Source organism: Ammospiza caudacuta, chromosome 24, assembly GCF_027887145.1.
Source record: "Ammospiza caudacuta isolate bAmmCau1 chromosome 24, bAmmCau1.pri, whole genome shotgun sequence".
NCBI lineage: Eukaryota > Metazoa > Chordata > Aves > Passeriformes > Passerellidae > Ammospiza > Ammospiza caudacuta.
This window is the reverse complement of record NC_080616.1, coordinates 8,434,607-8,563,893: the sequence shown is the minus strand read 5'-3', so window position 1 is coordinate 8,563,893 and position 129,287 is coordinate 8,434,607. Positions and strand designations below refer to the sequence as shown.

Below are 129,287 nucleotides of genomic sequence, written 5' to 3'. Positions count from 1 at the left end.
CTGTGAGAGGTTTTCTTATGATGGAATTTCTTAGGGATTTTCTGCTGGGCTGACCCAGGTGCTCTGCCTTGCTAACTGGCTGGAGGCTGAGGTGAGTGGCAGAGTGGCTGGCACTCGCAGGGATGTGAGCATTGATCCCGCTCTGTGGGGCTGGCAGGGACGGGAGCACCCTCATCCCCTTCCAGGGGGTGTCCATGACTGCACTGGTTTCTCCTAAGACATTCATGCCATTTCTTGGCTTGACTGTGCCCCTTCACTCCCCTTAACCTCCCCTACACCTTCCTCCTTCTTTGACTCTCCAGTATTAAACACTAGTTTCCTGTTTATTCTCAAGAAAAAACATTCTTTAACTCCTAATCGCTTTCCTAAAGCCATAACCTGCCTTGTCTGCTGTTTAATAGGGAATCAATATTGTTGTAATACAATGAAATTTACATTGATTTGTCTCATTTTAACTGGCAGCTAAACCAATAAGTTATTAGTCCATGTGCTCCCGCCAGGAGGCCCAGTTGGCTTCTTCAAGCCCAACGTCTTTGCTAATAATTAATTACAAAAATCTGGCATAAGGTTTGCAAAGCCGGTTAGGCACAATTACTACTTGCAGCACTTTTTAAAATTAATGCAAGAGTGGAACCTGTCAGATTGAGATGTCTTTTAAATGTGCTCACGCTGGCAGGTGCAGGCTGGACAAAGACACCCACCTTGCCAAATCATCATAGAATCCCGAATAGTTTGGGTTGGAAACAACCTTAAGGCTCATCTCCTTCCAGTTCCCCTATTACGGGCAGGGACACCTTCCACTATCCCAGCTTGCTCCAAGCCCTGTCCTCCAACCTGGCCTTGGAAACTTCTGGGGATCCAGGGGCAGCTACAGCTGCTCTGGGCACCCTGGGCCAGGGCTCACACTCAGAGCTGTGTGGAGCCATCAGTGAGTGCCCAGCATCCTGATGATCTTACACTTATGCTGACTTTCACTGCAACCGTCTAATTGCCTAATTTCAGCTCCCTGGTGCACACCCTGTTCTTCCACTAAAAACGTGGTTTTAGGATGAACTGCCTGCTCTGGGCACGGGGAGGGTGTGTGAGCAGTGGCGCTCCTCTGCCAGCCTCAGCCCCGCTCTGTCCCTGCCGCAGCACAGGCAGCAAAGTGTGGGCTGGAGATCCGAGCCTGAGGTGTCCGTGCCATGCTCTGAATGCCTAATTAGCCAAACAGCTTCTGTAATTACAGCAGCACAGCCTGCTGCAGGAGCATTCCCTAACTGGCAGCTTCGGGGAGCCCAGTGCGCATCCCTGGCGCAGGAGGGACCTGAGATCAGCCCTGCAGTGACACAGGCAGGGGAAAGGGCAGGGCTCCTGCTGCTTTTGTCTCAAGAGCCAGTGTGGATCAGCCAACAAGAAATCAGAAGGTAAAATGGATTTCAGGCCAAGGGAAAAGGATGTTTGTCTCTGACTCAGGGGACTGGGAGAGCCATTTCTCATTCTAGCAAAACAGTGATTAACTCAGAGACAGGGGGGACTACTCCTCTGAGGCAGGACTGCTCCCAGCTGCAGTTTACATGGGATCTACGGTAATTCTGTTGTATTAATATAATTACCAGACAATCCATTTCAATAACATAATCACAACCCATATTTCATTCCTCAATTAGAATTCTGATGAGAACAATTTCCAAGCCATAACCTCCTCACAAACCCACCACTAAAAAGAGAACAATCCAATAATTTGTCTCTGTGTTAAGCCAATTAGTCAGTGGCTACAGAGCAGAAGGGGTTTTTCTTACTGGGTACTCATCAGCAGTGAAAGAGAAGTTTCAGGGGAAGAACATCTGTCTCTTCAGAGGCCTATTTTTAAGACTGAGCCATTTCTGCGGTCTCTCAGTTCCGTCTTGGCTATCCTTTTCAATTTAGCTGTGAGGTTTTCCACTGTTTTTCCTGCTTCAGCTTCCTGCCCTTCAGCAATGTTTTCATGCTGATGATGACACCAGGCTTGGCCAGCTCCTGCTTCTGCACCCAGTGGAGGGAAGGGTAAGGGTGAGAGACAGCTGAGCTCAGAGAGGACTGAGACACCTGAACTCAAAATGTTTGGACTCTCCCTGTCTCAGAGCTTGATCTGTTCCCAGCTATAATGCAACAGCCTCCAGAGCCTGCTCTACCTCCTGCTCCAGAGCTGCTTCAGACACCAGCTCTCTATGTCCTAAATTTAAACAAATTACATTTCCACCTGTCCAGGAGATCACAACAACATGCATGGGATGAATCCTGCTTACCTCAGCACTGGAATTAAGGAGCAGAAATGTGATTGTTTGCCACAGGAAAGCAGTTCAGAAAGCTGCATATTACACATTGTCGTGTTATACATGATGGCTTTGCATTGCAAGTCCTTGGAGATTGTAATGAATAAAATCTTGACAACATTTTCTCCTGCATTAATCATTTTAAGCTGATCCTACAGGATACAAGGGCAAATTAAATTCTATTTGCAATTTCATGCATGATGCCCGGCACGGCCGGTGCCTGAGCCAGCAGTTTTTCAGTAAGACAAGCGTGTAAGCTGCAATTATGCAGTTACTTTCTCCCATGTGCCAACTCTCTTATTACTGACAAATTTATAAATGAAAATGTGTGAATGGTATTAAACTCACCTTCAAGGAAGGAGCAAATAAAAATGAATGGTTTATAAGACTATATTTGAAGAAAAACACTACTTTTAATGGTTAAAATGATAAATGGAACATGTGTGCATTCACAGACTGCAGGGACCAGGAGGTTCTGATTCCCACCTGCTGGCACCAGCAGCCAGTCTCACACCTGGGAGTAAGCAGAGGCACAGCTGCCTCCATGGGGTGGTTCTACCCTGCCCTGAGGTGCTCCCACCAGAAGTGCAGGGTGAGACACCCTGTTCCCAAGCAGGGCTGCACAGGCAGCTCTGAGGCAGCACAGGGATGGCTCTTCAGCCAGGTGGGATTTTCCAGACAATTCTGGCCCCTTGTAGTGATTCCAGCATGCTTCCTTCTTCCTTTTTAAACTTCCTTTTGGTCCCTTCCCCAAAGGACTGATCCTGTACCGTGAGCCTATGGCTGCTTCCAAAATAAGAATGCCCTGTTCCAGGGAGAAAGGCCCCAGGGGTGCAGGAGGCTCACGAGGGCTGGGATCATCCCTCAGCATCCAAGAACCAGGGCTCATGCTTACCGTAGCAATGGGTGAACCTTCCCAACACACAGAACCTGCTGGGGCCTCAAAATGAACCAAATGATTACTGAGAAAAAGCTCTTGCTCATCCCCTTCTTGTTTTGGTAGCATTATGAGGCAGAGATGAGACAGCCCAAACAGTTTCCTTTTAATTCCAATAGCTGCATTCTCCTCTGGTCTCGTGGGGCAGTCACACATCCACCAGAACCAGGGGTAGAGGTGTGACTCCATTTGGAGGCATTTAGGATATTTTTTCTGATTTTTGGATATTCTTCCTGTCAAGAAAGCTGCAGCAGTAAGCCCAGAGCTGCTGTTGAGCAGAGGAGGAAGGTCTTTCGTCTAAACAGAAAATAAGCAGGGAAAGAGCTTGGCTTAAAAACTCTGACCAAACTGCAAATTATTCTGTTTAAAATAAATGAGTCTGTTGGAAATTTCCAATTGGACAGTTTGGTTTTGAGCGTTGGTGGATCAAAAGCTGCTTGTCCTTGGTGGCTGGAGGCAGTGGAGTGTCAGAAGCAATTCCCAGGCTCTGTGGGGTCCCTGGGCTGGGCTGGTTATTTGCCTGGTGGCTTTAACAAGAGCTCACTCAGGCTTATCTGTGATTATTGGGTCTTTAGGCTAGTCATGGTGAAAATGAAATAACAGCACAGCAGAGGCAGACGGAGCTCCCTTTGCTCAGCAGACCCAGAGCCCCCTCCCTGCTGGGCCACCAGGGCGCTGAACGCTCCATTTAACACTGGAACCGAAGCCAAACAGGAAGAAATTTATTCATGGCATTTTTGCAGCTTTTGTTCGGGATCTGCAGGGGGGCGTTCAGTGTAAATGTGCCTGGCTAGGCTTTTGCTAACCCTTGGTTTTCCTTGAGTGAGGGAAAAGGAAAAACAGCTGCAGACAGACTGTGTGGCTTCTGGCGTCCTGTAAAAACCAGGAGTAAATTCCTGGAAAAAATTTCCCTTGAAATGTGACACAAGAGCAGACAGTGGAACAAACATTCTCCTCCTTGGCTCATGGGCTGTAGCTCAGCACTATTAGTGGCACAGGGCTCACACCTCCCCTGACCTGGCAGGGCTTTGGGACCTGATCCCGCAGGTTAGTGTGTGCTCCATTCAGAGAGAGTTCCCTTAGAGTCTCCTGCCCTACCAGCTCTTGTTCTCACTACACCACTGAGGATTATTTTCCTGATTTTTCCCCCTTTTTGTTAATTTTCTCCTGAATTCTCCAATGTGTTTAGAGCACAATTGCATTTGCAGCATTTATGCCCCATCCCTGGAAGTGTTCAAGGCCAGGCTGGATGGAGTTTGGGGCAACCTGGTCTAGTGGGAGGTGTCCCTGCCCATGGCAGGGATGGGACAAGATGAGCTTTAAGGTCCCTTCCAACCCAATCCACTTTGTGATTCTGTGACTGCTCTTCCCTTGCTGTTCCACGTCTGACCAGGCTGCCGAGGCTTGCCTGGAGGCTCTTCAGAAAATCCCAGGAAAGGGCTTTTGTACCAATTTATTTCACTGCTGATTTAGGCTTAGGAACGTGTCTTGTCACCTCGGTTGTTACACATCCTTTATGGCTTGGCAATGCAGCTGCCTCCCCTGGCAACACAGAACAGCAAAGGTGAAGAGCCTGGGAGGGTGAGGCAGCTAAAGACTTAGAAAGTGATATTCTTCAGAAGAGGTCTAGAATTAGCATTTTCTCCAGGGAAAGGGGCAGCGTCCCTGCTCCAACCAGCACAGCAGGGAAATAGGAATGGTCATAATGCGCTGGTGGTTGAAAGTATCCTGATGGACCAAATTTTTGCTCTTATGTAAACATGTCACTTTCAGAACAAGGTTAGGGTGTTCAGCCCTGTGGAATGGCAGCCAGCTGGTGTTTGAAGCTCTGTACATTTGCATTATAAAGGATCAGATTCAGATGCAAATTATATACCTTGTTTCAACAGAAGTTTTAAGCAGTGAAAATTTTCCTTTGAAGAGCTGATTCCTGTGATAACAGACCTGTACCACCCTTGTGAGGGGCTCACTCCCTTGGCAGAGCAGGGGCGGCAGAGCTGGTGGGGTGCGAACAAAACCAAAATCTCTTGCCAAGAGCCACAGCAAGGTAGGAACTGGCACTTTGCTGCATGGAGTTCACCTGGCACTGCTGGGCGCAGACTGTGTGAAAGCCTCCAGTTTTTGACAGCCTTTTTGAAAACCTGTAAAAGTCCAGTGCTGCCCTCATCTGCTTGAGGGACAGAGAAAACTCACTGTCATCATCCCAGGACTTGCACGGTGATTTCCCAGCTCCATAATTTTACTGGGCCTGTCCATGCCCATCACCTGTTGGGGTGGCTCACAGGTGTGCTCAGGAGGAGGCTGAGGGCAGGGGGACCCCAGCTCTGCAGTCACCCCTCATCCCTTCCCCTGGGCAGCGTGCAATGGAGCAGACTCTCCCCAGGTGGAAGAGAGGGAAAAAATGAATGTGCATGCTGTGGAGCTGGGAATAAATGCCTTTGCTGTCAAGCAGTTCTCTGGGTCTGGGGGCGCACAGGGCTGTAACCCCGGCTGGGCTCTGCGGCGTGCCCCTGGGCTGCTCCCCTGCCCTGTGCCCTGGCGCTCAGCCCTGCTCTCAGCCCAGAGCCCTGGGCAGCCCTGCCAGCGTGCCCGGGGCAGCTCCTGGCACAGGACAGGTGCGGGCGCTCCCACAGGTGTGCCTGGGTCTGTGGAGGTCCAGAGCTGCTCCCGTACCACAGCTCCTACAAGAGCCTTTTCTGTGTCTACGGGGAGATGAAGAGGTGGTTTCCACCCTGGGAGCCACAATCTGTCATGTTCGTATTTTTGTTGTCTCCTCTGAACATATTTAGAGGATTAGAGAAAACCCACATCATACTAGGGATTTAAAGGTTATTAAGGGAGAAATGCATTTTTCAGCACCTGCTGCCTGAAAAGTGTGCAGCCAAGTGTTTTAAATACCCTAGTGCTATTATTCATAGAAAACACTTTTCTTTCCCCTTTTTTTTTTTTCAGTATAGCTGTAGTCATCACTCAGCCTTATAACTATAATGGATGGTTGCTAGAAGCTTTCCAAACAAGGCAGCACAAGATACAGACAGTTAACCCACATCAATTCTCTAAGGAAATTTCATGTTGGGCCCTTCAATTCGCTCCTTTTGAAATTATTCTGATCAGTCAGTGCATAGGGCACTGCCGTAGGGAAAATATTGAACATGGAACAAAGTGGAATGAGATTTGAAATAATAAAAATAAAGAAAAAGCATAGAGAAGAGATTCAGGTACACTTCCAAAATTCTAATGAACTCATTTGCAGAGCCAAAAATTTCTCCGAGACTCCAGTTGATTCAAAAAGAAATGTACTTAATTTAAAACAACTCACTTCAGGGAGCTCTGTACTGGGATGAAATGTATTAAATAATTGATCAACCAGAGAATAAGAAAGAGGGGGCGGGGAGGGAAAGAAAGAAAAACAAAGGGAAGAAAGGTGCCTGGGTGGTGTGTGACCTGGAAATGAAAGACACCTCTACCTGGGGCGTGGGTGACACACTGAAGGGGTGACAGGGTTCCCAGAGCCACCACACTGTCCCCAAGGCTTGGTGGCACCAGCCAAACCAGGGACACATCCCTGCACCACTCCAGCTCTTCACCTCATCCCAAAACTGGAATAACACAAGTTTTATTACATTTCTTTCCAGTCCCAAAGTCACATAGAGACCCTTCATCCTGTGTGGCCTCTGCTGTGGGATTGGTTTCCTTTCTGCTTCATTGGGTGTTTTACAAAGAGTTCAAAATAAAAAAAATATATTTCATCCTTTCTCCTCAGCAGCTCTAAGGGCAAATTACGATGGAGCTGATATGAAAACACACACATTGATAATTTTTGTGCAGTGGCTTGGATTTGGATGTAAAATGGAAATACACATTTAGTGCTTGGCTGTGGCACTGCTGTGCATGCAAACAGCAATTAAAACCTGCAGCCAAATGCCATAAATCCACCAGTGACAGAATAAATGCTGTTAAAGACGGAAAATGAAAAGGAACTGCAGCTCATTTGCATTTTGTAAGAGTAATTTTGTTCAGGCTACAGTTGTTCTGAATGAAATGTAACTTCCAAGTAAAGTTTCACTGCACTGAGGCCAGTGTGTGAGTGCAAGAGTCTTCAAACACTGATGGGCTGCTCTGGAGACAATTCCCGAAACACCAATTATTTTTTGTCCAACAATATGTGGCATCATTCAACAAGTGAGCTAAACCCTTGGGGTGTAAAGCACACATTAAAGTACAGGACTGAAGTCAAAGTGAGAAATTAAAGGAGATTATTTCAGTAAGTATGAATGTGAATTTTTGGTCCTTTTCCTTTCCTTTGGCTTTTGCACTGTGCTCCCTCCCAGAGACAAAGGCATCCCTTGGAAAAATTACTGATTACATGGAAGTGGATTAACAGGAGGCAGGCAGCACCAATGAAAGCAGTTAACTGCTTATTGCACTTCCCTTTGCCTGGTCCCTGGTGATTTTCTCGCCAATGAATAATTCAACAGCCACTGACACATGAGTAACAGCTCCTGATTTGCATTGAGCATCATTCATTAGGAAGAGGGTGAAAACCTCATCTATCTGCCAGCTAACTCCTCATCCCTGGGAGTGTCCAAGGCCAGGCTGGACAGGGCTTGGAGAAACCTGGGCTGTGGGAAGTGTCTCTGCCTGTGGCAGGGGGGTAGAACTGGGTGAGCCTTACAAGAAAGCCCTTCTATTGCAAGCCAATCCATGATTGGATGATAATGCTGGTTCAGGTTCTTGCCCAGGACCTGGTGGCATAACATGAACTTCAGTGGGCAGGAGGGGAGCACCATGCCCTGATCCCAGGCACTCCCCATCCCATGGAGAGAATTCTGGGACTGTCACCCCGTCCAGTGCTGGCCACATGTGGCCTCCAGCCTCCATCACCATGGCAGGGATGGGAGCCGGCCTCTCCAAATCCCCCTTATTCCCAGCATCAGCCTTTTGGTGTATTAAATCACTGGGTGCTATGCAGAGCTGATAATCAGATTTACTGATGGAGTTTCTCTGTCTCAGAGGCTCAACTAATCCCTTTTAATCCTTTTCTTAAACTCTTTCTTACAAGTGCTTACAACAGACTTTATCTTTCGGCTTTGCATCTAATTTTGGTTTCCAAATGTGTTTTTTTTTCAAGCAAGCATGTATCTCTACTTGTTATTTCTAAATGGCTGAAGTGGAACATATTATACTTGCTCTACAATTATTCCACTGCTCTCCCAGCTCATGAACCATCCTGAAAAATGCATCCAAACATACCAAAGGGGCTCTGAGAGTTGTGGACGTGGAGTCTGGCAGCAGCTTTGCCTTCCTAAAGGGCATGTGCCAGCATCTGCCTAACATGGGGCTGAGGCATGTCCAAGCTCCAGGCTGACAGAAGAGAGGTTTTTAACTCAGGGATCATTTTTTGGAGAGATTGGTGGTTTGTGGTGTGTGATATGCTGTCAGGATTGAAGCTTGGCAATCCTATGGCTTCTTTTGTTCCTTTCCATAGCTGGCAATAATCTCTCAAATGGAAAAAAGTTCCATTTTTAACCTGTGAATATTGGTTCAGCCGAGCAAGGGCAAGGGAAGGAACAGCTGACCTTTATGAGTAAGGTTTAGATTGGCTGTCAGGGAAAATTTCTTTGCTGGAAGGGTGGTCAAGCCTTGGAACAGGCTGACCAGGGGAGTGGTGGAACCACCATTCCTGAAAATGTTCAAAAACCATGTGGATGTGGTGTTGAGGGACATGGTTTAGTGGTGTACCTGGCAGAGCTGGGTTAATGCTGGACTCAATGACTCTAGAGGACTTTTCCAACCTTAATGATTCCATGATTCTAAGTTAAAGGTGATTTGGAAACTAGTGGACAAAAAGAAATCACCCATTTCCTTTTTTTTTCCTTCTTTTTTTGAGTAGGTGCAACAATCATTCCAACAAGCAATGAGATTGTTCTCCTGTGAACACCTCCTCACTGCATTCCAACTCCAGTGCCCAGGCACCTTTTGGGATGCTGCAAATTATATAAAAGCCCAGCCTGAGTCACACCAATTAATCTCTGCATCCGCAGCCCCACTCACTCCTTCTCTTGCCTCTCCTACGTGTGGGCTTCCAACCAACCAGCTCAGCCTGTTCCCATAGCAACTGAGCAGCACATCACCACAGAGTCAGGCTGCTGGGCTTTTCAAGTTCTCATCAGAGCTTTATTCCCCCTCAGAAGGCCAAGCTGTTCACTGTGACCAGGGACAGCCACTCTGCCTCGGCTGCCAGCACAAAATGGGACTCAGCAGCAATGGCCCCATGCCAGCGCCCAGCAAACTCAGGAGCTGAAGTTTGCTGTCAATATTTGCATCACATTAATCAATTCCAGCTGCAGATGAGGCAAGAAAGAGAGGATACAGGAGAGGGATGCTATGCAGATGTCTAGGGATGTCTTTTGTCCTATTGGCACTAATATTGCTTTCTTTACCAGTAGGTTAAAAACTGTTTTAATCATCTGCTATGAAGATCTTTAAGGTCCTTTCCAAGCCAAACCATTCTATGGTTCTAAAACTGGCAAAATTGCACATGCTCTTCCATCTCTGCCTGTTCCATGGCTGTGTCCAATGGCTGTGCAGGCATGGGCTGCATGCCAGCTCCTGGATCAGCAGGAAGATTGGGGCAGTCAAGTCTTTCTGCATCCCACCACTTCCAGAGCATCCCCCAAGGGCTTGAACAGGCTTGGGCAGCAGCAGCAGCAGCAGCTTCCCAGTGTTTCTCAGCTGGGGCTTTGGAAAGGGGAGGCAATGACCACTCACCAAGCCCTTCACACAGGGAAATTGAGTTCAGGCCCGCAGTTAGGGTGACAAGCTCTTGTGGGTCTAAAGGTCTTTGAGAAATGCTTCTGAAAAAGTGCTGTCCCTGGGTTCCAGGGGATCCCTCCACATAAAGCCAGGCAGAGTCACCCAAAAAAATCCCACTCCACTGGGGAGAGAAGCAAGAAACCAGCAAGTCTCAGAGCTGCATCTGATAGGAAACCTTATATCTTCTGCCTGGAGTTTTGGTTTTCTATCTAAAGCTGCTAATATAAATATTTACTGGCAATTTTCCCCATTATATTAGCAGCAGCACTTTGTGCAGGCTGAGTTTCTTAAGGAAATACTTTAAAAATTTACATATTCAAATTATCTCCAATTTTTTTTCCCTCAGGAGTAGAACTCTTGCACATATGGCTTTGCTTATACAACTAGTTTGATTAGATTTTATGTTTCCATCTGTAATTTATGGTAAATTGCCTACAGATTCATTAAAAAAAAACATCCTTTAAATATGTTCTGAATAATCTCTTCCATGTATTTTATATATAGAACAAAAGTGAGGTGATTCTGTATTCTAAAGGGACACCTACTGATAAGAACATGTTACATTTGTAGCAGTTTAAATGCAGGATATAGAAAATGTCTATCTTGTTGGGATTTTAAATCCCCACTAAAATGCATTTCAAGGAATCAATCAGTACTGAGTCACTGTACAAGAATTGCTTTAATAAATCTAGAGGTGTCAGACTCTAAGTGAATTGCACATTAAATAAAATCTGATTCTTCATTGAATGTATTGATTATTATCATTAAGAGCAGATCTGCTACTGTTGGCAAGCAGGAGGCTGACAGGATGACAGCAGCACTGCTGAGCTCCAGAGAAAGGATGTTTTGTGTGCAACCTGGGAAGCATCTCAGAATCTCAGAATAGTTTAGGTTGGAAGGGGCCTGAAAACTCACCTAGTTCCATCCCCTGCTCTGGGCAGCGACACCTTCCACTAGACCAGGTTGCTCCAAGCCCCAGCCAACCTGATCTGATCTGAAGTCAACTCCATGCACATCTTGCCAGCTCAGGGAGAGCCCAGGGGCAGAGCAGGAGCTCACCCTGGGATGGGGACTGTGGGGATAGAGGGGATGGCTCACCCCTGTGCTCCTGACACGGCACCGTGCCCTGCACTGACCCAAACCACTGAGCCATCACTGCGGCAAGTTCTCAGCTCATTGCTTGCACACAGGTAATCATTGTAATATAAAGTGTTCAACCCATTGCCCCTGCATTTTCCATAACTCCTTTAACCAGTTCAGGACCAATATTCCATAAATATATATTCTCCCCAAAAGGCCATTTTCCAAGTATGGGTTTGATGTAAAACGAACTATTACAATATCTGATTTATAAGGCATGTGAAGTTTCTAACTGAAAAAAAGAAGGATGATGTATTTCTCAGGTGTCTTGCTGATTTATTTGCCATGTGGCAATTGATTAGTCATGTCAGCAACTTCATAAGTAACATAATTAATTCTGAAGTTATCCTCAAGTTATCCAAGTCCTGTGTCACTGATGAATGTGTGATGAGTCTGAGTTATAGGTTGCCTCTGAACTTGACTGACTCGAAATAAGTCACCAAGCTGAGTTGTAAATCACAAGAGATGGATCTGAGTACATCGCTGAGTCACAAGCAGGTTTTAGATCACACACATCCCGATTTACGGGCTGGTGAGGTGGCCTCTGCTCTGTCTCATGGTTTGGGAGTAAATGCCACAGTGTAAATCTGGGATGCCAGTATCAAACAGCACCTTCCTTGGGGACACACAAGGTGGAACAGCACCCAGGCAGAGCTGCACTGCTCCTGTCACACCCAGGAGCACTCAGGAATCATCACTGATGCTCCTGTCACACTCTGGAACCAGCACCAATGCTCCTGTCACACCCAGCAGCACTCTGGAATCATCACTGATGCTCCTGTCACACTCTGGAACCAGCACCCTGCTCCTGTCACACCCAGCAGCACTCAGGAATCATCACTGATGCTCCTGTCACACTCTGGAACCAGCACCAATGCTCCTGTCACACCCAGCAGCACTCAGGAATCATCACTGATGCTCCTGTCACACTCTGGAACCAGCACCAATGCTCCTGTCACACCCAGCAGCACTCTGGAATCATCACTGATGCTCCTGTCACACTCTGGAACCAGCACCCTGCTCCTGTCACACCCAGCAGCACTCAGGAATCATCACTGATGCTCCTGTCACACTCTGGAACCAGCACCAATGCTCCTGTCACACCCAGCAGCACTCAGGAATCATCACTGATGCTCCTGTCACACTCTGGAACCAGCACCAATGCTCCTGTCACACCCAGCAGCACTCTGGAATCATCACTGATGCTCCTGTCACACTCTGGAACCAGCACCCTGCTCCTGTCACACCCAGCAGCACTCAGGAATCATCACTGATGCTCCTGTCACACTCTGGAACCAGCACCAATGCTCCTGTCACACCCAGCAGCACTCAGGAATTATCACTGATGCTCCTGTCACACTCTGGAACCAGCACCAATGCTCCTGTCACACCCAGCAGCACTCTGGAACCAGCACGGATGTTCCTGTCACACTCTGGAACCAGCACCAATGCTCCTGTCACACCCAGCAGCACTCTGGAATCATCACTGATGCTCCTGTCACACTCTGGGATCATCACTGATGCTCCTGTCACACCCAGCAGCACTGGGAACCAGCACTGACCTCTTCCTGCAGAGGGAGAGCTCCAGATGTGCCTCATGTTCCCTTTCTTCCTCTCCCCCCGAGGTACCCACAGTAAGCCTGACTGGTGCTGGCAGATATTGCAGGCTATTAATTAAGATGTCATTTACAGGCCCACTGGGTGACCTTAATTAAACTATAAAATGGCAAACACTAATAAGGAAGATCATATTGCTGTGGGGGGTGAATCAAACACATTAACCTCCTGGCGAGGAATTCTTTCTTCATCCGACAGGCATAAGAGACCTCGCAGCTTAATGCAAGGTGTCCTCAGGGTCACTGCTGGGCCGTGCATGGCACAGCTCCTCCTCACAGCTGTGGTTCCTCCTGTGGAGCACAGCTCGGTGCATAACCCCTGCAGACTCCACGCTGGCACAGGGACCTTTCCTCAGAGCATCAGACACTGCTCTCCAGGAGCATCAACATGGGGCTCCTTTCTCCTTGTCCTCTTTTTGGGGCTCTTCTCCCTTTTCTATTTATTACCACAGACTGAGGTGGAGATCACCAGAAACTCTGAGGCTGCACATGAAGCTCTTCTGTTTGTTTTCCTTCCTGTGCATCGCTCCAATGCTGCCACACTAAACACTCATTTCATATTCCCAGGGGGTGAGGGAGATGCCATGAGAGACACATTTACATCTGTAAACTGCAATCAAAGCTAATTAAACCAAACACAAATACTGATTAATAGAAGAGGGAACCTGATGTCAAGTCCCGTGGCTCCATACCAAGTAACAGAGGCTTCTTTTTTAAGACACAGATTTGCTTGTTCCCTTTAATTCCCAACATCTGGTGGCACATCTCCAGCTCCTGGCTCCAAGGCAGCTGTACTGCATTTGGAAGTGATACAGGGAAAAGCATCTGACAGCCAGAGCTCTGCCTGAAATGCAGCTTCCCTTTAAAAACTCACCACTGGGACACTACAATATGACATAAGCTCCATCCTTGTGCTCATTTTGCACCAGGCCACTGGTTTAATTTTATTTCATTAAAGCTGAATTTATTCCAGCAAAGCAGTTAAAATATTAATTAATAGACTTGCTGCATTTAAGAGTCCTGGATTCCTTGCTCCAGGCATCAGCTTTCCAGATGAGGTCTCAGATGGAAGTAGGTGCTAGCAGGAGAGATAAAGGTGCAGAAACAGCTCACACTGGAGTGAGTGGCCACAGCAGTTCCTGCACAGTTTTCACAACTCACAGAGAAAAAAGCCCTTACAGAACTGAGTATCCACAATATTTATTTTGCTGTTAATGAACATGGTCTCAGCCCCTGTAATAATCACAGGATTCCCAGTGTATTTAAGTATTATTGTATTTAAATAATTGATTGACTTAGAGCTCACTAATATGAATACATCCAGGAGTGTTTAATTGGATCATTACTTAATCCTGGCTCCGTGCACTGTATCATGTTACCAATAAATCAATTTTGCTTCTCTCTGCCTGTCAGATCTCACTGCTGATGGCTCAGAGGCCCAGGCTGGGCTGGGAGCACTGCAGAGAAGGTGACACAAGGGAGGTGGCCAGTGCTGCTCCACAGGACTCCAGGGGCAGCTGGCTCCTGGCACACACGGGGAAGCTGAGAGCAGAGAAAAGCACACCATTAGAAGGAAATGGAGCATGTGCTAATTTGTCTGTGTTTTCAGTTAGCACGCATTTATTAGGATGTCTGACTTGCTCATATCCAGGTCAGCCTGGTAATATATTAACCTCTGGTGCCACAGACGTGCACAGGAAAAAATCAAACCACAATTCACAGGGATTTTACACACTGCCCAAGGCACTTCGTGACCATGCCCAGCACTGGCAGCTGGAGGTACTGCTGGTTGCCACCACGGCATCTGTCACCCTGACGAGGAAGGGATGCAGAGGCTCCTGGCGGTGGGGCTCTGGGCCAAACAGCAGAGGATTGGACCCCTGTGGGACTGGGGACAGGGGGCTGAGATGCCCATGAGTCAGAGAAGAGGGGATTGAAACTGTCCTGTCATGGGGATGAAGGGATTGGGACCCCTGTGAGACAGGGACCAGGGCACTGGGAGCGCTGTGAAAGGGGAAGCAAGAGGATCAGGAAGCAGGGGATGCTGAATGGGTCAGGAGAGCCAGTGCTAGATCACAGACCGAATGCTCCTGCAAATGTCAACAAAACCATACACATATTTTCATTTCTACCTATTTGACCTATGAACTAACTGCAAAATTTCTCTCTAATCCCTAGTAGATGAGCATCAGAGCAGACCTAGGGTCCAGGCTAATCCCTTTATTATGAAGCAATGCTATGGAAATCAAATACCAGCAGTAAGTCAGGAGATTAACAAGCTGGGAAATGCACAAATTAAATTGCATCCTCCCTCTCTGCTCTGGCCCAGCCAATGGCTCTTTTTCTGCTGTGGCCACTGCAGCTGCCCCAGCAGGAAAACAAGGCCAGAAATCCCTTGATAAAAATGAGCCTCTATTTAATCCCTGATGCAGGTAGCAAGCAGAGTGTGCCCAGGATGAGCCCCTGTCCGTGCAGCCCCTCATGGTGGGGTTCTAGGGGATGTCCTGTGCAGGTCCAGCAGCTGGACACAATGATCCTTGTGGGTCCCTTCCAGTTCAGGATATTCTGTGATCCCAGGGATCCTCCTGGGGCATGGCAGGAGTCAGGCTGCCAGCTCTGCCCTGACCCAGCAGCATGGAGCATCTGCCTTTATGGCACAGGACCATCTAAATGAATATTTTATTCATTCCCTTAAGAACATCTTCACAAATGCACAGTTGAATAAAACATGAGGATGCATTTTTGGAAGAGCCATCTAATGCTTCCAACAGCCCCATCACAGTGTATTAACCAGAGAAAAGATTGAGCTGTTGTATTTTTATTTTAGTGATTCTGATGGAGTCCCATGGCATGCAAGGCAGTGGGGAAGGTGCCCACGGCCCCATCTCCCTGTGGCCACGTGTCCCCATGTCCTGGTGGTGGGGCTGTGGCTGCTGTTGGCTTCTGTCCTGAGCGTGGGAGGGATGGGGCAGCATGCCTGGGCGCTGAAGCCCCTTGGTTCACATCCCCAAAACAGGGATATATCTACTTGCAAACAAGCCAGACTGGGGAAAAATAAAGCAGTGTTCTTAGTGAAAGGTATTGGCAAAGTAGAAAAAAAACCTGACCCATGTGCTCACATCCAAATACACTCGTGCCAGAACAGCCACAGGCACCTGCCACCTCTGAATCCTGTAAGCTGGATGAGACAGGTTCTGCTTCTCATCTCTGATAAACCAGTTCCAGGTTTCTCCATTCCTGAGCACAGCACGGGAGATGCACAGGGATGTTTTTGCATGGCTGAGGTGATTCTAACAAAAATCTTTCTACTTCTGGAAAAGACAATTCTTTTCTTGTTTGAATTCATTGAAAAGCAGCAATTAAGCCAATGGGCAGAGAGGAGCAAGCAGAGCCACGGCAGGAGAGTGGAGGGGGCAGGGGTTATAGGGAATGGGAACCAATTAAGGCCGAGAGGAGGAAATTTAGCACAGAAACGTTCCTCCAGCCCTAAATTGGACTTGCACTCACCAGTGCAAGGGGCCACTGATGGTAGGTTCCTTGTGGGATGCCATAGGAGCAGCACTTGCAAAAGTCACAAGGGTGGCACTAGTTAGAGCAGCAAAGCATCAGGGAAAGGGAAACAGCTTTTGGGGAAGAGGACAGACCAGGTGTGGCCTGAATGCACCACGGCTGGGTGAAGGAAAGGGCACCAAAGATGTGACCCTTGGAGGCATCCCCTGCTCCCACAGTGACACAGAGTTCACCATCCAGGAGAGCGCAGCAACCCCAATGTGGACAAGGTGAGGTCCATGTGAATGTCCTCCCTTGGAAAGCTCCTCTTCTGGAATAGCTTGGCATCACTGCTGACAGGTAGCACTGATTTATAATGCAGAAATAAATGAGCCTGCTCTGCAATTTCACCTAATTTTGTCTCCCATTTCAATTTGCCATCTTTCAGCATAATGCTGGGTGGTTAATTATGTTTCCATCTTATTTCTTTGATAATACTGCACCTTGTACTGCTCAAAGGGTTTCATTTTACCTTTCATTTCACCTCCTAGCACAGCTCTACATTTAGTCAGCTTGTAATTTGGGGGTATTTTATGCATTATGCTTTTAGTATTTGTAGGTAAAATGGAATCCTTGTCTTTTAATTCACTCTCTAATAATTCTCCACCAAATCTTAATACAAAAGATATTTTTTTCCCCGAAGACTAATTGAATGGGGTGTAATTATAATACCCAGGGAGATGATATTGAAAGTACGTTAACTGTGACAGTTTCCTCTGACTAATCACCCCTTGGGCAACTTCAAATCTTGTCTGTGCAAGCTCCCAGTCAGATACTGCACAGATGTGCCAAGACAGAACTTGGCACAAGACTTTCCCACCAAGATGGGGACTTGGGCAGGGTGGATCTGGGACCCTGGCACGAGAGCTCGGGGTGTCCAAGCTGCTGATGCAGCTGCAGGGGTTGATTTGTGTTGTCATCTTATTGCAGGGGTTCTATAGTGTTGTCTCCTTACCACAAAAGTTTCATACCTTCTTGGTGTTTTCTTGTGGGCGTCTCCTCAGAGCACTGACTCTGTCTCCTTCACAAAGCAGCCAACTGACTCCAGTTCCCTTCTTAACCAGCCACCCACTCTTTTATAGCACTCTTCTTCTCACTGGTTAGAGCTGTGGCCTGTTAAAGTCAGGCCTGTTCCTAATCTTTGATAATGGGCCCAGCTGCAACTCCTTAGGGGTGAGAGTACTTTCTATACTATCTTTATTTTCTTATATTCCATCCCCCTGCAGATTTGTCCTTCAGGGACCAGCAGTGTGGTCACACGGAGAGAGAAGGGATGAGGGTGTCTGCTGGGGACCGTGCCGGTGGCATTGTCCCACTGAGGTGGTGAAGAGACAGGGCACAAAGTCCTTGTCTCAGCCCAGGGATGTTCCCATCACCATCACCCTCCTCCTCGGTTTATTGCTCCTGCTAGGATGTTTGTCTGCTTGGCCAAAGGAAAGCACTGAAAATACAGTGAGTGGAAGAAGGGCAGAGGGCCAGAAGTTGCGGCAGCTGCATCCTTCCCTGGCTGCTCAGGAGTCAGAGGTAACAGCAGCAGTCCTGCAGGCTGCAGTGCTCTCCTTGGAAACACATTTACCTGCCAGGAGAGGAGCAGCAATTTGCAGTATTTGTGTACTCTGATGGTGTGATAGCAGCGAGGTCAGCACTCAGCAGACACCAAGGGGCTATTTCCTCACTAAACTGTGGGCTGCAGTAAGTGAAAAATAAGCTTCAAGGGTGCCTATTATGCAGACAATAAAATGTTTTTATACCAATGTAGGTGTCAAGCTCAACACTTCCGCAGAGTGGATCCTTCACGTTATGAGCCAGCTATGAAAATGCTCAGCCAAGCAGGGAAGTTCCCATCTACAGCCTGGTGTTTCCTGCTGGAAATAACAGATTCTCCCTCTGCATCCGACAGCCTAGGTTCTCAGAGGGCACAGGACTCCAGCAGGGAACCTTTGAAATCCCAGTCTGGCCTTTGGCAGGGGGAGCATCTTCGGGGGCATGGCGCTGCAGCAGTGGGAGCTGTCACACAAAGGGGAAGCAACAGGAAAAGAGGAGCTCTCAGCAAAGCATCCTGTAGAAATTAATGCACTTTTCCTTAGGATCACTATGAGCTACTCAGCCTTTGCTGGCCACAACAGGCTTTCAGCTCTCCTCCGAAGCCATCATTGAAAAAGCTGGTTGGGACTGGAATGGCCGGGGCAGAGTCTCCAGTCCATTCACCTCAGATTCAGCAGCATGAGAAGCACTCCCAGAGACTCCTTTTTGTGATAAGCGAAAAGATCATTTGCAGAGATTAAAATGAATTTATTATTTCACAGTCTGGTATTTACATCACATCTGGAGAGAGTATTACATACCCCATTACAAAAACGTCTCAATAACAAGTCCTGTGGTGGGAGCCAGGGCAGGAGGCAGGTGGCAGCAGAGACAGCAGGGAGCCCCTCACTGCCATGGTCCACACCATCTCCAGCCCCTCCTGCACCAGCACATCCCCTGCAGGGTCCCAGAGCAGGGCTGGGGGTGCTGGTCCCACAGCCCCAGGGTCCCCAGCACCTCTGACACCGGGGGCACAGAGCTCACATTGTGCCCCACCTTGAGTTGCCACACCACAGGCAATGGTGGGTTCTGGAGAAGGTCATGAGCTCAGGGCCAGAAGGTAGTACATTTTTCTTTATTTTGGATTACTACAACAAAATCTAGCTTGGTCAGAGGACCTTTCTGATGCACCAGACACCCCAGAGCTGCAGACAGAGAGGTCACCTCACACAAATCTGAAATTCAATTGCAAACACAAGCAGAAACTCAGTGCCTGGGATTTGCATGGTGGAAAACACTAAATTTGCGACCTGAATAATGCAATTACTGAGGAAGGAGAAACCAGCAGCATGCACCATGGAGACATCTCACGATCCCTGGGAGCCAACAGGGTGTCAGACACCCTCTGACTACGCTGCCACATCTGCTGCCTGTGGTCATGGTGGTGGGGCAGGGAAAGGCCAGGCTCTGAGACCAGAGCAGCCCTCAGTGACCCAGGATCAGGCTGGAGCTCAGCAGCTGCTCCTAGGAACCCCAGGGCTAGGAGCCACGTGGGGAAGGGTTTCACATAACCACTGATTTCCCGATTCCAATGCAACCTGGATTCAGCATCTCGGGGGGGAAAGGCCTCTCACAGCAATGATTTCAGCTATTCAGACTAAAGCCCACTTTGGGGGCCTGCTGCCTGTCTGTCTCTGCATTGTCAACAGCTCTTACATAGTGGGAGTATTTTATTTAGGAGGGTTAGAAAACGAGCCCATTTCTTGGTTGGTGAAGGTGTCCCCAGAAAAGGAGGAAACCGTGGAGTGACGGGATGCTGGCACTGCGCTGGGACCCCTCCTGCAGCCTCCAGGGAAGCTGGGGTGCAGAGGATGCTCTGATCCAGCAGCTGCCACAGTCCTGCTGGCGGGTGCAGCCTGGCAGCCCTGCAGCATCCCCCCTCTGTAGGGCCACATCCTGCTGCCCACGGGAGCACCAGACCCACGGCAAGGCTGCTCAGCCCGTGCCACGCTGCACGGGGGCTATCGAGTGACCTGTGGAGGAGAGCAGAAATCATCCAGTGCATCCAGCTGATTCCCCATCCATGAATTATCAGCAAACAGCCTCAAGAGGTGCAAATAAGATTGGCTCTTTACTTTAATTTAAAGGAGTGGCCATTCCAAATGTCACCTTAAGGATGGTTTGTGATTTTTGTGCTCTGGCTGCAGCTCCCACTGAGGTGTGCCTGCATAGGGGACTGAGATGCAAATCCAGCCCTTTGGCACCATTCCAAAGTCACTAAAGTCATCCAAAGTTACCGGAAGTCCTTTTGAAAACACAGGTCTGTGTTCCCAAACTGCTGCCTCCTAAGGAGGGGCACAGCACCCAAAAGCAGGTTGGCCGTGGAGGGGTCTGCTGGATGAGGCAGGAGAGCAGAAGCTCCCAAGTCCTGCTCCCATTCCAGATGGGAATGGTCCCAGTGAGAATTCAAGACAGCAAAGCCAGAGCAGAGGCTTGGTGCTAAGTCAGTTGCTGGGGGAAACCAACCAAACAACACTGAGAGGGGAAAAAGACAACCAGCTCAATGTAATGCTGTAGGTACTGGTCAGTGATGGATGCTCAGGGCTGGAGGAACCTTTTTGGGTGTCCATAAAAACACTTCAGCATGAAAGTGCTTTCTGTGCACAAAAATAATAGCAGCAATGAAAAAAATCCTGACATTGCTTACTGCGATAATTTTGTGGTGGGGGATGTGGGGTGAGGAAAACGAAAGCATGAGGAATAATTACACTCAACAGTATGAACAATGATTACAAAATTATACAACTGATTAACCATGGCATATATGTAATTACTAATGAGTTTGATAAAATTTTAATTACACCTTGTTCTTTGGGGTATTCAGCAAGCCATGAAAATAATAATCGTGTAGTGCTCTGTCAGAAATGATTGCCTCAGACAGGGAACAGGGACAGGTTCAGGGCTGTGCCACTGGGATGGGAAGGGCAACCCATGGCCCCGGAGCAGTGGGAAGTGCTGGGGAGCAACCTGGACACCCTGGGAGCACTGGGATGTTACACAGACACACCTGGGGTGTCTGCTCAGGGGCTGAGCCATCCAACACCAAGCCTTCCAGCAAGAATGATCAATTGGAAAAGCTCTGTGATGCACGCAGGGTTGTGGCATGCCTGCCAGCCCCTCCAGCACCAGTGACAAGTGCACAGCCCAGACCCTCTGCTCTGCTCCTTATCAGTGTGTGTGCCCTGAAGGAGCTGGAGCTCTCTCCTTCCCCCAGAGCTGTGGGTGCTCTCCTGGGTGTTGCTTGCTTGCCCCAGGCTGGGGAAGGCACACCTGGGTACCCCCCAGCACCTGGCAGGGACGTACCTTGGTCGTCTTCACTTTGTTGCCACTGCTGCAGCTCCATCCCGAGAGGTCAGGCAGCACTTTGCATTCCTCCCCGTGCAGACACGGCTCCATCTGGCACCACCACTTCTGCAGCACGATGGAGGCTGGGGAGAGGAGGGGATCAGCAGCCAGGCTGCAGCACAGGGCATGGAGGACCAGCTCTGCCCACCTTCGGGTGACACCAGCCCCTCTCTCCAGCACAGCTCACATTGAGGAGCCCTGGACCAGGAGCTGCTCCTCACCTGCCTGGCCTCACCTGGCCCAGCTGCTCCACCCACCTCCAGAACACCCTGTGTTCTCTCACTACCCAAGGAAAAAAAAGCCCAGTGTCCTCACTCCCAGGGAGGGCAGTGCTGTTCAAGAACCTGTTTCAAGCTCCACTTAGGGAGCAAAGGGATTGTCTCCTACCACTCTGCTCTACTAGGGTCCTGTGATTCATGGCTCCAGTCTGGGCAACCAGAGTGGGCTCTCTCATATTTGGGAACAATATGACCTGAGCAGCTGGGGACAGCAAGAGCCTTCCCTAACAATTTATTCTGGCATTACTAGGTGTTGCACAGAACTGCAGTCACAGGCCACTGGTTGTCAAGCAAATCAATACCATGCTGGCAGGGGCTAGTGATGGCTCTTTGGTCGTAGCACATAATGGCATTCAATAAAACATACAGGTTGTATGCCTGGTGCTCCTCACAGGCAAAGGTGTTGCATGGCTGGAATCATATCCCTGCTTCCAGCTGTGGCAGCAGGGCGAGGAGACGTGCAGGGATCAGTGCTGCAGACCTGACCCCAGCACAGTGATGCTGGAACCCCCGTAACTCCCCCACAGCACATAGCCCAGGGCTGCACAGAGTGGAGTATCACAGCCACACCAGCTCAGTGAGTGCCCAATGAGAAAGTGCCCCAAAATGTGCCCCCTTCCCCATTGCTCTGCTGCAGGATCCCAGGGCAGGTCTCCTCTGCTAATGCTAGGGACATGGAGACCCCGCACCTGTTTAACCCATGAAGATGAGGTCAGGGATTGAAAAGGAAGGGTTGCACCGTGGGTACTCACCGTCCACGCAGGAGGGAGCTGCCCGTGTTGTCCCTGCCACCTGCCCTGGGAAGCAGGAGCACTTCACCGTCTGGGAGCGCTCCTCGATCTTGTTCTTGTTGCAGCACCGGTGAGCTGCAATCACCTCGCACGTGCCGGGCTCCACATGCACTGCAGGAGAAACAGCCCCATGAGACCAGAGAGCTCAGACCATCCCCTGCCCGCTGCCCTGGGCAGCACTCAGAGAGCTCAGAGAGCTCAGAGAGCTCAGAGAGCTCAGACCATCCCCTGCCTGCTGCCCTGGGCAGCACTCAGAGAGCTCAGAGAGCTCAGGCCATCCCCTGCCCGCTGCCCTGGGCAGCACTGCTGCTGTGAGCTGTGACCAAGGCACAGGAGAGCCTGGTATGTGCAGCGGTGTCCCAGCTCTGGAATCACCTCTGGGGCTGCTGGTGACATACAGCTGGTGTCTGGGCACAGCATCTTCCCAGTCCTTGGGTAAGGAAAAGTGCTGGTACCTGCTCCACACCTCTCATATCTCAGCTCTTGCTCCTAATAGCCCTCACACGCAGGGTACCCTCCAAAATGCATCCCCTTTTGCCACGGCCAAGCCAAGAGCTTTATTGAAACTAACGAGCACATTAGCTAATTGCAGCTGATAATGAGATGCACTTTGCTACAAGAGGGGATGGTGCACTGCGCTGCTTTTGGCTTCAAGCACAGCACCATCCCTTCCGACCACAGCTACAGTCAGTGCCTCCACCTTGCCATCACCCACCCTCTCCCTGGAGGAGGATCGGGTTTCCACCCTGCAGCGGCAGAGAAATGTCATGGTGTTCATCAGCAATTCAAGCTGTGCTGCTCCCCCTCCCAGTGCCATTAAAATATTAAGGAAAATAGAAAACTACCGTGTTGGCTGATCACCTCTGGGATCAGAGTTTAGAGCTGGTCAGCATCTCAAATCAGTGCTCCAGCTGGGTAATGGCCCACACAAGCACAATACAAATCAGCCAAAAAGGGCTGACAGACTTCATTCCCACGACCCCAGAGATGCCTGCAGGTCCTGCTTAATGAGCACTGGGGCAGCAGTGCAGAGCCACACATGGGCACGTCCTGGGTCCTGTGGGTGACTGGGGACACTGGGGTCACTTTTATTCCCTAGCAAACAGGAGCCAGGCTGGGTAGAGGACAGGGAAGCTGCATTCCTGCAGTGTGGCATCCCAAAATGTATGCAGGTAAGCAGGCATCAGGGCATTCCTGGTTGCTCCATGCCCTCGGCTCAGGACACTTCCCACCGCACATGGGCAGGACGGGCTGCACAATCACCATGACACTAATTTACTCCATTTAGTGCTATTTCATGGTCATTTTCTTTTAATGAACCCTTACTTTCATTTCTGTCCATAATAATTGCACCATTATTATATGGAATATTTTGTAATAATATCTCTGGCCACAAATTTTATCTTCTCTTTGAAATGCCATAGTAATTCAGCTTTAATAATAAATTCTATTCTTTTTGCATACAGAAATGATAGACTTCGGTGAAAGTGAAAAGGAAAGCAATTCTTTGCAGAACAAACATGACTGTTTTGCCCTTTCCTTATGGTTCACGAGATTTTTCAAATAATTTGAGGAGGAAGTAGAGATCCTTGGCCTGGGCTGCCTATGAGCCCCCATTCCTCTCACACTGTGGTCCAGGACCACAAGGAATCACTCTTCCACCCCGTCCACCTCACCAGGGAATTTTACACTCTCAAGTCTCAGTGTTCACATGCAGTTACGGTTTTGACTCATTTTCAGAAAAGCTGCATTAGCAGAGCTCCTCCCGGGAGGGCTGCCCAGGCAACCCCTCTGCTCCCTTGCAGTCCTGCTCTTCGGCTGCTCATTTCCAGCTAATTTTAAAAGGTTCAGCCAAGGGAGAGCCAGGCAGCGCTGAGAAATCGGTCATTACAACCATGCAATAGCAGTTTGCTAACGTGTCAAAGCCCTTTTAATTTGCTCGGAAAGGTGCAGCTCAGAGATAAAGAGAAATTTGATTCCCTCTGCCTTATGGCAGCCAGCTGAGTGTGGGGCATTGCAGTGCCCAGAGTCCTTGTCCAGGCAGAGCTGCCTGTGTGGGGCAGGTACCCCATTGCCCTGGCACAGCCCCACAGCCCCCTTGGGGCACACACAGCCCAACAGCCCCTGGCACAGCCCCAGAGCCCTGGCACAGCCCCACAGCCCCCTTGGGGCACACACAGCCCCACAGCCCCTGGCACAGCCCCTGGCACAGCCCCAGAGCCCTGGTACAGCCCCACAGCCCCCTTGGGCACACACAGCCCCACAGCCCCTGGCACAGCCCCTGGCACAGCCCCAGAGCCCTGGTACAGCCCCACAGCCCCCTTGGGGCACACACAGCCCAACAGCCCCTGGCACAGCCCCTGGCACAGCCCCTGGCACAGCCCCAGAGCCCTGGTACAGCCCCACAGCCCCCTTGGGGCACACACAGCCCAACAGCCCCTGGCACAGCCCCTGGCACAGCCCCTGGCACAGCCCCAGAGCCCTGGTACAGCCCCACAGCCCCCTTGGGGCACACACAGCCCCACAGCCCCCTTGGGGCACACACAGCCCCACAGCCCCTGGCACAGCCCCTGGCACAGCCCCACAGCCTCTGGCACAGCCCCACAGCAAGGGCCCTACTGATGGCAGAGCTGAAGAAGCAGCACGCAGCATCAGGACTCATCCCGCTCTCAGGGATTTGCCTGAAGGTCTTAGAACTGTAGAGTCAGAGCCTGGCTAGGGTTGGAAAGGACCTTAACAATCATCTTATTCCATGCCCTGCCATGGCTAGGTTACTGCAAGGCCCATCCAGCCCAGCCTTGAACACTTCCAGGACTGGGTTCGAGGGCAGTCTGAGCCAGGGCCTCACCACCCTCACAGGGAAGAATTTCTTCTGAATGTCTAACCAAAACCTGTCTCCTTCCAATTTAAACCATTCCCCATTGCATTTTCTTCTGACAATCTGGCACCCTGCCCTGCCCTAGGACACGATGCCATTGGAAATTTGCCCCCTCCAGGTGCCAGCCCCCGCCCTGGCAGCAGGACACTGCATCTCCTCCCCAGGCCATGCATTTGAGCCCCTGGGCAGCCAGGTAGGGGCCATCCCAGCTGCCAAAATGCAACCTCAGCTCCTACACACCAGATTCACCTGTTTTCCCAGCCCTGCCACTCGGGGTTTTCATGTCCCACGCCTGGGAAGTGAGAGCAGAGAGGCTGAGCCCATGTGCAGCGTGAGCAGCGGGCCCCAGAGCTCCTGCAGCTGCTTCTCCTTTTGCTGAGCAGCAGGAAACTTGGAACAAAATGCGTATCAGATGGATGGTGTGTTTAACACCGACAGCAGGAAACCTCCCGAGAGCCTGGGATAAGTTCCAGAGCTTCTGGCATGCTTCTCCCTCCCATTTAACTGGCATTTCCCCACTGGAACCCATTTTTAAAAGACACAGGTTATCTCATGGAACCATGAAGAATTGTAAGAGCAAACAGCTTTTGAATCCTGCATGCAAAAATAAAATGACAATGCTGTCCTACTCTGATTGACCTTTAAATGAGCAGCAGAACATGGGGTTTTTATGGCATAACCCGAAATGACACATTTTGAGTATCTCAGGGAGTGTGGGCACAACCCCACATGTTCAGTGTAAAATACTGCTTGCTGGTGGAGAGCTACAAAATGAAGAGAGGTTGGATGCATGTAAGTGTCAGGCAATGCCAAGAGAACCTCATTTCCCAAAAGAAAAAATCCCAGCTGACTTTAATGCTTTTTTCCTTCTGCTTCAGGTTGAGTGATGAGCACAAAGGCAAAGACAGCCCTTTGATTATCAGCTTTAGAAGGTGCTGGGGCCACCTTTGTGGGAGTTGGATCCAGACATTCCAGCCTTGCTCATCATGAAGCCTCACCATGTTACATAGGGGATTAAACTGCTGGTGAATCATTCTTCACCAAGGAGTCTCTTATTCTGTGCCCAAACGACGTGCTTGATTCATGTGGCCCCTTAAATCCAAACACATTCTGCAGGAAGCAGCACTTTGCTTGGACAAAGCAGCATCTCCATGCGCTGGGTGGGCACAAGGGATCTCGGGCACGTGGTATGATTTGTGTGCAGGGCCAGGAGTTGGACTTAACGATCCTTGTGGATCTCTTCCAACTTGAGATATTCTGTAATTCTATTATCAGACCTGGTTGTCACAGTCAGACGTGTCCCTGGGTAGCAAACAAAGGGTTTGCATGTGGACTCTCTCTTCAAGAAATTTTTAAGTTTGAGGTCACAATTCCTCTGCTACTGATAATTTTTGGGTGGTTTTACGTGTGAATAAACACAATTCAAAGAAGCAGCTCCCTACAAAGTAATACCATGGAGGAGCAGGGCTCTCTGGCACTGGGATTGGGCAGGTTGAGTGAGCATTTAAGCTGCCAGCAGTGCCCATATCCCTGGCAGACCTGATTCAGTGCCAAAAAAGTCATCCCAGAAAAAAAGTGAAGAGTTTTCTCCCAGTTAGAATCACAGAATAGTTTAGGTTGGAAAGAAGCATAAAGCTCATCTTGCTCCACTGCCTGCCACTACCAGAGCCACCTTCCACTAGCCCAGACTGCTCAGAGCCCTGTCCAGCCTGACCATGGACACTTCCAAGATGGGGTATCCAGGGTTAGGAGGAGGGAAAGGCAGGTAGCTGCTGCCTGACTGGGTGAGGGAGGCACTCTGGAAGATGTGTTTTGGTTTTAAGCAATGCGGGTGGGGATTACAGGATTAGAACTGCTTTAACTGTCAGGCAAAAATGACAGAAATAGGACAGGGTTAGGTGTGGGGTCAATCAAGAGCGTGAATGGTTTCAAATTAACCCCTAGATGCCCTTTCCAAGCAGAGGCATAGGAAGCAGACAGCAGATGCCCTGGGATCTGAGTGCTTGCCTGTGCTGCCAGGTGCACAGCCCCACCAGTAACACCAGTAACACCAGCATCCACCCCCTCATACGTCCTCCCACTGTGCTCCAAGGAGCCTGTACAGATGTACATATGGATCATTATATGTGTCTCAGATTTTGCTATAGACATGAAGAAATTCCTTCTTTAAATCCTTAGACCATCCCAGCTCACCAAGCCACTGGTTTTAAATGCCCCATCATGAGTATTCACAACTTCTATCTCCAAGCAGCAGCTGCTATGGCTGCATGTTCCCACCCATCTTGAAGGAGCAGTCCCGGCAGTTTCCTGCACATGTGGACACTCCAAACGCCAATCCAGCAGCTGTCACAGTGGCACTGTGTTGTGCCTCTTCGTGTCCGTTTGCTGGATGCTGCCCCACACATTTGGCATGCTCATTCTTGCTGCCCAGACCCCAGGAAAAGGGATGGACTCTGAGCTCCTTGAGGCTGTCAGCATTTGGTCCCCAGGGATGCCCACCTGCTCCAGGTGTGCACCACAGCCTGGAACTCCTCCTCCCCCGCCAAGAAATGTGAGACAGAACTTCACCAAGCAGCTCATCCCCACGTAACCCCCACCTCAGGCATCCCATGAAGACCCCAAGGTACTGCCATTGTCATGGGGACCCAGGTGACTGCACAAGCATGTGACACATGCAGCAAGGGTCTCGCTCCCCTACCTGAATGGCTTCTGTGCTGGTGCGTGGAGGCCAGCGTCAGTCGTCCCCACAGCGTGGTGAGGCAGAGGCTGAGCACGAAAACCCATTTGCTCAGGCTCTGTATATCTCTCTCACTCATTCTACTGGAAACAAGAAGAGATATGTGGAGGAAAAGGGACTGAGGAGGGCTGGGAGGTGCAGATCCACTCACCGGTACAGCTCCTGAACGTTGTGAGCACTGGGGTGTCTGGCTGTGGGGACATGGCCCTGGGGGGTGAAGGGATTCACCCACCACCCTCAGATGACCTCAGACTTCATCAGCAGCATAGGCCATCTCAGCAGGACAGAAAGAGATCCCACCAGCAGTAGTACAGGTGAGTGATGGTTACCTTTTACTGGTGATTCACGGTCACATCTGTGCATCTGCCAACCTCAGGTGGGTCAGGTCTTTGCAAGGAGCAGACATCAGCACATCTGAAAGGAGAAAGAAGGACCTGGGCAGTGATACCTGCCATCAGCATGAGCCACTGTGTCCCTGGGAGTTTCACCTGGGAATTTCACCAGCCCCACTTCAGGACACACACTCTCAGGTGCATGAGCACGTGTCCATCGCACCACTGAAACTCCTCCAGGGGCTCAGCCCATAACCCTGCTCACCCCTTTAAACAGCAGGGCCTGCAGAGCTGCTCCTGATTTTTACTGCTGAGAGCACAAAATCAGGTCCTTTATAGTAGGTCGTTAAAGCAGATGACAAACACTAAATGCACAGGCAGTGTGTGTGGGAAGAGCCAGAGCAGATCAGCAGCAAGTCATTTCAGGTTCTGCCTTGTCTGTGAGTGGGTACGTGCTGTGACTGTCCTTGTGTCGCTGAGGTCCCTTGCAGTGATGCCCAAGGCTTGGCACTTGTAAAGCACTTGCTGACAAACAGGAGGATGGGCTGATCCCGTTGGATGTCCTGGGGCCAGCACCCACAGGAGGCAGGAATTGCAGCAGGAATTGCAGCAGACTGCCAGTGGGATACACAGAGCCCACGGCAGCGCCGGGACCTGCAGTCTGGTCTCCCAGGCATCACCTTCCTCTGGGGCTGCTCCTCCTGCCAGCACAGACACCAAATTCATGCAACCACACACTCAAAACTGCATCAGCTACCCCTGGACACACTGAGAATCTCTCTTGGCACCACACTGGCACCACTCCTACTCCATGCAGCGCATGCTGGGAAGAAGCCAAGTCTTACACCATCTGAAGCCCCTAGAGAAAAATGTAAATCCCAAAGGTTTTGTATTTTACTGCTGGGTTCTTTAAATGTGTTCTCTTCACTATTTACAGCCATTCAGATGGGAACAGCTCTGGCACTCCGCAGGCAGCAGCACCAACAGCCGTGTCACTGCTTGGCAGCTGCCAGGTGGCAGGGTGACCTCCCAGCCTCCATTATCACCTGCTGGGGTCTCACCAGGTCCAGAAAACAACTATGTCCCCCATAAAATATTAGTGCTGGATCATAACTTACTAACAAGACACCACAAAGACAAGTGGCAATGACACTGAGGCTGGGCAGTGCTGCCAGGACCAGCAGCAGGTGCCAGGGGTGCCCCTGCCCTGTGCCAACCTTGCACCCACAGTCCCCTCCATGGGCAGTGCACTGGACAAACCCACACCCCTCAGAGAAGAACTCTTAAATTTTCAACCCTGTTTGAAATTTCTATCTGCTCCAGACCATGAGACAATGAAACCACAGACTCCTCTAATGAAGAGGTGATGCTTCTTCACACACAATATGCTGACATTTTTAATCAAAATGAAGTGATTTGAAGTGGTAAAAAGGACATTTCTTGTTTGGAAGCATTTTAAAATGAATTTTCCTGTTTTAAACTGGCATTTCAAAATGAAAAATGCTTCATTCCGAATTGGTGATTTAAAGTGATATTTTGCACTTTGATTCTCCCATCTGGGAAACAAAAATCAGAAAATGTCATCAAAAGTGTTGACGTTTGCGCAGGAAGAAACCAAAGGTAGATTGACAAAACCACGTATTTTATGCTAAAAAGATAATTTAGAGGTAAGGGAATGCTTATAATTAATGCTGTGGGATGGTCAGCTGGGCCAGGAACAGATTGAAGAATGTCTGGCAGCATCCCACGTGCTGTCCTGACTCCATCCCTGCCCACTGCTCCAGCCCCTCCATTGCCAGGAAGGATCCAGTGTGGCTCAATGTGCAAGAAAACCATTGCTCCTCGAGGTGATGTGGTGGGACTCTAGACTCCTGTAAACCCATATTTAGGTGATCTCTGATGTTCTGGCACAATATGCTCTGCATGAGGCTTCTCAGAAGGGGATCATACAACAGCTGGTGCTGCTGGAGTCCCTTTAGAGACGAGACAGCCCACTGTGTAAATACGGATGTCAGCTCAAAGCATGCACTATTTGCTCAATGACAAAGCAAACAGCTCTCTCAGAGCTGCTCAGTCCTTCACCTGAACCCAGAGGCAGTGAGTGCCACAGCACTGCGCCCAGCAGGGAGTGGGGCACGTGCCCCACACCTGGGGCCACCCTGCCCAGCCACGCTGCACACAGCAGGAGCTGTGTCCCAGCTGTCTTGGCCCATGACGGGGCACAGCTGGCAGCCCAGATGTGAGGACAGCAGACACAATGCTGCTGCAATTTTTGCAACAGCGAGTCCCCAGTGCCAACACACCTCCCATGCACCTTCCAGCAGAGCAGTCAGGTCCCCATCAGGAGACCCTGGTTTCCTGGCTGCTGCTGCTGCAGCTCCTGCTCCATGCAGGGAGCACAGCCCAGTGCCCGGGCACCAGGCCTGAGCCCCACAGCACACACCAGAGTCCTTCTGGGGGAGCCCATCCCCAGCTCATGCCCATGGGACCCTCCAGGCCATGTGAGTTTCCAGGAGACATTCCTAAACCTCTCAGCTGGACCAAAACCCAAGCACTCCACTGGCCACTCCATCCCACAGGGGACAGCAACACGTTCCCAGTGCAAAGTATATTTAGCTCAGAAAGGCTGAGCTGTTTGCTATAGCCAAGGAAGCATAAATAAATTACAGTGTTATTATCAATAATGCAATCCACACTGTCCATGCCACACTCCGAAGGGAAACCACTGAGCTGAGCAGGAGCCACGCTGGGGGCCAGGAGAGCACAAGGGGAGCAGGAGGACATGGTGCATCCCAGTGCTCCATGCCGGCACAGGCACTCAGAGCTCCCACTCATGCCCAAACTCCCATTAGAAAACACAGCTCCGCAGGAATTGCTGTTTTGACAGTTATCAACCTCCAGTGTCGTGAGATTACAACTACAAATGTTTGGTCTGACTTGAGATTTTTCAGCCTGGAATGTCAGCGAAATGAAGAGTGGTGCTCTGGCATGTCAAAACATTTAATTTTGATTGAAGATCTTGGTATTCTCCATTCTGTTATGTGCTGTTTGGAATTTTGTGGATTTTTTCACTAACATTTTTTAGCTGCTTTTGCCTTTCGGGTCTGAGCTGGGACCTGAAAGAACTGTCAAATTCCCCAGTCTCTCGGACTGTCAATCTCAGTTGTAACCAGAGTGTCAGGAGTTGATGGTTCCTCTGTGAGGGCCCACGTCCCTCCCTGTAGGCACATGTGGGCATGGGCCATCATCCACATGGGAGCTTCATCGAGGTTCTCCAGCACAGACACACCACAGGAACAGCTCCCTGCTGCCCTCGCAGACAACAACCACTCTGCCTGTCACAGGAGCTATGGACGTTTTCCTCCTCCTCCGTTAAAGCCCCATGTGGAACTGTGCCCCTCCAGCCAGGGTCCAGTGCCCCACGGTGCTAATGAGGCGAATGAGCAGCCCCCCAAGCCCTCTGCAGCAAAAGGGATGGCTGATGAGCAGGAGGAGGAGATCGCTGCTTCCCTGCCTTGGCACCCACAGCATGGACAAACTCCCGACTCCAGAATGGGACTGGTGCAGCTCATGCTCTCCTGCGAGCCCTTGAGCCTCTGCTCGTGGTGGTGGGGCCATCTGAGCCATCCTGTGCCCCTCGAGGCACCCCACGAGGCAGCTGGCTCTCAGTGCCGCTGCCCTTCCAGAGCAACGGAGCATCCTTGGCCGCAGAATCTGGGATCTCTCCGGCAGCGCTTTGCCTCCCTGAAAGGCGGGTAGCTTCACAGCTCTGGCAAAACAGCCTCCGTGACGAGCCCACTCCCCGAGCTGGGGCCGGACCGGGCCCCGCCGGCTCCGAATCCCCCTCAGCCCGCAGGGACCGCGGCCGCCGCTGCTGTCGGAACCACCGGTAACGGGGCGCAGGGCAGAACCGGCCCCGTTAAACTCACTGCAGGGCCCTCCCGAGCCCCGCTCCGGCCCCGGGGAGCCCCGGCGGGGGACCGGGACACGCGGGGACCGGGCAGCGACGCACGGCGGCCGGGCGGAGCCGCGAGCGCCGGACCCCACGGCGGAGCCCTGGACCGGCATCCCGGTGCCAGCGGCACGCCGATCCCGGCGGCTCCCCGGCCCCGGCGGGACTCAGCGTCCCCTCGGAGCGGCGCTAGGCACCGCGGCGGGAGCGGCCCCGGGGCCGCCGTCTCGTTCCCCCCGCCAAACTTTCCGCACGTACCTGCCGGTGGCCTCGGGGCGGGCGGGGGCCGACGCTGCCCATGGCCGGGGGCCGCTCCGCTCCGCCGGGTCAGCGCCGCCTCCGCGGGCCGCAGCCGCCGGGGGCCGCGGGCATCGCCGGGCGGCGGCGGCGGCGGCGGCGCGGGGCTGGGCGGGGGCGGCGGGCGCGGAGCCGAGCGGAGCCCGGCGGAGCCGGTGCCGGCGGGAAGGGGCGCAGCGCCGCCTGCTGCTGCTGCCGCTGCCCGGGGACCGGCCCGCGATCCCGGGCTGGCACCGGCACCGGCACCGGCACCGGCTGTGCACCGAGCCGCTCGCCGCCGCCCCCGCCCGCCAGGGCGCTGCCCCGCCCCGGTCAGCCCCGGCGCCCGTCAAGGCTGTCAGGGAGGAGGAACAGCAGAGAGAATTAACGGGAAAAATTATTTACACACACAACCCCTTTCCATTCCCCCCAAAAAAACAAAGCGGGGGGTGATGGCCCCCGTGAGTTCCGAGGGATAGGGAACGGTCCAGGGATGGACAGATGGAGAGACAGACAGCCTGATGACTGGCCCTGGCATTCTCCTTCTCAAAAGATGAGCCTGATCAGAGCTAATTTACCCAAAAACTAATTTTCCCTGCCAAAAAAAGGTGTGATGGATCCGCGAGCACAGAGGGGTGCTAGATGGTGTGGGAATAGACAGACAGACAGATGGACTCACTCCTGCAGCCCTCTTCTCCTCAAAATGTGAGCCTGTCTTTGGTGTCAAACCACCAGAACTCAGCTTTCCTGGAACTGAAATAACATCACCAGCCTGGATCGGGCTCTGCAGGAGACTGTCCCTGACACAGGGGATTCCAACACCGGGGACCACAACACCAGCCTGGGCCAGTTCTTTCCCAGGGCAGCTCCACGTTTGTCCAGAAACTCTCTCCTGGTGCCCCCAGGGCACAGCTTGCATGGCTGCTCTCGCAACAGGCGGCAACAGGCTTTAAAGCACCAACAAACAGCAAGGGCAAAGGTTGAATTTTCACAGTTGCTGCCAAGAGTTAGACCTGCAACCTCAGCACAGCTGAGATGAGAGGCTGAAGTTCCAGGCACTCATTTTTGTTGCTTTGCTCAAAGCTATTTGCACATCGATGAAAGCCTTTGGTGTCTGAAGACAGCTCACTGCTTACACCTGGACCTTCCACCCCACACTCAGCTGGAAGCGTGGAGTCATTTCCAAGGCCAAGCTGAGTTAGAGGTGCGCAGCAGCTCTTCAGACAACTCACACGTGGGCAGTTTGCAAATCCCCCAGCCATTTGCCTTCCATGGGATCCCAAAGCCTTTGTGCACGCCCCCTCCCTTGGCCAGAAGCCAGCCTTGGAAAGGGCACTGCGGCGCGTCCCTGCCCAGTGCCCCGTGGGCACCACTGGCAGCTCCTCAGGGCACCAGACAGAGGGCAAGGCAGAGGTCCTGAGGGGACCCACCAGCTCCTGGGGCGCCCACGACCCCCAAAGTGCACACAGGTATCCAGGGGAGAGTACCCCAGCCCCTGACAAGATTAGGTTACTTTGCTATTTTGCCCTAGGAAACTGAGTTCCTTTTCCCCCTTTATAGAGTCAAAATTGCCATATGTTAAATTCCAATTAGTTAGACTTGGTTACTCAAAAGAAAAAGGAAAAGCTCTACAAGATTAACCCGAACCCCAGTAATAAGATATTAAGGAAATACAAGCATCTCATTCTTCAGATCAGAGGGTTTTAATAATAATGACAAAAATCAATATGAAACTAAATTAAATCTGCTGTTTATATTCATCAGGTAATTTGATCGAGAGCCTGCCAATGCAGGTCTCTAGTGCTGCGATAAGTAAATACAAACACACTACTTTCAGATCACAAAGTTTTAGTGGAACAATCAAGAGCAAATTAAATCAGAGCTATTTTCCACACCAGCCAAATTCCAATTAAATTAGGCCAGATTATTTAATAAGGAAGTGTAAAAAACTCTAGCTCTTATTGATGTATGATACAGAAATATAAACTTGTCGCTTTCCAGATCACAGCATTTAAATGCAGTGGAGGAATTAAGACTTCAGTAAAACTGGTTTAATTTAAATTCAGCTGGAAGTGAACATAGAAATTCCTTATCATCATCATCCTGACTTCTTATTGAGTGTCCAGCAGCACTGGATGAGGGCACCCAAGTTTCCAGTATCCATAACAAGCCAAGTTTGGAAAGGAACTGCCCAAGAAAACCCTAGCAACACTTCCTGATGTATCCTTAGTGAAAAATCCTGCTCCCATGTAAGAAATTTGTCCCATGCCTGGAATCCTTCTGTACCTTTCAGGTGAGCAACCAGCATTTTTTCTTTTTCAGGATGAAAACACATGGATTGGGGCTTGGGCTACAAGAAGGGTTAGGGGCAAATGGTCATGCAAAGGCAGATGCACGTGTTAGAAGGCTTCTAATGCTCAGTGCAATCACCTTATCTGCAGTTGATAATAGGCAGAAGGGTAGAAATTATTTTATTAAAGCTGGAAAAAGCAGAACTCCTGACATTTTATTCCTGGGGAAGATTTATCACACCCTGTTTTCAGTGGATCACTGAATTATGATCTTAATTCAGTTTAAGTTTATTTATTTCCTTCATCTGATGAGGCCCCAGTGCCTCCAGGCTGTCTCAGTACCAAGTACCAACATCTGAGGATTTTGTTCCCCTTTTAAAAGGTTTTGCTGACAACAGGGGATTTCAGTGCAGATTCCCAGCCTGCCAAAACAGCAATCCAGGCATAGGATCTCTGGGCACTGCTGCAAAAGCAGGCAGAGGTCCTGCTCCCTGCATCCTCTGGAATGTGGGTCTGAGCATCCAAATTAAAAAGTAAGTTCCCCAAAGGCTCCGTAAATTCCAGTGAGTGTTACTGTAATACATTTATTCTTCGTCTTCTGTATTTCTACTGTCAGGTAATATTAAATGAGACCAGGAGGCTCCTGAAGACTTTGAGAGCAGAATTGTGAATGAAGATCCCTTGAGAGATATGAAAATTGTATGGAAGATTTTGAAGCTGCAGAGGGGGAAAAGCCAAGTGACCCAAGGAGGTTAATGTGCCCCCTTCCCCCCTCCCCTTTGCAGCAGGGAAAGGGTAAAACCCTCTGAGAATCTGCACCAAATCCAGGTCATCTGCTCTGCAAAACAGTGATGTGCTCACCTGCAGAGAGGTCACAGAGATACCCAGAGCAGCAACGCTCCAAAGGCTTCTCTGCACTCCAGCAGAAACAGACAGGGAATAAAGGTGTGTGCTTGCAATCAAATTATCCCTTCAAAGAAATAACAAAAAATGCTGAACTTCCCAATTACAGGGGACATACAAACCTTGGAAACCATTAAGAACCACTTCTTCTGTTGATGAATTATCCAGAGTGCACAGAGCTATTTGCTGAGCTTCACTGTACTATGCTAATTATAAATTAATATATTACTCATTACACAGTAAGGCTCTACAGTCAACTAATGCAGTGCTGCAAAGAACCTGTTTTAAAACATCCTCTGGTACTTTTATGATCTAGATGTTTAATTTACTTCTGTTCTGGCTTAAATGCAACCAACATGTCATTCTTTCACAAAGAAATATCTCTAGCTCCATCCTACCTCCTCTGGGGCTCAGCAGCATAGATGAAAGAGGAAACTTAGAAAGGCTTTTTTGATGCTAAGCAGTTACATGAGAAATTAACTAAAATAGCATAATTTAAGACCAATTCCCGTGTTACTGATTTTTAAATCACTGTTTATCATGGCAGCATGCTGGAGTGCTCCACCTGAAGCTGTGTCCAGGGAAGGCGAGGATCTGACCATGCTCAGGGGTAGCTTTGGGTGAGATGGGGAGACAGGAAAGCATGAACATCCCAGGCAGGACCCCCAGAGGGATGGGGAGAGCGAAGGGCAGAGCTGCTGGCACCTGAAGTGGCTGTTTATTGGCATTAGTCTGACTCAGTCTACAACATCTGCATCCCCAGGCCTTGTGCCAGGCAACCTTGTGAAGAGGAACATCAGCCTGCAGATAAGGAGAAAACTTTACATGGATCTGTCTGGCAGGATGAATAGGGGGAAATGGAGCCCTCTTTCTTGGAAAACAGTCTTTAACATGGCATTGTTTCAGGGAGCATTCCTGCAGAAACGTGTTTATTTGTCAGACCATTCTTTCCATGCTGTGCTCAACATAACGGAAACAACAAATACCGAGCAGGGTCACAGAAGTGAGTCTGGAAACTGCCAATTCATTCTTTCCAAGGAAAGCATCCTGGTGACTCAGCAGTACGGGGCAGATTGGCAGTCCCACAGCGGGGAGACACATTCCCTGGAGAATCCAGTGATTTTCAGCCTTAATAACACGGTGATTTTGCACTCAGAATATCTAAGAGCACCCCACGCATGACCAGCAGCTGGACAGGGATGCTGTGAGGGGAAGGCATCAGGAGCTGAGGAGAGGAGCCATGAATGCTGGAGAGGAGCTAGAGGGGTGTTGGCTTCAGGCTGGAAGGGTTGGTTTGGAAGGGACCGTAAAGATCCAGAAGGGTCCTTAACCCCCCCAGAAGGGACCTTAAAGATAACGTAGTTCCAACCCCCACCGTGGGCAGGGATGCTGCCCACTAAACCAGTACCCACTGAAGGGTACTGAAAGAGCTATAAAGTGTACTGAAGACCTTAAATCTTGGGATTAGAAGGTGGAAATGCAGGTACCACTGAGTCACTTCTGTACGGTGATCCTAATAATCTGGTACAGTTTGAAGATCTCTGGTAGAAGATGACTAAAGCCTGGAGGGCTTCTCAGTGCTGCTTCTGTTTGTAACTTACAATGCAAAAGCCCCGTGCTGACAGGAATCAGTGGTTCCTCTGTGAAACTGAGGCACTGGGGCACACGAATTTTAAGAAACAGCCTCAATTTTCCTTTACAGTAGGCAAGCATTTTTTTTAATCTTTTTTTTTTTTTTTTTTTGCTGTCAGAGGAGGCAGGCAGGTGCTAAGGTCAGGCTGTGCGAGCGATGGTGTTTAAGCTGGCGACTCTTCCCCTCCCAGCCAGGGAGGGTATGTTGTTCTGCATCAGCTAAATCCGCATCCTGCTCACGCTGGAGCGCAGCATCCTGGGTGAAAGGGAGGGAGAGGTTCAGCTCTCAGCGCTCTCACGGCGCGTCCCTGCTGCTCCGTGGGCTGCGGGTTATTAATAGCCCGGGACGGCCGCGCGTGGGCTGAGGAGCCCGACAGGGGGGACAGAGCGCCTGCCGCTGGACGGCAATGTTGTCCCGGAATAGGTGGCTCTGCTGGAATCTCGGGACGATCCAGTTAGGAAACTCACCTGTGGGCAGAGCGCGTGGCCATGGCCAGCCCGTCCCCGCGCAGCCCCACCTCCAGCCGGGAAAAGACTTTCCCAGAGCAGTTCCTGGCCGGGATGGCTCGTGTCCCCGGGGCTCCCGGCTGGGTGCCGGTCCCTCGCCGGGAGAGCTCGACCTCCACCTCCACCTCCACCGGGCTGCGGGATAACGGCGGGGTTCATTACCCGGGAGGGCTCGTTCCCCGCCGGCTGCGGGAGATGCGCGTACCCGCTGCGGCTGAGCTGCCGCGCCTGCTTCCCCCCCCGTGCCGCGGCGGGGGGGAGGCGGGGCGGGGCGGCGGGCTCGGCTCGGCTCGGCTCGGCTCGGCTCCGCTCCGCCCGGCTCGGCTCGGCTCGGCCCGGCCCGGCTCCGCTCGGCTCCGCTCCGCCCGGCTCGGGGCTCGGCTCCGCTCGGCCCGGCGCGGGATGCTGCTGCGGGTGCGCGCTGCCGTGGCGCAGCTGGCGGCGGGGCTGGGCGCGGGGCCGGGCGCGCAGCCCCCCGCAGAAGGCCGGGGCGGCGGGGCCGGGGCCGGGCGCGGATCGCCGCCGCCAGCCGCGTTCTGCCGGCCGGCCTTCCTGCAGCTGACTCCCGAGGAGCTGCGCCGCGCCGACGACCACACGGGGCGGGCGGTGCAGAGCCCCCGCGACGGGCGCCGGCGGCTGCCCTGGAGCACGGGATACGCAGAGTGAGCGGGGCCGGGAGCGGCGTGCGCGGCCCGGGAGGGCGGGAGGGATGGCCCCGCTCGGCACGGAAGCTCGGGCGCGAAAGTGGGTCGCGGCGGGCGGTGAGCTGCGGCTCTCCCTCTTCAGCAGCAGCAGCGGCAGCGGCAGCAGCGAGGAGCGGGCGCTGGGGGTGCCCTGATGGGAGCGCGTCCGCCCGGAGCTGCGCTCTCACCGGTCCCCGAGGGGTTTAGGTTCTTCTGCCCGTTTTGTTTTCTGCTCTTTCTGCACAACACCCGCTGTCACCGACGGGTACTGAGGGCGAGGAAGCTGCGGCGCCTCTGGCAGGACTCGTGGGGAGCAGGGAGCTGGGGATTTCTTGGGAGTGAGACTCCTTGAGACTTCCCCTTCAAGGACCTGACTGTCTTCTTCTTTCACCTGTCTGTCACTTCTTTCACTCACTGAAAACTGCGAGTTTTAGCCCTAACTAAGGGGGAAGGTCAGACTTTGAAGGCTTTTGCTGCTTATTGCTGTCAGCCCACTCCCGCAATTCCATCCTCAAGCTGATCTTCCTGAAATCCTAGAGAGCTTTATGGGATATTGATTTTCCCTTGGAGATAGTGGGGTAGGAGCACCCAGAGTGAAAAAGTCTCTTTTTTGGTGTCCCAAGAGTTCTTTCTGCAAACCACTTGGGAAGTCTCCTGAAGAAAAATCACCCTGCTGTGTTTACATCTTCTTCCTGTGAGCAGGTTCTGCAATCTAGACCTGAAATCTGCTGTGTCAACTCAGGCTGGGAAAAGTCACTGTGAATCTTTTTGCAAAAGTTCTGCTGGTTTCATCACCATCACCTTCTCCCGTCCTTCCCTGAGCCCCCTGCTCCCCCTAAGAGGTGATGGGACATGGGCGAGGCTGTGATTCTCTCTGTGTGTCCCAGGGGTGTATATCTGAGGCTGGTACGGGCTTTGAGGCAGCTATTCTGCCTGGGGCAGTCCAGGGACCTTCAGCAAACCCAGTTTGTTTCTGGTCACCTCCCCTGGTAGGTGTGTGGGCAACTGCTCCCCTCTGGACCCAGCTGTGGGTGGGACTCAGTGCTGCTCCTGGCCCCAGGTCAGCCCACACAACTGGTCTGAGACACCTGGGACAGGACAGGAGCACCTGTGCAGGGCATCCCTGCATCTCTGGGGGCACGGGGACATGAGTGGAGGGTTGGGGGTAAGAGGTGCTGGGGGATGGCATTTGCTGGAGCAGGATGTGAAAGAAAGGGTCTTTACACCTTTTTTCCTCCTGGCAGGGTGATAAACGCAGGGAAGAGCCAGCACAATGAGGACCAGGCCTGCTGTGAGGTGGTGTTTGTGGAGCAGAGGCCCAGGCCGAGGGGCTGCCTGTCGGCCAGGGAAGGCAGCAGGGAGCTGGATGGGGTGAGACCCTGGTGCTTCACAAGCAGGGCCACGACAGGAAAGGTGCCCAGCAGCAGGGCATGAGATGGGGCACGTGGCCATGTGTGCACACTGGGGGTTCCCTTGGTTCGTGGCCCTTCTCCTCCCATGCTCCATCCCCGTGGGGCTTCACCAGGGCTGGCCCAGGCAGAGCCGTGGCCCCCGTGCCCTGGTGGGCTGCAGAGGTGGCTGCTGTGCTGGCACCGTGCTGCCTCCGAGGCACAAGGCATCTGATGCAGGGCTGGGCTCCAGCCAGGGCTCAGCTGTGTCCAGGCGCCCTTGGTCAGCTGCCCACACTGCTCCTGCCTGCCCTGAGACCCGTGAGACTCGTGTCACTGTCCTCAGCTGGTGGCCAGCTGCTCTCAGTTCCCCGTGCCATCTGCTTCCTTGCAGGCTCATTTAGCTTTCCCTCCTCTCCCTGCAGGGCAGGAAAGGTTTTTATTTCCACTACTGGGCATTGTTTGATGGCCATGCAGGCAGCGGTGCTGCTGTCATGGCATCCGAGAGGCTCCACCTGCACATCTGTGAGCAGCTCCGGGAGCTCGTGGAGATCCTGCAGGACCCCTCCCCACCTCCCATCTGCCTCCCACATGACACACAGACTGGTTCTGCAGACCCAAACCAGATGTCCTATGTAGAGGACCGTGGGGAGGTCCCCAACGATGCTGTGCCACGGTTTCACCTGGAGAAAGCAGTGTCCCATGAGAGCCTGGTGATCGGTGCCATTGAGAATGCCTTCAAGCACATGGTGAGGATCCTCTGCCTGTGGGATCATCCAGAGCACCCCCTGAGAGCCCCTCTTTGCTGTCTTGTCTGCATCAGCTTGACCCCACTGGTAAAAGGCAGCTCTGGGGACTGCAGGGAGGGCTCCAAGCATGGTGGTCTCAGAGAGGGCTCTGTGCTGCTCTGCATTTTGAGCTTTCAGAATGCAGAGGCTTTGGGCTCTGTGGTGCAGAAGGCTCCCCTGCACTTTGTCCCAGGAGGCCCAGCTGCTCCCCTCCTGTCTTGCTGTTCCCTGCCCCAGTGAAGCCACATCCCTGGCTGCCCCACAAGCCCCACAAGCCCTGCAGCCACTCCGTGGCACTGTGGCGAAAGGTGCCCTGGCTGGAACTGTGGTATCAGGTGCTCTCTGGGGCTGCCCCTACCCTGTCTGTCTCCCCAGGACGAGCAGATCGAGCGGGAGCGGGCGTCCCAGCACCTGCCTGGGGGCTGCTGTGCCCTGGCTGCCATCTACCTCATGGGCAAGTTCTACGTGGCCAACGCTGGTGACAGCAGGTACAGCCCCGCAGGGCAGCCCCCAGCTCTGCCCAGGAGGGCGGGGTGGTGCCGGAGGGATGCTGGTGAGGAACACCCAGCTCCATCCCTGTCCAGGGGAGGGTGGAGGTGGCACAACTGGGCAGGGTCATCCCCTGCCCGCTCCATGCCCCGGGGACAATGTGCTCTGCTGTGATCTCTGTGCTTGCCAGGTACACAGACAGGGTTGTAGAATTGCCTCCCAAAATCTGGGATGTGCTCCCTTCTTTCCTAACAACATCTTCTCTGCTACCCAGATGGCTCTGGGCACCCTGGCCCCTGCTGCTGGCACTGGCCTGGGCTGCAGCTTGGAGAGTGAAAATTGCACTCAGCAAATCTTTCAAAAATGTGCAAGAAGTCATTTTAGAGTACACTTCATACCAATGACCTATTTCAGGAGCAGGACACAAATCTGTGTGCAGTGGGAGCTTGGAGCCCAAGCACTTTAATTGCTGTGTGTATTTCCAGGGAGGGCTACTCTAACTGCCCCTGAGTGTGCCCACAGCCCCAAGCAATGGCAAAAGGTCCACCTGACACTAAAGGTGACACTGCAGGTGAAACTGGTTTGACCTGTCCTGTATTTATCATTGGATCAGAGAATGGTTTGGGTAGGAAAGGACCTTAAAGCTCATCTTGTTGCATCCGCTGCCATTTCAGACACCTCCCCCTAGAGCAGCTTGTCCCAAGCCCTGTCTGACCTGGCCTTGAACGTTTCCAAGAATGGGGCAGCTACAGTTGCTCTGGGTATTTACTGCAGGTTACCTTGTCCTCAGCAATGCCAGCCCAGCAAATACAGGCTCTGGTCAATTTTCTGAGGCTGGATGTGCTTCCAGCTCTGGGACAGAGGAGGAGGAGAGCCCTCGTTCTGGGTGCAGGTCCCGCTCCGTGGCAGCAGCAGCCAGGCACCAGCCATGCAGGATGTCAGCATGCACAGGGTGCTGAGGCTGTGGCTGTGCCTCTGGGGAACAGCCTGTGCTGCCTTCCCAGGCGTCAGACACGGCCAGAGCTGAGCCCAGCCCGGCCCTGCAGCATTGCAGGAGACTCACAGCCACCAGATCAGTGTTGGGGATCCTTGGGCCTACCATGACATCCAGAAACACCTCATAATCAGACATTTATGTTTTGTTGAGACATCAAGCTGTAAGAGCAGACTCAGCAGCAAGTGGCAGTGCTGGTGTGGGATGGGCACGTGTACCTCTCCTGCTGCAGGCAATTTCTGCCCCTGCTGTGTGCAGCTCCCCTCTGAAGGCAGCCTTCGTGCTGCTCCTTTTCTAACCATATTCTGTCCTTGGATTTGGTCTGCTTCATTCCCCTCTGCCCCATGTTTCTCTCCCATTTCCCCTTCCTCCGTGCACAGGAGGCAGAGATGCCATGCCCTGCCCAGGGACAGCAGTGAACCCAGGAAGCAGCCCCCACCTCAGGCTGGGAAAGGGCGGCAGCAGAGGGGAAGGGGTTGCACCATCCTGGGAATCAGCCCTGGAGAGCCAGGCTCAGCTCCTCAGCCAAGTCTCCTTCTGTCTAATCTCATCCTCCCATGTTTCATTGCAGGGCCATTATCATCCGTAATGGGGAAATCATTCCAATGTCCAGGGAGTTTACTCCAGAGACAGAGAGGCAGAGGCTGCAGTTTTTAGTAAGAAGGACCTTTCTTCTAACCTCATTCCTGCTGAAACACCTCCTGGCCTCTGCGCAGTCCCCTGTGCTGCCTGCTGGACTGCTGCCATGGTGGGGTCTGCACCCGAGGGCAGCCCCATGGCGGGGACCTGCTGCTGGCACTTGTCCATCCCAGGCTGCTTCCTGGGACGGGAAGAGGCCCTGGGATGCAGGGAGCTGGCATGGGGGCATCTTGTGGCTGGCAGAGCCCTGGTTTGCTGTGTCAGAGGAGCTGCAGTGCTCCTGCCCAGTCCTACTTTCTTCCCTGGCTGCTCCCTGGAGAGTCACAGCTGATGTGTGCCAAGGTTTCTGTCCTTGGCCCTGAAAGCTCCCCGTCCCTCTCCTGGATGAACCCCTTGGTGCCACCCAGGGAGACTCTTTAAGGTTATAAAGACCTCTCTGAGGGCAGCACAGGGGAGGAGCAGTTTGTGTTGGAGAAGGTCTTGCTGGATGAAATTTCCTGGCTTGCAATGTACTTGGAAAAACACTGAGGCGTTTTTTCTGGAATCTATTTTTGAATGACCGAGAGGAGGGAACTGCTGTGATCAGAATCCTCCCCAGCTGGCTGGAGGGGCAGGGCACAGCCTGGGGACAGGCACAGGCTGCTCTGCCACGTGATGCTGAGGCTGCAGTCAGGGCTCCCCCAGAGCGGGCTGGGGGTCTCCATGCCTCTGCCCCCACCCCCTGCCATCCCATCTTCCCAAGGGATCTCCTCTTCTCGTCCTGCTTTTCTTTCCCCTTCAGCATTTTCCAGCACTCCCTGCTCCATGAGGGCTTGGGGCTGCCCTGGGCAGGGCTCTGTGCTGCTGCTTGTCCCTTGTCATGGTCACAGCTGGGACTCTGTTTCAGAAAAGACCCATCATTCTTTTCCTGGGGTGAGTGCCATGCCCTGCACTGACCCTGGGATCCTGGGAGCTTTGCAGCTATGACTCCTTCTGGGCAAATTCCAGCTTCTCCTGGAATTTGCTGGGGCTTGATTGTTTGATCCCCTTTGGAGGCCATTCTTTCCCCAAACTCTGTGCAAAAGCTTCACCCTCTTGCTGAGTGCTGGCATGGCTGTCCTCAGCTCCAGTTTCCCCTCTGGCTTAGCACAGGTGGGTGGTTTGAAGCTGCTTTACCAGCACCCATTCAAGTGGCTCCAGAGCAGCTGAGGTTATCCCACCATGGGATGTTGTAGCCAAAGTCCCAGAGGATGGTGGATCCTGCTCTGTGCAGGGCTGGATCCACAGCTCCTGATCTGGGCAGGGCTGGATCCGCAGATCCGCTCTGTGCAGGGCTGGATCCACAGATCTGCTCTGGGCAGGGCTGGATCCACAGCTCCTGATCTGGGCAGGGCTGGATCCACAGATCCTGATCTGGGCAGGGCTGGATCTGCAGATCCTGATCTGGGCAGGGCTGGATCTGCAGATCCGCTCTGTGCAGGGCTGGATCCACAGATCTGCTCTGGGCAGGGCTGGATCCACAGATCTGCTCTGTGCAGGGCTGGATCCACAGATCCTGATCTGGGCAGGGCTGGATCCCCAGATCTGATCTGGGCAGGGCTGGATCCACAGATCTGATCTGAGCAGGGCTGGATCCACAGATCTGCTCTGGGCAGGGCTGGATCCCCAGATCTGATCTGGGCAGGGCTGGATCCACAGATCCTGATCTGGGCAGGGCTGGATCCACAGCTCCTGATCTGGGCAGGGCTGGATCCACAGATCTGATCTGGGCAGGGCTGGATCCACAGATCTGATCTGAGCAGGGCTGGATCCACAGATCCTGATCTGGGCAGGGCTGGATCCACAGATCTGATCTGGGCAGGGCTGGATCCACAGCTCCTGATCTGGGCAGGGCTGGATCCACAGCTCCTGATCTGGGCAGGGCTGGATCCACAGATCTGATCTGGGCAGGGCTGGATCCACAGCTCCTGATCTGGGCAGGGCTGGATCCACAGCTCCTGATCTGGGCAGGGCTGGATCCACAGATCTGATCTGGGCAGGGCTGGATCCACAGCTCCTGATCTGGGCAGGGCTGGATCCACAGATCCGCTCTGGGCAGGGCTGGATCCACAGATCCGCTCTGGGCAGGGCTGGATCCGCAGCTCCTGATCCGCTCTGGGCTGGATCTGCAGCTCCTGCTCTCCCAGCCCTGTGGCTGAGCCAACACTCCTTCCTGCAGGCACTGCTGAGGCCCGAGCTGCTGGGGAAGGAGTTCACCCACCTGGAGTTCCCCCGCAGGATCCAGCCCAAGGAGCTGGGGAAGAAGATGCTCTACAGGGACCAGAACATGAATGGCTGGTAACCCCCAAGTGGCACTGGGGTCCTGCTGTGGTGGCTGCTCATCTCTGGCATCCCATGGGCAGGGGGTTCTGCTACACTGGGCACCCAGGTGCCAGGTGGTCAGAGGAGGTGCTGGAAGCTTCACCTGCTGACACCTCATCTCTGGCTTATTTTAACCAGGGCTTACAAAAAGATAGAAGAGGATGACCTGAAGTTTCCACTTATCTTTGGGGAAGGCAAAAAGGTAAAGTACTGTGGCAGAAGCTTGGCAGGGGTTGTTTGCTGCCTGCTCTCACTGTTTTGGGGGATTTCAGCCCATTTTTGGTAGTGCTGTCATCATCAATTCTCCGCTGGGAATGTAACTGGAAATAAAGCTGCCTAAAGTTCTCTTTTGATTCCACCCTTCTGCAGGCTCGGATGATGGCCACGATTGGGGTCACGAGAGGCCTGGGAGACCACGACCTCAAGGTGTTCAGCTCCAACATCCACATCAAGCCTTTCCTGTCCTGCTTCCCAGAGGTAAGCCTGGCTGTCAGCAGCTTCCCACCCAGGGGCCCCTTCAATGGCCAGAGCCCCGTGGCAGGCCCAGATCCACGAGATCTGGCCCAGGGCAGCAGGAGCCCCCTCTGCCCCTCTGCCTCTCACCCTCGTGCCTTGCCCTGTCCCTGCCAGGTCAGGGTTTATGACCTCACGCAGTACGAGCACTGCCCTGACGATGTCCTGGTGCTGGGCACCGACGGGCTCTGGGATGTCACCAACGACGAGGAGGTGGCTGCTGTGGTGATGGAGGTGCTGACCAGCTATGAGCCCAACGACCCGTGCAGGTGAGCTGCAGGTGGGCAGGGGGCCGGGCACGCCGTGCACTCCACCACCTCCCCTTGGCCTGGCTCCTCGGAGCAGTGCTGCGGCCACGCATCCCTCTGGGCTCCACGGAGTGCATTGCTCCCCTGGATGTGCATATCTGAGCCTGCATCTCTCCATGGCACCCCTTCCTGCAGCTCTGGCTTGTCCCTCCTTGCCAGGATGCTGCGTCAGGGGTCAGTGCTGAGCCGTGCTCTGCTGTGCCTCCAGGTACACCATGGTGGCCCAGGAGCTGGTGGTGCGCTCACGGGGGGTGCTGAAGGAGCGTGGCTGGCGCCTGGCCAATGACAAGCTGGGCTCTGGTGATGACATCTCTGTTTTTGTGATCCCCCTGGGTGGCCCCGGCAACTACACGTGATGCTGAGTGAGCCTGGGGCAGCTCACCTTGCCTGCATGGAGACACGGTGCAGTGGGACACTGAGGCTGCCTCAGGGCCACACCTCCCCTGAGCACTTGTTTTTGAGCCAGCCGCAAGAAGAGCAAGAAACCCGGAGCCTCAGTCTGTGCTCCTGTCCAGAGCATCCCCCTCCATGTGCTTGCATCCCAGTCCCAGGTGGAGAGGCCTTGGATAGAGTGTGAACACTGGGGTTGAGGGGTGTTTTTATGCTGCTACTTTCTCAATGCTGTGAAATGCCTGAAGGCTCCTTGGCTCCTCAGCATGTCCTTTCCCTCTTGCCATGGCTGCGCTGGCTGCAGCCCTGTGTGAGAGCCATGGGCCTGCTGGGGCACTCATACCTGCTGCAGTCACCCCCTGTCTCCTGCCCTGGGATGCTCTGGCCAGTGACACTGAAGCTGCTGCTGCAGGTGGGAGCTGGGGCTCAGGTGGGATGTGACTGGGAGTAAAGGCAGCTGGGCAGTGCTAAGCCTGGCACAAGTCCAGTTGTGGCCCCACAATGGCCATCCCAGCCTTGTATTCCCAATTTTCAGCCCCTCACACCTTCACTCTGTCATGGACTTTGCCTCAGTATCCAGACAGGGAGACTGGAGCAGGGACCAAGCTCTGCTGTGCACTCAGAGCCCTGAGCAGGGATTGCACCAGCACTGGCTGTGCCACAGGTTCTACCCCATCCTCTCTTGGCTTGGGTCACTGCGGTGCTTCTGGAGCCAATTATTTATTACCTGCAGAGCTGAGCTGGAAAATGTCTGAATCCTTTCGTGGTGTGGGGAGCCTATGAATGTATGTGTATATTTTGGAGTGGTTCTGAGTTAGCAGCCTCACACAGAGCAGCCCTATTCAGGTGAGCTTAACAGCTTAACTGCACTGGATCTGCTTAGCCCCGGGCTGGGAACCCACAGTAAAAGCAGCTTGGTGTGACCAGGGCAGGGAAAGACAGCTCCCATGTCTTCCTTAATGGTCTCAGAACTGGTGCAGAGGGGAGCTGAGCAGTTGATGTCTGCACCGGATTTTTGCATCACACACATCTCTAACCTGGAGCATCCATTTCCCAGACCTCTGCAGAGTCCTGAACTGTGAGGGATTGTTCCATCCTGGCCCTGTGGGGATGGGGAGAGCTGGGCCATGGTCCCTTGCTTGGGAAAGGCTCCGTGGCGCCATCCTGTCACTGGGTGCAGCCAGCTCTTGTCAAGTGTCACCTCTAGTGAATGTTGTTTGTGTCCTGTAACCAGCGAGATGTAAATAAACTGGGTGCACACAACGGAAAGTGAAAGTTACACACGAGATATGGGCCTGTTGGCACCCATGCTGCAGGGAGTGGTGCTGGGGCCGGGAGCCTGTCCTTGTGTAGCACTGTGTGTTTAAATAAAGATTTTGCCACTCGCAGTCCTACTTCAAAGTCTTTCTTTGCAGAGCTCCCGCAAAGACGACTTACCGAAAAGCCAATTAGCTCTGATTAATGTATGTAGGCAGGCAAACAGGCAGAGCCATGTGTGCGCTGTCCATCTGCCCCTGGCGCTGCTCAGAGCCCGTGCAGCGTCCATCCAGCGGGCAGCGGGAGGCACTGGTGCTCTGCCAGTGTCAGCGCGGGGCCCAGGGGACCCGGAGCCCTGGGTCTGCTGGGAGGCAGCAGGATGGCCAGTCCTGCGGGAACAGGAGCACCACACGCGGAATGGGAGGGAGAAAAGGCCGATGGCTGTCCTGGCTGCGGGGGAGGCAGTGGGGCAGGCTGAGGAATGTCACTGTCCCTCCCCGGGAGTTCGAGCAGCAGCTGCCTCTGCCCCGAGGGCGGGCTGCCTGCTGGAAACATCCCCACGTCCCTCTGACGGGCACCCCTGATGCTCCTGATGCTCCCTTCACACTGCTTGCCCAGCCCTGCTCCCCCGGCACATTCCTTTGCATGCTGGTGGCTGAGAACTGGCTCTGCTTTTCCAGGTCACTGCCCGGCTGTTGGATAAGACTGGGAGGCAGTGGCTGCTGCATTTAAAGCTTCCTCTGTGGTTCCCTTTTTTACTAAGGAAACATTTCCTTTGGAACCAACTCCTGGCCTGGGGCTTGATAAATAAAGAAAAATAGTCTGCAAGTCCTTAAAATAGCAGCGGTTTATGAGCCTGGGTCCGGGCCAGGCTCCTGGGGCTGCCTTTCCCTGGCGGAGGGACGGGAGCCGTGCCCTGCAGCTGGATGTCGGGGGCAGCAGCCGCCTGGGGTCCCGCGGTGGGCACGGGGAGCCGGGGCACACCGGGGTCACCCTCGTGCGGGCACAGCCGGGCACAGCCCCGCTCTGCCGGTGCCCCGGGAGGGGACCCTGGGCACAAGGCGTGTCCCTCGCCACCTGTGTCTGTCGCGGTGGGCAGCGGGCTCTGCTGCCGGCCTCACCTGGCACGGGGGGTCGAGGGCAGCAGCTCAGCCCCTCCGGCAGCTGGGGCCGCCCCCTCCCCGCTCGGCCTGGGGAACCCGAACCGGTAAAACGCGCTCGGGGCGGGGGGAACACCGGCGGGCTCCGGGTCCCGGAGCCGGGCAGGGGCAGTGCTGGAAAGGGCTCGGCTCGGGTCGGCTCAGCACCGCTCGGCTCGGCACAGCCCATCACGGCACGGCCCATCACGGCACGGCCCCGCTCGGCTCGGCACAGCCCATCACGGCACGGCCCATCGCGGCTCGGCACAGCCCATCAAGGGACGGCACGGCCCCGCTCGGCTCGGCACGGCCCCGCTCCGCCCTCGGCGGGCGGCCCCGGCCGGGGCGGTGCCCGGAGCCGCGCGGGGACGGAGCCGGGGCCGGAGCGGGACGGGGCAGCGGCGGAGAGAGGTGCGGGTCTGGGGGAGCCGAGCGGGGAGGGGGACGCTGGTGCCGTGGGGGTGCCGGTAAGGAGTGGGGCCGGAGCGGGGCTCTGGCGGAACGGAGGTCTGGGTTACCGCTTGTGATGGGGTCTGAGTTACTGGCGGAGTCTGCAGAAACAGGGCTTTGTGCGGACCGGCGGGCTTGGGGGAGCTGGGATCAGGGTGTACTCGTGGGGTTTGGAGGGATTGAGATCTGGGGTTACCGGTGGGATGCGGGGTTACCGATTCTGGTGAGGTGTGGGCTCAGAGGTGGGCCCGGCAGGGCGCTGGCTGGGGTGCGGCGGGACAGGGTGGGGTGGGTGTGCCCAGGGTGGGGCGGGGGTCCCTGGGTGTGGCGAGGGATGGGTCAGCTGTGCCTCAGTCAGGGCGCGTTGTCATTCCTTGAGGGTGGCCTTGGGCTGCGGGTCCCAACTTGCAGCTGTCTCCCAGGCAGTGTCTGACCTGGGGTGAGAGCCTGGGGGCTGCTGCCCCATCCCACATCCGTCCCCACAACCCCACTCCAGCAGTGTCCCCATGTACAGCCTTGCCCATGCAGTGGCCATTCTGTGTTTTCTTCAGAAAGAGGGAAAAAAGTTCCCTTTCCTTACTGCTGAGCTCATTCTTAAACATTTATATTAGGGGGGTTTGTGGGGAGGGGAAATAATTGTGTAATGTCTTAGGAGCAGGGGAGCATTCCAAAAGCATGACTGCGTGGCCTTTTCCAGTGCTAGCAGTCTGGCAGCCAAGCCTCTCAGTGGCCGCCAGCCTCCCTAAACCCAGCCCAGCCTCTCACAGCCCCGGGAGAACAGAACAGGATCCCTGGGCTGCATCTGCATGAGGGGCTGGGACCCAAACCCAGCCCAGGAGAGTGGGAGTGGATCCCTGTGTGATGCCTGGGCTGCATCCTCCTGGGGAAGTGGCAGCAGGGGCCTGGCTGAGCCCCCCAGGCTGACATCCCTGGGAAAGGGCTCCAGGGGAAGCTGGAGACTGGAGCTGGACGATTGCCTGGCTCTGTGTCATGGGGACCAGTTGCATTTTGTCTCTATTTTGCCAAGTGCTTTTGGTGTCCAAACAGTTTCAGTTTATGTCCAGCTCCTGCTCCTCCTCAGCTCAGGTAGAGACTGCATAGGATTTTGTGCATTTTTCCTTGCATCCAGATTCCTGACAGCTACAGCTTCTCTGGGTAAATGTATAAGTGGAAAATAAGCCAAGTCCCTGTCTTCCAACAGGTTCTCAGGAGCGTTTACCCAGGCTCAGCTCCCACCTTGCCGTTTGCACGGGAGAGGTGCGCTGACATGAAAAGAAGGAGTTGTGTTAGCAAATCCTGATCGGCGCTGGGGCAGGCAGGCGTTGCCCAAGCACAGGCATCTGCTGAGATTGTGCCGTGTCATTTGGAGCTTTCAGCAAGACACTCGGCTACCGTGAGGCTGGGAAGGCTGTCACTGCTGCAGGAGGTAAAATAAGAACATGGCATGATGTCCTTTGGAAAAGGAGGTAAGGGCAGGCAGCTTTTTTCTCAGTGTTCAAACACTTGTGGTTTGAACTTTGTTTAGGCTTTCAAATTCTGCTATTCCAAGTTCCTTTCTCTGTTTTGCTTGTGGATGTTTTTTGTGGGATTTAGCAATGAAAGCGAGCCAGCCTGGTCACTCTGCTCCGGGTCTGGGTCTGGGCAGTTGCCCTTTGCCACTGGAGTGTGTGTTAAGCCCAGCCTGCCTGGCTGTGCCCAAAGAATATGTCCAAAAAAACGGGTGAGGTCTAAACTTGAGCGCTGGGCTGAGCTCCTGTTTTGACAATCACTTGTTTGGATATAGCAGGTCTATATCTACAGCAGGTCTATATCCAGTAGCCCACGCTCTGCCCTGCCCATTGCACTTCTCCTTAGCATCTCTGTTTGCTTCCAGCCCCTTTTGGAAATTTTTTCTGCCTTTCAACCTTAATGATTGCATGATTCTGTAGTAAGAGTCCCTCTGGTGCTTGCAGCAGTGGCTGGGACCCTTGTCCTGTACTACCTTGGCCATGGCTTAGGTGTCTCAGCAAATGAAATTCCCCACGGTGGGCATTCCTGTGGGGCTTTAATTGGGAAGTTTACTTGTTTTATCATTGTACCAGTGAGTCCAAGCTGCTAAAAGCATTTCTGCAGTGGAGCTGCCCCGCAGCCCTGGGGGTATCCTGTGGGGTGTCCCTGCCAAGGGGCTGCTCCCAGCACGGCTCTCTCCCCCCAGCCCTGCCCAGAATTCAGAGCTGTGCCTCTGGCCAGGGCTGTGATCCCTGGTGTGACCGGTCTGGCCAGGGCGGGGCCCTCAGCACTGCTTGGCAATTTCTGCTTTAGAACAAAACCCCTCTGTTACCTCTAGGAAGTCGAGTCTGGCCCAGGAGGTTCATTGAAAGATTTCTGTCCCTGGTAGGAGCCCTTCAAAGCATTCACATCTTTCTCTGCTATTCCTGGGTCCCCTTAGCAGACACTTGGTGATGGACACATCCTGCTGCCAGGGGCATCCCCTATATCCTGCTCAGCAGGAACTGCACATTTTGAGGCACAAAGCTGGGAGAGACCAGCAACACAAGGGCTGCCCTGCAGCCTGGCTGATTTTATGGTGATGCCTTTAGAGCAGTGGCTTGGAAAGCAGAGCAGAGCTATCTGGGGTCGTGTTGCAGCTTTTTGGTGAGCTGAAGGAGATGCCTGCTCAGGATTGGGCTGGTGCTGGCAGTGGTGGCACAGATTAAACCCACTGCTGTCCCCGTGGGGGCCCAGCCTGGCTGCGCAGCAGGTGCAGGGATGGGCGCGGGAGCCCTGTGGGCTTGGCAGTGGGAAATGCTGGCACACAGCTGCTGCTCCCTTTTGTTTTCTCCATGGATGAGCAGGAGGCATCTCCAGCGGGGCCCTGCGGGTGCTGCTCACACCCAGGAGCTGCCAGTGTGGGTTGCCAGCGTGGTTGGGCAGTGCTGGCTGTGTTTTGGGGGGCTTGGCTCCCCCCTGCCTTGCTGCCCACGCTGGGGGACCAGCCCTGCACACGGGGGCCTTGCTGCGTCAGGTTGAGCTTCTCATCCACCAGCACTCCCAAGTCCTTCCTCTCAGGGCTGATCCCACTTAATTCTTCTGCATTTGTACTTGGGATTGTCCTGTTTGTCTTCATGAAGTTGTCTTCATGTTTTCCACTCTTTTTATCTGCTCATAATCTGGCAACAGTGCAAACAGAGTCCTCACCCCAGGGTCTAGCCTCATCCTGCTGACCAACAGGAGCATCCCCTGGCAAAGAAGATCATCTCTCCTGGAACAGAGAGCTGCTGGCATCTGGTACTGGTGCTGTGCCAGCTGCTGGCTCCAGGGCAGGACTGGGGCACCCAGCCGACCCCTCAGGCTCACAGCCCTTCAGCCTCCTTGCCCTGCTCGCCTCTGCACATCAGCTCTGCATTAGTAATGGGCTATTTCTGGATGGCTCTCCTGAGTAATGGAATGAATTGTGCTGAGATTTTGGGTGGGGACAGCCTCTGCCCTCTGAGTCACCACTGGGCACCGCGCCGGGTCAGGGCTGGAGCCGTGGGAAGGAGCCCTGGGCGGGGGACAGTGCTCAGCCTGGGGCAGGAGCAGGGCCCCTCTCAGGGCAGCCCTGGGGCAGGAGCAGGGCCCCTCTCAGGGCAGCACGGGGGCAGGAGCAGGGCCCCTCTCAGGGCAGCCCTGGGGCAGGAGCAGGGCCACCCCAGGGCAGCCCTGGGACAGGAGCAGGGCCCCTCTGGCTGGCTTTGGTTCCAGCCCAGTGCCTGCAGACTGGGCACGGACACATCCTGCTGTCCATCTGCCTGTTTGTGTCCTTGGGCATCTCCTGCTCCTCATGCTGCAGATGCTGCCAGCTGCCTGTGCTGTGGGTTAGATACTGGCACGGCCCAAACTGCCTTTCCTCTGGGAGATAGGGAGTCACAAAGCAGTATATCATGTTTTGCTGTGGGCAAAGAAGCTTTGTGTCCAAGTAAACAGGCTTTTTTCTCCCTGAGCTCTCTGTTTTCTGTGCTGTGGACATGCTACTGGAGAGAGGACGAGCCTTTGGTCAGACAAGAAGGATGGTTTGCAACAAGGGTTGGACTTGCACATCTTTGGGCCTTTATGATTCCGTGGGACTGTGGGTTTGCCTGGCCCAGCTGGGCAGGCTGGAGCAGCAGGGCATGAGGAATAGGGACAGGAGCTGTTCCCCCCCTATTCTCAGCACTTGACTCCCTAAAAGTGCCCCTGGTTCCTAAAAGGGACCCTTTGGAGCACCTTTTAATTTTTTTCTCTGACTTCAGTGTTGCACAAATGTGCTCACCTTCCTGTAGACATGCTGCTCCACTGGGATGTGTGCCTGACACCAAAGACCCCAGCTGAGGAATGTCCCATCTCCCAGATGCAGCCCTTGATTCTCACTCTTCTCACCTTACAAGTGCCAGCTTTCTATTTTTATTAGCAGCTCCAGAGCACTCAGCAGCCATGACCCATTCCTGCCTCAGCTTGTGAGCCAAAATGCTTGGAACCTACAAAGATCCATGGCTACAGCAGGGTCTGGTCTGGGATGGGTGAAAACTGTCTCTCTTTTGCCCGAACCATTGGGCAGTGTGAGCTGTGAAACTGGGGTGGTTCCCCGGGTTTGTGTGACAGGGGTGACCTGCCACGCACACGGATGAGACAAGCAGGTCTGCAGCCTGCCTTTGGAATGCCAGGCAGCCCTTCAGGCTCATTTCCTAATCCTTTCCTTGCAGCTAATTGTGATGCAGCTAGAGTCCTGCTTTACCCTTTTCCTCCCTCTTCTGTTGGCACGGGGTGAGGGTGGGGTCCCTGGGCCAGGGACAGATTCCTGGCCTTTGGTAAGGCTCAGTGTGAGAGCCCTGCTTGAAAGCTTGTGATGTTCTGGCCCTCCCAAGGTGATGCTGGCGTGATCCAGCCCGATCCACTCCCAGGGCTTGCAGCTCAATGCCTCAGCATTGCTGTGTGTGTGTCCTTCCCACGGGCTCCCAGCATGAGTGGCTCCTTCCCACCCTGCTGCCTGGGCAGAGGGTTTGGAGAGGGACAGGGCTGAGGGGGAAAGCACGGAACATCCCTGCCTTCAGGAGAGGGTTCTTGGTCACCTGTAATTTCCCCAGGGCAGTGTGAATTTTCAGGGGTTAAACCCTGACATGTCAGCCTGTGTCATTCCCAGGATCTCTGCAGGGACAGGGAGCTGGTGATGTGCTGAAGGCATGTGAGGAGTAGGACAGGCTCTTTGGACTGGGAATCTGGGGATGGAAAAGAGGTTTTGGTCACAAGGTTGGGAGGGGTGTGATCCCACTATGGCTGATTTTCTCATGCCTTGTTCAGATGCTGTGCCAGGCATTTTGTGGCATTGTCCTGGCTGGTTCTCAGGCTCAGCTGTAAACCCCTTTTGAAAGTGAGGGATGCAAAGGCATAGTTTTCCTTGCAGAACTGCATCCTTTTCCCGTGGGGCACAAAGCTGCCTGCTTTGTGTGGGGTTTCAGCTCTGTTTGCTGAGTGGTGACTGGCAGCCTCTCCCCCTGCCAGTGCCAGTTCGGCTCTCTTGGTTCCATGGCAAAAGCTCCTTTTTCAGACAGGCTGGGACAGGGCCAGCCTGTGCTGGGTGCCAGGCACACAGGTCCTGCTTGCCCAGACCTCCAGGAGCTTGGCTTGGTGTGTTCCAGCTGCTGATAAGGTTATTTAGGGTCTGGTGAGCATGCTGGGGTGAAACCCGAAGCACAGTTTCTGCCCTGAAGAATTTATAATTTAAAATAAACCCAGCATGTGCATGGAACTCTGAGATTGTCTAAAACCCTGGTTGCCTGGGTGGTGGCACAGCAAACGCAGGGAGGGTTGGATGTCTGGGGAAGGCAGAGTGGTTCGTCACCTCCCACAAGTCCCTGTGTGCAGCCACCAGCACTGACCACAGCAGGGGTGGCTCTGTCAGCCACAGCAGCAGTGCTGGGTGTGGATGGTTCCACTCAGGCCAGTTCTGGTGGTGCCCATGAGTGGAGTGTGTGGAGCTGGAGGGGTGTCTGGCAGAGCGCTGGGACCCTCTGTCCTGTCAGTCACTGTCACTCACAGTGGGATGTGCCCAGGTGCTTGTGCCTGTATCTCCCAGGCTGTTGTGCACAGGAGTTTGGGGGCCAGGAGCACGAAGTGCCCGTGCTGCTCTGTCCTGCTCACCTGCTCGTGTCCCCACAGCGATGGCAGCCATCAGGAAGAAGCTGGTGATCGTGGGAGATGGTGCCTGCGGGAAGACGTGTCTGCTGATCGTGTTCAGCAAAGACCAGTTCCCCGAGGTCTACGTGCCCACGGTGTTTGAGAACTACATTGCTGACATAGAGGTGGATGGCAAGCAGGTAAGGGCCGTGGCCATTCCTGTCCCCTGGCTCCGTGTACCCTGCTGGCAGTGCCACTGCCCAGTGCTGCTGCTGGGGTTGCTCTGTGTGCTCGGATGCACCTGCAGCGCACAGAGGAGCCCATGGCTCCGGCATTTCTGGGTCGCCCTGAGCCTGGCCCAGCTTGAGGAAGAGCACAGCTCTACCTGAGGAAGATAAATCTGTGACTCGTGACCTGCAGAGCCCCTGAGCCATGTCCTTGTCCCCTGCAGGTTGAGCTGGCCCTGTGGGACACGGCAGGACAGGAGGACTATGACAGGCTGCGGCCCCTCTCGTACCCGGACACAGACGTCATCCTCATGTGCTTCTCCATCGACAGCCCCGATAGCCTCGGTACGGACGGGGGGTCCCACAGGATTTGGTGCTGCTACTGAACCCCCTGGGGCCTGGGAAGCGCCCAAGCTGCCCCTCGAGGATGCCAGAGCCTTCCTTCATCCCCCGGCCTTATGTGCACTGCAGGGAAATGCTGGCAGCCTGCAGACTGGGCAGAGGTGGTGGGAGAGGGGGTTCTGTGGGGCGAGCTCTTCCTTCTCCAATGGGAAAAGCTTGGGGCTGGTTTCTGTCAGGAAGCTGTGGGGCAGCAGCCCCTCCGCTCATAGGATTCCACGTCTGCCTGTTGTAGAGAACATCCCTGAGAAGTGGACGCCGGAGGTGAAGCACTTCTGCCCCAACGTGCCCATCATCCTGGTGGGGAACAAGAAGGACCTGCGCAACGACGAGCACACACGGCGGGAGCTGGCCAAGATGAAGCAGGTGGGGACAGCCCCGGGTCCCCCAGCCAGCAAACCACTTCTGCCCACACCAGATCGTGGCTGGAAGGGCTGCACGCCCCAAGGGCAGTCGCTGTTGTGTTCTGGCAGTGTTTCCAAACCCTGTTCTTACTGCTTCCTAGGAGCCGGTAAAGCCAGAGGAGGGAAGGGACATGGCCAACAGGATCAACGCCTTTGGCTACCTCGAGTGCTCGGCCAAGACAAAGGAGGGGGTGCGGGAGGTGTTTGAGATGGCCACCCGAGCTGGGCTGCAGGTGCGCAAGAACAAGAAGCGCCGAGGCTGCCCGCTGCTGTGAGCAGCCCTGCTGGCAGCAGCACTGCCTGCCCTGCCGGGGCACTGCTGGCACCCAGCCCCAGCCGCACCTCGTGGTGCCACCACCTGCCCCGCACCCTTGGCACCAGAGTGCCACCCACGCTCACAGGGGTCCCTGTGACACTCCGGGGCCACGAGGGGCCAGTGCCTTCAGCACCTGCTGCTCTCCGCGGGCCGGCGCTCGTGTTGCTCCCCGTGTCGCCCTGTTCTGTACTGAGCTCCCTGGTTTTGCCCTTCCCACGGGCATTGCTGGGGTGTTCCCTCTTTCCCCAGCTCTGGCAGGTGCCACAGAAGCAGGAGGTGCCGGTCACAGCTCACGTGTGGGGTGTGCCAGGCCCGTGGTGTGCTGTGCTGCTCTGCTGGGCGTGCAGGCAGCACACAGCCGTGTTAGAGACCTGCCCGGGCAGTTTCAGCCCTGTCTGCGCAGAGCTGGGCCCAGCTGCTGCCAGCAGCTCAGCTCTCCTCCTGGGACTGTGCCCAGCTCTGCCGGCACCGCCGCCTCCGAGTCTGCCTCGGCCGCGGGCTTGGCAGCACTAAACCAACTGCATAATTGGGAGAATAAATGCAAACTGGTATTTTAGTAATTGCAACTTGGCTTGTGTGGCGTTCTTGTGGCTCTCCTTTGTGCCTCTCAGTGCTCCAGGCTCCTGCCCAGGCTCAGGGCCGTGTGCTGCAGGGTGGGGACTTGCCTGGCCCCAGCCCCTGTTGCTTTAACTGCTGGTGGAGGATCAGGGCTCACTGCCCTGTACTTGCAAAAGAGCCAGGAAGCAGTTTACATGGGAAGGGCCAGGCAGGAGCTTCCCAGCTGTACCCAGTCCCTGGGTGATGGGCGCTGCCATCACTGCTGGAGCCATCCTTCCTCTGGAGCAGCTCAGGACAGGGCTGCAGTGAGCCTGATGCTGCTCTGAAGCCCTGTCTGTGTAAGCAAGGCCCACCTAGGACTCAGCAGTACACTGCTTTTCTTTAAACATTTATTCGAGGGAAATAGAGTGTCTGCACGGCCATGCCAGCTCTCAGGCCAGGCAGCTGCCCAGAGGAGAGCTGAGCCAACCCATCCCAGACCAGGTCCCTGCCTTCCCCAGTCACTCATCACAGCAGCAGTGAGCTCCCCTGTGCACCCAGTGATGCTCTTTGGAGGCCAGAGCCTCCAGGCTTAAGCCTTTCACTGAATGGTGAGACCAGTCACAGAGAGTAGTTTTGCCACAGCCATGTAAAAAAATTATTAAAATGGAGAGTTGTCCCAGTCTGGTGCTGGTGTGGGCTTCGTGGCTGGCAGCAAAGGCTGGCAACACCTTCTGGTCCCGTGAGTTCAGCCCCATCTCCACAGGGATGCATGGAGCACTCCGGGACTGGGACAGAAAAAGCAGGAGCTGCTGCAGGCTTGGGACAGGCTGAGGGGGATGCACCTTCATGGGGCTTCTCCTCCCTTCCCAGGCGCATTTCCTGCAGAGAAACCTCATGGCAGAGCTGGCTCCTGACTTTGAGATGGAGACAGGCAAGGCCTAAGCAAAAACTGATTTAAGTCCTGCTGCATTTGGGGCAGGAGAAGCCTCCCAGTGCCCCAGCTGTTACCCTGGCCATGCTGCCAGCTCTGCTCACCTGGGTGCTAAACTCTGAGCTGCAGTGCCTGCAGGTCGTTGGCGAGTCTGTCCTCAGCTGTGCCCTCCTCCTCGAAGGGGTATCCGGTGTAGCCCCCCTGTTCCTTGCAGTACCTGAGGAACCTGCAGGTGCAGAGCGAGTGGAGCATGGGCACGAGGTGGCACCGGCCCTGCTGCTCCGTGGCAGTGGGCATGGCCTGGCACCACGTGCTGGCAGCAGGACAGGGCAGGTGCTGGTGAGCACTGCCAGGGGCCAGGAGCACAGGAGCAGCTCACCTGAGCCAGTGGTGGTCCTTGCTGAGCACAGTAGGATTACCCACCACAATCAACAGAGCCTTGGCCCGGGTGATGGCCACGTTAAGCCTCTGAAGAGGACAAGCAAGAGGGCGTTACCTGCTGCAACACCTCTCATGGCCCTGCAGCCCCAGCGGGTGCAGGCAGCTCTGGTGGCATGAGCAGCCATAGCAGCTCTACCTGCCTGTGAGAACCACAGGGCAGAGGGGATGCCAAGGGAGAGGGGGCTAGGCAGTACCTTGGGGTTCTTGAGGAAGCCCAGCCTGAAGGTCTGGTCGAACTGGAGGTACGTGCTGCAGCTGCGCACCGTGGAGATGAGGATCACCTGCCGCTCCTGGCCCTGGAACTCTTCCACAGAGCCCACCTGGGGCACGGACAACAGGTGAGGGCCGGGAGCACCCCTGGGCTGGGGCTGTCAGGCCTCCTTCCTCCTGTGGCACAGTGTGCTCCTCTCTCCTCCATGCCCAGGACCTACCTTCAGCTGGCTGATGTCCGGCAGCTCCTGCAGATCGGGGTCCAGGCAGGTGATGGCTTTCCGGATCTTCTCTACCTGAGTGGAGGCATGTGGCGAAATCTAGCCTGCACAGGGCCATCCTTGTGCCAGCCCTGTCCCAGCCCATCCATCCCAGTGCTCCCTGTCCCTAGGGAGCTCTCTGCTCTGCCCCTGCCCTGTCTGCAGAGCTGTGTCCCTCACCTGCTTCCTGTAGGGAGAGATGATGCCGATCTCCTTGGGAGACACACTGGGGCAGCTTCCCCTGCCCCGACTCTGCAGCAGCCTCTTGAGGTAGTGGACCAGGACCTCAATTTCAGCCGTGTTGAAGAATGAGGGACTCTTGGCCTCTCTCTGGTCTTCCCCACAAACCCCATGGAAGATGATGGGGAAGCCCTAGGGATGGAGAACATTTGGCTCTGCTCTGCCTGTGCCTTGGGGAACCCCCTGGGTCCGTCCCTCCTGCGCCCCTCACTTTTTTGGGAAGCTCCTCCCAGGTACAAAACAGATTCCGGATGTCAAGCCCATTGCTCCTGCACACCTTCAGCTCGTTGTCATAGAAGAGCTCGTTGGGGATCCTGAGAATGGCCTCGTGGGACCTGGGAGAGACAGGACCATGCCAGGGTGGGTGCCATGGGGGTCCAGAGCCCTCTTGGGCACCGTGCACCCAGGAGAGCAGGTGCCCTCCCATCTCCCACACCAGCTGGGCACTCTGAGGCTCTGGGCGACAGATCCTGGAGCGCCATGCTCACCAATCCCTGCCGGGCTCGACCCCTTCCTGCACTATCCCTGTCCCCACCTGTAGTTCCAGAGCAGCTTGGTGATGAACTGTGGGTTGTATCCTCCACTCGACTTCTGGTACAAGGGGTTGTGCAGCATCAGCCTCTCCAGCAGCGAGGTGCCTGTGCCCAGTGATATCCTGTGGCTCCCCACAAGGCCACTCAGCCCCTGTGGGGTGCCGGCAGCACTCCCACTCCTCTCCCTACTCACCCAGACCATACTGGATTGCCAGTGGTGAGGTCAGGACGGGGCCCAGCTGCTTGGGGTCTCCTGCCAGCACCAGCTGCCCCCCACTGGGGTTGTTCTCCTCATCCATGGGCGCCAGGAGCCCTGGGGACAGGGAGAGCTCAGCGGGGAACGGGAGGACCCCAGGCCATGCAGAGAAGCTGGCCCTTGGGGCAGCAGAGCAGGTGGGCACTGCTCACCCGCGACGGCGACGACGCTCTCCGGCTCTACCGCGTGGCCACACTCGTCGATGAACACGTGCGAGAAAAACCCAGGGGCGAAACCGGCTGACACCAGCCTGGAGGAGAGACGCAATGAGGCTGTTCTCAGCATCCTGCCCCACCTGGCCATCCTTCCCCTCCTACCCTTCACCCTCATCCTCCCACAGAGAAGGGATGTCCCTGCTGCTGCCTGCCCTCCTCCAACCCCTCCCAGCTGAGTCCCAGAGGGTCCGCTTCCACAGCCTGGCTGCAAGGCAGCCCTGGGTCCACCTGCCACGGATGCTGGGGACAATCCCAGCTCCTCTGACCTTCCTGCTGTCACCAGTGTGGTGATGATAATCCGGTAGTGGCTCAGTCTCTCCTTGCTTGGGTACACGTAGCTGCTCTGCTCATCATCCCAGTTGCAGCAGGGCTGGAGCACAGGCATTTGGTGAGGTCCCATTATCCTGGGGGATGCCAGCCCAGATGTGCTGTCAGGATTTCAGGGTGGAGGGGCAGGGACCTACCCTGATATCAGTGGGCACTTCCCTGTAGCTCCTGGAGCTGGCAATGAGCCTGTAGACATTCTGAGGGGCAATGTCCTTGATGATGCACTGGCACAGCAGGTCTGCAGCACTGTTGGAGGGGGCACAGGCCAAGATATGGGCATCCTTGAAGCATGTCCACACCTGGGTGGGAAGAGGAGGTGACAGCATTGAGCCCCATGGATGATAATGGGCAGCAATGCTCAGGGCTGGATTTGGGCACCGGCCACCCACCTGCTTGATGGCCTCCACCACAGTGACCGTCTTGCCAGTGCCAGGGGGGCCAAAGATGAGGTATGGGGCTGGCCGGGACACCCCCGTCACGATGTGGGTCACAGCTTTGCACTGCTCCTCGTTGGTCTCCAGCTTGCGGTTAAACCACCTGTGGGAGCAGAGGCTGCGCTGCCCGAGCCCCATGGCCTCCATCCCCTCGGCCCTCAGAGCCTCCACCCGCAGAACTGGGACTCACCGCGGCTGGAAGGGCCCTGAGAAGAGGGACTTGTGGCAGGAGGCGGAGGGGAACAGGAGGCTGGACAAGCCTGGGCGCACGGCCAGCACTACAGCCCGGTGCTGCACCTGCAGTGGCAGCCGGCTGAAGGTGAAGGTCACATCGAACTTCAGATTCTTCACAAACTTCTTCTGCAGCCTGGGAAGGAATGGTGTGAACAGGACACGGGGCACTCTCCCATGCCCTCCTGGCCCTTTCCAACCCACTCTTGGCCTTTGGCATCTCTGAGAAAGGCTCCTGGGACCACACATCACTCACTTGGAGGAGAAGCCCAGCCTGACCCTGTCCAGCTCCACGCTGTGCACGTAGCCCTTGTAGCGGACGAGTGGGGAGTGGTCCCGCTCGCTGCTCAGGTGGGCAAACAGGTGGTCCCCTCTCAGCAGGGATGGGCGGTTCTCGGCCACGCCAGGCACCTGTGCCAAAGGGCCAGTGTGATGCCAGGCACTCTGGGAGTGCCAGTGTTGTGCCAGCACCCCTCCTGTCTCTCAGCCCCCTACGCACATCGAGAACCAGCAGTGCCCTCTCCTGCACCATGGTCACGTCCTGCATGTCGTAGCGACGGATGTCCACCTCCATCTGAATTTCCTCCAGGTGCAGCAGCAGCTGGAATTTCTGGTAGTAGTTCTCAGCCTGCAGAGGTGCTTCCAGCAGCGAGCTGAGGACAGCAGCAATGTCATTGTGTCCCAGGGACAGCTTGGCACTCAAGGAGCACCTCAGCATTGCTCTCAGCCCTTGGCACTCACCGCATGGCAGCCCAGCTGGAGCTGGCACTGGTGTTGGGTCCGAGCAAGATCGTGTCCTTGAGGCTCTTTGGGTACTGGTAGGTGCCCAGAGGGATTTCCCGCTCCAGTTCGTTTTTCAGGGAGCTGGGTGGAGGGGACAGTAGTGCCTCAGGGACTACGTGGTGTCCCCAGCCCCACTGTCACCAGCCATGGAGCAGGGTTGAAGCACTGTCCTGTGGTGCCAGGCAGTCAAGGAGCTGAACCTTGTCCTGGCTGGAGAACAGGCTGGGCCTCTCTGCTCAGGGTGGCAGCAGGTGAGCTCATCACATACCTGTCAGGGGGGATGCCATCCTCGGTGATGACTGTGACATGGCGCTGGAGGCTGGCCTCGTAGGGCTGGAAAGGTGCTGAGGGCCCCAGGTCCTTGGCCAGCTGGCTCTCAGCAATGGCAGCGACGTAGCGGGAGATGCTGAAGGACACGTCTGGCTCCTTGGTGAACTCGAAGGACACCACAGCACTGAAGTGCCCATTGCAGGTGGTGAGGCACCGCGCCTGGATGGGGTACATCCCACCTGCGGGGTGAAGGGTGAGGCTGGGTCCTGCATCCTGCGTGTGGGGCAGGGCACGGGGCAGGGGACGGGATGGACCCTACCTGGGTGTAGCAGCAGGGACTGGCCCTGCACTGCCCCTTGCTCATCGGTGAAGGAGAGCTCCCGTGCCTGCTGCTGTGCCTGGAACCGCTGCAGTGTCACCACCTCTGTGCCACGGTTCTGCACCAGGACAGCGACTGTCCGCGGCTCGCCCGGCACCACCGGGAAGCGAATATTCCCGTTGCCCTGGTCATAGTCTGAGGTGATCTCCACCCCGTGCTTCCCACGAATGAGCTCAGCCCTGTGGGGAGGGAGGGTCAGGCTTTCGCAGCCGGGCTGGGGGATCCAAGGGATGTGCCAAGGTGGGGTGCTGCTGGTCATACCACTGCTTGGCATAGCGCTGGGGCATTTGTGGAGTGGAGCTGAGCTGCTGTCCTGAGGCAGACGTGGCCACGGATGTCTGTGCATTGCTCCTGGGTCGCCGGTACTGGTCTGCCACCACCACATGTCTCTTCACCTGCAAGGAGCAGCCGGAATCAGCGTGGCCCTGGGACTCTGCAGGGGGCTCCTGAGGGGCCAGTCCTAGTGGGCACTGCCCCAGCACAAACTCACCTTGAATTTCACCAGATCTCCGCGCACCTGAACCTGGTGGGTTGTCCTCAGCGCAAACAACATGCAGGAAAAATTGGGCGTCCTTGCCTCAGTCCTGCGGAGACAAGGGAGAGGGTTTGTGTGGGAGAGTGTGACTCAGCGGCCACGGGCACAGGCAGCTGGGGTGAGGCAAGTGGGAAGATGAAGCAGGACACTGAGGCTGCAGTGAGGGGGCTCTCAGCAGGTGCCCTCTGCTCCAGCAGAGGAAGAAAGGCTTCCCACTGGCCTGTGCAAATCTTACATCCCTGCTGGCTGCTCCAGCTGTGCTATTGCTGTCCCAGCTATGCCACAGCCATTCCAGCTGTCCCACTGCATCACTGCCTGGTCCTGACAGCCACGCAGCCCCTGCCCATGCCAGTGCTGTGGAGCTGAGCTGGCACAGGTGGTGGCTCTGCTAAGGCACAGCCACTGTGCTCCCAGCAGCGATGACTCCCCAGGTACCTCCTCGCAGTCCCACCGGTGCACCGAGCCCTGGCTTTGCCAATGATTAACAGTGGTGACATTGCACAAGGGCCAGTGTGATTGGTGTCAGCAGGGTGAGGTGGGGAGTGTGGTGGGCAGTGGGTGTCCAAGGCCATCCCCAGGCAGCTGCTGGGGGCCCATGGAGCTGGGGATCACCCCAGCAGGGCTTTGGTGAGACAGGTGAGCTTGGGGACCCCAGTGATGCTGCTGGGGACCAGTGACGCCGGCCAGGCACTGGGGATGCTGGCCCGGGGTTTGGGAGATGCTGGCCCGGGTCTGTTCCAGGTGATGTCGCCCGGGTCTGGCCGAGGGCTCTCACCTGCCGCGGAACTCCTGGTTGTAGATGGTCCGCAGCGTTTCCCGCAGGCTCGTCTGCTCCCGGCCCGTGTCCTGCAGGAACTGCACGAATTGACACCCCCAGAGACTGGCCTCCGCCACGCTGAACCGCGGCATGGTCGAGCCGAGCCGAGCCGAGCCGAGCCGAGCCGAGCCGAGCCGGTGCCGCGTCCAGGAGTGCCCGGTTAAGCCGGGCTGGGCTGGGCTGGGCTGGGCTGAGCCAGGGCGGGTCGCGCACGGAGAAACGAAAGCGAAAGAGGCCGTGGGGCCGCGGGCCCGCCCGGCTGGGGCGGATCGGGGCTGGCAGGGGACAGCCCGGGGCAGCAGCCGGGGGGAGAATGGCCCGAGGCAGGCGCGGCACCCGGCAGGCTGCAGGGTGATTAGCGAAAGATTTGGAGAAGGACAGAGAGATAGAAACGCTCCTAAGGCTGGAGCACTGGCGGTGAACTACTCCCAGCGTGCCCAAGGAGCAGGAGCCTAGCCTTGAGGCAGATAAAAGCTGTGTTGTGTGCAGAACCTTATCTTGCGCCCTGCTTCGGCTTCACATTCTTGGAATTGCCGCAGCGATTTCCTGGATGGTCCGGGGCCGCAGCCCACAGCACCTGAGGCCCGCACAACCTGCCATCTCCCCTGGGTGCTGCGCAGGCAGGAGCCGCTTAAACTGCCCGTGAGCAGCTCCTGCAGAGCTGCGCAAACCCTCCGAAAAGCCCAGCTTTTAGGATACAACCAGGATACAAACCGGATGTGTAGGATACAACCAGGAGTGTCTGAAGTAGGCTAAAGTAAGACTCTGAGAGTGAGTGGAATGACCTCCTTGCTGCCTTTTTCCCAGGGTGAGGAGCCGCAATAAAGCTCTGTGATGGTTTCTATTTTAGTTTGGAAGCTCAGCCCTCCAGTTCCCATGTCTGTGTACCAGGGCATTTGGACTGATACCATCCCTGCCTTAGTCATGGAACTGTTAAGATTGGAAAAGACCTTTGAGATCATTAAAGTCCAACCATCAACCCAGCACTACCACTGTGATCACCACTAAAGCAGGTCCTCAAGTACCACATTCACATTTTTGAACACTTTCCGGGATGGTAATGCCATTTCCTAGACTTCAGGAATTAAAAGGAATGAGACCATGAAAGAACAGACACAAATGGCTTTAAACAAAGACTGGTGTATTTGCACTAGACTAGTTGATACAGAGGATGCCTGAGGGATGAATTGTCAGTCTCAGCAGCAAATACAAATATATTTTAATTAGTTAAAACTCACAAAGGATAAGCACTTATTTTGCGGTGTTACTGTGGAAAACCTGAAGCGTAATGCACAGGCAACCCCACCCCTCTCTTCCCAACCCTTTTTCCTTTGTGTATTTAAAAACAAGAAGACATGAGCCAGTTTAAAAACCAGAACCTGCAAGGCGCCCAGTGATAACCAAGTGCAAACAAAGCAAAGGGAGTTCACCAAAGGAGGTTCACTTTGTAGTGAATCTGTGTTCCCAGATCTGAGAAAGGCGTATGTCTATCTCTTCATCCTCCCCTTCAGAGAAACTGTTATGACTGCTAGGTTTGATGTTAGAGGGGGAAAATAATAATGCAGAGCAAGCACGTAGAAGAGATTAATTCCAAAATCCCCTCTAAGCATGACAACAAACTGTCCACAAGTGAGACAAATGGAAAGGATTTTTTCTTTCACTTTGGTGCAAGTTTATTCATTTTGTACACAATCCATCCATACACCTGCAATACAAATCTATGAACCTGCCACAAAGCATTAAAGCACAACATACCTATTATTTTGTAGACATTTGCATTTTTAATCACCATCCAGCCCTTGTGGATCAGCAGTGACTCATCTTGTAGTTCTGTAAAAATGCAGATGTCTGGTAACCGTACGTACACGAGAAAGGGGAGAAGAAAAATGTTCACTTTTAGGGAACATGGCTCAAATCTTCAGATTAAAAAAAAGTTACGTCCCCGGAAGAGCTGGGTCAGTAGGGAATTCTGTAAAGGATCCTGTAAACTCATTTTCTACAGCAAAATCTAAGCCTGCAGGCATCTGCTTTGTGGAGGCTGGGAATAAGGATACACGAGGACTCACTGTCTTGCACTTACTGTGTCTTGCAGCGCCGTGAGCTCTTGGCAGGTTTGACAAACTTACTGGATACCTGGAGTGCTGGATACAGGTGAAGGGAGCGCTCCTTACCCTCTCCTGGGGTAATAATAGGGCTTTTCCAGCTAGGAAGTTTTCCAGCCAGTGACTGAAAACAGCTATACTTCTGAGCCATGAATGGCTGAATTTAAATGACCTATTAAATGCAGCTACAACAGGAAGTTTATGTGGCAGGAAACACAAAACACAAAGACAACTATTTGTTCCACAGTTCCCTCTCAGGCTAGAAAACCTGGTAACTTTGAAAGCCCTAAAAATGCTGCTCTGGTTTAAAAACCATCTACTTGGCATAGGACCGTATTTGTTTTTTTGCACACGACTGTTTCATACACCTCCTTGTTTCTGCATTAAGCATTCTGCATTTCTTTGCCAATCTTGTAGCTGAGGATTTTGTTCCAGTCAATCTTGGTGCGGGTGACGGGCAGCTGCCGGCGTAAGGCTTTGAAAGTGGTGTCTGACATAGTCTGGTAGTTTTCACTGATTGCTGTCTGCAAGGGCAAGCACATTTGGTGAGGGCACACATAAAACACTATGAGAACGCTCAACTTAGTGTTAAAGCCACAAACTCCTTTCTGTAAGGTGTAAGGCCCACTATTAACTAAATTAATAAGGCAGTTATCAGTGTGTGTGCAAGTCAAAGGCTTTTTATTCACCTTCCCTGTAATGTAGCAGCATCTCCTTAGGTCTTTCACTGACTTATCTCTTTCCAGTCTCTTGGCACAGAGGCTGGGACAATGCAAAAGCTGTTGCACAAGTTTCCTCCTTGGAATTTTTAACTGTCACAGAGGAAAATACATTGACTCACCCACTCCTCCCTCCCATGCTTGTTCCAAGAATCATTTGTAACCCTTTAAAAAAACTGTACAGTAAACCTGATACTTAATTACAACACACCTTTGTAACTTTACAGCTTTGTAACTATATTTTTTAAACAAATACTGCTACCCTTTTCTAAGCAATTCTTACAGGCAATACCAGATTCAGCTAGGAACAGAACGAGAGGTCACTTTTCCATGTTTCTATTAACTGCAAATGGAGACTGATATGATTCTGTTTTATGTAACTACCACTGATCTTACCTGGTACTCGTTTTCTGCATTTTCTATGATCTTAATAAATTCCTTAGCAGTTTGGACATCACTCTACAAAGGGAAAAAAAAAATTGCATGTTTAAGAGCAACTTACAAAACTTACATAAGCTACACAATAGATTTATTCTCAAATGATAGGCTGAGTATAGATAAAGTAGGTAACATCATCAGCTTGTGCCTTGTGGTTGTAGCTGGGTTCCTTTCACTTACTACACACTAGGTAGAGCTTGTGCTCCAAACTGGAACAGAGCTGCACCCTAGTGAGCAAAAAGGAAGTGGACCTTCATAGTAAAATGAGTCACTTTGCAGCTGTTGCTCCCTCTACCAAACTAGAGGAATTCTTAATTTCCCTTAGCATATGTCTCTTACTGTTTCTTTCCCTTGGACAGAGATAGAAAAGCATATTCTGTCCTTTTTAACCCTAACTACTAAGAGAAGCTTTCCAATAGAGACTTTCTAATAAGACTGAATTTTAAGCAGTTGGGAATCTGGGATTCCTACCTGACTGTAAACACCACAGTGACTGTTCACTCAAAAATTACTTTAAAGTCAAGAGAATGCAGTCATAGCAGCATGCTTCGTGAGCTGTTAAAGGAGTGAAAACAGTTGCTTATCATAAAGATCTTTTAGCATACTTACTGACACCTGTACAGAGTCCTGAATGTCTTTGTGACTAACCAACTGGACATTGCCATCTTCATAGTAATGGACCTGGACAAAAAGACACAATGCAGGTTTTATTATGACCACTCCCTCCAGAATTCCTGAGTCCCCCAAATGCTACTAAAATGGCACAACAGAGCATTGTGTCAGTCTTCTCTGCTTACATGTGGACTAAAAGCAGGATGGATTTTCTAAAAGGTTTCATTCTTTGTCAAGACTGTTCAAGATTATGTTAATCAGTAAATGCCTAGAGCTAAGAGCAATTATAAAAGACTCAAGGTAGAGATTTTAGCCCTGTAAAGTGAAGCAAAGTAGAGGTCTATAGGGTAATGCCACATAATAAACCACAGACCAGATCTGAAACTAGTACTAGAATACTAGATTTAAGAATTACTTTCTTGAATTGTTTATTTAATAACATCCTGACTTGAGAAGGACATCTCTGCTGCATTTCAGCACCTCACTCTGGGACAAATGCATTTGTGTAAGACAAGCACAATGCACCTCCTCCTGTTACTGCTAGGAAAAATAACTCACCTGGATTTTGAGCACTGCAGCCACTTGAGCTGTTGGTGGTGTGATGGTAAACTTCCATTCTGATCTCCAACGCCCATTCCTAGAAGCAATCAAAGCATGAAAAAACTATTTCCAAGAAGCTCTAACAGCAAAAAGAATGAAATTAATGACCAAGTTGTTTCTGATCTTGTCTTATCACCAATACCACATGGGATTTAGTGCTTTAGATGGCATGGAGTTAAATTTCTGCAGCCCAGCTGAATACAATGCAGCTTCAGTACAAAGAAGAGATTGTACATCCAGAGATGTAAAGGAGTATCTATCCAGCTCTGATAATGCCTTTTCCTCTGGAGAGGTCACAGGAAGAGTTTTGCTAAGTGCCAAGGGGGCTGCAAGGAAAACACACTATAGAAGGAAAAGAACTTCTTGGGAAGTCCAAAACTCCCTGTCCTTCAGACTGTGTCAGAGCTAGAGGATGGGTTGGTTTGAGGAACCAGGCAAAGGAAGAAAACACACTATGTTGAAATAGTCTTACCAGAAGTTTTTGGGCTGAAACTGGTGGCTCTCAATACAGGCAATAATTGTCTGCTGTCCATCTATAGATTTACCATAAACCTGTATTTAGAAAAAGAGTTAAAAAGGCCCAAGAGCTAAGGAAAGCCATTTTTAGTCTCTGTTCTTGGCAGCAGGGTGCAGGCTGCTGTGGCAGTACCTCACTGGGAACATGCACCACGAGTTACATTGTCCAACACCTCCCCTGGCAGGTATCTTATTATGGGTAGGTGTGAAGGTGCTTGGCAGTCATGCCTATGAAAAAGGTCTAATTCACCTTTACCTCTGTGTGCATGCCAAGATAGCTGCACCCTCTTTGGAAATGTCATTCCAAAGTTAGCCAAAATGCTAGTGAGGATGGAGAATTCCAACAGCTCTGCCCAGCACAGTCTGCTCTGGGACTGAGTGACTCAGAGCAATACACTTTCAGGGAAACAAGATGGATACTCAACAGTGCAGAAGCCATTGGGGTAATGATCTTTGACGTAGGCTCTCAATGCACTGTCACAGGCATCTCTCCATTGTTTTAAAGCCGATTCTGTGTCCTCGGGCTGGGGATCACTTGCTTCTTTCCTTAAGTGGTCAAACTTAAAAGAAAGCTTGTTTCTTGGGTCTAAAAATCTGCCATTGCCCAGATCACCATGTTCTGTGATTAAGACCTGGAACAGAAGTTGAAATGATGATACATTTAGGCTGATATAGATGTATTATTTTGCATTTTTCCCTACTTGCGTATTAGTGTTACATTAGGTACTTTCATTGAGCTATAAGGTCACACAGGAAAATCAAGATTTTATGATATTAATAATTTAAATTAGTAGTTGTTGTGAGCCTAAAGGTAACTCTGCTCTCCACAGTAATACTGCACTTAGATTTCTGTCCCAGAAAAGACTGAACTACAATAACGTATATATTCGGCTTAAAATTGGGTATCCTTACAATAGAAGCAGGTTGCTTTGCCTTTAAAGTTATTTTAGCTGTATTCCTTCTTCGTTTCTAAAGGAAACAGAGACTTTTACTCTGAAATCTACCATTTATTGCCATGCTCCATGCTTTGCAATAGCTCTACTTCTAGGCAAGAAGGGTACATAGATGTGACTACTTCTAAAATATACCAACTAAAGCAGACCACAAAGCAGCCTTGCACATTCTCTTCTTTTTTCTTTTTCACCTTAATTCTCTGGTTTCCCAGATATTGATTTTATTGGGGTGGGTTTTTGTTTTTTTTTTTTTTTTTAGTTTTTTGCAAGTTGTACTGTAACTTTCTCATCAAAGCTATTTCAATGAACAGTCCCCTTAATATATGCCTCCCATACTCCCATAAACATATCTAGGACACTAGAAAAGCTGGGTCAGAGCTTGACTCAGAGAACAGAGCAGATGGTCAGGCAGCTTTCTGGCTTCTCTACGACTTGCTGTTTGTTCTAAAAAAAAAGAATTAAAAAAACCCTGAAATAACTTGTTTTGCTGGCATAGACTGGATAGTATTAGGTATAATCACTATACCAAATCAATGATTTGGTATAAATAAAGATAAGTTTGTTTTTTAGGGTAGCTGGGAATGGATTAAGATTGCAGAAAATAAATCAAACAAACTATTAAGAATCTATTATCAATTGTCAGTAGGAACTGCAAGCAAGTAGCAACATAAGGATTTTTAAGTGAGCTTTAAATAGACAGTAATCTTTAATCACTCATACTCTTAAGTAAAATTCCAGTGACTTCAGCGTGGAGCTTTAAGGAACAAAGAATTGGATTTGCTAAGTAGTACAACACAGAACTTAAAGAGAATATTTGGTTATGCTTTGTTCTTATCAAAGTAAGTTTGTCATATTGATATGTGGGGGAAGGAGGAGGAGTGGTACCTTGTGAGCAGAACGAGTGAGTCAGCTGATGGTGATGTTGGCTTGTGAGCCAACATCCTAATGAAACAACATTTTTATTGCTTTTTCAGAGTGCAGAAATACAACCTGGAGTGTACAAAGTTTCCTCTTACCTGATCCTCGTACCCTTCTATCTTCACTGGGGTGAACTGATCCATGTTGTACTGTGCAAATGCACTGTGGAACACCAAAGGAACATGAACTTTAGCTGCACGTGCACATTTATTCTGACTCAAGGATTATATTGCAGCAAACATCAACTTAATTGGGCAAACAATACACACAAGCACTGTTAAAGGATTTTCCAATACCTTTCACTGTAGATAGCTATAAACCCCAGGTCTAAAAGCATGTTTGTCTAGGGATGGCCAGGAAAATACAGAGTTCAAAAGTAGAACAGGAGATAGCCTGCGGAAATGTGAGCAAGCCAAGGCAAAACAGGAACACCCCAGCTACAATTTAGACAGCAGCAAGGTAAATAAATGAGTAGACGAATATTTACAACAATTTTCTTATGCAAAGACTTGCTGACTGACATGTCACCTAGCTTGAAATATATCTTAGCATCAAAAAGCCTGTATGTGTAATCTTTAAGCACCTTCTGATGAAGCTGTGGAAGTAAACAACAAATTTTTATTGAGGGCAGTTCCTTTTCTAAACTTAGGCTATGGATTAATCAGTATTTCAGGCTTCACTAACTTTATAAATCAGATGATTCAACATGATCAGACATTGCTGCTGCTGCAGAGTTAAACTTTCTGGCAGCATGCCTTCCTGTCAGTTTTATAAGCACAAATTCCCATCTAGGGCTTTTAAAAAGAATCATCCACACCTTTCATTATGTATTTTGTTAGGTGGGCTAAGGAATTACATAAGATTGCTCTGAATGCAGCAAATGGTTTTCTTTGTCACAGAATGATGGGTATAAGAAAACAGAAGGATCTCTGATGGTAATTTGACTTGTGTCTGGAATCTCAGTACTTACTGTGCTGCTCCTTCCCTGAGAAGATTGTCATTGTTAAGCAATAACCGGACATCTGGAGAAGAAAGGGTCCAGGTGTGTTATTGGATTTTTTATCAAATGCTTCTCTTTACGCACTTTATTTTCAACTGTACACGTGCAAACATTAAAAGATGAAATAATTTCATTAGGCAGAAATAGTCCAGAAGAACTGCATGCTTTCCCAGGCCACTTAACCTTAAAAGCAGTATGGTGTGACACAGCCTTAGATTCTTATAATAGATAAAACATGAAGAAAACACCACAGATCATTTTTTCCTTAATTGCTTACCATTGAATACTTCATTGAACTCTCCAGGGGGAGCATGAGTGATGAATTTTGCAGCTATACGCACCTACAATGAAGTAGAAAAGTAATTAAATACAAAAGATAACTTACTGAGTTCACACATATTGAAGCAATTCACCAACAAAACCACCTCTGAAGGGACAGAAGGTGGCAGATTTAGGGAGAAATCTAGGCATGCATTGTCAAGGTAGAAATAGTCTTGTAAGACTGATTAAAGCAAGGCTGGACAGGGCTTGGAGCAACCTGGTCTAGTGGAAAGTGGGCAAGGGGTGGAACTGGATGATCTTCAAGGTCCCTTTCATTCAACCCAAACCATTCTGGGTTTCTATGGAGGCACGTGATGATGAAGGAAGGCATTAATAACTGAGAAAGCCAAATTTCAATGTCCAGAAACTCCGAATCTGGAAGAGAAAAACCCTGTCTCTTCTAAAAGTGTAATAAAACTGCAATGTGTTCCGAAATCCAATATACATGTCTTGCACAGTTAGAATTTAGGTGGTCCAAGTATTGGTTCTGTTGGAATTGGTAAGAGTTTATGGTTTTCATTATAAAACCTTTTATAGCTTTTGCAGGACCAAAGGGAATAGAAAGATCTTGGAAGAAATGAAAAAGGAAATGCCACAAAATTAAACCTCTCCCTTAGAGTAATAAAAACGTCCCATTTCCTCTGACAGCTAACATTTCCAGCTAACAAAGCTGACCAATGAGCCTCTCTGGTCTAACAAGACATTTACTGAAAGTGACTAAAGAATTGTTCATTAGAACTCTATTTTCTACTTTTCATTCTGAGCAGCAAAACAAAGAATTGTGTTTATATATGTAACTGCTTCACCTGAGTTATCACCAGAGCTGGAAATAACTCACTTCTCTCAACAGTCTTCTCTGTTTTAATTAGAAATTGTTTGTATTGTTTGTCACATAATTATTTTAAGCAAGCCACGAAAAGAAATAAATACCTTTCCAAACAAAAGCTAATTGCCTTATTCCAACAGGATCAAGTAACAACTCTGCCTTAACTGGACTGAGCTTCAGATAAAAATAGACTGTCTTCCAAATTAGCAATGATTTTGAAAAACAGATATATATTATTTGTGCCTGAAGAAATTACACAATACAAAGAAAACATTAAAAAGACAGTATCTTGTGTAGTTGATCAATAAAATAGAAAACACTTCGGTCAAACTATTGAAATCAGGAGTGCAGGAAACAGGGTGGGGAGAGATTAATTTGAAATGTCAAGCACTTGAACGGTTGTTGGTTTTCGGAGCGGGTTGATTGGAGGGCGGTGTCAGGATGCTCCTCTGCAGAAACACCAAAATAGGACTTTCTGCAATCTGCCCCATTTCCTGGCCCCCGGGGCCATTTCAGGTGTCATTTCAGCTCTGCAGCATCAACTTCCTGCTTCTAAAATGGGGAAAGTGTCTGAGGGGAAGGGAAGCTGCTCAGCCGTTAGTTTAAACTGGCAAAACAGCAGCAGAATGAGCTTGAGCAAAACGGGAGATTTCAGAGGAACTTACAAGAAAATCACGGAATCACAGACTGGTTGGGTTGGAAGGGACCTTAAAGCTCCTCCAGTGTCCCCCCTGCCATGGCTGGGACACCTCCCACTGTCCCTGGTGCTCCCAGCCCTGTCCAGCCTGGCCCTGGGCACTGCCAGGGATCCAGGGCCTGCCCACCCTGCCAGGGAACAATTCCTAATTCCCCATCTCCCACCCATCCCTGCCCTCTGGCAGTGGGAGCCATTCCCTGTGTCCTGTCCCCCCTGTCACTCCAGGCCTTGTCCCCAGTCCCTCCCCAGCTCTCTTGGAGCCCCTTTAAGTGCTGGAAGGGGATCTAAAATCTCCCTGGAGTGTTCTCTTCTCCAGACTGGACACTCCCAGCTTTCCCAGCCTGTCTGAGAAATTAATCTCTTACCTAAAATATGCCCAAAGAGAATAAAGGAGTAAAGCTTGGAGGATGGAAGGAATTAATTTTGTTGCTCAACTGACGTTTTTGGGTTTTTCCTTTACTTTAAAGTACCGGTAAACTCAAACTTAAAAAATTAACATATATAAAGTTCTCGTCTCATCTGAATAGTCACATGCTACAGAAAATCCTTGCTGCATGTTTCTCTTTCAGATCCTCCCTTGAGGTTATCCTTCTCTGCCTGTGTGAGGCATAGAGTTAGTTGAAATTGAATGTTCTAAAGGCCTATATCAATTCTGCTCTGGAATACTTATTTCAAACAACATCACCTAAAATACTAACAGATGAACTGCACCTCTAAAGCCCTGCTTGTTTCACAGATGATGTCACTGAAATGAAGCTGAAATTACAGTTTAAAGGAAAAATGAAAGCAACAGCCGGACTTGTAGGACCCTTGAAGATCCATGAGCCTGAACAACTCCTCCAGAATGTTAAGAAATGAAGCAAGTAATAAGTGTAACACTTCTATGATGTAAGGAAGAGTAACAGTGCATTTTTAGACTACTGTGTGCAGACAACAGTGTATTACCAAGCGGAGAACTTGCAGTATGTAACTTTCTCCACATTCGTACACAAGAAGAAGAAACTGCTCATTTCCCCCTTTCCTAAAATAATTATGGCTCTATTTACTCTGACTGAGGCCTTTTCATCCAGCTTAATTCTCAGGATCTACATTGCAGTTCTGGGCTGAGCAAAAAATGCAACAGCACACTCAGAGGTTGTTTAGGAAGTGAAGAGATTGCAAAGCACCTTACAGACACGCTGGTTACTTTGCTGATTTGGGAAAACCAGCATAGAAAACACATTTTCACAAAATTATTTTGGTTGGGAAAAACCTTCAAGATCACCAAGCGATCCAGCTGTGACTGTCTCCCACGCTGTCAACAAGATCAGAGCACTGGGTGCCACGTCCAGTCCTTCCTTGATTAGGGATAGGGACTCCACCACCTCCCTGGGCAACCCCTTCCAATGTCTAATTGCCCTTTCTGTTAAGAAGCTCCGCCTGATGTCCAACCTACACCTCCCCTGGTTTAGGTTGAGACTATATCCATTTTCATGCAAAACGACTGGCCGAGACCCATCAGCTGCACCGAGGCAATAAGGAACTCGAAAGGCAATGAGGAAATGGGAAGGCAATGAGGAATTCGGAAGGCAAAGTACTGGTAAGGAACAGCCGGTGCTTCAGCCGGGCGGCGGCGGCCCGGTGGTCTCGGGAGCCCGCCCACCCCGAAGCACTCGCAGGCCGGCACACCGGCACCAGGCGAGCTCGCCCGCCGCTCCCCAGCCAGTGCCCTCCCGGGGGCAGCGGCACAGACCCACGGCGGAGAGAGGGCCACCCCCTCCCTTTACCTTCTCCTCATCCGACACCCGCTCCTCCAGGTCCGCCATCTTGGCAGCTGTGTGCCCGGCCCCGTACAGTGCATGCCGGGAGCGCTGGGCGGCGGACCGAACGCGCTGGCCGCGCCATCTTAACTGCGGGCAGACGCCGCGTGGCGGCCATCGTAGAAGAGGGTGGGTTCTCCCGGTACCGGATGACAGAACCGCCGCCTCCCGGAGCCCTTGGGGGTCCCGGTCATCGTGTGGGATATGCTCGGGAGAAGAAGCGGTGATGGACTGGACAAACAGGCTGCCCACGCGAGCCCCGCCCTGGTCGTCCCGGCGTGCCCCATGGGCTGAGACGGCCGGGAGCCGTAGACCGGAAGCGCGGCCGCCGCCATATTAGCCGCGGGCAGACGCCGTGCTGGCACCATCGCAGGAACGGGCACGTTTCTCGCTACCGGGAGCACGGCGGCGGTGGATTTGCCGCGCCCTGGAGCCTCCGGGCATCCCAGCTGGGGTGTGGGGGATGAACAGTCCGCGTTTCGCCCTGGAGTAGCAGCGACGGGGTCGGTGAGCGGGCTCCCCACGCTGGCGGAGCCCCGCCCCGGTGCTGTCCCGCCCCTGTCCCGGCGTGCCCCGCCGGCGGTGATGGCGGAGGGCAGCGGCAGCGGCGGCGGCGCGAGCGGCCGGGGGCCGCCGTGCCCCGGGGCGGCCTCGGCGTTCCGACGCTGGGAGCAGCTGCGGCGGCGGGCTGCGACACCCTGGGCCCGCGGGCTTCTGGCCGCGGCCGCTGGGCTCGGGCTCCTGTACGCGGTGCTGCGGGTGCCGGTGCGGCTCCGGGACGGCCTGGCGGCCGGTGAGGGCGTCAGGGGGGAACGGCGCGCCGGGGGGAGGCGGACCCTGCCCGTGGAGTCCCCAGCTGTGTCCGGGCTGTGTCGGCGGTCCAGCGGCACCGGGCAGGGACTGTCCCGCTGTGCCGCGCTCCGGCGGGCGGCTCCGCACCTGCCGTGCGCGCGTCTGGGACCCGCTCGGGAGGAACGTTGGGGGGCTGGAGTCTGTCCAGAGAAGGAAACGGGTCTGGAGCCTCAGGAGCGGCTGAGGGAGCTCGGCCTGGAGAAAAGGAGGCTCGGGGCCTTGTGGCTCTGCACAGCTCCTGACAGGAGGAGACAGCCCCAGGTCGGGCTGTGCTCCAGGGAGCAGGACAGGACCGCCAGCTGTGCCAGGGGAAGTTCAGGTTGGACATCTGGGGGAATTTCTTCGTGACAAGATTGGTCAGGCTTTGGAACTGGCTGCCCAGGGAGATGATGGAGTCCCCACCCATCGTGGTACCCAGGGAAGAACAGGACCTGGCACTCAGTGGTCTGGTCTTGTTGGCAAGGTGGAAATTGGTCACAGGTTGGACTCGATAAAGTCGTTTCCAAATTGATATTCTGGTTCTGTGAGTGTGTCCCAGCCGTGCCTGCAGGCAGGTCGTGCATCCCACCTTTGCTCAGTGGCACACTGAGCTTGTCCCCAAGCCTGGGTTAGAGACACGGCCGAGGACTGGGCAGTCCTGGGGCAGCTGAAGCCAGCCAAGGCCCTGCGCCGGTGCTGCTGCGTGCTCCCCCCTGGGGCTCTGTCAGGCTGGAGCCCTGCCCTGTCCCTGTCCAGCCTGCGCTGGTGGCAGGTGACAAGGCTGATGTGTAGTTTGAGTCCAAACCATGGCCAGAGCACCTCTGGATAACTGCATTCTCTGCATTGTGCTCTTGATAGCAGGAGGGAGAATGTTTGTTAGCACTGTATATAAACCTGTATTAGAGCAGAATGATTTTGTCTTGAAATGAAATAATGTATTAAATTGGCTTCTTGTGGGTCACCAGCTACTGTATGGGTGAAACTGTAAGATGCTCTGTCTATAAATGTACAGTGATTTTTTTTTGTTGGGGTATAAAAATTGGCTGTCACAGGTAGATACAAACAAAATAATACATGGTGAGGGTTCCCCTAAAAGTGCAGTATTATAAAGCTGCTAAGGCTGTAGTGTGCTATGTATTTGCATGATATTTGGCATTCTTTAATAGACAAGCTATTTATCTTTTTCAATTCTATTTATTAAGTCTTTGGTTTTGTTTCTCTTAACAGTGACCATGTTCTTAAGCACTTTGACTCCAAAATTCTACTTTGCCCTGACAGTAACTTCATCTTTTATATCTGGACTGATATTTGTAAGTAGCCACTTCTTTTCTTTTAAACAACTTTAGCGCCTCTCAGATGACTTTATGAGGGGAGTGAATATCAGGGAGTGAATATCAGACTCTAGAGGGTGCCTTTGTGCTGGGAAGGAACTTCTCTGATGTATTGTTGCAGCGCTTTTGCTGTGTTGTGTGTTGGGGCTGTATGAGTCTGAGAAGATAACTTGTGTGGAATACTGGAATGATTTACCTGCCCTGCACAGCTCCAGCTGCTCCCTGGGGCCTGTCACTGCTCACCAGAGAGAGCAGACAGGCTCAGGATCCACGCCGGTCCAGGGCTGACAGTTTGCTGTAGTCCTTGAGGGCTTGTGATACATAGGTATTTTAATAGCCTCAAAAAGAGATGGTAATATTTTTGGCCCAGAATTTCTGCTAAGTGACTGTCATTGCTGTTAACTTAGCCTTGTCCCTTTGTTAGACTCGCTCTGGTTAGCAGAACATCTCAGTTTAATGGGCCATTTTATCCTTTATTCTTTTAGATTATTTTTGTGAAATGAAAAAAATACCCCTGTGCTGAATATTACAAATTTGGTACTGCAGGTAGGGCTGCAGCTTGAAATATCCTCACCAGAAAAGAGGATATAATGTTTTTTTGCCTATGTTCACAGTTTCCCTATACAGGTACTTGTGGAAGGGTTTTGGAGTTACCCTAATGACTTTGGGAGGGAGGAGCATAACATTTGACTAAAATATTGCTGTTTTTTTCCAATCTCTTTCATGCTCATGTGAGTGATCCAAACTAGATCATTGGTGTTACTCTGTGTGCAGATAAGTTCCACCCCTGATCATTGGCAGGGAGATGGACTCGCTGTGAATGCTCTTTGTCCCTCCTGTTTGCTGGGAAGGTGTCACTTAAGAAGCTTTCTGGTGCCTTTTTCTCCTGTGACAGGTGTTTGAGTGGTGGCACTTCCGAAAGTATGGCACATCTTTCATCGAGCAGGTTTCTGTGAGCCACCTGAGGCCCCTCATCGGGGGTGCAGAGAGCAGCCCCCCAGCCCCAGCAGCCTTCTCGGCCGGGGAGAACGAGAGCAGCAGGCAGAACATGCCAGGTGATTCCTCATGTGTGCCAGGAGCTTTCCCTAAGCTTTGAGGGGGCTTTTAATAGCTTTAAAGTGCTTGTACTTAGCCTTTCACAAAGTCTACATATTACAAAGCATTTTGTTAGTAGTGATAAAAATAAACTAAATAATAATGGCTTTTCACTCTAAGCCGTTCATTGTTAAAGATATGATTTAGAAAATGTTATACATTTAGCTAAAACTGTTTCAGTAGTTATTTACTGTTCTAAAGATAAATATTGCATGAGTGTGCATGAATTGCCTAATCTTCTTGCTCTGTGCTTTTGTACCCCAGCAATGTTGGGGAGCAAAAATATTTATGGAATAGCAGAAGTTTATGAAGATGATGATTGCATAATAATAAAATTAAAGCAGGTTTTGAAAACAACTGATTTGCTTTCCTGCATTTTAATGTCAAGGTAGTATTTCCTGTGCTTTTAATTTAAAAAATACTTTTATTTTGTTATTCCTCAGAGTGCAAAGTGTGGCGAAATCCTCTCAATCTTTTCAGAGGGGCAGAGTATAGCAGGTATTAATTTTCTTGCTTTCCACTGCATATTTTTAAATTTAATCAGGGGCATGCACATGACTTCTTCACAGAGCTTGCACTGGTAATGTCAGGAGACAGCTGGAGACCTGCAAGATTATAGGGGTGATTGATACCAATCCTGTGTTTTAAAGGCACCAAGCCAAGCTTTGGCAGTTTCAATGTTAAGAACAAAAATATTACTGTAACATCAGGGCTTTTTGAGAGTAAAGTTGGAAAAAAAAGCTTTATTCAGATGTTGACACGGTGATTATCAATCTAAATTCTCTTTTATTAAACTATATTGTAAGTCTCCTAGTGTTACTTCATGGGAGAAGCTGCTTTCTAGGAAGCCAGTTCCCAAGTTGTTTAGAACTTTACAGGTTATTGAACAGTAGTACTTGAAACTTTGTGTTAGAAGCTTTAGTCTTTTATTACAGATTTTCTGCACTAGGCACATCAGATATCACCTTGATATCAGCATTGCTAATTGCTATGAATGCCTCTTACTGAAATGTGTTCTTTTAGGTACATGTGGGTGACTGGGAAGGAGCCTCTTACTTACTATGACATGAATTTGTCTGCTCAAGATCATCAGACCTTTTTCACATGTGACACAGATGCCCTTCGGCCTTCAGACACAGGTACTGATGTGTGTGTAAGGTGTGGAAGTCTTGGACGGGGCCAAGGGTGTGTTTTCAGTGAACTTGAAAATAATGCAAGTTTTTGTCACATATTTCATGAAACTACAGCCTTTCTCAACTACCAAAGAGGTTTAATAGATGTAGGGGATCATAGAGTGGTTTGGGTTGGGAGGCGTCTTAAGGCCCATCCAGTTCCACCCCCTGTCATGGGCAAGGACATCTTCCACTAGACCAGGCTGCTCCAAGCCCCTTGAAATTTAGTCTTTAGTGAAATTTAGTGGAAAGATGTTGTTTTACATTGTGCATTCTCTACAACTTTAGTGCTGTCACGGTCCTGATATTTTTTAAGATCTCACACATTTCAAATAATTAACACGGTATTGCAAACCTCAACAGCTGAAATGTGGTCTCATTTAAACCTTAGTAATGAATAGTGCAGTCTCCAGATTTTTTTCCTTGTGTTCCACATGTTCAGTGCAGAAAATGTTCTTTACCTGGTTATTGTCAGAGTGGGTGTGAATTATTGTCAATTTGTCACATTCCAGAGGTGTTCCTTGTCAGCTGGCTGTGACATGTTTGATATGAAAGATGTGTTTTTATTTCACAAAAGGGAGTGAATTGTCTCGCTTGCTGAGCCAAGACTAATATTTTGTTTCCGAAAGAAAACTCAAATATTTTTCCACGTTATTCTTGCTGGACAGCAGGAGGTTTTGTTCCAAAAGAAACATGTATAGATTCTTCAGTTTTCTTATCGTCCTTGAGATAGGCCAGATATAGAACTCCATGAATATAAGGTTTTGGAGTTCTTTCAGGACTGGTTTTTAGTGTGAAAGTTAATAATCCTGCATAGAAAATGGTAGCTCTGAATGTGTTGTTTTCCTTGAAGCTGGTTTTCAGTTTGTGTTTTCCAGTTTTACCGAATGGAAGCATGGTAGGAGGGGTTTAGAGTCATTGCACTGAAATAATTTTGAATTCAAGTTGTAGTTCAAAGGACACTTCTGAATAGATTTCACCCTTTTTACTTGTTCCCAAACCAAATAAGCTGATAAATTATATCTTGAATTGGCTTCACCTTGTGATGCCACTCAAGTGTGCTTTGTAAATTTAAAAATAAATTGTTAACCCTTCATGATCTGACAGTTGTCGAAAAATAATCATGGAACAGAATCCCAGAATATTTTGGGCTGGAAGGGACCTTAAAGCTCATCCAACTCCACCCCCTGCCTTGGCAGGGACACCTTCCACTATCCCAGGTGCTCCAAGCCCCATTGTCCAGTCTGGCCTTGGACACTTCCAGGGATCCAGGGGCAGCCACAGCTGCTTAATATTTTAGTATAAAACTCTACCTGTGCAAGACACCACTTACTCCATCACTGTTTCCTTTGAAGTTCTGTTTGAAAGCTTAAATTAAAGTTCCTTGCAGGTCTATGCAAGAACCTGTGTTTAACAATTGCTTCTGCCAAGCTTTCAACAAGTCTTGGGAAACATTTCCAAAAATCTGTAGCAATTTAGAAATTGTACATCTGCCTGGTTATGTAAGCTGTGTCTGTGCTCCGTGTAGGAGTTCTGAAATGGTCAGCGAGGAATCTTCCTGGTGGTGTTGCTTTCTTAAACTAAATTTGGGCTGTAATGAGCTGTTGCAAGAATTTGGTGCTTATGGTAGGAACAGGCTGAAATTCAAACACATGTTTGTTCTTCCTTATAACAATCATTCAGCAAACAGGAATTTTCAGACTGGAAGGGAATGTTAATTAGGGCTGGCTCCATGCAGCCAGTGTTGCCTGTGCTGGCTCCCAGGTCTTTCACAGGTGTCCATGTCCCTCACAGCCTTTCTGTGTGTTTTCCACAGTTATGCAGAAAGCGTGGAGAGAGAGGAACCCGCAGGCCCGCATTAAAGCAGCGTATCAAGCTCTGGAGTTGAACAATGAGTAAGTTTGTACATTCAGTTGCTGTATTTCTGGTGTGAAGGATTAAGTGGAAGGATACTGAGCACACTATCAGTTTCTTTATCTAATAATTCACTTACAGCAAAGTTCTGAATGCTTAAGGGGAACTCTTAAGACTGGGACTTGCACATGGGGCTGTAAATTGCCCTGGAATATTGAACTCTTCTACTAAAAACATCTTTTGTGCAGCTTTTTTTCTTAAATTGCTGTGTTAGTGGCAATAACAAATGAGAGATCATATTCAGCTATGGAGCAGTCCTAATTGGATATAAGATCATGTATTTCAGGGATGGTATCATGGTACAACTGTACTTGGAATTCACAGATGCCACTCCTGTAAAGGAATTAAAAATACTCTGTAGCATAAACCAAAGAATTTCACCCTTAACTGTGATACACTTTGCTATGTTGTCTTGTTATTTCAGTTGTGCTACTGCATATGTCCTCTTGGCTGAGGAAGAAGCAACAACTATTGTGGACGCTGAGAAATATTTCAAGCAGGCTCTGAAAGCAGGAGAAATGATTTACAAAAAATCTCAGAACTGCCATTCCCAGAGCCCCCAGCACGAAGCACAGCTGAGTAAGGACTTTGAATCACATGAACTCCTGGGTTTGTGTGAGCAGAAATGTAAAGAAATAAAGTTATAATTAGGAGAGGTAAAGATTGAAACTGATAGACTAATTCTTTTTGTCTTTGTAATCAGGAAGAGATACCAATGTATTGGTGTATGTGAAAAGGAGACTAGCTATGTGTGCCAGGAAACTTGGCAGAATACGAGAAGCAGTAAAAATGATGAGAGATGTAAGTAAAAGTAAAAAAAACTAACTGAGTTAACAATTGTTTTCAATCCCATTGTTCTAATTGATGAGTTTAAGTTCATTTCTAGGCATCATAATTAATCTCACTGAATTATTTTCCCATGGGTTCACAGATGATTGAATGGGGCATTCTGTAACCTGGTCTTGTAGGAGATGTCCCTGTCCTTCTGCTGTGGCAGGGGGCTGGAATGAGATGAGCTTTGATTGCTTCCGACCCAAACCATTCTGTGATTTTATGAAATGACGCAATTCTTTTCACACTACTTCTGTGCCAGTCTCTAACACTCTGAGACAGAAGGACATTAAAAAGCCCTAGATTATTGTACTGATTTCTCTTAAGTATTTCAATTATTCAACTGCAATTCTACATGTAATTTTTTTCTCTTTACTGATTTGCAGTTGATGAAAGAGTTTCCACTTCTCAGTATGCTGAATATCCATGAAAACCTCCTAGAGGCCCTTCTGGAGTTACAGGCTTATGCAGATGTCCAGGCAGTTTTAGCCAAGTATGATGGTAAGTGATGCCTGTTGGAAAATGTGGGTGTTTTTGAATAAGAGAATAAGTGAGATGGGCAGGGGATGTCTGTCCACAGGCAGGAGTGACCATGACCTCAGCAAGGTGAGCAGACTCCCTGCAGTAACAAATAGGTGCTTGTGGAGTGCAGGTCAAGTTCTCCTTTTGACTGCTGAGGTCAAATCTAGGCAAACTAAATTGCATAGGAATTACTTTCTGTGTTTTTAAGTTACTGCTAATCTGTAAAGAAATCCTTGCTTCAAATCAAGGATTATTTTAATTAATCTCTTCTACATCCCTGGATATGCCTAAATTCATCAGCCTTTTTCAGCCAGCACATAGCCCTGTAAGTAATTGATGTAAATAAGCTGGAAAAGGTAATTTTCCTTTTTGTCATCTTCCAGGCTTGGCCTTGTGCTTCTGTAATATTGAGGCTGTTTGTCAGAGATTAGCAGTGTGCAAACATGCTGCTGCTGGAGATTAGTGGTGTGCATCAAATGGTGTTGCTTGCTTTCACTTTCTGTCTTGATTAGTAGGTTTCGGATATTGTGCAAGTCTAAATAGAGGTTAATAAAGTATATACTTATTTTTTATTGCCCTCAATTTTGCCACCTGGATAGTGCTCACTTCATGAGTGTACAAAAGGCTGCTGTCAAAGCAGGGCCTTAAATCACCTTTGGAATGGAGGGGACATAGTATTTTATGACAGTTATTGTCAGAAGTTGTTGAGTTCTCTCTTATGTCAATTCTTTATCACCTCAGGGAATCAAAAGTATGATATTTTTGCCCAAATCCTGTGCCACTTGTACATGGCCAGCCTAGCACCCTGCTCCCATTCCTTGATCCTCTTCTGGGTTGATTCTTTTTCGTTTATGAAAACCATTTGCACTTTGCCCAGTGCTTCTTTCTGTTAACACCAGGAATTGTGACACTTTCTTAAGAAAGCAGCATTGCTGATTTTTTTCTGAGCATCTGGAAAAATGAGTACAAGCTTCAAACTCCCTGCAGCACCCCTGTGTTTGGCTTGACACAACAGCCAGGCTTGTAGTAAGTGATGGACAGGCCCAGGATGGGATTTACAGAAAAAGCAAGAACCATCTGACTATACACAACATGGTACTTGGGAATTAGACCCCAGACTTTGTCTGCTTTTAAAGTAAACTTGCACTGTGGAGTGCTAACCTTCTAATCTGTAATTGTCAGCTCAGACTTGGCTTCAGATATGCTACAAAGCTACAAGTAACAGAATTTTTCCCCATGGAACTGCAGGAGAACGGAAATCGCGTTTTTGTTAAAATTCATCTACCTGTCTGTAATGTAATTTTTTGCAGTCAGCTTCTGGTCAGTCTCTCAGTATTGTACAAAACTGTGTTAATGTACAGTTGCAAAATTAAGTAAAGATCAGAAGCTTACTTTAGATCTTTGTGGGTTAATGCAGGAAGTACATTCTGTTCTTGAGTGTATTTATATGCACATTTCTCCTTGGATTCTGTTTCAGTGTGTCGGTACATTTAGAAACAAAAGGTGACTCTCACCTAAATACAACTTTGAGTTTTCAATCTGAGATTGACTGGTGACTGTCAGGAAAAAGAAATTCAAAGTTTCTAATCACAGCTGAAATGTTCCACATGTCAAATTCATTGTCTCCCATACCCAAGGGAAAAATCTTTAACTCAAGGGATGTGGGTTTAAAATGTTTGTATTGCCTTAGAATCTTACAGCTTAATTATTTTATTTTATCACAGATATCAGTCTTCCCAAATCAGCAGCAATATGTTACACAGCAGCTCTGCTAAAAGCCAGAGCTGTTTCAGAAAGGTAAGCAAGGACATGAGTGAAAACAATGGTTTGTTCCTGTATCTTGGGTTTGATGTAAAATATGAAGGAAAACGGTCTAAATCCTTAATGTTTTAAAATTACTTCTAATCTGTAAAGAAATCTTTGCTTTGATTATTTAAATTATTTTGTCTTTAGGATTACTTAAATTTTTTAGTCTTTTTTACATCCCTGATTATGCCTAAAACTACTTTTAAACATCCATGAAGTTAGTACAGGGAAGGATGTTTTTCACAAGCCCGTGTATTGGCCAAGTGCTTTTGTGTAAATTCTGTTTTGAATGTTTTGCTTGGGATTTGTGTTTTGGATATTTGTGGTAGCTGATGCTGGCGTTTCACCGTGGTCTGATCCCAGCCCCACCTCCCAGCAGGTGATGCTGGAACAGGGAGCTGAAAGTCAGGATCAACATGGATTTTGATGTGTCATATGTCATGGGTAGCAGTCAAGATACCTGACTTAACATGAACATTTTTCTCCTAGAGGGGTTTGCTTATCTTTCTTGATAAATCAACCAATTTTTAATGAACTCTTAACCTTGCAGTGCAAATAAACACCTGGTTAGCATTTATTATTTATTACTTTTGTTCAAGGTGGGTTTTTCCCTTCAGGTTCTCCCCAGAAACTGCCTCCAGGAGAGGACTTAGTACAGCAGAAATTAATGCTGTGGAAGCAATTCACAGAGCTGTGGAATTTAACCCTCATGTTCCAAAGGTAAGAGTATTTTATTTCCTGCTGGACCACTTGTAATGTATTCTGAAAAGTACTGTATTATAATGTAATTTTGTTATTGGAGCCTTTCTAGCCCCATATTTTCTTGAATTCGGTTATAACTCCCGCTATGGAGTTGTTAAAAACTTTAGTATTTATATAATAAATATTTTGTGGCCAGATTTTTTTTTAAATAATAGTTCAAACAGGTTTTTTTTGCACAAAAATTTAAACTTCAAATTTCCTAACTCATTGGAAATTCCAATAATGTATTACTGAAGGCCCTTTACTCTCAATAAGGGTGGACATTAATAAATATAAATGTAGATATTTAAAGTCATAAAATAATCACAGAATGGTTTGTGTTGGAAGGGACCTTAAAGATATCTCATTCCAGGACCCTGCTTCCAAGTCCCTAAAGCCAAATTAAGTTCTCCAAACAATAATCACTCTAGTATTCCAAACCCCTTTATTCTGCTGGGCTTCCAACCATGGCTCCATGGTTATTGAGAGATCTGCAGACACTTATTTTCTTCATCCACGTGTAAACAAGATTAGGAGTCTGTATCACCACAGGCTGTAATTTAATGTCTGGGATCAAAACACATATTGCAAGAACATTGGGTGAAAATAAAGTCTTGCATTGCTTTTGACTGTACTAGGGATGCTTGCAGTATGAACCTTGAAGCAGGAGGCTGGCTCAGTGCAGGGTCTAATCCTCTGCAAATGATGATGGAGCCCCGGTGGCTGCTGCTGGGGAGGCTGGAATGATCCGGCCGCTCCGTTCTGTCTGCCTGTCCAATCCAATAGAATGTGCACTGAGGAAGCTAATTGCTGGGAGAAATTGCTGCTTCTTTGCATGACTGATCAAGAGCGTAGCAAGTTCATTTCAGACAGTCTCAGACAGATTTTTCTTTAGCCTCTGCCTTTAGGGGCAGAAGATTATAATGCATTATCATTATCTAAAAGTTCTTTTGTTTTGGGTATCTTCCAGTTACTTCTGGAGCCTCATATACCTTTTTAAAGAAGTCAGAGATCGTTTCAAACAGGCTGTTGTTAAAATATGGTCTGTAATTCTGCAGACACATGCAGAAACTGATTCCAGGTTTCAGTAACTTGATTTTCTCTTCTAATTGTACATCTATCCATTCTTCATGGGTTTTTTATTACAACGTTGCCTTGAGGCACCAATTGGTTAGATGACAGAGCAGAATTTTACTGGTGCAGGCTGTTTAGAACTCTGAAATGTTTATGGTCAGAGCAAACAAGTGAATAAGGGCAGAGAAGTGAAGCAGCTTGCCTAGTGGATCACAGAGGGAGAAGAAAATGTGATCTTTGAATTTCTACTCTGTTCTATCCCACAGACTAAAAAGGAGTGTGTAAAGCAGGAAATCCCTCTGTTCGCACATTGGATGGAAAAGATTGTCTTTGTTCAGAACATTTTGCATGAGGAAAATAAATTGTTTCTCTTTGTCCTGCTTTCACAACATTGGGGCTTGTTTGGAAAGTTAGAACCAACTAGAAAAGTGGTCCTCTTAAGCCATTTCAAATTAGAAATCTGTAACTGCATTGTGGTACTTTATGAAACAGTCTTTTGCAGTCATCTTCTGAATATCTTAGAGATTTTTATTGTGTATAAAGACTTCAAAACTTTCAGTTCAGTACTGAGACACCTTCAGTACTGACACCTTCCCTGATTTATGCATAAACATGGATGTGAAAACCTGCCAGACTGGAATTTTTCTGTTTATGTGGTAACATGGGCTCAGGGAGAGCCAAAGCCTGGAGTTGAGCATTGGTGTGTTGTGGCAATACTTTCAGTGGAGCTTCACCACCACTGCTGGGTTTATATTCCCAGTTAGCATAATGGAAAAGTGGGCACTGTGGAGAGCATGAGGATTGGGTCAGGGGTCAGATATTTGAGACCATTTTCCCACAGCAGTGCTGTGTGAGTGATCCTTTACTGTGTTAAAAAAAAAAAATGAAGAGGATTAGAGAGGATTAGCAAGAATATTACCCTCTGGAGTGCAGGCCCAAGGCACCGAGAGAAGAACCTAGCCAGGCAGCAAATGTGCTTTATTTGGCTGGGGCACAACCTCTGCTACATTCCTTGAAGAGTCTGAATGGGAAAAGTTAAGTCCTCAAACTGGATTAGTAAATAATCTCATAGTTTGTGGCATCTGCTGAAATAAATCGGTGAGTTAGCTGCATTCTTACACTTTGGGGGACACTCCAAGGAATTGCCAGCTATGTTGATCAAAGATGTGGATTAACTTTGGCTGTTATTGAATGAGACACTATATGGTAGGAGAGGACAGCTCACAGGTAAATACTAGAGCTGAAACTGTCATTTCATTCTTGTAAAAAGTAGTCATCTGTTTTTAAAAGCTAAGTTCAAATGAATACCTGACTTTTTTAGTGTAACATGAGAAAACGTGATACATTAAAAAGTTGCATGTTCTGTGTTGCAAAGAAATAGGAAATGATTAATCTTTTTCTTCTTTGACCCCTCTGAGCATCCTATTTTCTGCTGATGGAGGAAGAGGGCTGAAATTGAAAAAATCTGAAATCAAAGATACTTTGTGGTAGCCCAGTAAGGCCACATGAAAGATTTTCCTGGGTTTGGTTTATTATTCTTCTTTTGGTTAGCATGCTGACACTTTCATGTTTGCTGTTCATACTTCAGAGCTAACAAGTCCTCAACCACCTACATTGAAACTTTCAGTGATGAAGTAATGAGCAAAAATACTGCTGGTTTGGGGTTTTTTATCAGCCTAAATTTGTCCCTCATTGGTGTTGCACCTGCAGCATTATACTTAATGTCTGTTCCACAAGAATGTATTTTTGTCTTACTGAAGGTGTATGTTTTTTCTTGATTTTTTTTTTTTTTGGTGTGTGTGAAAGCCTGATTTAAGAGTCATATACACAGGGAGAGTGTTTTGCTGCTTTTCATTCCTCACTTAGTGCAGCCTGGCTGCTGTGTGACAGAAGCTGGCCCTGGCCCCTTGTGCGCTCAGTTACGCCTAAAATGATCAATTATGTCTCACAATCAAAGGTTTTGGACCATTCCATGTAACCAGGTGTACTGTCTGTTTTTCCTTTCAGTATTTACTAGAAATGAAGAGCCTAGTGCTGCCTCCAGAGCACATTCTGAAGCGAGGGGACAGTGAGGCAGTAGCATATGCTTTTTTTCACCTCCAGCACTGGAAGAGGATAGAAGGGGCTCTCAATCTGCTGCACTGCACATGGGAAGGCAGTAAGTATCTCCTGTTATTCTTTTCTGTGCAGTAGACTAGTCTCTCTGCCTTTACCCCCCTCAGACATGATTGGTTCTCTTTGTGAGAAGCTGGTTGCCTGATTAGATTCAGATCTAATATCACTCACCCTTTTTGCAGCATTTAGGATGATCCCATACCCATTAGAGAAAGGACATCTTTTCTATCCCTACCCGAGCTGCACAGAAACAGCAGACAGAGAACTGTTGCCAAGTAAGTGGTTTCTAAGCAGTAATGATAATAAAACACAGGCTAAGGACATGTTCAGTTTGTGGTATTTTGTATTTACCTTACTGTGATTTTTTTAGTTTGAGCTTCCTGTGAAGGGGATTCAGCTATTTGTTGATGTCCCTCCCAGCAGATCCTGAAGCACTTGACTTGTGTGTGTGGTAAATGTCAGCTAGATGCAGTAATAACCTAAGTCCTTCAGAGATTAAATGTGTGTGTGGTACATTCAGACTGAGTCCAGCCAACCTTGAGAATAACAAAGTTGACCATTTGTTAAAAATTGCTTTTAAAAGAATTCATGGATTTGATTGTAGCAAGGAGTCAATCCATGGTTCCAGTCCTGTATTGGGTATCCAGTAAAACCTGTCTGTGATCTTAGAGAGAATCTTTGGGTAACCTGTAGCTTCATAGAAGATACATTGCTTTCTGTCATTAATTCAGTGGTCTGTATTGATCTGCTGGCTGCCTCTTGGAACTTTTTCTACATGTATTTCTATGGATTTATCCTAACATTTGATACTGAAAAGTCTTTTCTAGCTGCTCTTTGCTTCAATGTTACTTTATGCAGTGATGGGCCTACATATTTTTTTTCTACAAATAGACTATATCATTACTGGCTGTGCTCATGATATTTAGGAAAATAGCATTAATTTAGATTAGAATTGAGCTGTTAATTATACATCTTAATTGAATTCCTTTGGGTTGAACTTCTATATCTTGAAGAAACACAATTCCCCTGGGACTGGAAAGGGCTACTGCAAAAGCACCAGCAGCCCTTCAGAGACCACAGCTGTGGAAAGGAAAACTGCACAGACGTGTTTCTATTTAAAAGCCTGAAGTTATATTTAAAATGTGTAATTTAAATTTGCCCCCAGACTGCTTTAAATTACTCATTTCTCACTTATGCAGGATATTGCACAAGGAATTCCTTGGTTAGCAACTAACCCTAAATTGTAGACTTCCCAGCATAATTAAACACCAACACATGCAGATATTTCAACAGGATCACTCACGCATTCCTGTTTTGTTTTAAATATAGAGCTACCTATAAATAAAATCATCTTAACACTTTTATTGCAGTACTTCTTCAAGAAATCTTGACACTTAATTTTAAAAAAAATTATCTATTTAAAATAATGTTGACCAAACCATTGATTCAAAAAACCTGGTTTGGTCTGATGAGTAACGCTTCTCAAATGTCTGTGGACGAATAGAATTAGCTTTAATTGTCTTTACCTATCTTGAATTTGATTTTAATTTCCCAATGTAGGAAAAGCTACTGCAAAAAGAATTAATTGCTACTTTTTAAGCATTTACTAAATTTTATTGCTCCATGTTTTAGAAATGAGGTGAGTTTCTATATAATATAAATCTCTGGGTACCATTAACATCTCTGATGGATGTTAGACATGGATCTCCAAATAGTCTATGTAATTGTGCCCCAAAATCATACGATTAAAACCAAAACAAACCCTGAGCACTTTGCCATTAATGAATTGCAAGAGCACAAGACACTTTTGCTGGGTTTACTCTTCTAATGGTGCTTTAATGTGTTAGTATTCAGAAGCAGTAAGTGAGAAGGTAAAGTGTCTTTTTCCTCCACAGACTTCAGTTTAAGGAAGAATACAATTGTATTTTCTCATTTTACAAAAAAAGACTCATTTATAATTTGAGGTTTGTGTTAGATTTTAAAAACAGCTTGTCAAGGAGGGCAGTCCTTTTATGATTACTTATGTCTATAGAAACTATTTTTTCTTCATTTAAAAATTTTCTGAAATCATTAGATAGCAATCAGAGCTGGAGGTATCCAGAGCCAGTAATTGCAAATTCAGCCAGCAGGTCCTCGGCGAGTGACCAGTAGTAGTGTTGTGAGTGCTGAAAGCTCCACATGCCACCCTTAGCCTGGCTAATCACCTGCTTTGGATTCTGTTACCAGAAATTGGAAATTGCAAGGAGCTGCTATGTACATAATTTATAACCCCGTCCTGGCACTGTTTTCTTTGAGGTCTGCTCTGTCAGCTGCTCTGAACAGATTTACTGTAGTCCACAACCAGAAGTCTTCAGAAGTACTAGGAAATAAATGTGTATGCATCATGCTGGTTGTTTTGTACTTGCTCAGCTTCTTATAGGGTGTGGAGATGTGTTGTTCTTTCCAGGTAACAGGATTAGAGCTCTAGAGAGTTGAAAACACCTGAACTGTTTAGTTGGTTCAGGTAATTTTGACAACTTGTGAACTTTACTGGTGTTTCCTCTGTCCTGTTAGAAAAGTAGGTACTAAAAACTGAGCCTGATTAAATACTTCAAAAATAAAGCCCATGCAAGTGAAAAAGAAGCCTGGGAAGAGAATATTAATAATGAGAACAAATATGTGAAGACTCTTCATAATGAAAACAAGCATGTCATGTAGGGGAAAAATTTTTAAGAAGTTAAGTGCTGGAACCTAAGATGTGCAGCAGGAGTCTTTCCTTCTGAAAGTTCAGAAATGAGTTACAAGGCCATAAATAATTCAGAAAGCAGTTCTTGATTATCAAATGTCAACATTCTTCATTTCTTCCTTTCAGCATTTCACGAAGTCTCCGTCTATCCCCAGAAGGAACTTCCCTTTTTCATCCATTTCACAGCAGGCCTGTGTTCCTTTTCAGCCATGCTGGCCCTCCTTACCCACCAGTTCCCTGAGCTGATGGTCATTTTTGCAAAAGCTGTAAGTACTGTGTATCACGGGGCTTGCTAAGGTATCTTGTGGGTTTTTGGGAATTTTGAAGTCCAGGGCAAAGTAGCCTCTAGTCCATCTCATGCTTGTGGAGGATAAATTATTTTATCTGTTTTTATAAGAATCTTGGTAGTGACAAACACATGTTGAAATTTGGACAAAATGTCTACTTTGACAAGAGATTAACTATTACTGTTACATACCATGGCTTTGATTTGCTCTGTCATGGTTAGAGAGCAGCATTTCAGCACCAGAGAAATTTTTCCACAGAGCACTGTGGTGAGTATGGATTTTATCCTTGTGGAAGTGCACAACTGCAGTGGGAGAGCCTCAAAAATTAATTTGTTGAGTGGAGATTATGAGCAGAATGAGTAAGAGACTCAGCTGCAGGAAACAGGTCTCTGTGAGCATTGAAAAGCCACAGCATGATGTAAATGGAATGGATGAGAACAGGTAAAGTAACTGGTGACTTCAAACCAGATTCAGAACTGAGTTTAGCTGTCACTTAACCTTTCAGGAGCTCAGCCAGTGGTTGTACATCTATTTTTAGGGTTTCTTTCCCTTACTTATTTGTTGGCGTTTTCTGTCTGTAACCTCGTCATCTTTCCCTGGATTCTGGAAGCTGAGGAGCAAAGTGCATAGGCAGCTTCCAGTTCCAACTTCTCAAACTTCTCCAAGCAGTAAGTTTGGCCTTTACTGAGCTGTGGATCTCGTGCAGTAGAGCAGAGTAGCAAATAAAGAGCTCTGAACTCTTAAGGGAATCATTTATTCTGGCTTTGCTAGTCAAAATAGAGGGTAAAAGACATTTGCATCCTGGCTGGTTTAATGCAACAGGTAATGGAGACCCAGGAGGAAAGCCTTTGTTTTTTGAGAATACTTTGTTCCTGGGAGTGTTGGCTTTACTGGCAAGCCCAGTCTAGTGTCCAAGTCATGCAGGTCGGAGAGTGGAGCCTCATTTCCACACAGTGGTGTTGATCTTTATGCTGGAAAACGTAGTTGGACATGCCAGTGACAAATTTCAGTGCTGCTCATAATTGGCTGGGTTCATAGTAACTAGGGGCTAACTATTTGTTTGATTAATTCTGTAAGGGCTGCATTAGCAAAGTTGTATGATTTCCAAAGAGATACAAGGTCAAATGTTATGGTAACAAAGAATTGCTTGGTGAAGTTCTCTCTGCTGGGTTTCTTGAACTTGTAAGAAACAATGATACTCAACATCAAAGTAACATTTCTGTTTTTATTGCTCACAAACAGGGGTCCTACAACTAGATGACTTTAAAGGTCCCTTCCAACCCAAACCATTCTGTGATTCTATTTCCGTTAGTAGATATCTTCAATAGTTTTACTACAGATAATGCTTTGATGGCTGCTAACACTCTATACATACTCTCTTGTCTTCTGGAGGTCTGTAGCAGTAGCATCTACTTGCATTTTCATACCAAAAATGGAAGATTATCTTCTATTTAATGATACCAGCCTTTCCACTTAAGCGTACTCTAATAAAGCAATTATTATTTGTTATATTGAGCATTTTATCTTCAAGTAATTCTAGTGCTTCAGGCTTTTAAAATTATTTTTCCTATGTATTTCATTACTTCAAGTATTTTTAATCTTACTGTTCTTTAACTTACTAAATATAATAATTTGAGATAATAAAGTTCTAGCTGGTGTTTCTGGAGTGCTTTGGCTGTAGATAAAAGCAATGCAAAATGTATTTCCAACTCTTGAATTTCCAAGAAACCTAGAACACAGTTTTAGGAATGGCAGTTGGAAAGTATTGTGTATATGGAATTTTTCACTGTAAATTTCCAAGTAGTGACTCCTTAGATTACATTTCAGTTACTTCTTAATCAAACTCTTTTTCCAGCAGTTGAATCCACAGCAAGCTGAATGCCTCAGAAGGGGTTTAAGAAGTTGAATACCTTTCTATGGACTTGAAAAGTCTGAGTTTACATATTTTCATTTGTTAGTGCTTGAGTTTGTTTCCTCCATAATAAATCACAGGGTAAACCTTGGCAAATTGCTAAAAATATTCCAAGTGGCCAAAAATCACAAGGAAGCATTTAGTAGTTCCAATGTACACAGTGTGATGCAGCGGCGGCCGGAGCGCTGGCAACGGGGCCGCGGCCCTGCGAGCCGGCGCCACGGGGATTTCTGCTGTGCTGCAGCCCCGCGGCTCTGCAGGTGCTGGGGACTGCTGCTGGCAGAGCCTTGGGCATTTACTGATGCACTTGGAGCCCGTCAGGGTGCCCAGAGCAGCCGTGGCTGCCGAATCCCTGCAGTGTCCAAGGCCAGGTTGGGTGGCGCTTGGAGCAACCTCAGATGGTGGAAGGTGCCCCTGCCCTTGACAAGGTGGTGAAATTAGGTGATCCTTAAGGTCCCTTTCAACCCAAACTATTCTATGACTCCGTGATAACTGTGTGAGTTGGTGCTGCTGAGGACAGTGGGACAGGCAGTGGCAGAAGATCCACAGGGGCTGCAGTACCAGCAGGTGCTCCCTGGGCCTCACTGTTTGTTTCACTCAGATTTCTGATCTCTTGGAGAATCACTGGTCTTGATCATCAGACAGCTCTGTTTCTGAAATAGCTGCAGTAAGTGACAGAAGGTAGGAATGTATGCAAATGACAATAATCTGAACTGTCTGAAGAAGCTGAAAAATGCTGCTAGATAAAACAGCTTATGTCAAAATTGCAGACAAAAGGGTCTGATTGTTTTTTCATTCAGTATGAATTTTTATTTTTTAATAATTACATAGATGGAGGACTAGGTGGACGTATATCATCTTGTAAAAGTGAGGTTGCACAGTTCCTTCTGTAATACAAGACACCAAGAAGGACACCAGTGACACAGAGTGATAGCAGGCACTGTAAACAGATCTCAAAAGTTCCTGAAAACAATGAACCTACCCTCATAGAGTCACAGAATGGTTTGGTGGGAAGGGACCTTAAAGCCCATCCAGTTCCACCTCCTTCCACTACCCCAGGGTGCTCCAAGCTCCATCCAGCCTGGCCTTGGGCACTTCCAAGCATGGGACAGCCACAGCTTCTCTGGACAATTCCAAGCAGATCAATCCCATTTTTTACATCAGAACTTTGTTACTGGAATAGACCAGTGTAAATTATTATTAAAATACTGAAAAAATAGTGCAGCAATGTTCCTGCTGTATCCTACTTGAAAACAACTTTATTTTTCAGGGAATTGGACAAAATCCTAAGACAGTCCCTGTTCCAAAGTGGTTTTATATGGATTGCTTGATACTTTCACAACAAAGAAAGAAGTCATGGGATTTAAATTTAAAATTGGCTAATTTTTGTGATTGCAAGATTAGGAGGAAAACATTCTTCATTCTGGCTGTTCCCTAGCTCCCTGTTGGAGGATTCCTTGCCATTTTGTCTGTGGCAGCTGTCTAGGGACAGAAAATAGGGCAAAGCAGAGCCGTGTCTGGCAAGTTCTGCTTTATGTGACACTCTGCTTTACTTTAAGAACAAATCCCCCTACCACTTTCCCCAAAGCTCATTAAGTGAGACTGGAGAATTAACTTTTTAGCCAGCTGCTGAACTTTTCATATTTATAAACACTTGAGTCTTTTGCTTATCTAAGAGAAAATGTGTATAGTTTGGAGATGTGCACTTCCCTGCCAATGTGCAATGAGTGGTTCTACACTTGGTAGGGAAAAAAAAGCCTGAAGTTTCCTGTCAGAGCTGAGTGTCGATGCCAAGGGCAAAGGTTTCTTGCCTTGCTAATCTACATCTTAACTCATGCACTTAATGTGAAGGTGCCACACGCTAACAGGCAGGGAAGAAGCCCACTGCAAGGAAAAGCACCTACATTGCTGTGAATGTTATGTTTTAAAAGCCTTTTTAATGTAATATTTGAGGTTATGATAGAAGCCAGGAGGGCCAAAGTAAAACTTTCAAAGTAAATGAGTCCTGTTGTTGCTAACTCATGAAATGAGGGTTTGCACAAGGATAACCTGAGTGCCAGCAGAATATCTGGGGGATGGGTTGAGAAGGTGCAGGGGAGTTTGCATGATTTGTTTTAGCCTAATCTTACTTCTGGAACTGTTTAGATGGCATCTAGAATATGGATCCCGTCTGGAAGCACAGACTGGTCTTGTGGATGGGCTGTTCCATTTGGGTCAGTGACCTGTAAATAATCTGTGCCTGAATATTGAAAAAATTGGGTGATCTCTAAGGTCCCTTCCAACCTAAAGAGTTCTGTGATTCTCTGAAAATCCGCTGTCCTGTGCTCCCTGGTGTGTTGAGCCCTGAGGGCACAGTGCTGAGCAGCTGGCAGAGTGGCAGTGTGGAGGAATGCCATCCTAACCCTGGTGTTTCTGCCCAGGTGCTGCGGGTGCTGTGGCCAGTGAGTGCTCCCAGTGTTGTGGCCTCCAGCTGAAGGGACTGCGCCCGGGGTGAGTGCACGAGCCTGGGCTGGGCCTTCCAGAGGCTGCTGCTGCTTCTGTGTGTCTGCATTAATGTCTGATGTTTACAACATGCCTGTTTCATGGCATCAGCAGCGAAGGGGTTGGAATTCTGTTGCCCTGAGGCAAGACACAGGGTGGTTTTTGCTCATACCTTGAGTATACCTCACAGCTGCAGAAGGAAGTTGGTTTGGAAACTGAGCTGATTTATGGTTGTGTTGTGTTTCTTCCAGTGCTTTGGGACTCTTCTTTCACCCTTCATCTTCACTCTGGAACACACTGAGGACCTGCCGCTGTCCAGCCCCTGGCATCAGCTGACTGGTGTGACTGGCGTGTATTTTCCATGATAGTTTGATTTTATTCTTATGAGCCTCACTTGGTGGTTGGCTGAACCCCAGCTGTGGGAGCCAAGGAAGAAATCTGGGCTCTTCAAACTGATATCCTTGACTGGCTTCCATGCTCATGGTGCTTAACATGTGAATTTCTCCTTTGGCCTTAATCTGTAATCATCTAAGAAAATAGTTCTTGTTGAGCAATAGTTTATTGCTCTCTAAATCAGTTGGACAACTGGAAGCTCATACTTCCTCTGTAAGAAAGGAGAATACACAAACTGAGCAGGTGTTTGGAGTACTGATGCTTCCTTCTCAGCTGCAGATGCACCAGATACTTGGCTTAGATTTAATTTCATAAGCCTTTTTCAAAATATTTGTTAACAGCAAAGTATGGTTCTGCTTTCTTTATTAAAAGGTTGCTACTTAACACATTGAATTTGTTGACTTATTAAGTGTCTGTTAAATATAGATTACAATGTGCAAACAAAGATTTGTTTCTTCTCTATTGTATGAGCTTGCATTACTCAAGGAGATGGTAAACTCCTCTGTTTCACATTACTACTTTAGATTTAATTGTGCATCTTTTATTCTCAAGACAAGGCATTTTGAAAGACAGGATGGCTTCTGAAACTGCCCAAAGTGTTGTGGTATCTGCAGGGGAGTCTGTTGGGAGACCTGAACATTCAAGTGTTAGTCTAAAGTAGTTTCAGTGTTGTTATGAACACTTGAAGAGAATGGAGATGTGGAAAACTCTTGAAAGGATTTGCTTCACATGCAGAGCAGCCCTGAGGGTTTGTTTACTGCAGAAGTGAAAAGATGGCTGTGGCAGCCACGTGGTTTGGGGTAATTGGTGTGACTTCCATTTCCACTCTCCCATTAGAGCAAAAGAAGAATTAATTACTTTTCTTTTTGCTTATTTTCAAATCCTTCTTTACCTTTTAAACCAAGTTCTGTGAAGTAGAAAGTCACCTCTGCATCTCATGTAAATGTAGTTTATTTAGAACTTTGAAGGGAAACGTACTTGCTTAGGTGGACATGCCATTGTTTGCTCTCCACTGTATATTTCTGTTGACTGGACTTAAATCCAGGTTAACTGTTTGAATTCATCAAGGAATCAAAAGGGAAGCCCTACAGAAAGATACTACCAGTGTTTTTAGAGTTACCTAACTACTAGAATGTAATTTTCTCAACTTTTTTTCCTGTTGGTCACTGGGGCTGTTTCTCACCTTGGAATCACTGTGGTGATTAATAGGCCTGTTGTGTTCATGTGATTTCACTTCATGGTCTGCAGGGGCCCATAAGGTAACCAGCCTAATGCTTTTTAAAGTTGAACCTTTTCCAGCAGTTGTGTGGGGTTATAAATGAAGCTCTGCCTCCCATGTATCATCCCAAGAGCTGCTTTCTCTCACTGTCCTCCCTTGACATAACAGTAACAGAAAGGGGATGGGCTTGTTCTGAAAGGAGAGCTGGCAGCAGGCTGTGTAATGAAAATCTTCCTGTCTCTAGAAGTGCCAGCAATCCTAGGAAGGAGTACTGTCGATGCAGGATTGTCCGTGTTTTTGGGAAGTGTTCCTTTGCCACTTAGGAGCAGACACCTGACCCATACCTTAGTAATACCATATCAATTGTGTGTGTGTATATACACATATACATCTGTATGTATATATACATTCAAAATTACGATTATTACTCAGGACAAGATGAATATTGATGTAACTTCTTTGAAACAAGGACTGTGGTGACTTTACAGCCATTGGGATGGCAATAGCTTTTCCACAAGGCTTTATGTGGCAGAGGTGAGGCAGTTCAGACTAATAAATATTTCAGGGTAACAAGATCTGTTCATTGCAGCCGTAGTTCATGTGGGCTATAAATCACATCAGAATTCTGGGGAGTAATCTCTGACAGGTATTTGCCATGCTGGGAGCCCTTCATTTTTGAAATTTGGAATAGATGCCTGTTAGTGGCTTTTATGCATGTATGTCTGTGGCAGAAGGACTTTTCATGCTGTCAGACACCTTGGTCACTGAGGTTATGGGGACAAATTCATATGGAGATGGCCCTGGAGGGGTTCTCCATCCAGATTTGTCACAGGCCAGTTCCCTTCCTGCATCTCTCCAGCACTGGCTAGGCAGGTTTATTCCCTGCTCCTCATCCTGGAATTGTTGTGAGGGTGCCAAGCCTCATAGATCCATGACTCTGAGCAAGGCAGGGTGTAAAGGTCATAGTTGAGACCATTAATAACAAGGTGCAAACGGCTGGTTTATATGTAATGTGAAGCTTTTTACTTATTTCATTTTTGCACTTTGGGGGCTCTGTTTGCTTATGGAGCGCTTGGTGTCTGGTACCTATTTAGCCTGAGAGCAGGCAATTGGGTTCCTTCAGGCCTTCAGAGGAATGCAGAAAATTGTTCTCTGGTGTTGTAATTCTGCTGGGATAACTGGAGCTTATTTGTCTCACTGCTTATTAAATGCATACTTGTCTAGAGGTCCTCTTTTTTTTTTTTTCTCTTTTTTTTCCTGAGAAACGTTGGGTGAATCCCAAGGACCACAAGTGAGAGGAAGATTCCAGGAGGAGGGGGAGAGGGAAGTGCCTGCACCTCTCCACAAGCTGCATCATCCACTCCAGTGCCAGCAGAATGAAGAGGTTAAATATGAGAGCAGACTCCCTTAGGGAAAGGAGATGTATGTATGGGGCTCGGCCAGACATAAATTACTGTTGCCCTTCCCCCTGCTCAGGGGGAGACAGTGAGGGGAGCAGCACCTCCCAAGCACTGATGTTTGGGGTGTGTGTTTGGGAGCCAGTGAGGCTGTGCTGAGGTGTCGGAATGGGCCCAGCTGTGCAGGCCAGGAGCACGTGTGAGCTGTGCTGTGCTCTTGCACAGGGCACTGTGGGGTTCATGGAATCATGGAATAGCTGAAGGCACCTGCAAAGGTCAAGTCCAGCTGCTGGCCGTGCTCAGGACAGCCCTGTGATCCCCCCTGTGCCTGAAGAGCACTGTCCAAAGGCTCCTGGAGCTCTGGCAGCCGAGGGGCCATGACCATTATCTGGCAAGCCTGTTCAGTGCCCGACCACCCTCTGGGGAAAGAACCTTTTCCTGATAGCCAGTCTGAACCTCTTCTCCAGCATTCCTACTATACCAGATTCTGAGCAGTGCCCAGCTTGCCCTGTTTTGCTGTTAAGAGGGACAGACTCCTCTTGTCTGCATTTCATTAGGATGGCTGCAGAGGTGATGTATGAGCTGTTGTCACCTGCTTTTGGGAAAAATATCCACAGATCAGTCAGGATGACAGTAGCAATCACAGTGGGCTTCTGTGTTCAGTGTCCTGTGCTCTGAATTCACCCATCTGACAGTAAAGGTGGATAAAGAGTAAAGGCAGCTTCGTTTCCAGCTCTGTCTCCTGGCTGCCTCCTCCCTGTCTGGAGCCTCCTTGGCAGGGTGTGCTCTGCACGCCCCAGCCCTTACTGGAGGGACAAGGCCGTGATCAGGGATGCTGCTCATGTGCTTGGAATTTTCCTCATTTCCAGCCTCGACTGCTGTTTTGTGCTCTTTGGTGGGATCTTCAGTGAGTCTGGTCATTGGGGAGAGCGAGGTAACACGCCCGTGCTGACGGCATCACTGAGGGTGCATCCACCACGATGAGCGTGTTCCTCCACTGGGATCTTCCTCCTTTGGTTCTTTCTGGCCAGCAGCATTTTCCTTTTACTCTGGATGCTTTGGGTTGTGCAATCACAGTGTGGCCTCATCGGCCGGACCCTTCTCTTAACAGCCTCTTGATTTCTTTGCTAATTTGGCTGTAGGCTTTCATCAGTTATAAAACAGAGTGACACAGTATGTGACTATTGCATTCTCCTGCCTTGACTCACTGGCTGTGATTGCAGAGCAGTGACCCCCCTGCTGCTAGCTGGAGCAGCCCTCTGTGACTCTGCTTCGGGAATATGGGATGTGAAAGCTTGCACAGACCTTGACAGGCTGTGTGAATGTTAGGCCAAATGCCACAGTAAATCTGCCCCGGAGGGCTGGGTCTGTTACGGCAGGTTTGTAATCCCCCATGGATTACACTGGTCACAGGTACCTGAGCAAAGCCTTCTGTGCCTTTAGGAACCCAGTGGAGAACAGAAAAGGCCCGTGGAGAGACAAGGGGGTGTTGGGATTGGGATGTAGCTTGGCAATGAGGTCACCTGCATTGCTGAGCTCAAGAATTTACGGATCTTGCCGTTACCTCCATCCCAAAAAGTGGTGGTGTCACCTGGGCTAAGGCCTGTTCTCACCCACATGGAGAAAATCAGAATCATAGAGTCTCCTGGACTATGGAAGAGACCCAGAAGGAACATTTGGATGTCAAGTCCAATTCCTGGCCCTGCACGATTCCATGTTTCCAATGCCTTCTGCCTCCTCCTGTGTGTCCTGTCCAGCTGCTTCAGAGAAGGTAATATATTCAGAAGCTCATAAGGAATTAATTCTGCACCTTGTCCTTCAGTGCAGCCGTGCTTTTGACTGAAAGATAATTTGAAGATGAACTTGCATGAAAGGCTCCCTCCACATTTTAGTCAGATTACTTCAGAGGGGTTTGTGAGAGAGACTGAGTGTTCCCTGATGAGACTGTAGCCTTCAGAGAGATGGAAAGCAGCTGCTTGCCAAGGGTGAGTGTGCTCAGGGGGGCTTCTGTGGGGCTCATCTGCAGTAGGGCAGTGACCAGTCTGAGTTTCCTTCAGCCCACAGTGGGACCTTCTCTTGTACAAGCACTGGGAGTTTGCTCTGGCTGAGTGGTGTATTTCTGTTCCAGTTCTGTGGTTTTCTGCTGATTGCTTGTTAATAAATGAGTGTAGCCTTGCATAGTCCTTAGCAGGAGAAACTGTCACTTCTTCTGTCAGGTGGACTTGAGCTCAGTGGGCTGTGCCATGACTGCTCCAGGTACTTCTGTAGCACTTGATCCAAGTATTTTTACTCCTCTTATTTACTGCTGTGACAGAGGAATGCAGCTGCACAGGTGGACCTGGCAGGACTAGGGAGGTTTCCTGTCTCAGCTGTGGTTTCTCTACAGAGCACTGGAGGCATCCAGTTTCAGCATCACCGTGATGAAGCCAGAAAGAGGGGAAGCCAATAAACCAAAGGCAACCTGTCCTCAGGAGTTTCCCTCTTTGTTTTAAAATATGAACCTCTGCATTCAAGAGGAGGATATATTTAGGCAGCAGCCATTGATTAAGGTGTCATTCATCAAGCTGGCCCACAGATCTCCTGCAGACACCCCCTGGGGTCCTCTGCAGAAGAAGAAGTGTTTGTTGACGGCTGACCCCGGGTCCCCAGGCACTGGGTCCCTCCCAGCCCAGGGAGTGTGTCCTGCTCTGGGAGGGAGGCTTGGATTGATGGCTGAGGGGGCAGCATTTTTTTCAAGTCTGTCGTAAATTGAGAGGAGGTGGAGCAGTAATGAAGATAAATGAGAGGCTCTTCCCGGTTGATGAGCCTGTGCTGACGGATGCTGCACTGGCTCGGGATGCCTTGGGCCTGCCTCAGACCTCCTGCTCACCTGCCAGCATTCCTCAGTACAGCCGGGATGGGAAAATTGTCTCCCTGAAATTCGGGGGGTCTTGGAAGGGCCTGGGGGGAGGCCAGAAGTCTCCTGGGTAAACACCAGCTCCAGTGCAAGAGCAGGGAAGGTGCTGCACAACCCTCTTGTGCTGTCAGGGAATTGGTTTAATTCTGTAAAAAGCTGTTTAGGCAGTGGGAAGGTGAGATTCCTGTAATTCTCTCAAGATCTCCAATAAAATGTCACCTTTTGGCTTGGCTGTGGCTTTGCGGCAGCTCTGCTGAAGGTCCTTTTTCTGCGTGAGCACTCTCAGGGGTTTGGCGTGGAGGAAGGTGCTTAATTCAGCCCATGGCAGGCTCTTTTAATTCTTTGAGCAGTTCCTCCATCAAAACTGGTTTTAAAGTGGATTTCTCTCCCCGCTTAAACTATTATTTCCTAGGGCCATTGAGTAAGATCGCTGTTCAGAAATGCTTTTGGTGCAGTAGCCGATGGGTGGCTTAGGACCAGAATAATCTTCTTTGCCTTAATCCCATCCTGTTCCTTTGACCTTCCTTCAGACTTTGCTTTGTAGCCTGCTTGGCTCCCTTGCCCACACTTCTCACTGCTTCCAGAGAAAGCCCCAGCTCCTCAGAGACCTCTGACATGGCCTCTGGCTGCCATAAAGCAGACCCCAGCAAAAAGTCCCTGTTGACTTGGCCTCTCTTATTGTTACAAGTTTGGAACTTCCATGAAAACTTCCTCTGTGTGAAACATCCTTGCCATCAGCACAATGCTGAGCAGCATTAGGAAAATTAACCCCATTTTTCTGGCTCAGGGAGGAGGCACAGCGTGCCTGGGGCAATGTGCAGCCTGGCTCTGGTGGGGGAACTGCAGGAGCACTCTCAGCCTCAGGAATTGCAATGGTTAAGGTAATTTTTCTTTTTTACCTGGGTCAGTTTAGTTTCCAGGTTCAACTGTTATACATTCCATTTGTTTGTGTGGATTGGAACCTTTTGACCAGACTCTATAAAATATTTGTACATTAAGTATTTTTATAATGTCTGCTTGCTCAAATTGGTGGAGAAAAGAGGAAATTTGTACAGATGAGAGGTGGATCCCTGTAACTTACCTACCAGCAACTCTGCAGCTGCCTTCCCCTCCTCTCATCAGCTTCAATTTTAGTTGATTATGTTTTGAGTGTTTAGGGCTTTTTTAATGGGAAAGAGTTGTAAGTTTATCTAGCATCCCCTGTTGACCCTGTGCTGTAGAACCATGGAATGGTTTGAGTGGTACAGGACTGTAAAACCTTTCTTGTTCCACCCCCTGCCATGGGCAGGGACACCTTCCACTTGACCAGGTTGGTCCGAGCCCTGTCCAACCTGGCCTTGAACACTTTTGGGGATGGGGCATCCTGAAGTGTGATCCTGCTGAGAAAGGATTCCCTGGGGCTCTGGGTGCTCAGCTCTGTAGGAAGCTTTGGGACAGCAGGAGCTGCAGACAGTGGGGAAGAGAAACACTGTGGGCTGGTTCCTGTTCTGGGGATGTGCTCAGCTGAGTGAGTAGGAATTCAAAAAGCAAAGGACATAATTTTCTGGTACAGGTTTATAATGAATTTTGACTTAAAATAATAAGCAATATACACAACATACACGTGAGTTGTACAGAGATGCTGTTGTATGGTTGACTTCAGAACCTACCAGTAAGTTCACAGGTTTCATTTGCTCTCTCAAGCCCCGTGTGTCCACCAGCATCTAGAGGTGGCCTTTGTCTCTGTGCAGTCCTTCAGAGTTCAGTTCCAGGTTACAGCTCCACTTGTTCCCTGTGCTGGGGACACAAGCCTTGTGCAGAGGTGGCTTTTGCTCAATGGGGTTAGTGATGTGTCAGGTCTGCTCCAGGGACACACAGGTATCATGGAACTGTCTTATGGATTCACAACACCCTTCCTCTGGCCTTGCAAAAAGGAAAGAGCAAGAATGCTTTTGCAAGAGTGGATTATTCTGAACTAGTGTTTTTCGCTGGTGAAGCTTTACTGTAACAGATTCTCTGGGGAGGTGCAGGATTCCTCAGCCATCACGTCCCGACAGTCAGTCCTCCGAGTCTCTGTTGGTCGCACCATCCCTTTGCCAAGAGAACCTTTGCAGGTTCACAGTTTAAGCAAGGATTGCAGCCTCCTGCTACGTCAGGAATTAGTTTTGCTGAACACATCGAAGGGCCCACAGTACCTCCTGGGAACCGTAGTCCTTTACTTAGTGCTTTGGAGAATTAATTAAATAAAAGTTGAACTACATGCAGTTGAACTACAGCTCCCAGAACATCGTGGCCCTCAGGGCACAGGGGTTTAAAAACAATTGCAAGGGAGGGTGGCAGTGGCTTCTTCCCTCGGTGCTCCCGTCCCATCAGGTCTGGTCCAACCACTCGGCCCGTTTGGGGGCCTTACACGTGTGCACGTCCACAGTGTCCTCGCACTCCTTGCAGCGCACAGCGCAGCACCAGTGGAACTTGCACTCGCACTTGGTGACGCGGGTGACGCGCGTGGTGTCGTAGCCGCGGCCGCAGCACATCACCTCGCAGCCGTCCGTGCCGCGGGATGCCTTGCTGCACACGCGGCCGGCCGTGCCCAGGGAGCCTGCGGGGGAACGGAGCGGGTCAGGGTGTTCACGTCCCTGCGTCCCTGCATTCCCTGCCCGCCCATCCCGCGGGGGAACGGAGCACGTCACGATGCTCTTCTCCCTGGGTCCCAGCACTTCCCTGCCCGCCCACCCACCCCAGGGGTTACTGGGGACACTGGGCATCTCCATCGGCAGGTGGACCTTGGGTGCGACTGCTTTATGGACATGGGATGCCACAAGCCTGGCCAGGGATGCAGCTTTGGTGTCTCTCATGTCCCCTGTGATGGATGGTTGGAATGAGATGATCTTTCACATCCCTTTCAACCCCAAACCACCTGGGTTTCTATGGCAATCTGCATGGCCTCCCTCCCATGCCCACTGCTAGAGCCTGTGTTTGCTGGTGCCAGAGCATAAGATAGTAGGGGACAGGGATCTGTAGCCCTTTTGTGCCTTGGGGAACCTCTGGAGCAGTGTGTGCCCACCGAACCAGGTTTTGCAGCTGGCAAAGCTCAAAATGCCCTCTCTGCTTAGGCTGAGCATGGCAGGACCATGTGCTCCCCACTGAACTCCCATGGCTGCTGTGAAGCTGGGAATGCTTCAGGCTGAGAAACCATTGATCATCTCAGCTGGAATCCAGCAGCCCTGCTGCCTGTTCCCTGCTCTCATCCCAGCCTCGGGCTGCATTCAGAGGAGCAGCCTGTGCATGGAGCAGGCTCTTTGTTGGCTGTTCAAGGGAGCTTTGTGCTGCAGAAGATGGGCTCTTCTGTGACGACCAGAAGCCTGAGGGGTTTTGGACAAATGCAGTCCTGCCTGTGCAGGTGTGGGGTGCTGTGTGGACTCTTGGGTCTGGGTAACCCCCTCTCCAAAGATGGGTTGAGTGGAGGAGCTGAGCCCCCAGGCTGGGAGCTGCTGGCCTGTTGGGAAGGGAGGAAGAGATGTTTTTGGGTAATGACTCCAGGTTTTACCTGCTGACTTGTCCATCACGCAGTAATCAGGTGAGTTCTCAAAATACACCAGATCTGTTTTTGTGGGCTTCCTGAAGTTCTTGTTGGCCACGGTGAAGCCAGTGCCATCCTGATTCATCGTCACCTGGATGGCCCCGTTGTATTTCTTCCTCAGGTAATCCCCTGTTTTTCGAAAATCTGACATTGCCAGCCAACAAGTCCTTAGTGTGCAGGAGCCGCTGACGCCGTGGCATTTGCACTCCAGCTTCAGGAAGCGCTTCACAGCCTGTGGGAAGAGAGATGGGTGAGGACCAGTGGTCACCCTGGGCATAGATACTGCAGCAGTGTCTACTCATTGCTGGTGCAGCTTACCAGCCCCTGGCTGTGTGGGATGGGGCTCCTGATGGGAGACAGAGGCTGTGTATGGGGATCACCAATGCCAGCAGCAGCAAGGACACAGGAGGCAAAGGTGAGCGAGGTCCTGCCATTCCCTAGGGCAAGGCAGGGCAGCATCCAGCCTTATCCACAGCAGGAGCTGCCCTCCAAAGGTGCTCAAGGTCCCGTTTCTCTGGCCAAGCTGTTCTGGATGCCCAGTCCCCTCGGCAAGGTCACAGAGCTCTGGGCTCTGCTGCAGGGCTGCACTCACCATCCTCCCGCAGCGGTTGTTGTGCAGGTTCATCAGCGCCCGGGCGTCCTTCACCTTTTTCTCCTTGGCATCCACGAAGGCCTTGGCAAAGCGGATGCCGTAGTTGATGTTGTCGCTGCAGCCGCCCCAGTCGAACTCCCCGCGCTCGTCCTTGGAGCGGCCCCTCTTGAGCGGGTCACAGCTGCACACTTTGAGGTCCCCCTGGCTGCACGCCCGTGTGATGGCATAGACCACCCCGGCCGAGGAGATGGCGTACACGAAGGCGGCCTCCCTGCTGCCTGCCCGGGGAGAGAGACAGGAACGGGGAGTGAGCGTGCCAGGCTGTGCCAGGAGCCTGCAGCCCATGAGGAACCAGGCCTTGGGAGCGTGCCAGGCTGTGCCAAGAGCCTGCAGCCCATGAGGAACCGGGCCTTGGGAGCGTGCCAGGCTGTGCCAAGAGCCTGCAGCCCATGAGGAACCGGGCCTTGGGAGCGTGCCAGGCTGCGCCAAGAGCCTGCAGCCCATGAGGAACCGGGCCTTGGGGAGCGACACCATCCCGTATGTGGATAAGCCCAGCCCAGCCATCTCTGCTGACCACAGTGTCCGGCCCCGGCTGCCCTGGAGCCCTCAGGCTGACTGCAGTGCTCAGGGCACATGCCCACGGTGGTGAGAGCCAGCACCTCGGGCCAGGGCGGCTGCCCTCCCTCCTTCCCTCCCTGCCTCCCTGCCTGCCTCCCTCGGGCCGGGCGCGGCTCCTCCCGTACAGCACAGCTTGCTGCTGCTATTCTGTGTCTCTGGTTCAAGTTCGCAGCTGGTTTTATAATGCTGTAAAAGAAGCTGCAAATCAAAACCATGTTAGTCTTCATTTTGAGAGCCTTTGAAAGCAACTTCAAAGGCAGCAGAGCTCTCTTTGGGCCTCGCAGGATGGGGCTGTGGCGAGGAGCTTTCATCATTCCCCATCCTTTGCCAGGAGAGGATGCGAGCAGGAGAAAAGGTGCTGTGATGGGAACAGAGAGGCTGAGCAGCAGGCTGCAGCATGGCAGGGTGAAATCTTCATTCAGCATTCCAGTTCCCTTCCTCCAGTTGGGTCAGGCATCTGGCTTGTGGCTCTGCTGCTTGTCCACCCCACGGGCAGCTGCTCCATCCCCCTGCCAGCAAGGGGCAAGCCTCCCACTCACCGGCTCCTTCTGTGGCACTCACGTGTCCTCCATACGAGCTGTGAGTGCAAAGACTCTTCCAGCCGCTTTTGATTTGGAGGCCACATGGCTGGATGCTCCCAGCACGTCATGGGATGCAGCAGCATCTGTCCTGCAGCACTGTTGCCTGTGCTGGGGCTTGTGCTGGCTCCCAGGGCCTGTTTGCGTCCAGAGCACTCCCGGGGCAGCTGGAGCCCATGGTGCTGCTCCTGCTCTGGAACCGCCCCACCCCTGTCCCCATCATGCCTTTCCTCTCTCTTCCTTGGCTACCTTTCCTGGGTGCATCCCTGCTTGTGTTGTATCCATCTCTCCCGTCAGGGCCATGCCCAGTCCTTTGTGCAGGGCTGGCACCTGCATCCATGGTCCTCCTCCACCTCAGAGCCTGGAGCAGGGACTGGAGCTGCATCTGTGCCTTGCCTCCCTTGCCATGCGAGGGAACAGCCAGTTCCCACGTGAATTGCTGAGTCCTGGCCAACCCTGCTCTCCAAATATTTATATATCCCATTACTGTTTACATATGCGCCTGTTCTCCGGAGGTGTCTCCTCCTTCCCCCTTCTCCCCCAGTGCTCCCCCTGCTCCATCTCATCTGGTGCAGCTATTCCAAACGCACTGCTCCGCTCCCATTACGACTTGATTAATTTACAAGGAAAGGCAAAGCTCTCCTCAGGGAGTAATCCAAGCCACCGGGCATGGCAGCCCAGTGGGAGGAGAGACTCTCAGCAAGAGAAGTCCCAGGGTGGTGGGAAGGGGACAGGGCAGGACCTACTTCTCAGCATGACCCGGCCGAAGACGGTGTGGTCGCGGTCCAGGGTGCTGCAGTTCCAGCGGTGGTGCCGGAATTGGTGCTGGCACTCCCGGATCCACTCCTTGGCTCCCTCCCCAACCGACTGCATGATGTCAGGGTACCTCTGGCAGAGCTGTCGCTGCTTGTTCACCAGCCCGGGGATGTTGTCACAGATCACCCTCGCGCCCAGTGCCCCGATGTACCTGCAGGAGAGAAGGGTGCCACGTTACTGCCCTGCCTGCACAGGGCGGTCACAGCATCACTGAATACCCTCAGTGGGATGGGACCCACAAGGATCATCCAGTCCAACTCCTGGTCCTGCACAGGACACCCCCAAAATCCCACCCTGTGTCTGAGAGCATTGGCTAAACGCTTCTTGAGCTCTGGCAGCCTTAGGGCCAGGACCACTGCACCGGGGAGCCTGTTCAGTGCCCCACCACCTTCTGGAAGAACCTTGTCCTGATATGCAGCCTAAACCTCCCCTGACACAGCTCCAGGCATTGCCTTGGTTCCTGTCCCTGGTCACCGAGAGCAGAGATCAGAGCTGCCTCTCCACTACCCCAATGAGTCTTTTTGTTTAATAAAGTAATCCCAAGATGCATGAGCCAGGGGCAAGCAGAGCTTTTCTCAGTGTGTGCATCACTGCAGGAAGGGGCAGGGAGTCTGTGGAGCCCATGTCCCCCAGCAGACAGCCAGCTCTGGGTGCTGTGAGTCATGGATGCCTCCCATAAGCCTGGCCTGTGTCAGCTCCTGGGGCAGCAGCACAGAACTTGCTGATGTGCAAAACCTCCCTCCCAGTCTCTTCCCAACATGCCAGCCCTGTGCTGTCACCCAGCCCTGCTGAGCACAGCAGGATGGAGCCCAGCTGAGCCCAGGGGGCTCCTGCAGCCTCTGCCCTTTCTCCTGCCTGCCTTTGTCAGGAATGTCCATGGCACAGACACCTGTGGATGCGCAGGTGAGGGAGGAAGAGGAGCAGGCTGCACCCGTTGGTGCTGCACTCCTCACACACAGTTATCCCCCAGCTGTCGATTTCTCTCTGTGCATCTCCTGGACATTCACTCTCGTGCCCTGAAGCTCCACAACTGGCAGAACTCTGCTGTGGCTCCCACCTTGCCTGCATCCCACCTGTGTCCGCAGCCGTGGGGAGAGAGCAGGACTCGGAGCAGACAGACAGACAGACAAGGCACAAAGAGCAGCCTGCCAGAGCCTGGCTGAGCCCATGGGCAGCTTTCCACAGCCACGGGGGAGGGACCCGAGCTCTGCCCCGCACTCTCCCCATCCCGGACAATGGCAGCAACGTGGAATTTTCCATCCCGGTCGGCTCCCGCCTGCACCACCCGCTCACCCCTCTGGCTGCTTGTGCTTGAGGATGATTTCTGCTGCGGAGCACAGAGCTGGAATTCTGGCTGGAAGGGATGAGGTTTGGGTGATATTCAGATTTTTTCTAACCCTCAGACTGGAAGCAAAAACCTTCTTTCAATAATAATAAAAAGCAATAAGCTTGGACAATATTTCATTGTCTGTCTCTGGACATGTTCTCTCAGTTCTATCCACCCCAGAGAGAGCTCCCAGGCTCAGGAAAGCCCTGCAAGCACAGAAAGCAATGGGATCTGCCCCCTCTTTTAAAATATTTTTTTTAAATGCTGGCAGAAGCACAAGGTCATCCCGGGCTGGAGCTGAGGATAATAAACCCAGCTCCCCATGGCTTTGCAAAGCCAGACTCCAAGGGGCACTGAGCTTTATTGTCACAAGCATGCTCACCAGCCTTTCATCCTGAGGCAGAGGAACAGAGGAGTGGCAGAAGCTGTTTGGGAAAGAAAAGCCAACAGGAGCTGCTCGAGCACTGCTGACTGGGGATGCTTCAGTGCCTTGCTCGTGCCAGGCTGAGAGCAGCCCCTTCCTTCCCGTGGGGACAGGGCAGAGGAGCATGCCACCAGCTGGATGGTGGCACGGTGACATCGAGTGGGACTGCAGAATTCTTTCCCGAGGGCATGGTCAGCTCCCCATCCCTGAATTCATCCTGCCCAGCAGGGATGGGGATGGCTGGCTTACCCCTGCCTGTGCAGGCAAGGCAGTGATGGGATGCTGGGAGGCAGCAGGCTGCACGATGGAAGTTCAGAAGTAGCCAAAGCTCCTCTTTGCTGGAGAAAGGTGATGCTGGGAAAGGTAAAATGTTCTGTGATGGGCCCCTCGCCAGGGACCTCGTGGTCTCCAGCCCCAGCAGAGGGCTGAGAGTGGGCTGGGACACAGCAGCTGCCTCCTGGACCGAGAGTGATGGATAAAGCACTCACACCATCCCCTGGGAGACCGAGATCAAGGGAAACCCTCCAGACAAGATAAACACCAGGCACTCCCTTTTTCACACTGGAAGCTAATTACTTCTCCTTAATTCTCCTGCCAAATACCCAGATCAGAGCAAACATTATCAGCAGGAGAAAGTGGAGGGAGAGCAGAGCGCAGGGCACCAAGTGCTGCAGTAGCAGCTCGCCATGTGCATCCCACAAGGGCCAGTGGTGCTTCTCCCTTTGCCTGTGGCAGCACATTTACCACAGCACCCACAGGCCTCCATCAGAGTTCATGTACTGAAATCTAACACACAACTAAAGGGAAAATTCCTCCCATGACCTGGAAAGGCTGCGCTTGTCTCGGCAAAGATGAAAGCTTCCACTTGGTGAGAAATGGTCCAGTAGAGTTCAGTTACTCTGAAATGGAGCAAGACAAGGAACAGCAGAAAATTCTGCCAAGCAGAGTTTTGGGAGGGAAAAAACCCAAACATTTGTTTTGGACAGATGAAAGCATCCCTTCTAATTTTATTTCTCAAAATCTGTGACATTTTAAAAATACTGCAATGAGAAAGACAATGGATGTTCCGAGAAGTCCCCAGCTGCCTTATCAGAACTTTGTTTTCAATCAAACAAAGCTGTGCTGGAAGTGGCACACTGCTGCAGTGCTGTACTCTGGGGTAATCTGCATTTTTGTAGCTGAAAAAACCCACAAAACCCAAGCCCCGAGTTCAGAAAAGTCTGTGAGAGATAACTTCTCCTGATGCTGGAGGCTACTCAGGCCTGGACTTCAGGGTTGGGAGGAGAGAGGCAGGAGCTGGACAGCCTGCAGTGAGGAGGAGCTGGGAGGCAGGGAAGAAGGGAGTGGATAATTAAGTGCATGTGGGGATAACAATCCCCCACCCTGTCCAACAGGATTCCATATGCTGCTGCCTCCTGAGGGTGTGTGAAGCCCTGGCATCACCCTTTGCCAAGTGCAGAGCTGTTTGCCCAGCTTGGGTACAAAGGAGCTGGCACAATCCCTCTGACCACCCTGGGCTGCATGGTGCAACTGAGAGTGCTGCAGGGTCACCTCCTGCCCATCAGTGTGCAATCAGGAGTGCTGCAGGGTCACCTCCTGCCCATCAGTGTGCAATCAGGAGTGCTGCAGGGTCACCTCCTGCACACCAGTGTGCCATTCTGAGTGCTGCAGGGTCACCTCCTGCCCATCAGTGTGCCATTCTGAGTGCTGCAGGGTCACCTCCTGCCCATCAGTGTGCCATTCTGAGTGCTGCAGAGTCACCTCCTGCCCATCAGTGTGCCATTCCAAGCTTTTCCAAGTTGCATTTCCCATTTTCCCTGGATCTGGTGTGCGGGGCCGTGCTGTGGGATCTGCGCCATCTCTCCTGCCCTCCCTTCCCTGCTGCTCACAAGGCAGCAAAGGCAGCCGAGGATGGAGACCTCATCTCCCAAGGGCAGGTGCTTGTGCAGGCTGCAGGGTGAAGGCTCCTGTCCCTCCCTGTGAGCTGCAGGGCTGCATGCAGAGGTGCAGCTGCATGCAGAGCCCATCCCAATCCGCGAGTGGAACAGGAGACTCCCGTCACGCGCTGCCTCCAAGCTGTTGTTCTTGTGGAGAGTCTGCTGACTTTGGCTCTTGTAAACAAGGAGAAACCCAAATTGCTTCTAAGATAAACATGCAAATCAGAGGCAGACGCATCTCTTTAGCTGGTGGCGTGCAGGCCGTGCTAGCCCCACCACGGCCGGGCTCTGTGTCCGGCTCCTGCGCTTCCCACAGCAGCCCTCAGCTCCTTGTGCTGCCTCTGCCCCCTGCTCAGGTGACAGAATGCACAGCTCCTCCCCAGAGATCACTGGGAAGAATCTCTTGGAAAAAGGGGTTTTGTAATAAAGAAATCAATTTCATGGGAATTAATGAAATTACATGGAATCAGAAACTGTCCTGTTGTTCTTCTGTAATACCGAGGTGTTCCTGCAAAGTGGGTGCCCTAATTCAGTTTCCAATCAAATTTATACTAGACACTGCTTTAGCTAAGACTTGATTTTTTGCTATTTCATAAAGCATTGGAAAACCTATTTGAACAAGATTTTAATAGGGAAATCTTTGGAATTGCCATTCTCAGACAAATCTACATTTTAGTGCTCTGAATTAAAACAGCTGCTTGAAATGTCATAAATTCCTATTGCGGGGTTGCACCAATACCATTAAAGGCGCAGTTTTAAATTAGATTAATAGAAGGTAAGCTTAACTAAAACCACTGTCACAGCCTTACCCCCAGCTGCTCCCAGGGGTTCTGGACAGTCTCTGGGATCTGCTGAGAGCTCTGAGGCTGAGAAGAGAACATGGTTTGGCTTCTTGGTGGCACCAGAGGCTGTTGGAGTCCATCCCCGGGGAAGAGCGATTCAGTTCCCCATTGCTCTGTAACTACCCTGGCTTCTGGTGTCTTCCCATCCCACTGGATCTTCATGAAATTGTATTTTGGAGGGAGGCTGGAAAGCCCTAGGCAGCTATTGGAGACAGCTTGTGCAGATAGGATCAAATCCAACACCCTTCTTTGCCTGCTAAAGAGCAAATTCCATCATGCCTGGCAGCATTTCACCTCCTCGAGTTCTTTGCATACTTCCAGGGATGCTGCACCTTCCTTCCTCTGCTCTCCCTGCCGTGGCAGACAATTTACAGCCAACTGCCAAGCACTTTGGGCTGCAAGGTGCTATAAACATCTGAGATATTATTTTAGTATTACAAACCCTGAGTATTTTATTAAGCCCCACTGGGAACAGGGCCATCCTGGCCTGCTGGAATTGTTAACGCCTTTGAGTGATTAATAGTCCTAATTTCCTCACTTACAGCCACTACTCTGCATGTTGAGAGCCTTAGTCTCACTTCAATAATTTTTAATATCGTAATTCTGAGCCACTAGCAGTGCCACTCAGGGGACATTTTTTATTTTCTGCACCATCTTTCTCTTTCTTGTGCATCCCTCTGTTAAAGTCGTCTGCCTTCAGATCCTGCTCAGAGTGGCCTCTCTGTGGCTTTCCTGCGCCCCGTGCAATCTTTGGGATGTAGTTTCTGTGGGGAGGACTGAAACTCTGTGCTCCTGGGGAGATGGAGCAGATGGGTGCTGCAGTCTCTTGTCCCCTGGGCAGATGTGGGAGATTTTGCTGTTGGCATCTTGCGTAACAGTAACCTGAAAACTGAGGTCTGAAAACTTTGGTCAGCACTAGCTTAAAGCTGTTCCTCAGGGACATTGTTGCTGGTGCATGAATACAAAATAATTTGCTCATTAAAATTATGCTTTACCCTTAAGAACCAATTTCTTTTCTCACCAAATCTCAAAGCCCTTTGCTAAAAGGTGGGGAGGTAAGACAGCCTCAGGTGATAAAGCTGGATGTACAATCCTCTTTTCCATGGCATATCCTGTGTGTTGGGTGTGAGCTGCGCCAAGAAGAAGCTGTGATTCCATGGGCTCTGGCCCAACACAGATCTCCTCATGGCACTGCTGAAATCACTTTTGGTAATAGCAAAAGCTAATGAGTTTGGAAGAGCAGAAGGATTTTTTTCTTTCTGCATTTCTTTCTGAGAAAGATTTCCCATAGGTGAAAGTGACCCTAATGAAAAATGGACTGAGCAGCACAGTTAGGATTATTATAACTGCTCAGAGTGACTGAGAGAACCCATCTGTTCCATCCACCCTAACCAAGAACACCAGGGCTGCTGCAAAGGCCACAGGGTTCATTCTCCATCAGCCTGACATTACTTTAAAACTTATTTTTCACAGCATGGCTGCCCGGACAGCCGGAGCTGGGGAGCGCCTCGGGATAAAGACTTCCTGGTCACTGACCTCCTGCTTTTATTGCCGTGCAGAGCCTCTGCAACAGCAAGCTGACAGCACCGCAGATCGCCGTGTCCCCGGGGCTGCACGTCCTCTCCCCTTGGAGTGGCAAGGTCAGCTCCTGGAGCTTTGTCCCTGCCCATGGCAAAGGGGCTGGAATTAGATGCTTTAAGGTCCCTTCCAACGATTCTGTGATTCTGTGATTCTGTGATTCTGTGATTCTGTGATTCTGTGATTCTGTATCGTGCCTGCAGCCGTGCCAAGGCTGAAAGGGTGATGAGCTGCTTGGCTCTGGTGGCAGAGGCTCCTGCAGGGCACAGGATGGGATTGCAGCTGTGGACACACAGGTAGGGACACCCAGGATGGGATCACAGCTACAGCCCCTGGAGCCCCCACTCAGCCTGCCAGACCCTGTGTGAGCAAAGCCCCCGGGTCTGCCCAGCTGAGGCTGGCACGGAGGGGAGGAGCAGCACCCCCCCAGTGGGTTACACGTGGGCTCTGCAGCTCCTCCATGCAGCTCTCTTTCCCTTGGCTTGATTTCAAACATTCCTATTGATGCTATTTCCCCTCCCACACACCTTAGTATGATGCCTGCTTAAGTGAGCCTCTCTCTCCTGTATCCTGTATCCACACATACGTTGTGGCTCCGTTTTTCCATCACTCCTTGTGCCCATCCTGCAACTGAGCACGGACAGCGCTGGAGCCTCAGTGGGAATACAGGCAGATCCTGGAGGAGAGCGCAGCCAGCAGCCCATCCTGGTGGCAACGTCTCCTTCTCCATCTGCACTGGGGGTCTCCTCACCAAACCCTTGGCCAGAGCCACGTCCAGGGCTTGCTCTGGGTATGTTTTCCATGCCCATAAACACACTCCTCCTCCCCTGGCCAAGGAAGGGAGCTGGACCATGATGGCTGCCTGGCTCTGGTCATCCCTCACAATCCCCATATGTGCATCACACCCCGGGATGCAGCAGCTCTCTTGGAGCCCCTGTATCCTGACAGCACCATGGGTAGCCCCATGTGGTTGCCAGGCTCCCACACGCTCTCCAACCCACACCCAAACTTGCAATCCTCTTCCTTCCACAGATTTGTTTTATCTCTTTGGGAGCCTGATGCCTCCCATCTGTTCCAATGCCAAATGAAATTAAATATTTGTAGTTTCCAAGGGCTGTGGTTAGCAATAAACAAGTTAGCTAACAAGGATTTGGTGTGCTGGGGAGCTGGGGGGGTCTGCGTGGGTTGCAGGAGAGTGGGTGTGTGTGAGGGTGGGATGCAGGGGAGTACGCAGGGCTTTGTGTACATTTTTCTTTAACCAAACCTTTAATTTTAGAATGGCTTTCCACACCAGAACGGCTCGCCGGGCTCTCAATAGCAAGTAAACTCTACTTAGTTATTTACAGCAAGTTTGTTTATTGCACAGTTTATGTTTATAAGCAACATTTGTCTAATCTCCCAAATCTTTCCCAAGGAATTTCGGGGGCCGCTTTCGGGGCCTGGCGGCTCTGGCGGCGCGGGGCACAGCCCTGCCAGCGCCATCCCCCAGACGATGCTGCTCTCCCTGCCCGTGCACGCAAGTGTAAACGGGATTTAGGGATTTTCCCGTTGCATTCCTTCCTAATTTCTGTCTGTGTTTCAGCTGGTATTTTGTTGCTAAGGAACACTTTGGAGTTTGGAAGCATTTGATCAAGGGTGCTGCCCGCCACAGCCACCCCGCTGTCACCGTTAGTCACAGAGCCCGGCCACAACCACACAGGCCAAAACCACACTGTCCCCAACCTGTCCCCTCCGCTGTGCTCCGAGCACGTGCACACACACACACACAGCCACTCTTCCGGATGCCAAAGTTCACCAATTCCTGGCGTTTATGTGAAGCGGTTGGGCCATGCCTGACGTCACTGAAAATTAATAATTTGCAGTTGTTTAGAAGAAACATTTGGTTGATATTTCCTTTCCATGTACTGTGATCAGAGGAGACCCAACTTTTCCTATAAAACTACTTAAAAACTTGACTCTGAAAATGAGAAGCATTTCCTCCAGTTCCCCAAGTTTATTGTGTGTGAATCCCTAGAAGAATTTGGCAATAATAATTAAAATAAGGAAGGATGATGCACCACCAAATGTATTTACTGTAATATCAGTGGTGCTAAAGATGTGCTTGGAAACCTATGCAAATCACTGAATAAGTTTTTTCCCAAACCACAGCTGGTTGAAACCATTTTCAGTAAACCACAATTTAATCTAAACATGCAATTTTATCAGGACTGACCCATCCAGCACAACAGCGCTCGCTTCAATTTAGGCTTTTCTTAGGAATGCTCTGCTTTCCAGAAGAGAAAGCTCAATTGAAAGTGTGAACCGTAAGAGTTTAATATATTCAAATTCTAGTTGTTTTTTGTTTTAAAGTCATGTATTTGAGGTGCTTGGGACCGATACAGTTTGGTAACGATGGCCAGAGGCGCGGTGCCTGGCTGGGGCTGTGGGGCTGCCCGGCTCCCAGCACAGCTCCCCGGGCTGCCTCCTCTCCTCTCCTCTCCTCTCCTCTCCTCTCCTCTCCTCTCCTCTCCTCTCCTCTCCTCTCCTCTCCTCTCCTCTCCTCTCCTCTCCTCTCCTCTCCTCTCCTCTCCTCTCCTCTCCTCTCCTCTCCTCTCCTCTCCTCTCCTCTCCTCTCCTCTCCTCTCCTCTCCTCTCCTCTCCTCTCCTCTCCTCTCCTCTCCTCTCCTCTCCTCTCCTCTCCTCTCCTCTCCTCTCCTCTCCTCTCCTCTCCTCTCCTCTCCTCTCCTCTCCTCTCCTCTCCTCTCCTCTCCTCTCCTCTCCTCTCCTCTCCTCTCCTCTCCTCTCCTCTCCTCTCCTCTCCTCTCCTCTCCTCTCCTCTCCTCTCCTCTCCTCTCCTCTCCTCTCCTCTCCTCTCCTCTCCTCTCCTCTCCTCTCCTCTCCTCTCCTCTCCTCTCCTCTCCTCTCCTCTCCTCTCCTCTCCTCTCCTCTCCTCTCCTCTCCTCTCCTCCCCTCTCCCCTGAGCTGCCAGCCGGGATCAGCCTGCAAGCTGAGAACACAAACTGCTGCGGGAGCTAAATCCAGCTTCCCCCAAGCAAGCCGCAGCCCCTGCGCTTTGAGCGAGGCCGGTTTTCCTCCCGCTTGCTGGGAAGCGCAGGGAGCGCAGACCGCGGCGGCCGTGCCGGGGGACAGCGGGGCACGGCACGGGAAATAGGTGGTTTTAACGCTGCTCCTAAAGAAGGAATTCTCACCCTGCAGCACGTGCGTTACCAGAACTGCCCAGCCCCGGGCAGATGATGCTGTGGCTGCTCCATTCCTCCTTTTTTCCCCAGCCATGTTATCCCTGCACCCACTCCTCAGCTCTAACGAACATCTCTTTCTCCAGCCTCTGTGATAATGGAAATAATCCAACTTCTCCACTGTCCCTTCCTTCCCTCCTCAGCTTTTCACATTTGAGCAGCCTCACCTTGCCCACAGAAGCAATCCTGCCTTCACCTGCCCTGCTGGGTTGGGGCAGAGCTGGCTCTGGAAGCCAGGTCAGTGCTTGTATCAACCTGAGACTCCCCAACAGTGACTCATTTTCTCTCCCAGTGATTCCAGTTCCCCTCAGCTGACCAGGCTTCGGGAAAGTTCCTCTGGCATGGCTGTGAACAGCCTTGCTCTTTCTACTTCCCGTTTGTCCCCCAAAGCATTTTCTGGTCTCTTGAAGAAGCTGCTTTCGTGCTCGGTTGCCGCCAGGAGCCCGAGCAGCCTGTCCCCTGAGCTCCCGCTCCCTCCGAGCCCCACCGCTTTCCCACCAGCCCCTCTCACCCTGGAATCGCTCTCCTGGGGATGCCAGCCCGGCCGGGGCCGCCGCACGCCCAGACGTGCTCTCAAACACCGGGAATACTTGTGCTATCTGCATGACTATTAAGTGCTCCCGGCCCCTTACAGAGCGCTCCACGGTAGCTGAGAATTTCCAGAAACTACCGTTTTCTTTCAGTGGCAGATGGGTTGAATTTGATTAAGTTTTGCCTCATCCACCGTGATCTGTAATGATGATGAGATTGGCATGGAAAACATTGTTTTCCACAAGATTAGCGAGGACTTTTACAGGGTGGGGGACACTGAGAACTTTACTGCAGCCAACTATTTTTTTACTCTAGTGTTGCTGAACTACTGAAACAGCACAGGGTCACTTGGAAAATTTCTCGATCCTTGTTTTCCTAATTACTGTCATTCTGAATAGATGAATTTTCATTGTTACACGAACCGGGGCAGAAGGGGACTAATTTCCAGACGGTTTTTGTTATGGCGTCATTTCTGTCTCTTACAAAGCCTCATCTTATCTAAAGGAAGGGGGACATCAACTTTCTTCGCTTCCCAGGCGCAGAGTAAATAACTGCAGCCCGCGGGGATGGGAGCTCCGGCGGGGCCGGGCTGGGTCAGCGGATCCGAGCCGCTGGCGCTTCCCCTGCCCGAACCGCCCCGAGGGGCTCATCCTCCTGCTCCTGCTCGCCGTGTCGGGGAGGGAAGGCTGTCAGGGGCGGCACAGCGCACGGGGTTCGGCCCCCGACAGAGCCGGAGGTCCCCGCGGCGAGTCCCGTCCCCAGGGAGGGAGCGGCGGCATTTTCGGGCGACGGCGCCCCGGGGAAGGACTCGGTACCGGTACCGGCCCCGGGGCGGCCCCGCTCCGGCAGCCGCTCCGCTCTGCTCCGGGGGCCCGGGACGCGGCCGGAGCCGCGCAGGTGGAGCCGCGGGGAGCCCGCACGGCCCGGCCGGTCCCGCCGGCTCCCACGGCCGCACGTCGGGCGCTGCGGGGCTCGCTGCGCTCCCGCCGGCGCTGCCCCGTCCCCTGGTCGGTCTTCCCCGTCCCCATGCCCATCCACGTCCCCGCCCTGTCCCCGTTCCCGGCCATTCCCGTTCTCGTCCCCATCTCCATCCCCGTCTCCATCTCCATCCCCGTCCCGCTCCCGCCCGCGGTGCCCGGGGACCGTCGGGGCGGCGGCGCCGCGGCCGGGACTCACTCACCACCACGAGGAGTCGGCGCGGGGCGTCAGGGCGAGCAGCAGGAGGACGAGGGGAAGGCAAAGCCGGGGGGCCGCGCCCGCCGTCCGAGGGAAGGCTCCGCACTCCGCACGCCCGGGGGCCACGGCAATCCCAGGAGACGCTTCCAGGCGGTTTGGGCTGAGCATATCTCTCCGGGGCGGGGTCCAGACGGAGAAACGACCGGGGAAGGGGGTCCTGCCCGCGCTCCCCTCGGGGCACTGCCCGTCACGGCCCCGCGGCGCGCCCGCCGGCTCCGCGCTGCTGAGCGAGCCCCGGCTGGGCCCCCGCGCCCGGGCTCATGCTGCCGCGGGGGGCGGCGGGCGCGGGTCCCTCCCCGCGGGGCCGGGGGCGCTCAGCGGGGCCCGCGCCCCCCGAGCGGCGCGGGGCGGGCGGCGGGGCCGGGCCGGGCCATGGAGGGCCTTGCGCGGAGGGCGAGGGCGCTCTGGGGATGGGAGCGCGGGGGCCGCGGCCAAATATTGCCGGCGCCCGCCGTGCTGCGGGCTCTCATTGGGCAGAGTCAGAGGCGCGGAGCCGCCGCTCCGGCCGGACCGACCCCCGCCTCCCCGAGGGCACGTCGGACAGCCCCCTCCGGACTCCTGCCCCCGCGCCGCCCCGCACCGGGGCCGCTCCCACCGCTGCGCCCGCGGGGATGCGCCGGGAGCCGCCGCTCGCGGCCGCCCCGTCCGGCCCCGCCCGGGGAAGGGGCTCAGCGGGATGCGGGATGGGGATGCGGATGCGGGATGGGGATACGGGATGTGGGATGGGGATGCGGGATGTGGGATGGGAGATGCGGGATGGGGATACGGATGCGGGATGGGGATGGGGATGGGGATGCGGGATGGGGATGCAGGATATGGGATGGGAATGCGGGACGGGGATGCGGGATACGGATGCGGGATACGGGTGCGGGATACGGATGCGGGATGCGGGATGGGGATACGGATGCGGGATGCGGGATGTGGGATGGGGATGTGGATGCGGGATGGGAGATGCGGGATGGGGATACGGATGCGGGATGGGGATGGGGATGCGGAATGGGGATGCGGGATGGGGATGCAGGATATGGGATGGGAATGCGGGATGGGGATGCGGGATACGGGTGCGGGATACGGATGCGGGATGCGGGATGCGGGATGGGGGTGCGGAATGGGGATGCAGGATGCGGGATGAGGATGCGGGATGGGGATGCGGGGGCCGGGGCCGGCTCCGTCCGCGCTGCCCCCGCCAGGTGTCACTGCTGGGTGGGAAACGGCGGGGGAGCCGCGCTCCGCTGGGCCCCGCGTCCGCCCGGGGCGGGCAGGAGCGGGCAGCGCACCGAGATCGCCCTGCCCGAAGCTGGCGGGGCGGCCGGGACGGTCCCCGCCATGGGGCGGAGGCGGTGCGGACCCCACAGGTGCCCGGGGACCCGCAGGCAGCGGTCTGGGGACAGGCATACACTGCCCGGGATGGTGCTGGCCACAGCGAGAGCCGCCATCGGGTATCGGTGCCCAAGCTCAGACACAGCCCTTTGCCCTCCCTTCTCCTCGTGCCTCTGTCACCTGTGCCTGTGGGACGGGGAGAGCTCATGGATGAGCTGCCCTGGGCTCTCAGCTTTCCTTCCTTCATCACCCTAAAACCGGTGACTGACAGCTGGTGAAAACCAACCTTGCCTGGCAGTTCCCTCTTCCCTGGCTGCTCCTTCCACACCATGGAGGTGAGCAGGCATTTTGGTCACCTCTCATTGTCAGCACTTTAGCGATATACCTGATTAATTACTGGGATTGTAAACGCCATTATTCACCAAAGTCCTTTCCCCATTGCCAGAGCCCTCAGCTGCCCCCTCCCCACGAGCCAGCTCAGCTCATTCTGCTCTTTCCTTCCTATTCCTGTTGTTCAGATCAGAGAGAGACTTCCCCAGCCTGAAAGAAACAGGGGCTAGAAGCTCACACACGGTTATAATCCAATTATACTTCAGAAAACTGCAGTGACAGAAAGCTGGTGCTGGTGGGGTGCTGTCCTTTTGTCCGAGTGCACACACAGAATATTGCATTACAGCTTATCCCCAGAGTGGTGGCATTGAAAAGGTTGATATTTATAGACTGTGGAAGGCTGTGAATTTGTTTAGAAGACCCATCACAGTGGACAGAGTGCTGGATGCTCTGTTGTGGCCGTTTTGGGGGCTTTTTCTATTCCTAGGTTGTTTCTACACAAAGACAGGAGCCTGAGTGTCCTGCTCTCATGGGAAGGGAAAGGGAGGAGGTGAGAGGCATGATGTTCCTGTGAATGTGCAGGTCTTGGCTGTGGTGCTGGGCAAGAGACCTCTGGCTGGGGCTGAAACTCAGGAAGAGAGCAAGGGGCTCAGTGCCAGCCCTGGGAGGGAGGGTGCTGCTGTCTGCAGGAGGATCACAGCTAATTCTGGTGTTTAAGTGAAATGCTTAGGCTGGGTGCCAGAGCTTTGCACCCAGGATTCTGAATTTCTCTGTCAGTCTGGTGGCTTATTTGGTGCTTCTCTCCATAAACCCCACGTGAGAGGCCACGGACTGCCCTGGGTTTGCAGGTGGCTCTCCCTGCACTGGGCAGTGAGGATGCCAGGGCAGCTCTCACTCCTCCGACGGGGCAGAGCCTCATGTTTGATCTTCCATTCAAATTAGCAGTGCTCAGGGTGACTGGGTGCTTCATCCACATGAGCTGTGGGGAGTAAATAAACAAGGCTCTGCTTTCAAAGGCTTTCACAACTCATTAACTTCAAAGGAACGGGCTCTCTATTTTCTCAGCAGGTCGGTCATTCCACAGACCTACTCTGGGTGCTGAAGGTGGTGACTGGTCATGCCAGAGCGCTGGGGCAGCTGCTGCAGGGCCAGTGTCACACACAGAGCTGTGGTGAGGGGCACAGGAGCAGTCCATGGTCAGTGCTATGCCTAAGGAGGAGAGCAGGGTGAGTAAATGCATGGGCAAGACTGGTCTGCAGCATTCCCTGCTCCAAGAGCTGCTCCATGGGTGGCATCCAGCCTGCAGGGTTTGCAAGCCATGGGTGGGCACCAGACCCCCCTTCCCTGCAGAAGGTGCCCCCTCTTTGCTGGAGATGGGGCAGGGGTCTCGCAGCCCCTGCCTCTCCAGCTGTCCCTCCTGGGTGGGTTGCTGCTGTCACTGTGCGGGCACAGGCGCTGGGTGCCAGGGCAGGGGCGCTGGGATTGCTGCTGTGCCAGGAGCTCACCTCTCACGTGGCAGCCCCAGGAATAACTCCGAGCCTTGCATAATCACGGCCAGGGGAGAAATCACTGTCCTGGGATAACCCTCGGTGCCAGGCTGGCTCGCCTCATGGGAAGCCCTTTTCTGAGGGAACAAAGACCTCTTATTGACGTATTTATTGGGAACTTATTTTGGGGTTGATAATGCAGCTCGACCAAGCTCCTGGGCTTGTAGGGAAGGGGCTGGTGAGGGGCTGTGTGCTGCTGGGACGGCAGCCTCTATCGAGCTCGTTTCCTCTGCAGCCACAGCACACAGGGCACACAGTGCTGGACATTGTCACTGCCCAGGGCCCTCTGTGAGCTTTGCCTGGTCCAGCAAAGGCGACTGTTGAGTCCTGGTGCCTCCAGCACTTGGCTGTGGTAGGAAGGCTGTGTTCTCTTATCCCCCAAAAGAACACAGCTCCCAAAGGCTGAGCAGTCACCAGTTAGCCCCTGGCTGTCTCCTGGGGCTCTGAGAGGGTAAGAAAGCATTTTGGGTAGATACAAATAACCAGAGCGATGAGCTGACCCCTCGACATGGCCCCCACCTCCATAGAAACAGGAGCCAAACAAACAGGCACAGGCAGCCCTGTTAGCAGAGTGACAGCATGTGCTTAGTTAGTCTATCCCCTGCTCCCAGTGTTAATTGCCCTGCTCCTTCTCAGATTCATTGATGAATTGCTGGGTGGACATGCAGTGCCTGGCCTTGCAGCCATGTGGTGTGTGTAACTCCTTGGCCTCCATTGCCATCTGGGCACGGACATTGTGGGGACACTGTCCCTCCCACGTGTGCCCACGGGCTGGAGCTGAGCAGCTCCTGCCTGGCAGACACGGGAACGGGATCAGGCTGTAGGTTCAAATGCAAGCAGGAGTAAAGGTCAAATAGTGACATTAAAACCCTGATGTCAGACCTGGATTTCCAGCCAGGAGCTTTTGTGCCTTCCCAAGGCCTTTGCCAGGTGCGGTGCACTGGAGGGAACTGGTTTTCCCATCACGAGATCCATCCCAAACTGTGGCATCAGCTCAGACCTGGCTCCATCCCTCCCCTCCTTGCCCCCCAGACTGACAGGCTGGAGCAGCCCCATGTGCCCGAGCACCCAGGCTCAGATGGATCACCCCAAATCCAGCTCCGAGCACCCAGGCTCAGATGGATCACCCCAAATCCAGCTCCGAGCACCCAGGTTCAGATGGATCACCCCAAATCCAGCTCCGAGCACCCAGGCTCAGATGGATCACCCCAAATCCAGCTCCGAGCACCCAGGTTCAGATGGATCACCCCAAATCCAGCTCCGAGCACCCAGGCTCAGATGGATCACCCCAAATCCAGCTCCGAGCACCCAGGCTCAGATGGGTCACCCCAAATCAGGCCCTGAGCACCCAGGCTCAGATGGATCACCCCAAATCCAGCTCCAAGGACCCAGACTCAGATGGATCACCCCAAATCCAGCTCCGAGCACTCGGGCTCAGATGGGTTACCCCAAATCCAGCTCTGAGCACCCAGGCTCAGATGGATCACCCCAAATCCAGCTCTGAGCACCCAGGCTCAGATGGATCACCCCAAATCCAGCTCCAAGGACCCAGGCTCAGATGGATCACCCCAAATCCAGCTCCGAGCACTCGGGCTCAGATGGATCACCCCAAATCCAGCTGTGCTAGCCATGCAGTTGCTGAGGGCCAGAAATGGTGCAGCAACACCTAAAAATCCCCACGGCTCGCCGAGCAGCCCCGGTTTCCATCATCCTGCAGAGGCCTCTGCGAGCGCAGCGTGCGGGAGAGCGCGGCCATCAATCTGCCCGGCCCGGCTGCCACCGGCACCCAGACGGGCTGACACTCCACAGGCCTGTGGAAAAACACGCCGTGACATCACGCAGAGACACCAGCCACTGATTGATCTCCCGGGTCACTGGCTGCTTTATTTATAACCGGGGAAGGGTTTGGGGTGGGTTTTTACAGGAGTGGAGCAGGACGGGCTGCCTGCTCCTCATCCTGGAGCACTCTGCCTTCCCCTGCACGCCTCTGCCTCCCCGGTCACTCCTGAGCAGCCAAAATGGGGCTCAGGGGCACCAAAACCAAACCTAAACCAGCCCTGGAGCCCAGCTGGAGGCACTGATCCCACTGTGGCACCTTGTCTGGATTCCAGCTGTTTTCTTTGCTCCTGGAGTTTCTCCTTACCCTCCCCAGCAGACACAGCTCAGTTCCCCCCAAAACACAGCACATCAAACTTGAAATGTTTTGTGAAACTCTGTCAAGCTTTGGAGGAAAGGGAAGGTGGCCGCCAGGGCAAAAACATTCTATTTCTTCAATTTCAAAACAACATTTCCCATTTCCAAAGGCTATTTTTTCAGTGGTTGTTAACATTTTCTGCTTTATAACCATTTTCTGTGGCTTTTAACATTTTCACTCTGCTTTATAACACAAACCAAAATTGCAGTTAAAATAATATATTTTGAGTTTATCAGTTTGAAGCATTTCAAGCCATCAATTTCTCTAGGTTTTATTTTACAGATAACCTGGAAAGCTTTGGGGTGGGTGATTCTGAATTGGAACAGAAACAGGTTTCAAAATGTTTTGCAAAGGCAGAACTTCATCCCTGTTGCCAAGTGGGAAGTGGCCAAGGGAGGAAAAAAGCCCTATCAGGTATATCTCCAGCATTGTTTCTAAGTGGAGAATTTTCCCTGTGATTAATGAAAATGGGGAAATTGGGCCAAATCCTTCACGTGCTTTGACCGCAGAGCTTGCACAAACACGCTGGCTGGGCTTTGGCTGGAGTGACCAGGTTTAATTAGCTCGCTCCTATCTAGGGATGCGGGCTGCTGCTGTCACTGCAGGGAGGGATTTATGTTTCCTTTTCCTCAGGAATATGGTCAGTGTCTGAGTATTAAGAATAATCATTTCACTGATGTGAGGCAAATTTCTTATCCCACGCTGCTGATAGTGAGGAGGATGCTGTGAGCCAGGGACACGGCTCGGATGGGTGCCTGGGAGACATGAGGATTTAATGCTGCTGTCATGAGCCCACCCTCAGCTCCTGGGCACAGGGGTCACCTGCTCTGGGTGGAGGTGGCCCACCTGGCAAAGGTGACACACCTGGGCAAAGGGGACCCACCTGGGCAAAGGGGACCCACTGAGCTTATGCAGCCTCATGTCAAGTCCTGGGCGCACACCTGAGCACCACAGTGCAGGAAAGTTATAAAGCTGTTAGAGGCTGTCCAAACGAGGGACACGAGGATGGTGAAAGGTCTAAAGGAGCCATACAGGGGCTGAGATTATTTGCTTTGTTCAGCCGAGCGAGGAGCAGCTCCTGGGCTGGTGGCATCACTGCACCAGCTCTCCTGGTCAAAGTTCCACAGGTGTTTTCTGCCCTTTGAAGAGGCAATGCTGTGCCTCCCCAAACCTGATCTGTCCTTGCTGCCTGCTCCCTGTTGGAGCCCAGTGTGGTCGCTGAGTCCTGATGAATCTCCACTGAGGTTTTTCAATTTAGAATGGTGGGGGATTTGGAAGGAGAAAGAAAGTGGAATAAGTGAGGACGTGTGGACAGCCTGAGCATAACTCCAAATTAGGGCAGGAAATGCACCACACATAGCTCTAACCTTATCATCCAGGATGGATTTTAAGTGCTTCTTCAGTGACTCATCATCCCTGAATGGGTTTGAAGGACTGTCTGCCAGAGAGGAAAGGCCAGAGAGTTCAGATCAGATAACAGGTTATTACAAAGCCCTCATGCTGCCCTGGGGCACCTGCCAGGGCAGCAGCCAGGGCTGGAGGTATAAAATATGGTCTCTCAGGTGTGGTTCAGGTGGTCAGGGGTAGAGAACAGGGCCTCTTTCTCCTCTTACTGATCACAGAGTGGTTGGGTTGGACAGGACCTCAGGGATCGCCGTGTTCTGACTCCTGCCATGGGCAGGGATGCTTCCACTGGAGCAGGGTGCTCCATGGCATGTCCAGGCTGGCTTACAAGAATTCCAGGAATGGAGCAGGGTTCACTCACTCCTGGCCAGTCTCATTCCACGGGCACTCGGTGCCTCTTGCCACCTTCAGAAATCTCTTGTGTGGCTCCTTGTACCCTGCCTCCCACAGTCAGGTGAGGATGGGGAAAAACACAGTCTGAAACACATATTACTGAGCGAAACCCACTGTAAAAAGCCATCTCTGTATTGTGCCTTACATGAAAGGTACTGCTGTGGTTCAGAGGTTAACTTTTATCTTAAGCTCAGCTAGAAGCTGAAGATTTTTAGCATTTTTTAAAATATCAGAAAACATTAAAAAAGGGATAAATTCTGATCTCTGCTATGTTGGTATTAATGGGGAGAAATTTAATGAAAGTCTGTAGAAGCTTCTGATTTACTCTTGTGTGAGATTGGATAGAAATAGCCCAAAGAATCTCATTGCTGCTGCCCAGATTCAGCTGCACAGTGGAGAGCTATTAATGCTCTGTTTTCTTGCCTTCGGTCAATACATCTTGCAAGGCAGGAGGAAGCTGGATTATGTCTGTGAGTGTCCCAATGTCATGCTATGTTGGATAATGAACTGTGAATAAATTGGATCAGCTTTTCAGCTGCCAGCCTCTCAGAAATCCAGCAAGGAGTCAGGGCAGCAAGCTGTGCTTTCAGCCTTTGCTCTGATAACCTGTGTGCTGCTGTCAAGAGCTATTGTGGTGATTCCAGGCTGGAGCAGGTGAAAATCATTGTTAATCTGGAAAATGTACATCTCTCTTTAGCTTGGTGCTTCCCCGTACCTTAAAAATGTCTGGTCTGGTGCAAATCCACTTTTCAAGGAAATAGAGATGTAATGAGAGCGGCCCCTTGCTGAGCTGAATTCAGGCACTGCTTTTGACCTGGTTATTCAGCTAATCCTGGTGGTGAGGAGTGTGGCTTGAGAAGCATCCAGCCTCTCTGGAGGAATGCAGAGACCCTGAGGTTGGACACCTAAAGGTTTGTGTTTCCATGGAAATGGAGGGTTTGATCCTTCCAAAAGAAGAATATTGAAAGGCCCCCCCTCGGCAGCAGGGCCCTCAGCCCTGGCAGTGTAGAAGGGTGGCCAGCTCCTCTCCTGCCCCTCCGCTGTGCTGATGGAGGCGCCTTCCCTGCCCAGTGCCCTGCAGAGAGTGAGATGTGCCCTGCAGGGTGTGAGATGTGCCCTGCAGGGTGTGAGATGTGCCCTGCAGAGAGTGAGATGTGCCCTGCAGAGAGTGTGAGATGTGCCCTGCAGAGAGTGTGAGATGTGCCCTGCAGAGAGTGAGATGTGCCCTGCAGAGTGTGTGAGATGTGCCCTGCAGAGAGTGAGATGTGCCCTCCAGAGAGTGTGAGATGTGCCCTGCAGAGAGTGAGATGTGCCCTGCAGAGAGTGTGAGATGTGCCCTACAGAGAGTGAGATGTGCCCTCCAGAGAGTGTGAGATGTGCCCTGCAGAGAGTGAGATGTGCCCTGCAGAGTGTGTGAGATGTGCCCTGCAGGGTGTGAGATGTGCCCTCCAGAGAGTGTGAGATGTGCCCTGCAGAGAGTGAGATGTGCCCTGCAGAGTGTGTGAGATGTGCCCTGCAGAGAGTGAGATGTGCCCTCCAGAGAGTGTGAGATGTGCCCTGCAGAGAGTGAGATGTGCCCTGCAGAGAGTGAGATGTGCCCTGCAGAGTGTGTGAGATGTGCCCTGCAGAGAGTGTGAGATGTGCCCTGCAGAGAGTGTGAGATGTGCCCTGCAGAGAGTGAGATGTGCCCTGCAGAGTGTGAGATGTGCCCTGCAGAGAGTGTGAGATGTGCCCTGCAGAGAGTGAGATGTGCCCTGCAGAGAGTGAGATGTGCCCTGCAGAGTGTGAGATGTGCCCTGCAGAGAGTGAGATGTGCCCTGCAGAGAGTGAGATGTGCCCTGCAGAGAGTGAGATGTGCCCTGCAGAGAGTGTGAGATGTGCCCTGCAGAGAGTGTGAGATGTGCCCTGCAGGGTGTGAGATGTGCCCTGCAGGTCCCAGAGGATCGGCCCTGTGCACTCCAGGGTCACTGGGAGGGATCCCAGCTCCAGCAGCCCTGCCCCACGCTGTCCTGCTGCCAGGGGGACACCTCAGCTGTGGCTCGGGGGCTTTCAGCACGTCTGGCCGCTGTGGTGGGGTGAGGGCAGCAACGTGTGCTGCTCTGCTGGTGACACAGGGTGCTGAATTAGCTCCAGCCATTGCAGGGGCTGCAGCCTCCTGCTCCTGCCCGCTGGGATGCTCTGGGGGCAGCTGCAAAGCTGGGGCAGCTTGAACACCGAGGAGCCTGAATCATAGAAATTATTTGTGTTGGAAGGGAGCTTAAAGCCCACCTCCTTCCGAGCCCTGCTGTGGGCAGGGACGCCTTCCACCAGACCAGTTTGCTCTAAGCTCCATCCAGCAGGGCCCTGGACACTTCCAGGGATGGGGCACCCACAGTTTCTCTGGAAAACGCGTGCCAGGGCATTTTTGCATTTCCTAGCATCTAATCTAAATCTTGCTCTTTCAGTTAAAGCTGCTCCCTGTGTAGATGCCCTGTGGCTGGCAGAAAG

General features: G+C 51.3%; 7 protein-coding genes across 13 annotated transcripts; 3 read left to right on the top strand and 4 right to left on the bottom strand.

The window, feature by feature from the left end:
* Nucleotides 1–18,702: 18,702 nt before the first annotated feature.
* On the bottom strand, nucleotides 18,703–28,377 carry TAFA3 (TAFA chemokine like family member 3). The gene is made up of 5 exons (XM_058819499.1): nucleotides 28,295–28,377; nucleotides 27,927–28,045; nucleotides 22,312–22,461; nucleotides 21,240–21,364; nucleotides 18,703–19,909 (listed from the first exon to the last, which is right to left on the bottom strand). Exons 2-5 carry the CDS (start codon nucleotides 28,042–28,044, stop codon nucleotides 19,898–19,900), a joined length of 405 nt encoding a protein of 134 aa, XP_058675482.1. The 5' UTR covers nucleotide 28,045; nucleotides 28,295–28,377; the 3' UTR covers nucleotides 18,703–19,897.
* Nucleotides 28,378–38,260: 9,883 nt separating this feature from the next.
* PPM1J (protein phosphatase, Mg2+/Mn2+ dependent 1J) lies at nucleotides 38,261–47,621 on the top strand. The gene is made up of 10 exons (XM_058819416.1): nucleotides 38,261–38,520; nucleotides 39,786–39,912; nucleotides 40,355–40,678; nucleotides 41,093–41,205; nucleotides 42,772–42,856; nucleotides 45,037–45,155; nucleotides 45,318–45,381; nucleotides 45,549–45,656; nucleotides 45,810–45,961; nucleotides 46,209–47,621. Exons 1-10 carry the CDS (start codon nucleotides 38,261–38,263, stop codon nucleotides 46,354–46,356), a joined length of 1,500 nt encoding a protein of 499 aa, XP_058675399.1. The 3' UTR covers nucleotides 46,357–47,621.
* A 1,457-nt stretch (nucleotides 47,622–49,078) lies between these two features.
* RHOC (ras homolog family member C) lies at nucleotides 49,079–57,259 on the top strand. Its single transcript, XM_058819602.1, has 6 exons — nucleotides 49,079–49,197; nucleotides 50,438–50,702; nucleotides 55,390–55,547; nucleotides 55,799–55,919; nucleotides 56,209–56,339; nucleotides 56,479–57,259. Exons 2-6 carry the CDS (start codon nucleotides 50,681–50,683, stop codon nucleotides 56,650–56,652), a joined length of 606 nt encoding a protein of 201 aa, XP_058675585.1. The 5' UTR covers nucleotides 49,079–49,197; nucleotides 50,438–50,680; the 3' UTR covers nucleotides 56,653–57,259.
* A 373-nt stretch (nucleotides 57,260–57,632) lies between these two features.
* On the bottom strand, nucleotides 57,633–64,256 carry MOV10 (Mov10 RISC complex RNA helicase). Of its 5 annotated transcripts, none has more exons than XM_058819458.1 (22): nucleotides 64,054–64,256; nucleotides 63,234–63,327; nucleotides 63,005–63,138; nucleotides 62,684–62,922; nucleotides 62,363–62,603; nucleotides 62,053–62,175; nucleotides 61,811–61,964; nucleotides 61,568–61,722; nucleotides 61,271–61,447; nucleotides 61,036–61,183; nucleotides 60,784–60,945; nucleotides 60,586–60,689; nucleotides 60,257–60,354; nucleotides 60,042–60,161; nucleotides 59,851–59,953; nucleotides 59,527–59,650; nucleotides 59,256–59,447; nucleotides 59,037–59,111; nucleotides 58,800–58,925; nucleotides 58,544–58,632; nucleotides 58,269–58,287; nucleotides 57,633–58,112 (listed from the first exon to the last, which is right to left on the bottom strand). In XM_058819458.1, the coding sequence occupies exons 1-22, from the start codon at nucleotides 64,185–64,187 to the stop codon at nucleotides 57,852–57,854; spliced, it is 3,072 nt and encodes a 1,023-aa protein (XP_058675441.1). In that variant the 5' UTR covers nucleotides 64,188–64,256; the 3' UTR covers nucleotides 57,633–57,851. The 5 variants fall into 5 exon arrangements, with proteins under 5 accessions (XP_058675441.1, XP_058675440.1, XP_058675438.1 ...); XM_058819459.1 differs by having other exon boundaries at nucleotides 57,885–58,112; nucleotides 58,269–58,390; XM_058819457.1 differs by having other exon boundaries at nucleotides 57,870–58,171; nucleotides 58,269–58,390; nucleotides 60,257–60,689.
* Nucleotides 64,257–65,401: 1,145 nt separating this feature from the next.
* Nucleotides 65,402–75,651, bottom strand: CAPZA1 (capping actin protein of muscle Z-line subunit alpha 1). Its single transcript, XM_058819288.1, has 10 exons — nucleotides 75,564–75,651; nucleotides 72,231–72,294; nucleotides 71,924–71,975; nucleotides 71,052–71,115; nucleotides 69,508–69,714; nucleotides 69,039–69,118; nucleotides 68,525–68,603; nucleotides 67,964–68,035; nucleotides 67,313–67,375; nucleotides 65,402–66,721 (listed from the first exon to the last, which is right to left on the bottom strand). Exons 1-10 carry the CDS (start codon nucleotides 75,600–75,602, stop codon nucleotides 66,581–66,583), a joined length of 861 nt encoding a protein of 286 aa, XP_058675271.1. The 5' UTR covers nucleotides 75,603–75,651; the 3' UTR covers nucleotides 65,402–66,580.
* A 525-nt stretch (nucleotides 75,652–76,176) lies between these two features.
* On the top strand, nucleotides 76,177–97,251 carry ST7L (suppression of tumorigenicity 7 like). Of its 3 annotated transcripts, none has more exons than XM_058819594.1 (16): nucleotides 76,177–76,389; nucleotides 77,655–77,737; nucleotides 78,654–78,813; nucleotides 79,297–79,351; nucleotides 79,877–79,992; nucleotides 81,842–81,920; nucleotides 82,364–82,518; nucleotides 82,643–82,740; nucleotides 83,157–83,271; nucleotides 85,017–85,089; nucleotides 85,716–85,818; nucleotides 88,921–89,071; nucleotides 89,211–89,303; nucleotides 91,880–92,019; nucleotides 96,373–96,442; nucleotides 96,685–97,251. In XM_058819594.1, the coding sequence occupies exons 1-15, from the start codon at nucleotides 76,182–76,184 to the stop codon at nucleotides 96,424–96,426; spliced, it is 1,683 nt and encodes a 560-aa protein (XP_058675577.1). In that variant the 5' UTR covers nucleotides 76,177–76,181; the 3' UTR covers nucleotides 96,427–96,442; nucleotides 96,685–97,251. The 3 variants fall into 3 exon arrangements, with proteins under 3 accessions (XP_058675577.1, XP_058675576.1, XP_058675578.1); XM_058819593.1 differs by having other exon boundaries at nucleotides 85,698–85,818; XM_058819595.1 differs by lacking the exon at nucleotides 76,177–76,389 and adding an exon at nucleotides 76,559–76,767 and having other exon boundaries at nucleotides 85,698–85,818.
* A 6,671-nt stretch (nucleotides 97,252–103,922) lies between these two features.
* On the bottom strand, nucleotides 103,923–119,744 carry WNT2B (Wnt family member 2B). Its single transcript, XM_058819287.1, has 5 exons — nucleotides 119,557–119,744; nucleotides 108,432–108,652; nucleotides 106,490–106,767; nucleotides 105,865–106,129; nucleotides 103,923–104,916 (listed from the first exon to the last, which is right to left on the bottom strand). Exons 1-5 carry the CDS (start codon nucleotides 119,718–119,720, stop codon nucleotides 104,687–104,689), a joined length of 1,158 nt encoding a protein of 385 aa, XP_058675270.1. The 5' UTR covers nucleotides 119,721–119,744; the 3' UTR covers nucleotides 103,923–104,686.
* Between the last annotated feature and the right edge of the window lie 9,543 nt (nucleotides 119,745–129,287).

Coding starts and splice junctions, on each gene's coding strand:
- TAFA3 (XM_058819499.1), bottom strand. CDS start 28,044: ATGAGTGAGAGAGATATACAGAGCCTGAGCAAATGGGTTTTCGTGCTC. Junction 22,462..27,926: donor CCAGCACAGAAGCCATTCAG/GTAGGGGAGCGA, acceptor TTTCTCCTGCAG/TGCATGTGGAGCCCGGCACG. Junction 21,365..22,311: donor AGCTCCCTCCTGCGTGGACG/GTGAGTACCCAC, acceptor TCCTCTCCCCAG/CCTCCATCGTGCTGCAGAAG.
- PPM1J (XM_058819416.1), top strand. CDS start 38,261: ATGCTGCTGCGGGTGCGCGCTGCCGTGGCGCAGCTGGCGGCGGGGCTG. Junction 39,913..40,354: donor GCAGCAGGGAGCTGGATGGG/GTGAGACCCTGG, acceptor CTCTCCCTGCAG/GGCAGGAAAGGTTTTTATTT. Junction 40,679..41,092: donor AGAATGCCTTCAAGCACATG/GTGAGGATCCTC, acceptor CTGTCTCCCCAG/GACGAGCAGATCGAGCGGGA.
- RHOC (XM_058819602.1), top strand. CDS start 50,681: ATGATGTCCTTTGGAAAAGGAG. Junction 50,703..55,389: donor GATGTCCTTTGGAAAAGGAG/GTAAGGGCAGGC, acceptor GTGTCCCCACAG/CGATGGCAGCCATCAGGAAG. Junction 55,920..56,208: donor CGACAGCCCCGATAGCCTCG/GTACGGACGGGG, acceptor TGCCTGTTGTAG/AGAACATCCCTGAGAAGTGG.
- MOV10 (XM_058819457.1), bottom strand. CDS start 64,187: ATGCCGCGGTTCAGCGTGGCGGAGGCCAGTCTCTGGGGGTGTCAATTC. Junction 63,139..63,233: donor GAGATCTGGTGAAATTCAAG/GTGAGTTTGTGC, acceptor TGCTCCTTGCAG/GTGAAGAGACATGTGGTGGT. Junction 62,604..62,683: donor GTCCCTGCTGCTACACCCAG/GTAGGGTCCATC, acceptor TTCACCCCGCAG/GTGGGATGTACCCCATCCAG.
- CAPZA1 (XM_058819288.1), bottom strand. CDS start 75,602: ATGGCGGACCTGGAGGAGCGGGTGTCGGATGAGGAGAAG. Junction 67,376..67,963: donor AGGACTCTGTACAGGTGTCA/GTAAGTATGCTA, acceptor TTCCCTTTGTAG/AGTGATGTCCAAACTGCTAA. Junction 66,722..67,312: donor ATGCAGAAAACGAGTACCAG/GTAAGATCAGTG, acceptor TTGCCCTTGCAG/ACAGCAATCAGTGAAAACTA.
- ST7L (XM_058819593.1), top strand. CDS start 76,182: ATGGCGGAGGGCAGCGGCAGCGGCGGCGGCGCGAGCGGCCGGGGGCCG. Junction 79,352..79,876: donor AGAGGGGCAGAGTATAGCAG/GTATTAATTTTC, acceptor GTGTTCTTTTAG/GTACATGTGGGTGACTGGGA. Junction 82,519..82,642: donor CCAGCACGAAGCACAGCTGA/GTAAGGACTTTG, acceptor CTTTGTAATCAG/GAAGAGATACCAATGTATTG.
- WNT2B (XM_058819287.1), bottom strand. CDS start 119,720: ATGCTCAGCCCAAACCGCCTGGAAGCGTCTCCTGGGATTGCCGTGGCC. Junction 108,653..119,556: donor CGCGCCGACTCCTCGTGGTG/GTGAGTGAGTCC, acceptor TCTCTCCTGCAG/GTACATCGGGGCACTGGGCG. Junction 106,768..108,431: donor CGGCCGGGTCATGCTGAGAA/GTAGGTCCTGCC, acceptor CTCCCCGGGCAG/GCAGCAGGGAGGCCGCCTTC.